Genomic DNA, 139,720 nt, shown 5'->3' on the forward strand with positions numbered 1-139,720 from the left:
GGGGCCACAGTGTCTTCTGATCCCTCCTGTCTCAGCCTCCAGTATTTATGCTGCAGTAGTTTATGTGTCGGGGGGCTAGGGTCAGTCTGTTACATCTGGAGTATTTCTCTTGTCTTATCCGGTGTCCTGTGTGAATTTAAATATGCTCTCTCTAATTCTCTCTTTCTGTCTTTCTCTCGGAGGACCTGAGCCCTAGGACCATGCCTCAGGACTACCTGGTATGATGACTCCTTGCTGTCCCCAGTCCACCTGGCCGTGCTGCTGCTCCAGTTTCAACTGTTCTGCCTGCGGCTATGGAACCCTGACCTGTTCACCGGACATGCTTGTTGCACCCTCGACAACTACTATGATTATTATTATTTGACCATGCTGGTCATTTATGAACATTTTAACATCTTGACCATGTTCTGTTATAATATCCACCCTGCACAGCCAGAAGAGGACTGGCCACCCCTCATAGCCTGGTTCCTCTCTAGGTTTCTTCCTAGGTTTTTGGCCTTTCTAGGGAGTTTTTCCTAGGGAGTTTTTCCTAGCCACCGTGCTTCTTTCACATGCATTGCTTGCTATTTGGGGTTTTAGGCTGGGTTTCTGTACAGCACTTTGAGATATCAACTGATGTACGAAGGGCTATATAAATAAATTTGATTTGATCTAAAGAATAATTTTAATGGAGGTATTTTCCACTCCGACTGTGACCCTTTTGGTCACTTTCTTTGTCTTGTTATCATCTGTAACATCATTATTATTATTACCAACATTTATGGGTACAATTCCAAACTTGAAAATGATCAGTTCCTTGAATCTTTGGAAAAGCGTAGTCTCCATTGGCTAACTGTCACGTACGTCGTATTGAGTGGACCAAAACGCAGCGGGAATGTGTATACTCATCTTCTTTTATTTAGAAGGAGACTTGAACACTTACCAAAATAACAAACAATTAATGAAGACAGTCCTGTAAGGCAACACGCTATACATGGAACAACTACCCACAAACACAGTGACAAAAAAAACCTTACTTAAATATGGCCTCCAATTAAAAGCAACGAAGAACAGCTGCTTCTAATTGAAGGCCAAACCAAAAACCCTGAACATAGAAATAGACTAAACAGACACAGACATAGAAATATTCTAACATAGAACATTGCCCCCAAAAAAACGAAACACACTAAACAAACACCCCCTGCCACGCCCTGACCAAACTACAATAACAAACAACCCCTTTTACTGGTCAGGACGTGACACTAACCAAGCTCCCTAATGCTTTACTTATAGTAGGTGGGGATTTTAATATTTCTCTGAATAATTGAATTGATAGATGGCCTTAGGGACAGACCACTTCTATGAATACAAGTTTGAGGCATTTTATGGGAAGGTTTGATATTATAGATATTTGGAGAGCAAAGTTTTCTAATGACAAGTCTTTCACATGGAGTAATAAGGCATGCTCCAGACAATCACACATAGATGTTTGGCTGGTGTCTAAATGTTTTGATAAACAGGGTATTTCTGTTAACATCCTTGCCACTCCCCTTACTGATCATAGAGCTATTTATATTGACATTAAACTTTTTATCTCTGATAATGGCCTTGGCAGAGCATCCTACTGGAAGCTTAATAGCTCTATATTAAACCATGAGTTGGTCAAGATGGAGATAAACAATTTAATTACACACTTCTGGAACAAAGATCTAAATGACAATTCATACAGTAATAATTGGGAGCTTTTTAAATATGAGTTTGGAAAATATTTAAGAAAATATGGGAGTATTCTTGCCAAGAGGAGGAGAGCCGAAGAAGAAAGTGTACTGTAATTACAAAGATAACCTCTCTTGTTCAAAAGCATGTTGAAAGTCTCTCAGAAGAGGACAAATCTGTTCTGTTTGAGCTGCAAAACAAGTTGGATGATATGTATAAACTGATTTGCCTTTGTCAGATCTAGGAAGAAGTAGCTAGAGGAGGGTGAATAAAATGTATTATTTTTTCAGGTTAGAAAAATACCACTAAAAATAATACAATTCAACAATGAAATATTAAAGGTCTCATCACATTTGATCCCAAATTAATCTCTAACTTTAGTTGCAACTTCTACAGGAATTTATAGAGTTCTAAGTATCGTGAGGGTTCCTCAACTCTTTTCTTTGACTCTGGGGGATGTGAAATCAATTGGGGAGGCTGTGAGGGAACAGCGGGATGACCCTATTATAGTTAAAGAGATCATTTATTCTATTGAACACCTTAAAAGGAATAAGTCTCCTGGGACTGATGGTATATCTGCTGAGTTTTACTAAACTTTTTCTCAACTGTTAGCCCCATTTCTGTTAGAGGTCTTTTCTGAACGCATCGCAAATAATGCTCTCCCTCCCAGTTTAACTCAAGGTCTGATTACATTAATACCTAAGCCCAAGAAAGACTTGCTTCTCCTTGATAATTGGTGTCCAATCTGTCTGCTCAATAATGACTACAAAATATTAGCCTCTATATTTGCAAAAAGAATAAAGGCAGTATTGGAATTATAGAAGAGACCCAATCTGGCTTCATGAGGAATAGACATATTGTCACATATTCTCCCTCTCTGGCCTCTAGGTCATCAGGCTGCTGATTATCCCGCACACCTGTCACCATCATCAAGCGCACCAGCGCCTCATGACACTCACCTAGTCCATCACCTCCTGATTATCTTCCCTATATGTGTCACTCCCGTTGGTTCCTCCCCAGTTGTAATTGTTTCTGTTTCCTATCTGTGCGTTGTTCGTTATTTCTTGTTTTGTATGTTTCATTTATTTATTAAAACACTTACTCCCTGAACTTCCTTCCTGACTCTCAGCGCACATCGTTACAGAATAACACCTCACCTAAGGGAAGCATCAGGGAGTGTTTTATTTTTTTAATTTTTTTTGTCAGTGTAAATGACGTCGGGTCCGGGAGCCGCTACAGGCTCCCCTGCCTCCGCCGGATCGCCAGGCTCCCCTGCTTCCACCGGCTCGTCAGGCTCCCGTGCCCCAGTCGGCTCGACAGGTTCCCGCGCCTCAGCCGGCGTGATAGTTTCCCACGCTTCAGCAGGGGTGACCAGTCCGCTCCTGATCCCCAGGTTCATCCCTTTTGTCAGTGTCTTGCGGCTGAAGCCGCACGTCGGGGAGGGGGTTCTGAGAGGGTTCTGTCACGTATACTCCCTCTCCGGCCTCTAGGTCATCAGGCTGCTGATTATCCCGCACACCTGTCACCATCGTCTTGCGCACCTGCGACTCATGACACTCACCTGGACTCCATCACCTCCTTGATTATGTTCCCTATATCTGTCACTCCCCTCGGTTCTTTCCTCAGGTGTTATTGACTCTGTTTTCATGTCGTTGCGTTGTTTGTTTCGTGTTTATTGTTTAGTTTATTTATTAAAAACACTCGCTCCCTGTACTTGCTTCCCGAATCTCAGCGCACTCGTTACACATATATCTAATAATATCCGACTGGTGTTAGACCTTATTAAACTCCAAAGGTAGTTTTGTCTTCTTAGACTATTATAAAGCCTTCGATACAGTGGAACATGAGTTTATATTTCTCTCCCTTGAGAAATTTGGTTTTGAGGAATTCTTTTGTTGTTCTATTAAAACTCTATATGAATGGGAACAGTTCCATTAAAGCATGGCACTTCTCCTAGATTTGATTTAGCCTTACCTGCTTGCAACCCAACTTCTTACAAGTTCTGTTAAATCCAGCGATTATAAAAGGGATTTCTATTGCTGACAGAGACATAAGTCAGCTTGCAGATGACACCAACCTCTGAAAGATACTGACCAGATTCCTAGAGCAGTCGATGTGAGAAATATTTTTTCCAAAGCCTAAACCTTAATAAGTGTGAATTGTTTGCTGTTAATGACTGTGTGATACCCTCTATATGCAATATTCCCGTCAAGGAAAAAGTAACGTACTTTGGGATTACCATAACTAAGGATCAAGAAGAAAGATGCTCATTAAATTTCATACCTATTATTGAAAAAAACAAAAAGAAGTTGATCCATTGGTTGCAGAGGGATTTATCCTTGAAAGGTCGAGTATTGCTTTCTAAAGCTGAATGTATCTCCAGACTTACTTATGCAGCCCAGTCCCTACATCTTGACAACAAAAGAGGTAACGCGGTTGGCCAGATGCTTTTCAACTTCATCTGGAAAAATCATACACGTTAATTGGGGCGGCAGGTAGCCTAGTGGTTAGAGTTTTGGGCCAGTAACTGAAAGGTTGCTAGATTGAATCTCTGAGCTGACAAGGTAAAAATATGTCGTTCTGCCTCCAAACAAGGCACTGTTCCTAGGCCATCATTGTAAATAAGAATTTGTTCTTAACTGACTTGCCTAGTTAAATAAAGGATAAATATGGTGGTCTCAATTTTTTTGATTTTCCTACTTTGAAAAATAGTTAAGATATGTTGAGCCCAATTTTTCTTAAAGAATCGAACTTCAATTTGGAATTTCATCCCTCATATCTTCTCCTGTTTTGGTGGCTTCAATTTTATGTTACTTTGCAACTAAACTCAGCAAAAAAAGAAACGTCCCTTTTTCAGGACCCTGTCTTTCAAAGATAATTCGTAAAAATCTAAATAACTTCACAGATCTTCATTGTAAAGGGTTTAAACACTGTTTGCCATGCTTGTTCAATGAACAATAAACAATTAATGAACATGCACATGTGGAACGGTCATTAAGACATTAACAGCTTACAGACGGTAGGCAATTAAGGTCACAGTTATGAAAACTTAGGACACTAAAGAGGCCTTTCCACTGACTCTGAAAAATACCAAAAGAAAGATGCCCAGGGTCCCTGCTCATCTGCGTGAACGAGCCTTAGGCATGCTGCAAGGAGGCATGAGGACTGCAGATGTGGCCAGGGCAATAAATTGCAATGTCCATACTGTGAGACGCCTAAGACAGCGCTACAGGGAGACAGGACAGACAGCTGATCGTCCTCGCAGTGGCAGACCACGTGTAACAACACCTGCACCGGATTGGTACATCCGAACATCACACCTGCGGGACAGGTACAGGATGGCAACAACTGCCCGAGTTACACCAAGAACGCACAATCCCTCCATCAGTGCTCAGACTGTCCGCAATAGGCTGAGAGAGGCTGGACCGAGGGCTTGTAGGCCTGTTGTAAGGCATGTCCTCACCAGACATCACCGGCAACAACATCGCCTATGGGCACAAACCCGTCGTCGCTGGACCAGACAATACTGGCAAAAAGTGTTTTTCACTGACGAATCACAGTTTTGTCTCACCAGGGGTGATGGTCGAATTTGCATTTATCGTCAAAGGAATGAGCATTACACCAAGGCCTGTACTCTGGAGCGGGATCGATTTGGAGGTGGAGGGTCCTGTCACGGTTGTCGTCTGGAATGGAGGACCAAAACGCAGCAGGAATGTGGATGCTCATCTTGTAGTTTATTTTAACTCAAAAAGAACACCAAAATAACAAACAAAAGCACGAACGATCAACAAAACAGTCTTGTCAGGTATAGACACACAAAACAAGAGACAATCTCCCACAAACACTAAACCAAACACATACCCATATATAGGACTCTCAATCAGAGGCAACGAGAAAGCACCTGCCTCCAATTGAGAGTCCAACCCCCCATTAACCTAAACATAGAAATACAACTAACTAGACTAAACATAGAAATACATTAACAAGGAACAGTGCCCAAAAACCCCGGAATACATAAATCAAATACCCTTCTACAAAAAACACCACCACGAACCACATAAAACAAATACCCTCTGCCACGTCCTGACCAAACTACGATAACAAATAACCCTTATACTGGTCAGGACGTGACAGGTCCATCATAGTCTAGGACGGTGTGTCACAGCATCATCGGACTGAGCTTGTTGTCATTGCAGGAAAACTCAACACTGTGCGTTACAGGGAAGACATCCTCCCCCCTTATGTGGTACCCTTCCTGCAGGCTCATCCTGACATGACCCTCCGGCATGACAATGCAACCAGCCATACTGTTCATTCTGTGCATGATTTCCTGCAAGACAAGAATGTCAGTGTTTTGCTGTGGCCAGCGAAGAACCCGGATCTCAATCCCATTGAGCACGTCTGGGACCTGTTGGATCGGAGGGTGAGGACTTGGGCCATTACCCCCAGAAATGTCCGGGAACTTGCAGGTGCCTTGGTGGAAGATTTGTCAATATATCATCTCACAGCAAAAACTAGCAAATCTGGTGAAGTCCATGAGGAGATGCACTGCAGTACTTAATGCAACTGGTGGCCACACCAGATACCGACTGTTACTTTTGATTTTGACCCCCCCCCCCCCCCCCAATTCAGGGACACATTCAGTTTATGTCTCTGTTGTTGAATCTTATGTTCATACAAATATTTACACATGTTAAGTTTGCTGAAAATTAATGTAGTTGACAGTGAGAGGACATTTCTTTTTTTTGCTGAGTTTATAACATTGATAAGATTCCTACAAAATTCTGCTTTTCATAGACAAATATTCTTAGCGTGGTGGTTAATATATACTGCTCAAAATAATAAATGGAACGCTTAAACAACACAATGTAACTCCAAGTCAATCACACTTCTGTGAAATCAAACTGTCCACTTAGGAAGCAACACTGATTGACAATACATTTCACAAGCTGTTGTGCAAATGGAATAGACAACAGGTGGAAATTATAGGCAATTAGCAAGACACCCCCAATAAAGGAGTGGTTCTGCAGGTGGTGACCATAGACCACTTCTCAGTTCCTATGCTTCCTGGCTGATGTTTTGGTCACTTTTGAATGCTGGCGGTGCTTTCACTCTAGTGGTAGCATGAGATGGAGTCTACAACCCACACAAGTGGCTCAGGTAGTGCAGCTCATCCAGGATGGCACATCAATGCGAGCTGTGGCAAGAAGGTTTGCTGTGTCTGTCAGCGTAGTGTCCAGAGCATGGAGGCGCTACCAGGAGACAGGCCAGTACATCAGGAGATGTGGAGGAGGCCGTAGGAGGGTAACAACCCAGCAGCAGGACCGCGACCTCCGCCTTTGTGCAAGGAGGAGCACTGCCAGAGCCCTACAAAATGACCTCCAGCAGGCCACAAATGTGCATGTGTCTGCTCAAATGGTCAGAAACAGACTCCATGAGGGTGGTATGAGGGCCCGACGTCCACATGTGGGGGTTGTACTTACAGCCCAACACCGTGCAGGACGTTTGGCATTTGCCAGAGAACACCCAAGATTGGCAAATTCGCCACTGGCGCCCTGTGCTCTTCACAGATGAAAGCAGGTTCACACTGAGCACATGTGACAGACGTGACAGAGTCTGGAGACGCCGTGGAGAACGTTCTGCTGCCTGCAACATCCTCCAGCATGACCGGTTTGGCGGTGGGTCAGTCATAGTGTGGGGTGGCATTTCTTTGGGGGGCCGCACAGCCCTCCATGTGCTCGTCAGAGGTAGCCTGACTGCCATTAGGTACCGAGATGAGATCCTCAGACCCCTTGTGAGACCATATGCTGGTGCGGTTGGCCCTGGGTTCCTCCTAATGCAAGACAATGCTAGACCTCGTGGCTGGAGTGTGTCAGCAGTTCCTGCAAGAGGAAGGCATTGATGCTATGGACTGGCCCGCCCGTTCCCCAGACCTGAATACAATTGAGCACATCTGGGACATCATGTCTCGCTCCATCCACCAACACCACGTTGCACCACAGACTGTCCAGGAGTTGGCGGATGCTTTAGTCCAGGTCTGGGAGGAGATCCCTCAGGAGACCATCCGCCACCTCATCAGGAGCATGCCCAGGCGTTGTAGGGAGGTCATACAGGCACGTGGAAGCCACACACACTACTGAGCCTCATTTTGACTTGTATTAAGAACATTACAACAAAGTTGGATCAGCCTGTAGTGTGGTTTTCTACTTTAATTTTGAGTGTGACTCCAAATCCAGACCTCCATGGGTTGATAAATTGGATTTTCATTGATTATTTTTGTGTGATTTTGTCAGCACATTCAACTATGTAAAGAAAAAAATATTTAATAAGATTCTTTCATTCATTCAGATCTAGGATGTGTTATTTTAGTGTTCCATTTATTTTTTGGAGCGGTGTATTTAAAAAAAAACCCTGCATAGGTATTTCATTTGGAACAATTAGGATATTTTGTATAGAAACAAGTCTTTATTTTTTAACAACTGGTTCAATAATCATATCCTGCTGGTGAGTCAACTTTTTAATGCAGAGGGATTGTTACTCAATTATGAGGAATTTTTATCTCGTTACAATATCTCTGTTACACCTAGAGAGTTCGCCATAGTCTTTGATGCCATTCCATCTGGAACTCATGTTGTTTAGAGGTGTAACCAGACCTCACCTTCTTGACCTGCCCTAGCTTAATTCAGTTGACTCACCAATAGGAAAAATGTGCTTCTCCTTGCTCCGCAAGAACAACAGCTCTATACGTGCTTTATTTCAAAGGGATATTGTATCCATTCCTTATGTCATCACTTACTGGAATACATTTGTCAATAATATCTGTTGGAAAAACGTCTGGTTATTACCACACAAATACCTTGTCACGATCGTCTTACGAACTGGAAGCATACTCGGACCAACGTGCAGCGTGATCTGGTTTCCACATATTTTATTTAAGTGACACACACACAAACAATAAACAAAACGTGACTAAGTGGTGCACATGCACAAAACACAAAATAATATCCCACAAGCACAGGTGGGTAAAACAGCTACTTAAATATGATCCCCAATTAGAGACAACGATTACCAGCTGCCTCTAATTGGGAACCATACAAATCACCAACATAGAAATAATAACCTAGAACCCCACATAGAAATAATAAACTAGAATACCCCCCAGTCACGCCCTGACCTACTTCACCATAGAGAAACAATGGCTCTCTATGGTCAGGGCGTGACATACCTGCTTGTTAACAAGGTCAAAGAGGTCTCTTTTAGAATGATCCATAAGTATTACCCTGTGAATCATTACCAAAAGAAACTAAAAAAATTACATTAACATTAACTGTACTTTTTGTTTTGAGCATCCAGAAACAGTTTTGCATTTATTTTGGCATTGTCTACATGTAAAAATGAAATGATGGAAAGATATTCACAGTTTTATAATCGTTGATATTCTTGATGACTTTTGTTTGTTATGGGAGAATGTGCTGCTCGGTTCCCTTAACTATAATAAGGATAAAGAAAAACAATTTTACCTCATGAATCTAATTGTGCTAATGGAAAAAATGTCATATTCATAAATGTAAATTCACTAATAAAAAACCCCTCTCCGTGTTTTCTATAAGGAATTCGAGCAGTACATCAAGACCATTCAACATTCTTCTTATAAGAAAGCTGTTAAAACACTATGTGTTTTTTAAGGTCTTTGTATAATCTGTAATTTGTTGTACCCCCTAGCATATGTTATCATTGTCTGTGTCACGTCCTGACCATAGTAAGTTGTTATTTTCTATGGTAGAGTAGGTCAGGGCATGACAGGGAGTGTTTGTCCGTTTTTGTATTTCTATGTTTAGTTTCTAATTTTGAATTTCTAGGTTGGTTTTTGTTTGGCATGACCTCCAATTAGAGGCAGCCGGTTGTCGTTGTCTCTAATTGGAGGTCATATTTAAGTTGATGTTTGTCCCACTTGTGTTTTGTGGGTGATTATATTTTGTGAGTAGTGTTTGTTCCTCCTGCGTCACGGTTTGTTGTTTTGTCTTTCAGTTTATTTTGATATTGCATTTAGTTTCACAATAAATAAATATGTGGAATGAAACAGACGCTGCATTTTGGTCCGATCATTTAAACAGCCGTGACAGTTTGTATACTTCTTGTATGTATACTGATTTTTATGCAATATATACAGATTTTTAATCAAGATGAGCTAGCTACTAGTTTTTAAAGCAATGGAAGATTAATGTTACAAAGAATGAATGGGCTACATTTATGAGAATAATACATGTATTTACTTACCTTATCAATCTTGAAGACAATACAGTAATTTATCCCCCAAAAAAGTGCTATGAGTGAGTGCACCACAGACATACTGTATACGTGTCTTCACTGACTGAGTCTGTAATACCAACATGTTTTAAGCAGACCACCATAGTCCCCGTGCCAAAGAACACTAAGGTAACCTGCCTAAATGACTACCGACCCGTAGCACTCACGTCTGTAGCCATGAAGTGCTTTGAAAGGCTGGTCATGGATCATATCAACACCATTATCCCAGAAACCCTAGACCCACTCCAATTTGCATACCGCCCCAACAGATTATGCAATCTCCATTGCATTCCACACTGCCCTTTCACACCTGGACAAAAGGAACATCTATGTGAGAATGCTATTCATGGGACTAAACACCTCCCTCTGCAACTGGATCCTGGACTTCCTGACTGGCCACCCCCAGGTGGTAAGGGTAGGTAACAACACATCCGCCACGCTGATCCTCAACACAGGGGCCCCTCAGGGTTGCGTGCTCTGTCCCCTCCTGTACTCCCTGTTCACTCATGACTGCATGGCCAGGCACGACTCCAACACCATAATTAAGTTTGCCGATGACACAACAGTGGTATGCCTGATCACCGACAATGACGAGACAGCCTATTGGGAGGAGGTCAGAGACCTGGTCCTGTCTTGCCAGGACAACAATCTCTCCCTCAACGTGATCAAGACAAAGGAGATGATTTTTGGACTACAAGAATAGTAGGACCGAGCACACTCCATTCTCATTGACGGTGCTATAGTGGAGCAGGTTGAGAGCTTCAAGTTCCTTGGTGTTCACATCACCAACAAACTGACATTGTCCAAGCACACCAAGACAGTTGTGAAGAGGGCACGACAAAACCTATTCCCCCTCAGTAGACTAAAAAGATTTGTGATCCTCAAAAGGTTCTACAGCTGCACTATCAAGAGCATCCTGACTGGTTGCAACACTGCCTGGTATGGCAACTGCTCAGCCTCCGACCGCAAGGTACTACAGAGGGTAGGGCGTTCAGCCCAGTACATCACTGGGGCCAAGCTTCTTGCCATCCAGGACCTCTATACTAGGCGGTGTCAGAGGAAGGCCCTAAAAATTGTCAAAGACTCCAGCCACCCAAGTCATAGACTGTTCTCTCTGATACCGCACGGCAAGCGGTACCGGAGTGCCAAGTCTAGGTCCAAGAGGCCTCTAAACAGCTTCTACCCCCAAGCCATAAGACTCCTGAACATCTAATCAAATGGCTACACAGACTATTTGCATTGCCCCCCCCACCCCTATATTATGCTGCAGCATTGCCCCCCTCTTTTACGCTGCTGCTACTCTGTTATCTATGCACAATGACTTTAATAACTCTACCTACATGTACATATTACCTCAATTACCTTGACTAACCGGTGCCCCCGCACATTGACTCTGTTCCAGTACCCCCTGTATATAGTCTTGCTATTGTTATTTTACTGCTGCTCTTTAACTACCTGTTACTTTTATTTCTTATTCTTATTCATATTTTTTAAACTGCATTGTTGGTTAGGGGCTTGTAAGTAAGCATTTCACTGTAAGGTGTTGTATTCGGCGCATGTGACTAATAAAACTTCATTAGATTTGATATCTAGGCTAGGTTAAGAAGGTGAAACTGTTTTGACCTTTTACCTGGTCAAATGTCTCCAAACTGATTCAATTGTACCCCCTGTTCCATTTATAGGAATGCTCACAGCGAGGGCATGTCTGCGGGAAGCTGAGCCTCCCCTTGCTGGTCTTCTCTATGTTGCAAGCTAACTGGACATCTCTCGAACCACTGCAGCAGGCAATCCTCATAAAGAATGCACTTCCTCATCTTATGAGGTATTATTAACTGGGAAGGCATGTGACAGGGTGATACAAAAGACAGCGGTAAATTGCATTTTGTTATAAAGAAAGGACAAAGCTTTTTGTTAATGCACTTCACAACCAATATGACTCTCCTATTTGTATCTGCTTGGCTGAGTAGTTAATCTACTAGTTGATCAAACTGGGTATTTTTTATACAACTTTTCACATAACACACATTACCATTGTTGATTATGCCATCTGTGTCATCAGGGCAGTAACTCGGGTCAAGCTAATGCTAGCTAGTCACTAGTTAGCAGAGCAACAATGTCACAAAGGCTGCCTATTTCTACAATTGATCTTCTTAAAATGTGATTTTAATCCCTAACCACACTGCAAAATGTATGCCTAACCCCAACCTTAAATTAAGACCAAAAAGCAAATGTATGTTTTCATTCATTTTTACGATATAGCGAATTTTGACTTTTTGGCTGTGGTAACTATTGGAAACTCTTAATTATATGCTTTACAGATGTAGACTGACTGTAGCGCCAGATTGGGTTAGGGGGAGTAGGCACTCCGCGTTAAACAAAAGGGGACAAGAGATTTTAATTTTTTTGCTCAAAAGAAAAGGGCTCCATTGAAAGGAGTGATTACTGGGGTAGTGGTGAATGTGAAAGTTGACCAAATGAAGGGGAAAGGGAAAGGTAAACGGGGATAGTCAGTTGTACAACTGAATGCATTCAACTAGTGTCTTCCGCACTTAACGCAACCCCTCTGAATCAGAGAGGTGCGGTGGGCTGCCTTAATCAACATCCACGTCATCGCCGCCCGGGGAACGGTGGGTCCAGGTGTTTGTGATGCTCGTCGTTTGGTGTGACGCAGACAGGGTGGCATGAGTGGTGGAACAGAACAGTTGTCTGTTCTTTTGAGTTTGATATTGAGTCTTTGCCTGACAAAGTGACGTTAGGATATACAAGTTATCCTGTACTAACTTCTGTGCTGAATACATTACATTGTTACAGGTGTCAAGCTTAGGGCATGTGGCAGCAGTGTGTAGGAGGGAGGTTCCTAGGTGTGCAGAAGGGCATGAGACAAAAGAATGTTTGGCACTGGGGAAAGTAGTGGTATGTGTTAATTGTAGGAGTGCCTATGGGGCTGACATGCTGACCACACCGGTCACATGTTATTCAATCATTGCACCCACACTGCTCGCACGCGCCAACGAGCATCTGCGTTGCCAGGTGTTAAAATAGAAGTTGATTCTATTTGTGAAGCAGAACGTGCTGCCGCTCCCATCTCCTCATTGGTTTTGAGAAGCATATACCCACGTGCCATCTTCTCATTGGTTTTTAGGAACACATACCCAAGTGGGTGATTGAAAGATGAGCTGAGGTCGGATGTGGTAATGCACCTTATTATGAAAGTTAGTTGCCAATCGCTAAATAAAGTCCAAAGAAGAAAAAAGAAGCCTGGGAGGAGAGATGACTAGAAACGATTCGGTTGACCGTTTTATGTGTGGATTAATTGTCGGAGTAGAGGACCTTGTGCATTGCAGGTAAAATAACATCTCAATGTTTATATCCCAGGACAAGTTAGCTAGCAACTGCAAGCTAGCTAAATTGCCATACATGTTTAATGCTTTTCGACCTGCCCCAAATTAATATAATTGGTTCAGAGTTTGTTTTGATATTTCAACCTGCGTGTCGTGATCGCGTTTGGTGTGGGGGGGACAAAATCAATTTGCGTATGATGGCGCACGCGTCCGGTTTGGGCATGGTGTGAGGATTAGAAATGTCTGGTGCGAGAGAGGCAGATTGAGGTTTCCAGGGTTTGAATAGTGCAGAAATTGTTGTATGCTGAGGTAGTGAAGAAAGTAGAGGAAGATAGGTCAAGGGGGAGGGATCCTGAGAGGAGTGGTGTGAGAAGTAGATCTGTACCAGTACAGAGGGATAGGCCAACAAGTGATATATGCTTTTAGCGTATTTTTAGCGTGCATAGCAATGGTTATCAACTGTACTGCAATAAGTTGCAGAAAGTTGAGGTTGTGGTGGCAGCTGCAGATAAATATTTGGGTGTACGAGACTTGACGTCAGAAGAGTTACAGAGTGTGTTGAGTGGCAGTGTCCCGTCCTTTCAGGTTGTTGGCCTGCGGTAGGAATAGATAGATTTAAAACAGTGGAGTAGGGTGGTGGGTTTTTATTGAGTGTAGGGTTAGATGGTAGTGTATTTGTTTATTTGTTTTATTTGCAAGCAAAGTATAAGGGAGTCTAGTAGGTGGCGGCAATGCAACATTTATTGGATGCCAACTGCCATTAAACCTCATCGAAGAAGAAGCTCCAGATTTGATTAGATTCAGGCAGGTTGACGCAGTTATGGTTTGTTGCATTAGCTACCACCATAGTTGCATCCATTATTTAGTTTTCCCCTAGACAATAAAGAATACACTTGTATGGGCAACGAACTAACTTTCAAATCTGACTTGTAAGCTAACGTTAGCGCCTGCCTCATTACCATTATCAAATAACGTTACATAACCAGCAGTATAGACAATACACTTGGATGAGCAATATGACCTAAGTTGTAATGAGGTAGTTAGTTGTAATGAGGTAGTTAGTTATCTAGCTAGCTATGCTACCATTAGCTAAAACGTTATCTAGCCTGCCTTACTAGCTAATGTTAGCTAGCCTGCCTTGCCTTATCAAAAGTTAGGTACCTAGCTACATAAGCAGCAATAACGTTATCTAACGTCGTTAGATAAGTTAAACATTCCCAAGTTCTCCAATGTCACCCCACTACTCTGCACACTCCACTGGCTTCTAGTTGAAGCTCACGTCAACTAGGACAGCAGAGTCTCTGCTCATCTTCAGAAAACACTTGAAACCATACCTCTTAAAATAGTATTTTAAATAATCCCCATCCTCAACTCGATTTGCGCATGGAGCTTGCAAAGGTGGGCATGATTTGTTGACATAATTGTAATTCAAACCCAACCTTAATTTACTCGTTGTGACACACTGAGGTTCCAAACTCCTTTTTAGATGAGACTGACTTCATGTCAAATTATCCTATTTACACTTTGTAGTCAATTTTGGCACTAGAATAAATGTTTTTGACTCATTTTGATGCCACATAGGCTGTATTCAAAGGGATTAGTTACTTTTTAAGTACAGTCGCTCTTTAAGAGCTTTGAGACCTGGAGCAGCTCATACTAGTGATGCAGTCTGGTCTCAGAGTAGACGAAACATAGTAAAAGCAAATCCAAGACCCTCAAATGAGTACGATATGTTATGGTTACTTAAGGCAAAAACGAAAGTACGCTGGTTGGTCAGGATGGGTAAGTGTATAACGCGAACATCTAGTAACCCAAAGGTTGCATGTTTCAAGCTCATCATGGACAACTTTAGCATTTTGCCGAATTAGCAACTTTTTACTACTTTTTACCTACTTTGCAACTACAGTACTTAGGTTAGGGGAAGGGTTAGCTAATGCTAACTCCTAACCTTAACCCTAGCCTAGCTACGGTTAGCTACCTAGTTAATGTTAGCCACAACAAATTGGAATTTGTAACATATGTACGTTTTGCGATTTTGTAACATATTGTGCAAATTACAATTCTTCACATATCATACAAATTGTAATTTGCAACATATCATGTGAAATGGATGATGGAGATTGACAAATTAATACATACCATATGAAGCATTACATATTTTACTAATTGGCATGTCCCGGATTTGCATTTATTATGTTACATCTACACCTGAGTCCAGGTTGCAGCATGGGAATTCCAAGTTTGCGGTCCAAACACTTAAAAGACACACCCTCATCCACTTACCCTCGCCTTATGCCCTTGGGGGAATTCTGTGGCCATCTTGGCGGGCGGTCCAAATGATTAGCCAAGCAAGGGAAGTTTGCAACGTAAGCCCCTCAGCCCTCGTTTTTAGTCGGCTCTGCAAGTGTACAATTATGTTCACTCTGGGGCCTGAAACTCCCCATAATTCAATTCGTGACGATTGTACATCCGCTAAGAAAAGTCAGTGAAAACTTAAAAACAACATCAATGGAGAAGTCAACATACAAGTGTAAGTAAAAATGAATGCAAATAAGTTAGAAATTGTACTACCAATGCACATGATTGCACAAACACGTCTCATAAAATGTAAATATGTTTTTGTTTGGTTATCTTTTGGAAATTGTAGAAATAAAACATGTTCATTCTTCAGAAGTTCCAGCTAGGCAGGCTAACGTTAGTTAGCTAATTAATTTGCTAGCGATCATACAGTAGGCGTAAATTAATAATTATATATTTAATATAAGTAGACATGCACTCATAATTGACTGTAGGGCATATAAAGCACCCACAAGTTACCAGTGGCTGAAAACACAATCAAATCAAAGTTTATTTGTCACGTGCGCTGAATACAACAGGTGTAGACCTTACAGTGAAATGCTTACTTACAGGCTCTAACCAATAGTGCAAAAAATGGTATTAGGTGAACAATGGGTAGGTAAAGAAATAAAACAACAGTAAAAAGACAGGCTATATACAGTAGTGAGGCAATAAAAGTAGCGAGGCTACATGCAGACACCGGTTAGTCAGGCTGAGTGAGGTAGTATGTAGATATGGTTAAAGTGACTATGCATATATGATGAACAGAGAGTAGCAGAAGCATAAAATGGGGGGTTTGGGGGGGCAATCATCGCGGGATGAAGGAGTGACGAATTTCCGGCGAAGGGTGGTCCATTTAAAAATCCTTCCTCCCTCGCCCCTTGCCCTGCAAGTGTATACTCGTCAGACGTCATGAAACGTCATCAGAAGTGTCCACTTAATTTGAGGGCAGAGGGGATAGGGTGTGTCTTTTAAGTGTTTGGACCGTAACCCAAATCTTTTTTCGATGAACCGGAAATGTTGGCTCCATTCACCTAAAAGAGCCGTTTAGTTGGCTCCCAAACAGCTCTTCGTTCAGTAGTGCTTAAACATGTATGAAAAACCATGAAAAATAGCAGATGTCTAAACTCTGAGTTCAAATACATTTTTAACTGACGAAATTAGCTCGCTGGTGTTGTTTTTTTACACAATGCAAAAAGAAAGTGTGGACCAATATGAAGCTCTCTCGTCACTTGGACCTTTTGTTCCTGCAATGAGGAATTACCATCTTCCGACAATGTTTTTTATAACGTATCTACAGATAATCGATCAAAAAGCAGTAGCCTCTAGCCTAGCTGTAGGCCTATGCAAACCAGGGAACCAAATGAACGGCTCTTTCACACATGCGATTTGGTTCCCGACGTTCACCAAAAAGATCCGTTGAAAACGAGTCGTTAATTCGCGAACGACCAATCACTAGCTCATACTAGAAAGCCGAGGACACATTAGAAAGGATCGCACTGGGAGGATGCGAGGAGCTACCAGCCGCTGTTACCGCTGACACACATACGAACCGCCAGCGAGAGGACCACTGACCCAGCCCGCAGGGCGCAGCCTCTATGCTGGGCAATAGAGTTGCCGTGGGTGGTGTGTGTGGGGATTTCGTCTGATTTCTTATACGCTCTTTTTCCCCTAACACCATGGTGCTGGGCAAGGTGAAGACTTTAGCCGTCTGCTTAGACTATCTCAACGACAACAATGTTCCCGTTTACTCCGGTGGTGATTCGGTATCCGGGAGGGTGGTCATCGAAGTCGCAGGCGAGGTTCGCGTCAAAACGCTGAACATAACCGCCAGAGGAGTAGCCAAGGTGCGGTGGACAGAGTCCCGCAACGCCGGGGCCAACACTGCCTACACTCAGAATTACACCGAGGAGGTGGAATACTTAAACCATAGCGACACGTTAATAGGAGAGGAGAGAGGTAAGGGACAACCACATCATAATTACCACTCATTCTCACAGAGATGTGCTGGCAACATTTTGAGAGTAGGCTATATGGGTAGTGTTGGCCTAGTTCAGGTTGTTCTGAAATAAATGGATAACCTAGAAATGGAACACGGTTATACATCATCGGAATCCTGCCATGTTAGGGAGCTCTGCAGTGCCCTTGCTGTGGTTATAGGCTACGCCATGTGTAAGTTACGAGTGATGGTGGGTTCAATTTCACATAAACTGCATAACACACACACATCGATTGGAACAAATGACATTATGTGTGCGCCGTTGATGAGTTATTTCAGTCAGGTGGGATAGTGGTCCTGATGCGACCAGATAGTCATGGTGTAATGCATAGGTTTTCCTCATCCAATTTAGGCTGTTTAATAACGCATGAAGGGACATAAATATTTGATACATTTATGTTTTATTGTGACACATTACAATTTATGTAGATTCAACAGTAGTTGTGTTTTTATTCAGATTTAACAGTCATAAGTTGTTAACGCCGTCTTTGCGTTTTATGTGGTGAGGGAAGAAACCGTAGAATTTAGTCCGAATTTGACCTGATTGGGCCAATCTAACCGAAAACGGTTGAAGTTGGAATATTTTCGACGTTTACTGTTTTAGTTGTACAATTTTTATCAGGGACATTCTTTCGCTGATAACATCCTGAAGTTTACTCCCTTTGTTAGAAGCGGTTCAAACCTGTTCACAAACTGGCTGAGGGACGCACGGGGGGAGACAGATCTCTGTCGCCTCTGATTGGTCTGAACTCCCACGTGTATATAGGATGACGTCATTCTGAGGAAATGACAATTCTAAAAGCTTGCAAATTTGTCTTCAATTTGCTGTTACATTCCATAGTGTACTGTAAAAGTAATATATATATATTATTGCCTAAAAAATACATAAAGTACTTGATATGTTACATCAACAGTTACTATATTTTAAGAAAGTTATCATTGCAATGGCCAAAGATAAAATTCAGAGTAGCACCCTACTAGGCTACTGAGGTTCAGTTTCAGTCTATAACAGTCCCAGTGATATTTGCATAATAGCTATTCTAGTGGGACATGTAAACTGATACAGCTAGGATTAATTCAGCATCTTTACAGGGCATAGCAACACCAGGAGATTTGAAAGAAAAACAATCCCATAGTTAGTATACACCCGTAATAAAAATACACTCTTGACATAAGACAGCAATACAAACATATATGGCAGAGTAAGTCCTATCTCATAATTGTGACAGTAAATGCACCTCTGTGTGGGCGAATCAGGCTGTCGTTGCCAGGGTAATGTCTGAGAGCTGAAACAGTATTTTCTCGAGAGCATTTTATCCACCACAATATGGCATCACCAAGACCTCCAGCAGAAGATTGGTTGCCTTCTCAGCGACTCACCTAACCTACCGGTACCCTAAATTCAGAATAGCCTTTATGAAAACAATGTTAATCAGTTGAGTTCATTACAGATGTAGGATCTTCATTTGATCACCGTCTTGAAGGAGGTCCTTCCTGCAATGCAGGACAGTTTTTTTTGTGTGTGTGTATTTGAGGTTTAAAAGGGCTTCTGAAGTTTGTCATTTCCATTTTGAAATTTCAAACTTGATTTTCCCTTGTGAAAAATGTATCAACCCTTACAAAAATGTCTATTAATTATAATCCACATAATTCACATTTCCTGTTGCTGCCGGATTGTTTTCAGATGTAGCAAACTGGCTCAAAATAAGATCCTAAATCTGTATGTAACTGGCTGGTAAATGATGTCATGTATGTGCTGATTACCTGTTTACCTCAGAGGTGGGCAACAGATTTGAACCTGGAAATCTACATGGTGTGCAGGCTTGTGTTCCAGGCCCACACTAACTCACCCGTTTGAGGTAAAAGTGCTTCTGAAGTTTGTAATTTCCACATTGAAATTTCAGACTTTATTTTCCCTTGTACTGATCCCGACAAAAATGTCAAATAATTATAATCCATGTAATAATTCACATTTCCTGTTGCTGCAAGATTACTTTCCTGCTGTAGCAATCTGGCTCAAATTAAGACCCTACATCTGTATACCCAGGTGTGTTAGTGCTGGGCTGTAGCTCTCCTGGACCAAACCTGCCTGCCGGCTACACTGCTTTTGTCTCACTTGGTGTCGAAGTACAGTGCATTCGGAAAGTATTCAGACCCCTTCACTTTTTCCACATTTTCCTATGTTACAGCCTTATTCAAAAAAAAATTGAAAAAATGTTTTTCCTCATCAATCTACACACAATACCCCATAATGACAAAGCTAAAACAGGTTTTTAGACATTTTTGCAAGTGTTAATTAGTTTGATGTTTTCCTAGTTTTTGTTGCACTGTAATAACCCTCATTGATGCTGTGTGTTGATTGATTGATTGCCTCTGATGAATTTGTAAAATAAAACATGCTGTTGGTTTTTAATAAAGATGTGTAAATGTACCTGCTCTCGAGTCCCTCTTTATTTATCTCAAATACTACAGTCCATCTCTGCTGGCTCTTTGTGAGAATAACATGGCTGCTTTTACTGCTGCATAGCATGAGGGTTTTTGGTGAAATCTCTCTCCCTCCCTTTCTCTTTCCCTCCCCCCTGTATGTCGCGCCCTGTCTCTGTTTCTTTTTCTTTCTGTCTCTCCATCCTCCCATATTACAGAACACATGGTCATTCATAAAGGGCCTTAGTCGAGGGGCGGGACCAGGTTAGCTTTGTTCCAATGGGAGGCTGAGTAGTAATGTTGCGTTGGAGTATCCGGCTGAAAATCCACTGCTCATTCTGGTTCATACCGGTATGTGCCTGCTCTCCTCACTCTGCCGGTGTGACTTGACAACCACACACACCAACACATTGTTCTCTACACACACACACACACAATGTTCTCTGCTGACAAGATAACATGTGGGAGTGCTGAGGTGGCAGGAAACAGATCTAAACACACATCAACATAAACAATCAATAATATGTAGATTGAGGAAGTGAAAGGGAATTCATGCTTCCTCTGCCTGGGTGTCTTCTCTGCTCTGTACTGTCTGAAGTGTTCATGGATTAAATTAAATGACATTTTGTATTTCATGCATTGACATGACAATGGGTAATATTGACATTTTAATACGACTGGGTTGTATGTGCTATAAAGTATTTTTTGTGTCAAGGTATTCTTTGTGTCGTATAACATTTATCTTGGTGTTGACTTGGACTGAGGCACATGAAAGCACTAGGCAACTTGAAATCACAACATGATACAATGAAATTAAATGGTGGGTGCGTGTCTGTGTGTGTACACTGGTGTGTGCGTCAGGTATGGTATTTGGAATCTTGTTCTCCTGTGTTTCAGATGAAGACAGTCCAGAGGAGGCCCTGACTGTTCTCAACACAGGATTACATGAGTTCGCGTTCAGCTTCCTGCTACCACAGATGTACGTAACAGATGTACACACACACACACAAACCTATAAGCCATAACATAAAATCCGAAACCCAAATATGGAATCATATCTAAAGATAGACCTGTAAAGAAGTCTAATTCTATGAACCAATTCCCTCTCTCAGGCCCCTGGCCACGTCGTTTGAAGGGAAGCATGGCAGTGTGAGGTACTGGGTGAGAGCAGAGCTCTACAGACCATGGCTGCTGCCTGTCAGAGTCAAGAAAGAGTTCACTGTCTTTGAACACATTGACATCAACACACCACTGCTACTGGTGAGGAATACACACAATTCAAATGGGGACACACAATTCAGTCCCATTCAAAGTCCTATTTTCCCTAACCCAAAAACCTAACACTAAAACTATCCCTAGCTCCTAAACCTAACCCTAAAACTAACCCTAGCTCTAGCTCCTAACCCTAAAACTAACCCTAAAACTAACCCTAGCTCTAGCTCCTAACCCTAGCTCTAGCTCCTAACCCTAGCTCCTAACCCTAAAACTAACCCTAGCTCTAGCTCCTAAACCTAACCCTAGCTCCTAACCCTAGCTCTAGCCCCTAAACCTAGCTCCTAACCCTAGCTCCTAACCCTAAAACAAACCCTAAACCTAGCTCCTAACCCTAGCTCCTAACCCTAAACCTAATTCTAACACTAATTCTAACCTTAACCTTAAACCACCTAGAAATAGCATTTGACCTTGTGGGAACAAACAAAATGTTCCCACGTGTACACACACACAAGCTGTCACACACGGCAATTTGTGACTGTGCCATTTCTGTGCGTATAGGCCCCTCAAGCTGGCACTAAGGACAAGACCCTGTGTTGCTGGTTCTGTGCCTCGGGACCCATCTCACTCAGCGCCAAGATAGAGAGGAAAGGATACACACCAGGTGAGAAACACACACACACACGTTGATTAGCTAATGATGATTTCTGCTCATTCTAACCACACACTGCTCAGAATGTTTCACAACACAACATGCTCAAACCCCAGAGGGAACTTACAGCACTGCAGATATAAATACTGCGCTGAGTGGTATTCTCAAGACACCACACACACAGTCCCATACCCCCCTCTCAGCCTTTTTCTCCTATCCTCCTCTCTTAGGTGAGTCCCTCCAGATCTTTGCGGAGGTGGAGAACTGTTCGTCCAGGGTGGTAGTGCCCAAGGCAGCGCTGTGCCAGACCCAGACCTACTTCGCTAAGGGCAAGGCTCGACAGCTCCAACAGCAGGTGGCAGCCCTGCGTGGGGACACCCTGCCCCAGGGGAAGAGCCAGAGCTGGGACGGAAAAGTGCTCCACATACCCCCGGTCTCCCCGTCCATCCTGGACTGTCCACTCATCAGAGTGGAGTACTCACTGATGGTGAGGAATGATAATAAACAGAGTATAGTTGATATGGTAATACATGTGTTAATATGGGAGAATAGGAAATAAATAAATACCTCATAAAATCTAACCGGTTTAGCAGGTACTTTCCAGTCATGTATTGTAAAAGTTAGTGTATCAAAATGTGGGCTGTAAATAAGATATATCTCTCTCGCTCTCCCCCTCTCTCTCAGGTGTATGTGGACATCCCTGGGGGGTTGAACCTGTCTCTGTCGTTGCCGTTGGTGATCGGGACCATCCCCCTCCACGCATTCACCAGTCGAACCAGCAGCATCAGCAGCTACTGTTGTACCGTCAGCTGGCCAGAGAGACCTGAGGGTACGACATACTACTGTGTGTGGAGTGTGTGTACTGTGTGTTTGTGTGTTCTCCCATGCTAATTGCATGTCGTGTGTGTATTCACAGCTCCCCCCAGCTACAGTGACCTGGCGGTGACAGAGGAGCAGAGGCGGGGCTGTCTGGAGCGTTGTGAGGGTTCAGAGGTCAACCAAGAGGGCCAGGGAACGCTGCAAGCTTACATCACAGAGTTCAGATTCCAGCCCCCACCGCTCTACTCTGAGGTACACTCACCCACACGCAGATGCACACACACACCACGCATGCACGTACATACATACACCGTATTGTAGGTCAAACTGGCCTAATCGCTCTCTTGTGTTCCTCAGGTTGACCCTAACCCAGAGCCGAGCTGTGGAGGTCAGGAGACCCGACCCCTGACCCTCTCGCTGAGGACAACACTGACCTGCTCAGAGCAAACAGGCAACTACACGTACAGATGAATCCAACATGGCCACCACTATAGCCCCCTACTGGAGCCAGTCACCTACAGATGGATCCAACATGGCCACTGCTACAGCCCCCTGAAGTGGGACCAACATGGCCGTCGCATCCTTAGTTTCCTCAGGATGGGCTCCATTGATGTTAACAGACACAGGGATGTCAGCTGCGAGAGACACTGTTTGGAGAGGCCAGGAGATGCCTCAGTCTGACCAACATGGCGGTTTTCTGCTGGTCAGGATGTACAGATAGTGCCTAGACCCAGCTTCTGATACATATGACCATTACATGGCACATCTAAGACTAGAAAGGAGAAGAGAGGAAGAAGAAAAGGGAGAGAATCCACTGTTGGAAACAGTGGTCAGGAATCTCCTCCAGCCTCAGAGTGAATTTTGCACATGCCTTTCTCGTTGTTTGTCTACTTAACTTCCACGGCTTTTCTTCCTCAACGCTCATATATGCTGCGACGTGACCGTCGTCTTCTTACCACCATTACTACGTAACCAGAAACCGAACACAGACTCGTTTAGAACAAACTAAGAAACAAATGAAAATAGTGGTTTTTAGAGTTGTGTTAATGTGTCTTGGGTTTCTTGAATGGGGAATGTCGTACATGGTGAAATGACTAGTGTGTAACAGACACAGATGAAGCACTCACTCACACTCTGTCTTTCTGGTGTCTTTCCTCACTAAACCCTCCACAGATACAGTACCCTACAAATCACTTTTTTGATTGTAGTATATGGACATATGACACAGAGAGACGCTCTGTATTACATAAGAGGGAGAGCAACAGATGTAAAAAAAATTTGACAAAAATACATTTTAAATGTTTACAGGTCAATTGTGGTTTTGAAAACAAAATCAATCCAACTGAGATTGTAATTCAAAGATTAGCTCTACTTCCAAACTGATAAAGTGCAAAATATTTTTGTATTTGTTGTTTTTCTATGTTTGTGTACGTGACACTATTATTGCCATTACTGAAATTACTGCAATCATGATCTTCCTTTGTATGAAATAAAGATGCCTTTTTGTAGAAATGTTTGAGCTGTGAATGCTTTAGTTCAGTGGAGTATTAGCAGGGTTATTGGGCCCCACTATCACTGTGTCTACACTACATTAGTGTTTGGAGAGAGCTGTCTGTTCGATCTGCCTCTCATGGGCTCTTGTCTCCCGCCCTCTCTTCCCCTCTATCCGCTCTCTTTCTCTCTTTCCATTCCAATGTCTGAGAGACAGACGGGACAAGGGAGCATTGTCTCCTCCAACACGCTCTTTCGCCCTCTTTCTCACGCACACATACATGTACACACACACACACAGCTCTACAGGCAGACAATCCGAAACAGACATGCATCACGGGTCCCAGGAATGTTCACGTTTGTAAGCACTCAAATCAGCCTAGTAGTATCTTACTGCACACACAGAGAACAGATGTTGGCTAAGGCTAATTTTAACTATTAACCTAATTCCATTCTGGGGTCTGGACAGATTCTGTAGTTTAATCTCTGACGCTACATCTAATCTGATCTCTATCTATCCATCCATGTTTGCTCTTTACCTCTCTAGCCCCATTTTCTAACATGCATCCTTTGGCTTTGTCCTGCTTTTATCCACATTCTGATTGTGCCCACATTTTCAGACAGGTGTTTAACGATTAAAAGACAGTGTCGGGAAATCTTAGTGTAGACAGATCTGGACAGTGAAACCGTTTAAATCATGATTCCACCTTCTAAAATCATTGACAAGTGGCACCATTGAGTTATGGCATCAATATGTGTCTTAAAATAAATAAATACATATTATTTTGAAAAAAATAGCTGTCAAATAGTTAGCATAAAGGGGAGGGACCAGGAAATCTGCTCACAAAATGGACACAGTGGATGGATACGAGACACATTTTATTACCATGTGTAGACATATTTTGGAAAATGTGGGCACAATCGGAATGTGGACAAGATTACAAGGTGCATATTGAAGATATTGGAAGAACTGTCCACATTTACTTTTCGTCAGCCAACAAGATGAGTAGGCCTAACGAACAGCAAAAGCACTAGCCTATGTCAATCTACTATCCCCCATAGTACAAAAGTTAACCTATTCTATTTTGTCCGATAAATAAATATTCCAAACATAGTCTTGGAAGGTTGTGGGATGCAATAGATCTCAAATTAATACAACCACTAGCATAAAAAAAATCATTTTTACGCAATGTGGCTGCCACAACAGATCAGAACATTTAGCTTAAAATGTTGATAAACTATTAGGCTATTTCTTGACATTGTAAGCACAGCAATGCGTACACGGGCAGTAGGCTATAGGGAAAACACCATTATCAAAAGTGACCGCAAATGCGATTATGCATGTAATGCTTTTATTATAAAAGTGCATTTTTATGGTGAAAATGATCTTGCCATAACTTGAAACTCACGCGCTGCTTATGTATGCGAGTCAGGCTCTACACCTCTTGTAAAGCCAATTAATGTGCTTCATTTTAAGAAGTTATTTAGCCACTTTAGTTGTGATACAAACGTTATCAAAACATATAGGCCTATGGGCTAGGCTACAGTACATGAGGTGTGCGACTATGATTTGAAAAAGCAAAAAAAAAGGCATTGTTTCTTGCCTTACATTGGGCATCATTCATAAGTCATAATATATCATTCACTTGTGATTGGCCAATATTATCACCCATCAGATGATTCTTTGCATTGATGTCAGAGGGATTAGAGGGACAATAGAGTGCTGAGTACCAGGCTACTAATGACCATCAGCAGCATCAAAGCTTGGCGAAGCCTAATTAGCGTGACTAAACAGTCGTGTGGAATTTTACTGCCTTCATGACTCGTGACCGCCGGTGTGGTGGAAATATGGTCACCGCAACAGCCCTAAACTCAACCTAACTTTTTGTAATTTTAGTGCATAATTCTTTTTCTAGCTTTGTCTGAAAGCACTGAAAACATCAAAAATACATAATCTATACAGATAAAAACAACAATGTGATGTCAAAAACTTCACTGTGAGGTTAAATAAAGTGTGTTTATAAATGTACGTTATTTTACTAACCGTTACTTTACTTTTTTAACTTTAAATTCTGCAATAAACTCCATCGTTTGACAGCCCTAGTTGAAATTAAAATGTGAAAATGCAGTTTTCTAACTCACGTGTCTGTTTTTCCCATGTTACATTTTTCAGGTGATTTGTTCACTTGTGAAAAATTCATTTGACACATCACACGTTGGAAAACCATGTGTCTGACTCGTGAACATTTCTCATGTAATTTGTTCAATTGAGAAAAATGATTTTGAAACTTCACAAGTGTCAGAATACATACACACATTTTTGCCACTTGGTCTTTTCTCATGTAATTATTTTGTGTGTTTTGTAAGAGATGTGAAGTCCTGTCCCATTCTTTGCTAGAACTTCATTATCTTAGTCACCACCCTGACCCAGATACCCAGAGAGACAGAGAGAGAGCCAGAGATTGAGAACTAGTATTTTTCCTTCTCATCAGTGTAGTAGTAGTTGTGGTCATATTGAGAAATAGTTTGTCAGGAAGTCAGATAAAGGCAGTGTTTCCCCCCTGAGGTCTGTTCTCATGTCACGCACACACCCACGCACACACACACAGTTGTGTCATCCCATCGTCAGTGGTGTAGTGAAGGGTAAACACAAGTAAACACAGTTTAATGACCAATGTTTTTGCATCACAGTTTACCCTCCTTTTGTAGAAAAATGCATTGAAAGTATAGGGAGCATAATTTTTTTCACCTTGACCGGCGAACTGAGTTTACCCACCCATTTTTTTTATCACTACATCACTGCCCATCATAGTGTAGACACTGTCATGTACATGCCCTTAGGGAGGAAACAAGGACAAGAACAGGTCCTAACCGGCACGAGGCTGTGTGTGTACCAAGGTTATTATAGTTTTGTGTTTTATATTCGTTTTTATTTCTATTCATTTTAAGATTTTTGTTTGAAATTCAGTTTAGTTTCTGTTCGTTTTTAGATCCACTTTACTAGTTTTATTGAGTTAAAGTTTCATATAAACATTTCTATTTTGTTTTTATATAATTTTGTTTCAGTTTTGGTTTTAGTGACAGAAAGTAGCTTATGTGTGGTAGCCAGACAGAGAGAGAGAGAGCACTAGTATTTTTCCTTGTCATCAGTGTAGTAATTAGCCTAGTGGTTAGAGCGTTGGCCTTGTACCGAATGGTTGCAAGATCGAATCCCAGAGCTGACGAGGTAAAAATCTGTCGTTCTGCCCCTGAAAAAGGCAGCTAACCCACTGTTGCTAGGCTGTTGTTGAAAATTAGAACTTGTTCTTAACTGACTTGTCTTGTTAAAAAAAATGTGTTGTGTGGTTGTCACTTCTTGCCACTGTGGGGCACTAATCCATAAGGTGATTGGTCAGGTCATAGGTTAGGTTTAACCTAATGTAGCAGGCGTAAAATAAACACCTGAAACTAGATCCTCTAGCCTAGATACTGGTCTTGATGAGAAGAAATAAAAACTGTCGAGGGAGGTTCTCTTCTGCACTGTTCAACCAGCCTCTCTTGAAAAAGCCAAACCTTGACCCAGAAAATATTTTTAAAAACTATATTGAATCTCCCATTCCGCTCAAAAAAATGTGAAAAAGCTGTTGCGCAGCAACTCACTGCCTTTCTGAAGACAAACAATGTATACGAAATGCTTCAGTCTGGTTTTAGACCCCATCATAGCACTGAGACTGCACTTGTGAAGGTGGTAAATTACCTTTTAATGGTGTCAGACCGAGGCTCTGCATCTGTCCTCGTGCTCCTAGACCTTAGTGCTGCTTTTGATACCATCGATCACCACATTCTTTTGGAGAGGTTGGAAACCCAAATTGGTTTACACGGACAAGTTCTGGCCTGGTTTAGATCTTATCTGTCGGAAAGATATCAGTTTGTCTATGTGGATGGTTTGTCCTCTGACAAATCAACTGTAAATGTTGGTGTTCCTCAAGGTTCCGTTTTAGGACCACTATTGTTTTCACTATATATTTTACCTCTTGGGGATGTCATTGGAAAACATAATGTTAACTTTCACTGCTATGCGGATGACACACAGCTGTACATTTCAATGAAACATGGTGAAGCCCCAAAATTGCCCTTGCTGGAAGCCTGTGTTTCAGACATAAGGAAGTACATGGTTGCAAACTTTCTACTTTTAAACTCGGCCAAAACAGAGATGCTTGTTCTAGGACCCAAGAAACAAAGAGATCTTCTGTTGAATCTGACAATTAATCTTGATGGTTGTACAGTCGTCTCAAAAAAAAACTGAAGGACCTCGGCGTTACTCTGGACCCTGATCTCTCTTTTGACGAACATATCAAGACTGTTTTAAGGGCAGATTTTTTCCATCAAAGTAACATTGCAAAAATCTGAAATTTTCTGTCCAAAAATGATGCAGAAAAATGTATCCATGCTTTTGTTACTTCTAGGTTAGACTACTGCAATGCTCTACTTTCCGGCTACCTGGATAAAGCATTAAATAAACTTCAGTTAGTGCTAAATACAGCTGCTAGAATCCTGACTAGAACCCAAAAATTTGATCATATTACTCCAGTGCTAGCCTCCCTACACTGGCTTCCTGTTAAGGCAAGGGCTGATTTCAAGGTTTTACTGTTAACCTACAAAGCATTACATGGGCTTGCTCCTACCTATCTTTCCGATTTGGTCCTGCCGTACATACCTACACGTATGCTACGGTCACAAGACGCAGGCCTCCTAATTGTTCCTAGAATTTCTAAGCAAACAGCTGGAGGCAGGGCTTTCTCCTAGAGCTCCATTTTTATGGAATGGTCTGCCTACCCATGTGAGAGACGCAGACTCGGTCTCAACCTTTAAGTCTTTACTGAAGACTCATTTCTTCAGTAGGTCCTATGATTGAGTGTAGTCTGGCCCAGGAGTGTAAAAGTGAACGGAAAGGCACTGGAGCAACGAACCGCCCTTGCTGTCTCTGCCTGGCCGGTTCCCCCCTCTCCACTGGGATTCTCTGCCTCTAACCCTATTACAGGGGCTGAGTCACTGGCATACTGGTCCTCTTCCATGCCGTCCCTAGAAGGGGTGCGTCACTTGAGTGGATTGAGTCACTGACGTGGTCTTCCTGTCTGGGTTGGCGCCCCCACTTGGGTTGTGCCGTGGCGGAGATCTTTGTGGGCTCTACTCGGCCTTGTCTCAGGATGGTAAGTTGGCGGTTGAAGGTATCCCTCTAGTGGTGTGGGGCCTGTGCTTTGGTTATATCCTGCCTGTTTGGCCCTGTCCGGGGGTATCATCGGATGGGGCCACAGTGTCTCCTGACCCCTCCTGTCTCAGCCTCCAGTATTTATGCTGCAGTAGTTTATGTGTCGGGGGGCGAGGGTCAGTCTGTTATATCTGGAGTATTTCTCCCGTCTTATCCGGTGTCCTGTGTGAATTTAAGTATGCTCTCTCTAATTCTCTCTTTCTCTCTCTCTCTCTCTCTCTCTCTCTCTCTCGGAGGACCTGAGCCCTAGGACCATGCCTCAGGACTACCTGGCATGATGACTCCTTGCTGTCCCCAGTTCACCTGGCCGTGCTGCTGCTCCAGTTTCAACTGTTCTGCCTGCGGCTATGGAACCCTGACCTGTTCACCGGACGTGCTACCTGTCCCAGACCTGCTGTTTTCAACTCTCTAGAGACAGCAGGAGCGGTAGAGATACTCTCAATGATCGGCTATGAAAAGCCAACTGACATTTACTCCTGAGGTGCTGACCTAGTGCTCCCTCGACAACTACTGTTATTATTCTTATTTGACCATTCTGGTCATTTATGAACATTTGAACATCTTGGCCATGTTCTGTTATAATCTCCACCCGGCACAGCCAGAAGAGGACTGGCCACACCTCATAGCCTGGTTCTTCTCTAGTTTTCTTCCTAGGTTATGGCCTTTCTAGGGAGTTATTCCTAGCCACCGTGCTTCTACACCTGCATTGCTTGCTGTTTGGGGTTTTAGGCTGGGTTTCTGTACAGCACTTTGAGATATCAGCTGATCTAAGAAGGGCTATATAAATACATTTGATATGGAGGAGGAGTTAAGATGGAGTGTCGGTTTGTTAACATCCAAAAGTGGAAGTTGCACCTTTCACAGGCTCTCTCTCCATTTCCCCTGAAAACTGGAACATTTGGTTCTTAGGAACTCAGCAGAATTTAAAATAGATTAAATTAATATTTATTGGTCAGTTGCCTAAACACAATACCCCATAATGTCAAAGGGGAATTATGTTTCCTGAAATGTTTACAAATTCACAAAAAATTAAAAGCTGAAATGTCTTGAATCAATAAGTATTCATACCCTTTGTTAGCTGTATTCTGTTTATTTTATTCTTTCATTTAGGTTAATATTGTGGATTAACTACAATGTTGTTGATCCATCCTCAGTTTTCTCCTATTACAGCCAATAAACTGGTGAAATCCCAGAGTGGTTTCCTTCCTCTCCAGCAACTGAGTTAGGAAGGACGCCTGTATCGTTGTAGTGACTGGGTGTATTGATACACCTTCCAAAGTGTAATTAATAACTTTTCCATGCTCAAAGGGATACTCAATGTCTGCTTTTTGTTTTACCCTTCTACCAATAGGTGCCCTTCTTTGCAAGGCATTGGAAAACCTCCCTGGTCTTTGTGGTGGAATCTGTGTTTGAAATTCACTGCTCGACTGAGGGACCTTACAGATAATTGTACGTGTGGGCTACAGAGATGAGGTAGTGATTCAAAAATCATGTTAAACACTATTATTGTCCATGCAACTTATTATCTGACTTGTTAAGCACATTTTACTCCTGAACTTATTTAGGCTTGCTATAACAAAGGGGTTGAATACTTATTGACTCAAGATATTTCAGCTTTTCATTTGTAAATCATTTGTAAACATTTCGAAAACACAATTTCACTTTGACATTATGGAGAATTGTGTGCAGGCCAGTGACAAAACATCTCAATGTAATTTATTGTATAACATGAATAATCACGCACACTTACTTCATACGTTTATGTAAGAAATACATAAATGTTGTCTTATGAAATTGAAAATACTGCTGAAGGTAAACTAAACTTAACATGAAACCTAAACCTACTGTAACCTAGTAAGATACATTTCAACAGAGTTAGTTTGTCTATAGTTTTGAGCATCTATAGACCATCAGCCAGGGGCTATAAATGGACAAAGAATTTAACATTACACAGAACCATTAATTAATCCAGTGTATAATAGGTTCGGTCTCCTGTACATGCTGAAACAATCAGAAAGATCTCCTGCCTTTGTTGTGCTTAAACTGTGGTGTGTTTACAACTGACACACCAATATCTCTCGCACATGCGCACACGCACACACACACACACACGATGAGAGGTCACACGAGTATAGTTTTGGCGGATGCTCTACAGGAGCTGCTATCGTACCAGAGATAAACACAAACCGGTTTGGACTGGCTGAAGAGACACAGCCAGAAAGGCAACCCAGTATGTGTGTGTGTGTGTGTGTGTGTGTGTGTGTGTGTGTGTGTGTGTGTGTGTGTGTGTGCATGCGTGTGTGTGAGTGAGTGTGAGAGAGAAAGAGAAAAGAATAGAGGAAAAAGTGGAAGTGTGTTTGTATGTCCTGACAGATATTTGGAAGTCCTGGAATATGTTCTCAGGGCAGATCATACTCTGGGCAATTTGCCTCTCACTGTAGCACAACTCACATATCCCCCACCTGCGCCTCATCATAACTAATGACCCAGGGTGTGTGTGCGTGTGTGTGCTTGCGTGTGTGTGTGGTTACCCCAGGCAGTGAGAAGAATACTCCGGGAACAGTGAGTACATAAGAGAAAGACATTTAATTCGACCGTTAATCGATAACAACCTCCCACATTGCACAGGAGATTACATATGTAACAATCCCACACAAGCGCACACACACCATGCAAGCGCACACACACAAACACAGATGATGACTGCCACACACCTAAATGTAATTTGGCTTTTATGTTTACCTGGTATTCCAGACATCTGGGCAGTGTGCCTGTCTGTCTGTGTCCAGGGCCAAAGTCTAGCTATCGCATGTTTCCATTGGCCAATTCGTTTCTACACCATGCAATCATACCGTGTGCTTTACTCACCTGATAACTGAATAGAAGGTCATCATGGAGATGTAGACACTGTTCTAAGTGCAGTTTTTGCACTACTCCCTAACGGCAAAGGTTAGGTTTTCATCTAGGTTAGCTGATCCTAGATCTGTGTCTTATGCCGAGTTTGAAGCTTTTGCAGATTCACAGAAAATCAACAGTTTTGTTAACGTTAGTGATAAGGTCAATGAAATAACATGGGTGAAAAATCTGCCGATGTGCCCTTGTGCAAGGCACTTAACCCTAATGCAACTGTAAGTTGCTCTGGATAAGAGCGTCTGCTAAATGACCAAACATTTTTATACACAGAACTTATCAGGGATTCAGAGAAAGAAAGTTATTGCATTCAGAGTCGTTTGAATGTAGCCAATTGCTACTCAGAGGTCATTGAGAGAATAAACACTCTGAGATAAAAGTGAAACGAAAGCTAAACATTCCTGATATGGTCTAGTAGTCTACTACGATTGTTACATAACTACTGCTACTGATCTTCTTCTGACACTACTACTACTACTACTACCACTACCACTACTACCACTACTACCGGCCATTTCCATGCAAAAGGAGCACTAACATGTGAAGTCCATAGAAGCACATCAAATTTGGTGTCAAATGAAATATAAGAGTGTAATGTTTTTGAGAAATTAAGGCATATATGCACTTTCAATCATTTCCCATCTGAAAAATTAGGCATAAGTAAAGGCTTTGATTTCTGGTCAATCAGATAGAAAAGGGGTCTTAGAAAACATCTAGCAGAACAAGTCTTAAAAGGTATTAGAAATACATTAAAACACAATAATGCTGAAGTAAAGACCCCGGCCAACTTATATCAACACTTATATTTCATTTTGATGAAAATATTTGCCTTCTGTAAGTTTAAGAAATATTGCCTAGTGTTTTTCTGTTACAAAAATCCGCACATATCTTTAAGATATTTTCTAATTTCTCTCCCTTATGAGGGAGGATAAGGAAAGTTCACCGAAGTAACAAGTAAAGTTAGACTTACCACTTCTAGTGGATAGCCTTCCCAGAAGAGTGGAGGCTGTTTTTGCAACAAAGGGGGAACCAACTCCATATTAATGCCCATGATTTTGGAAGGAGATGTTCGACGAGCAGGTGTCACATAGTGCATTCAGAAAGTATTCTGGCCCCTTCCCTTTTTCCACATTTTGTTACATTACAGCCTTATTCTAAAATGGATAACAAAATAAAAAATTCCCCTCATCAATCTACACACAATATCCCACAATGACAAAGAGAAAACAGGTTTTTAGAATAAAAACCGGAAATACCTTATTTACATAGGAATTCAGACCCTTTACTATGAGACTCGAAATTGAGCTCAGGTGCATCGTCTTTCCATTGATCATCCGTGAGATGTTTCTACAACCTGATTGGGGTCCACCTGAGATAAATTCAATTGATTGGACATGATTTGGAAAGGCACACACCTGTCTATATAAGTTGACAGTGTATGTCAGAGCAAAAACCAAGCCATGAGGTAAAAGGAATTTTCTGTAGAGCTCCGAGACAGGACAGTAGCCCCCATCATGCTTAAATGGAAAAGAATAGATCCACCAAGACTCTTCCTTGAGCTGGCCATCCGGCCAAACTGAGCAATCGGAGGAGAAGGGCCTTGGTCAGGGAGGTGACCAAGAACCCAATGATCACTCTGACAGAGCTCCAGAGTTTCTCTGTGGAGATGGGAGAACCTTCCAGAAGGACCTTCCATCCAACCTGACAGAGCTTGAGAGGATCTGCAGAGAAGAATGGGAGAAAAATCCCCAAATACAGGTGTGCCAATCTGGTAGCTTCATTCCTAAGAAGACTAAAGGCTGTAATTGCTGCCAAAGGTGGTTCAACAAAAATGTATAGAAACCTGTTTTTTCTTTGGCATTATGGGGTATTGTGTGTAGATTGAGGGAAAAACTATTTAATCCATTTTAGAATAAGGCATAACAAAATGTGGAAAAAGTCAAGGGGTCTGAGTACTTTCCAAATGCATTGACCTTTTGGTCATGTAGTATATATATATATGATGCGATGTATAGGCATTATGGGCAGTATGTGGATAGAATACGTAGCATATCTGAAGAATACGTAGGATAGAATAGTATATGTACAGCAATAGTTTAATAGGATGGCCCTGACTAGAATACAGTATATACAGTTGAAGTCAGAAGTTTACATACACTTAGGTTGGAGTCATTAAAACTTGTTTTTCAACCACTCCACAAATGTCTTGTTAACAAACTATAGTTTTGGCAAGTCGGTTAGGACATCTACTTTGTGCATGACACAAGTCATTTTTCCAACAATTGTTTACAGACAGAGTGTTTCACTTATCATACACTGTGTCACAATTCCAGTGGGTCAGAAACTTACATACACTAAGTTGACTGTGCCTTTAAACAGCTTGGAAAATTCCAGAAAATTATGTCATGACTTTAGAAGCTTCTGATAAGCTAATTGACATCATTTGAGTCAATTGGAGGTGTACCTGTGGATGTATTTCATGGCCTACCTTCAAACTCAGTGCCTCTTTGCTTGACATCACGGGAAAATCCAAAGAAATCAGCCAAGACCTCAGAAAAATAATTGTAGACCTCCCCAGTTTCCAAATGCCTGAAGGTACCACGTTCATCTGTACAAACAATAGTAAGTATAAACACCATGGGACCACGCAGCCGTCATACCGCTCAGGAAGGAGACACGTTCTTTTTCCTAGAGATGAACGTACTTTGGTGCAAAAAGTGCAAATCTATCCCAGCACAACAGTGAAGGACCTTGTGAAGATGCTGGAGGAAACCGGTGCATAAGTATCTATATCCACAGTAAAATGAATCCTATATCGACATAACCTGAAGGCTGCTCAGCAAGGAAGAAGCCATTACTCCAAAACCGCCATAAAAAAGCCAGACTGCGGTTTGCAACTGCACATGGGGACAAAGATCGTACTTTTTGGAGAAATGTCCTCTGGTCTGAGGAAAAAAATATAGAACTGTTTGGCCATAATGACCATGGTTATGTTTGGAGGAAAAAGAGGGAAGCTTGCAAGCTGAAGAACACCATCCCAACCGTGAAACACAGGGGGTGGCAGCATCATGTTGTGGGGGTGCTTTGCTGCAGGAGGGACTGGTGCACTTCACAAAATAGTTGGCATCGTGAGGGAGACAGGGAATTTTTACTAGTATTAAATGTCAAGAATTGTGAAAAACTGAGTTTAAATGTATTTGGCTAAGGTGTATGTAAATTTCAGACTTCAACTGCACATATGAAGTGGGTAAAACAGTATGTAAACATTATTAAAGTGACTAGTGACTCCATGTCTATGTACATAGGGCAGCAGCCTCTAAGGTGCAGGCTTGAGTAAATGGGTGGTAGCTGGCTAGTGATGGTAACTAAGTTCAGGGCAGGGTACTGGGTGGAGGCCGGCTAGTGATGGCTATTTAACAGTCTGATAGCCTTGAGATAGAAGCTGTTTTTCAGTCTCTCGGTCCCAGCATTGATGCACCTGTACTGACCTCGCCTTCTGGATGATTGCAGGGTAAACAGGCTGTGGCTCGGGTGGCTAAGGTCCTTGATGAACTTCTTGGCCTTATTGTGACACCGGGTGCTGTAGATATCCTCAAGGGCAAGGCTGTGTGCCCCCGTGGATGCAATGGGCAGACCGCACCACCCTCTGGAGAGCTCTGCGTTTGCGGACTGTGCAGTTGCCGTACCAGGCGATGATACAGTCCGACAGGATGCGCTCAAAGGTGCATCTGTAAAAGTTTGTGAGGGTCTTAGGGGCCATGCCGAGTTTATTCAGCCTCCAGAGGTGGAAGAGGCGCTGTTGCGCCTTCTTCCTTACACTGCTTGTGTGGGTGGACCATTTCAGATTGTCAGTGATGTGTACACCGAGGAACTTGAAGCTTTTCAACTTCTCCACTGTGTGCCATCGATGTGGATGGGGGCTTGCTCCCTTTGCTGTCTCCTGAAGTCCACAATCAGCTCCTTTTTTTTTGACATTTAGGAACAGGTTATTTTCCTGGCACCTTTCCGCTGGGGCCCTCACCTCCTCCCTGTACGCTGTGTCGTCTGCAAACTTGATGATTGAGTTGGAGGCGTGCGTGGCCACGCAGTCATGGGTGAAAAGGGAGTACAGGAGGGGCTGAGCATGCACCCTTTGTGGGGCCCCAGTGTTGAGGATCAGTGTAGCAGAGGGGTTGTTGCCTACCTTTACCACCTTGGGGTGGCTCGTCAGGAAGTCCAGCACCCAGTTGCACAGGGCGGGGTTCAGACCCAGGGCCCCAAGCTTAATGATGAGCTTGGAGGGTACTATGGTGTTGAAGGCTGTGCTGTAGTTAGAACAGCATTCTTACATAGGTATTCTTCTTGTCCAGATGGGATAGGGCAGTGTGCAGTGCGACGGCGATTGCATCATCCGTGGATCTATTGGGGCGGTATACAAATTGCAGTGGGTCTAGGGTGTCGGGTAAGGTAGAAGTGATATGATCCTTAACTACCCTCACAAAGCACTTCATGATGCCAGAAGTGATTGCTTCGGGGCGATAGTCATTTAGTTCAGTTACCTTAGCTTTCTTGGGTACAGGAACAATGGTGGAGATCTTGAAGCAAGTGGGGACAGAAGACTGGGAGAACCTTCCCATGCTCTGAGGACGTGGCTAGGGAATTGGCTAAAATAGGAAAGGATAGTAGTCACAAACCACTGCTAGGTCACCTGCTACAGTCTTCCATTCCACTGGCATACTTTTTAATTAGCTCATAATTGTGAAAGAAAAACAGTCTGGACAACCCCTCTCTCTCTCTCTCTCTTTGTTCTTTCTCCATCTCTTTCACTCTCTCTCTCTCTCTCTCTCTCTCTCTCTCTCTCTCTCTCTCTCTCTCTCTCTCTATTTTCAGTTTATGTCACGTCTTCTGGCTCTTACTGACACCTACCCATGAGCCCCCTCTCTTTCCATTTATTGTAACCAGCGTCCTTAACCACTGTACACCGACCGACACTGGACACCCATGGAAGTTGAAAAGTAGGTGAAATTTGATCAGTTATCTGAAGCAATCATAGACATTGAAATTTGGACAGCACCTTATACTACAGTACAGTAAAGAAAAGTAGAGATCAGTACAATACAGTACATTACAGTAAAGAAAAGTAGAGTATACTGTAGGTCAGTACAGTACTGTACAGAAGAGTAGAGTTTATTACAATACAATACAGTACAGTATGGTAGAGCACCCTAGAGTAGAGTACAGTATAATGTACTGTATTGTACTTTACTGTACTTTGCTGTGTCCAAACATGGGAAACAAACGAATAATACACAACATGCAAAAAAGGATATTGCATTTTTCTACCTTTGTGTACCTATTCAGGATACATCACAATGAATACATCACATATCCATAATTATGCATTTCGGTGTAGTACAGATCAGGGACCATTAATGTAATTTTGTTACTGTCATTCTGTTGCTGGATGTTAATCCATTTAATTTATTGTACATGTAGTTCAATAACCAAAATAGATGTTTTCAAACTCAAGGTGTCATTTCATAGCTGACAGCCCATTCTTTCTGCAGACATCTTTGACTCTTAATTCAGAGCATATATTTAACAGAGTTTTTGGAAAACTGAGAGAAACATAATTCTGTTGCAAAACTTTACATCCTTATCCTCACTTTAAGTAAATGTGTTTTCGTAAAATGTTCAGTAGACATTGTTAAAAGTAGTCATTGTGCATATGGACCTGTGTGGTAAGTTTAACTTTGCAATCAATGGTTTTTGTTGGCATACATTTTAAGGTGAAAAACCAGTCAGAGCTTTATCATGTTACCATGGAATTGCCCTGCTACTACTACTACTACATACGGCTACCCAGGGTCATATATGTATATTTATTACATGGCTCTGCTGTAATATCAACATTTAATGATATTTCTAACTAAAAAGTACAAATTCTCAGGTAAATGGGCATGTGGTGGTACACATTATTTTGCTAATGAAAAGGAAGTCTGATCCTGATTACCTGATTTCACAGGAGTCATCTGTTGTCTTTTTAATGTAGGCAGGCCGACCACTCCTCCGGCTTCACTTGGGTCTGAGGATTTTCTATCACTGGTCTCTGCATTTCTCTTGTCAATAGACATACAGCGCCTTATACTGGGCGGAGAGTGCAGCAAGCACTACAGGACATTTCTTCATGTAGGAAAATGCACAGCAACTCTAGATTTCATCTGACAAATCAGAAGCGATTTTGTAGCCGAGCACTGATCCAGCAACCAATGGGAAACAGCGAAACAGGCGCGGATTAACGGATTTGTTACAAGGTGCTTTGTTGTGATTTTGGTAGCTGCTTTCAAACGACCAGCTGTACACGTTTAGGGCTACAACTTGAAGGATGAGTCTGTCTTTAAGGTATTTAGTTTACAATTGTAGCAAAGTGTTTAAACTATTGAATGACTAACGTTAAGAGGCAAGAACTGTGAAACAAACTGGCGCTAGCCAGTTTCCTTGTTGCAAGTTGGTTAGCTCAGCTACTGTAGCTAGCGAGGTAGATATGTTTGATAGTAGGCAATTGTTGAATTAGCTAGTTAGGCCATAGATAATTCGCTAGCTATCTACTGTCCAAAGTTAACCATCTTTGTCAGTGAGTTAAACCTTAGCAACTGTCTATGAAGTGTGTCTGTAGTCAACAGTTGTGTTCGAATCCCCGTACTAACATACTGTATACTAAACACTATTAGTTCATTTTAGTATACTGTAAACGCACGGTATCCTTTCAGTTGAGCGTACTAGCTCTTCGCCCGTCTACCGGAAGTTGGTACTGTTGCTATGCAACTTCTTGCTAGCTAGTTAACGTAACAAATTACTAGTTAGACATTTACGACTTCTGGTGTGTTCTTAAATTCAATCTGAAGTGCCAGAGTGCGCTTGTAAATTCAGAGCGTTTCGCTCTCGGAGCTCGGGCATAGAGTTGATTTGAGCGTTCTGACCTTACAACGGCAGTCAAACTAACGCTGGCTAGTTACTTCCAGACACAAATGAGACAACTCTGACCATTTTACAAGCCCTATTAGAAATGGATAGACAGTTGTCATGTTATCCAGAGTGTTGGTGACTAACTGCTGCTGGCAACAATTGAATTAGCTTTTTTTGCCGACGTTTACGGACACCTGCCATGTGTTCTGGTATACTCCGAAGAGAGTGCTCTTAAATCGGAGTAGGTAGCCAGAGCGAATTTACGAAATCACCAGAATTCAATTGAACGCACGATTATACCACTTAGCTGAGAATGATGGGAATAATCAATTCAATAAACGTTGGGTATTTAGTTAGCCTATAGTTAATATACTGTAAGTTTGATGTTTAAGTAGCCAACTAACGTTAGGACCGGTACATACTGCTGTGATGATATGCTATGTGGTTTGTAAGGACAGTGTAGCTAACAAATTGTCAGCTAACATAAATTGTAAGGTAACTTATTTGAAAAGTTATTACATTTGTCATAATTAGTTAAAGCAATGAGTGTGTATCTGCTCTCGTTGTACTTCGGCTGCATATTTTCCAACATTTATATTTTCCTCAAATCTGGAAATGATGTGAAGCCACACCCACTTCCTGAAGAATTGCATTAAGGGCCCTAAAGTACAGAAATAGTGTCCTCTACGCGTATACTTCATATTTTGACGAATTTAGTATGCATCCGGGAACTTCTGGCATACTAACTATATCCATACCAATAAGCATACTATATACTCAATTCATGTCACAAATAGTACGGTTAGTGCTGTTAGTATGAATATTCGAACACAGCCTACTTCAGAGACATAAGCTATGTGAGAATAGCAATAGCATGCGCCTCGTGTCCTCTCGCCTTTTTTTCAAAACCCATAGGAAGAAATAATCTGAGGTCCCGCCCCTCTGACTTTCTCTTCAAATGGGTTTTGAGAAGGAGTTGAGGACACCAGGAGTATGCAATTGAGAAAAGGTCTTGGTGTTTAATTTGACACCACCTGACAATGATGTTCAGGACTGAGCTGGCAGTGGATAAAACCAAGCGGAAGAAGCGGAGAGCGCTGACTGAGGAACAGAAGCATGAAATCAAAGAGGCTTTTGAGCTGTTTGACACAGACAAAGACAAAGAGATAGACTACCACGAACTCAAGGTAAACCTCTACCTACAATTACCTTATCATTACTAGGATTCTGTTGTCTCCTTTTGCTGTCTAATCTTCACTCATACTCTGCCATATCTCTTTCAATTCTCTCGCTTTCTCACTCACAGGTGGCGATGAGAGCTATGGGTTTTGAGGTGAAGAAAGTAGATATACTGAAGATACTAAAAGATTACGACAGAGAGGGAAATGGCAAAATAACATTTGAGGACTTTAATGAAGTTGGTATGTTTCCTGCTTTGTTTGCGTGTGTGGGACCCTGTACAGTATGTGTTATGGCTGCTCTTCGTGCGTGTAACCCTGTGTCTGTTTACCCATGTGCGTGTTTACCCATGTGCGTGTGTCTCAGTGACAGACCGTATGCTGGAGAGGGACCCAAAGGAGGAGATCCTGAAGGCCTTTAAGCTGTTTGATGATGACGACTCCGGGAGGATCAGCCTGAGGAACCTGAGACGTGTGGCCAGAGAGCTAGGAGAGAACATCACGGATGAGGAACTACGCAGCATGATCGACGAGTTCGACACAGACGGAGACGGAGAGAGTGAGCACACACACACAAATGCATAGAGCAGACACGCACACATTCAAAGTGGGAATAGCCACCAACTTAAAAATGTCATACTGACTTTCAACGTTCAAAACAAAGTTTTCTCTCTCTCTCTCCCAGTCAACCAGGAGGATTTTGTATCCATAATGACTGGAGACTCCTGATTGAAGGGCTGCTGCTCTGGAGGCTTGGCTAGGAGGCTGAGGCTATAGATTCACTGTGGGATGGATAGGTCCCCCAGGTCACTGAGGGACTGCTAAATAGGTTACCTTGTCTCCTTTCCTTTACATTTACATTTAAGTCATTTAGCAGACGCTCTTATCCAGAGCGACTTACAGTAGTGAATGCATACATTTCATTTCATGCATTTGTTTTTGTATTGTTTTTGTACTTTATCTACACTGACCGACCAGAACTGACCAGGGGAAGTAGAGGAGAGGAGGTAAGGAAGCCACTGTAGAGTACTGCGACTCAAAATCTCCCAAATAGCACTGCTGTCGCTCTTGTTCTTTTCTTTGTTGAAACATCTTGTGTGTTTTTACAATATGTCTGGTGCAAATACAACCAAATATTGTATGTTCTTTTATTTTAGTAGAATTTATTTTCAAAATTTTAATAGATGCACTTGCTGCGCTGTGTATCCATACCGTACAGAAAACTGTACAGATTACATAACAGGTCATATCTCTGAAACATTCCTTGTAAACTTCAACGTTTTCAATAGTATTTCTGGATGGCGGTTTTAAATACAAACTGCTTTGACCGACCACATTTTGTAGTTTAGTAGACCATTTTTATTTAATTATTGCTTTTTTTTTCTCTTTTTAATGTTATTTATTTTACATAATAAACACAATTGACTGACTTCTGCTCTTGGATCGGTATGTCTGGTATGGAACCTCTTGACAAAATGGGTGCAGACCAAGGTTATTATAGTTTAAGTTTTTATTTCTATTAGTATTTTTTTTATTTGAAATTCAGTTTATTTTCAGACTTGATTTACTAGTTTTTATTTAGTTTTAGTTTTAAAGACATTTATATTTAGTTTTTAGTGTTCTAACAATGTGATTGGTCAATAATTGAACACATTTAGGGTGCGTTGTATGGTTTTCAGCTTTTAATACATTAATTGCAAGAACTGACCCATGTGTCTGAGTAATCATTACACATGAATTGTGTTGTTCAACAGCATATGTTCTAAGAGTGTAGAGACAGAAAGTAGCCTATGCATGGGAGGCTAGGAGCAATATATGTGTTGCAGACCTGCCAACCGGCACACATTTTCTGTACCATGCACGCAATTTCAGGTCAAAGTATGCCGGTAGAAAAAAAAAAAGGGAAAAAAACTAAAATAGGCAAAAGGCTTCTAGTTCAAGGCACATTTAGGTGTTGGGACGAAGCATTACACAAGGTAATGTTGATCCCCGTTGATGGAGGAGCTGATTACTGTTTTGTATATGACAGTAAAACATTCTTATGATCACGATAACATTTGTTGGCACCTTCAATTCTTGCACATTGTTCTCATAAATACAGTACCAGTCAAGTTTGGATACACCTTCTCATTCAAGGGTTTTTCTTTGTTTTTACTATTCTCTACATTGTAGAATAATAGTGAAGACATCAGACCTATAAAATAACACACATGGAATCAGGTAGTAACCAAAAAAAGTGTTAAACAAATCAAAATATATTTGAGATTCTTCAAAATAGCCACCCTTTTCCTTGATGACTGCTTTACACACTCTTGGCATTCTCTCAACCAGCTTCGAGGTAGTCCCCTAGAATGCATTTCAATTAAAAGGTGTGCCTTAATCAGTTGTGATAAGGTAGGGGTGGTATACAGGAGATCAGGTCCATATTATGGCAAGAACAGCTCCAATAAGCAAAGGGAATTGACAGTCCATTACTTTTAAGGCATCAAGGTCAGTCAATCTGGAAAATGTCAAGAACTTTCAAGTTTCTTCAAGTGCAGTTGCAAAAACCATAGAGGTATGATGACAACTGGCTCTGACAGCTCCAGAGTTCCTCTGTGGAGATGTGAGAACCTTACAGAAGGAAACGTATCTGCAGCACTCCACCAATCAGGCTTCTCTGGTCTGATGAAACCAAGATTGGCTTTCAGGCCAAAGAGTTCAATCTTCATGTCTGGAGAAAACCTGTCACCATCCCTACAGTGAAGCATGGTGGTGGCAGCATCATGCTGTGGGGATGTTTTTCAGCAGCAGGGATTGAGAGACTAGTCAGGATCAAGGAAAAGATGAACGGAGCGAGATCCTTGATGAAAACCTGCTCCAGAGTGCTTAGGACCTCAGACTGGGGCGACGGTTCACCTTCCAAATGGACAACGACCCTAAGCAAACAGCGAAGACAACGCAGGAGTGGCTTTGGGACAAGTCTCTGAATGTCCTTGAGTAACCCAGCTAAAGCCCAGACTTGAACCCAATCGAACATCTCTGGAGAGACCTGAAAATAGCTGTGCAGCGACCCTCCCCATCCAACCTGACAGAGCTTGAGAGGATCTGCAGAGAAGAATGGGAGAAACTTTCCAAATACAGGTGTGCCAAGCTTGTAGCGTCATACCCAAGAAGACTCAAGGCTGTAAACGCTGCCAAAGGTACTTCAACAAAGTACTGAGTAAAGGATCTGAATACTTATGTAAATGTGATATTTCAGTGTTTTTATATTTTTATAAATATGCAAAAATGTCACTTTGTTTCGTCATTATATGGTAGTGTGTGTAGATTGAGTAAAAAACTGAATTTAATCCATTTTAGAATAAGGCTGTAAGGTAACTGTGGAAAAGCTCAAGGGGTCTGTTTACTTTCCAAATGCACTGTATGTCAGTAAACTCATAACTTAAGCGTCACAACTTCTATTGGATCAAATAAACATCACGTAGCAAATAAGACATTACATTTTTTTTGTTGATCAAATTCAACACAATCTATATTTTGTACACAAAGAAACTCAATTACGGGTCAACATCTAAATATTGCTCCCAGCGTTGATCAAAGCTCAGAGCACTATTCTTGATCTGACTGAAAAATATTTGCGCCTGCCTCTGCGAACGAGCGGAATCACGAACAGTGGCTTGTTATCCCCGGATTTGTCTTTTGCAGCACATTCACCCCTATCTCAAACGGCTAACTCCGCCCTCTCGCGCCGAAGGCCTGAGACGAACTACCCAGCACGCATTCGGCTCTGCTGAGAGTGTTTGCGAGATGCCAGACAAAAGTCCATTTTTAAACCTTCCTGTGACTCCTGCCATGTCTATAGACATCCTCCAAACAAACAACTGACTAGGATAATGTGTGTGTTACTGGTAAATTGTCGCTTATAGATACTGTATGTCAGTCAGGTGGCTAGCTGCCGGCAGAGTTCTATTGCAGTAAAGTTGACCTTTAAACTGAGCCTACCTCAGCAGGAGCTAAAAATACACTGAGTAGGCTACTGAGAGACTGTGGCGCTCAGTGGTGAGGGCAGGCTGCAGTGCATGCAGGAGGAAGTGGAGGAGTTGGAGAGGAAGCAAGCAGAGAGCGGGGATGCATGGAAATAAATCTCTTTATAGAATTTCATGCCGTAGCAAAATCTTAAGGTCCCTAACTTTGGGTCGGGGGCCCATGTGGGGTCCCCTGAGAAAAGTGGTACTAATCTTATCAAAAAAGTTAGGAACTTAAGATATGTTTCAATATGATCATCTTCCGTATAGGCCTTACATTAATCTGAAATAAAAATGCAAACAATACAGTTGAACCGATATCACGTTTTCGTGTCATCGTTGGTGCTACGTGTCAGTGTGAATCATCTCATATTTTCCCACTTTCGGGGTATATTGTTACAATTATATAGCTAATAGGCTATCTGTTTGTAGATCAGCTGAGGTGAATGAACTTAAAGCAGCCAAGGTGATAATGGCGAGGGCTATTTTTTTTTCTTGTTTTTACTGTTCTCCGAATGGCATTAAAAAAAAATTATATATTGTGTATAGAAATGCAGTAAAGTAACTTTAACTACCCCCACCCCCTTCCGGACTTCACTAAAACTCTAACCCTGGTTACGGCCCTGGTGTCATTACGACAAAGGTAGTTAGCTACAGCGTTTAGTCAACTAAGCGAGAGCACTTTCTTGCCTGCACATGATTTGATCTCCGCAGTGGTAGTAAGCGCGAGTGCATTGACGAGCAAAGAAACATGTGCAGTGTTGCAAGTAGTTCAGTGATCGTCGCTGCATTGATGGAAACCGACATGGCACAGAGAGCTGCTCTGCTAATACCGTCCTTCACAGACGGTTATTGTAGACGGTTTTAAAGATTAGTCGGCCTATGTTAATCAGTTCTTGATCTGTCCCCTTGATATAGCTGTGTGTCAACAGTAGGCTGCTGATGATGTGATAATAGTCAGTTCACCAATGATGAGGCATGTTGAATGAATGGTAGTTTAGTAGTCAGACCTAACTTGATGGATTAGTTCAGGGACGGAGAAACAAGCTCATATAGGCCTAAGTCCGTTGTCCCCCACGATGAAATCAGGGAGGGAACTGTTGATCTCTTCGTACGCTAATCACCTGCGATATCTGACAGCACTAGCTGACTGAACTTGGGCGAATGATACATCTTGCCATAGATATCCAGCATTTTACTAAATTACTCTAGAAAAAATTATGCTGCTTTTCTGTCACCTAATGACTGATCTGCGTGAACACTGATATGTGGCGTCTATGGACAAAGGTCTCAACGCAATATTTTCCAGACTAGTACATAACACAACGTGGCCGCTATTGACCATAAACATTCAGGTGGACATGGTCTGGAACATCGATGCATATAAGTAAGTCGAGGATATTCGTATAGTAACACAATTTGGTACACGTTGCAAACACTTTCAAGACTCAACATATGCGAGAACATTCATATTGACCACATGGTGGCCCTATAACGGGCACATGTTTATCTCTTTGATCTGTTTGACTCGGTGATGAAATTTGGCACATATGCTCAGGGATATGAGTCTACCTAACCCAAGCCATATCTCGTAGACTACTGGCACAATTTTGACAACTTGGGTGAATGATGCGTCTTGCATCATTCGTGGGGGACTACATGTTTACTGTTCCCTTGTTTCATATTCCAAATATCCTACAGCAAGCTAGGCTACTACTACTACATTGTATGCAGTAATTCAATTATTTAGAATTTTCTCCCTTAACAAAATTACATTACATTTTCACTAGACTATCCACATAATTAGAATAATCATTACACTTAAATTTAACCTAAAAAAAATTGAAAGTGTCATTGAGACGACCTCAATTTCATTTGGGAGACTTCTGTGTTGGTTACATTGTTGATATAATTTAAGACTCTAGGTTTTGGGAAATAGCGGTCGAAATTTGAACAATTGTTACCCGGTGGTAAATGAGCGAGAGTAATGCTTTTTCAAGTTCAGTTAGGGGAAGGGTTTAGTATTTCTTAATTTAGTCCGGGGGAGGGTCATGTAATTAGTATTTGTCAGCATTGTGGAATTTAAGTATTGAATTCCGGAATCGTTTCGAATGGTCATCCAACTCGGAATACAAACTCGGAAACTCCGGCATCTTGCTTTCTGATCACTGACGTCATGATTTGACCTTCGAGTTTCCAGTTGTCTTCAAAGCACCAAAAGAAAACTCTGTGGTTCATCACAACAAGCATGCTGTCGCACAACTATGCAAGGACCACAGCTCATGAAAAGAGTTATCTTCAAAATAATGTAAGGGTTTCTTTGTAGTCTCTGTCTGAAGAAAGTCAAGAAAGGTTCAATCGAAAAAAGTAAATGGATTAAATCGCGTGTTGAAGTTGCTATCGAGTGGGGAGGACTAGGCTATTCACTGCAGTATTATTACTAATCATTTATCATTAACTCTTGGAGTCCCAGGAAAAGCTAGACTAGGCCTACAATAGCTTGTTGTACACTTATTTCGAGTATTTTATTTACTACCAGAGCCTGCTCTTGCTTGCTGAACGTAAAATACAAAAACCAAAAGAACTGGAGCGTATTCATTATGTCAATTCTTTTGCAAAACGTTTCTTAACCAGAAGCAAACGGAACAAAACGGTGAGGGACCTACCTGAATTTGTCCAATAGAAACTCTCTTTTTGCTTTGTTTTGTTATAAATGGTTTCAGTAATGAATAGGCCCCTGGCTGGGAATTGGGAAGGAGGGAGGGAGAGAGGAAGAAGGAGAGAGAAAAGGAGAGCGAGCGAGATCGATCAAAATATACCATATGAGTATCCTGCTAATGTACCTTTCTGGACATTGTAAACTGTCTAGAATAGACCCATAACTGATCCAAATGGTTGCATAATCAAGCCTAGCTTGTATGGTACTCCCTGTATATAGCTTCATTCTTGTATTTAATTTTATTCCTCGTGTTGCTATTTTGCGTTACTGTTTCGTGTTACTGCATGGTTGCCAAGGGCTCATAAGCGAGCATTTCACAGTAAAGACACCAGTTGTATTTGGCACATGTGACAGAACATTTGATGCAGTTATTTCGGCATGAAACATTCTAAACAGGACGTTTGCGTGGTCTTGCTCTTCACTGTAATCAGAGGGATAATATCAGTATTATGCATGCCAGTCTCTTGGCCATAAGTAAAGGAGAGACTGACTGCATCACATTTTGTTTTTAGAAGAAGCATTAATGTGTTAAATTCCAAATTGTTTGCATAGTCAATTTACACACAGCACTGACACACAGACTTAACCTGCCAGCCATGTGTGATGTTTTAAATGTATGTAGTGCTGTCCTTAAGCTGTTCTTGTCTATTAATGTTCCTTTTCGTGTCATTTTTTTTGTGTGTGGACCCCAGGAAGACTAGCTGCTGCAATCGCTGCAGCTAATGGGGATCCTAATAAAACAATTTTAAAAAATTGCCTACATCCCAGCCCTAGCAAAATAATTGTGTATTCACCTGATAACTGTAATACATTCCTCATTGTACTGCGTTGCAACCAAGGTAGAATATTGTTATTGTCTAAAAATGGAGGCCTATAGGACTGTTTTACTAGCACCGACTGGAATATGTTCCGGGATTCCTCCGATGGCATTGAGGAGTACACCACATCAGTCATTGGCTTCATCAATAAGTGCATCGATGACGTCGTCCCCACAGTGACCATACGTACATACCCCAACCAGAAGCCATGGATTACAGGCAACATCCACATTGAGCTAAAGGCTAGAGCTGCCGCTTTCAAGGAACGGGATTCTAACCCGGAAGCTTATAAGAAATCCCGCTATGTCCTCCGACGAACCATCAAACAGGCAAAGCCTCAATACAGGACTAAGATTGAATCGTACTACACAGACTCTGACGCTCGTCGGATGTGGCAGGGCTTGCAAACCATTACAAACTAAATCAAATCAAATTTATTTATATAACCCTTCGTACATCAGCTGATATCTCAAAGTGCAGTACAGAAACCCAGCCTAAAACCCCAAACAGCAAGCAAAGCATGTGAAAGAAGCACGGTGGCTAGGAAAAACTCCCTAGGAAAAACTCCCTAGAAAGGCCAAAAACCTAGGAAGAAACCTAGAGAGGAACCAGGCTATGAGGGGTGGCCAGTCCTCTTCTGGCTGTGCAGGGTGGATATTATAACAGAACATGGTCAAGATGTTAAAATGTTCATAAATGACCAGCATGGTCAAATAATAATAATAATCATAGTAGTTGTCGAGGGTGCAACAAGCACGTCCGGTGAACAGGTCAGGGTTCCATAGCCGCAGGCAGAACAGTTGAAACTGGAGCAGCAGCACGGCCAGGTGGACTGGGGACAGCAAGGAGTCATCATACCAGGTAGTCCTGAGGCATGGTCCTAGGGCTCAGGTCCTCCGAGAGAAAGACAGAAAGAGAGAATTAGAGAGAGCATATTTAAATTCACACAGGACACCGGATAAGACAAGATAAATACTCCAGATGTAACAGACTGACCCTAGCCCCCCGACACATAAACTACTGCAGCATAAATACTGGAGGCTGAGACAGGAGGGATCAGAAGACACTGTGGCCCCATCCGATGATACCCCCGGACAGGGCCAAACAGGCAGGATATAACCCCACCCACTTTGCCAAAGCACAGCCCCCACACCACTAGAGGGATGTCGCCAACCACCAACTTACCGTCCTAAGACAAGGCCGAGTATAGCCCACAACGATCTCCGCCATGGCACAACCCAAGGGGGGGGCGCCAACCCAGACAGGAAGACCACGTCAGTGACTCAATCCACTCAAGTGACGCACCCCTCCCATGGACGGCATGGAAGAACACCAGTAAGCCAGTGACTCAGCCCCTGTAAAAGGGTTAGAGGCAGAGAATCCCAGTGGAAAGAGGGGAACCGGCAAGGCAGAGACAGCAAGGGCGGTTCGTTGCTCCAGCCTTTCCGTTCACCTTCACACTCCTGGGCCAGACTATACTTAATCATAGGACCTACTGAAGAGATAAGTCTTCAGTAAAGACTTAAAGGTTGAGACTGAGTCTGCGTCTCTCACATTGGTAGGCAGACCATTCCATAAAAATGGAGCTCTATAGGAGAAAGCCCTACCTCCAGCCGTTTGCTTAGAAATTCTAGGGACAATTAGGAGGCCTGCGTCTTGTGACCGTAGCGTACGTGTAGGTATGTACGGCAGCACCAAATCGGAAAGATAGGTAGGAGCAAGCCCATGTAATGCTTTGTAGGTTAGCAGTAAAACCTTGAAATCAGCCCTTGCCTTAACAGGAAGCCAGTGTAGGGAGGCTAGCACTGGAGTAATATGATCAAATTTTTGGGTTCTAGTCAGGATTCTAGCAGCCGTATTTAGCACTAACTGAAGTTTGTTTAGTGCTTTATCTGGGTAGCCGGAAAGTAGAGCATTGCAGTAGTCCAGCCTAGAAGTAACAAAAGCATGGATACATTTTTCTGCGTCATTTTTGGACAGAAAGTTTCTGATTTTTGCAATGTTACGTAGATGGAAAAAAGCTGTCCTTGAAACAGTCTTGATATGTTCTTCAAAAGAGAGATCAGGGTCCAGAGTAACGCCGAGGTCCTTCACAGTTTTATTTGAGATGACTGTACAACCATCCAGATTAATTGTCAGATTCAACAGAAGATCTCTTTGTTTCTTGGGACCTAGAACGAGCATCTCTGTTTTGTCCGAGTTTAAAAGTAGAAAGTTTGCCACCATCCACTTCTTTATGTCTGAAACACAGGCTTCTAACGAGGGCAATTTTGGGGCTTCACCATGTTTCATTGAAATGTACAGCTGTGTGTCGTCCGCATAGCAGTGAAATTGAACATTATGTTTTCGAATGACATCCCCAAGAGGTAAAATATATAGTGAAAACAATAGTGGTCCTAAAACGGAACCTTGAGGAACACCGAAATTTACAATTGATTTGTCAGAGGACAAACCATTCACAGAGACAAACTGATATCTTTCCGACAGATAAGATCTAAACCAGGCCAGAACTTGTCCATGTAGACCAATTTGGGTTTCCAATCTCTCCAAAAGAATGTGGTGATCGATGGTATCAAAAGTGGCACTAAGATCTAGGAGCACGAGGACAGATGCAGAGCCTAGGTCTGACGTCATTAAAAGGTCATTTACCACCTTCACAAGTGCAGTCTCAGTGCTATGATGGGGTCTAAAACCAGACTGAAGCGTTTCGTATACATTGTTTGTCTTCAGGAAGGCAGTGAGTTGCTGTGCAACAGCTTTTTCTAAAATTTTTGAGAGGAATGGAAGATTCGATATAGGTCGATAGTTTTTTATAATTTCTGGATCAAGATTCGGCTTTTTCAAGAGAGGCTTTATTACTGCCACTTTTAGTGAGCTTGGTACACATCCGGTGGATAGAGAGCCGTTTATTATGTTCAACATAGGAGGGCCAAGCACAGGAAGCAGCTCTTTCAGTAGTTTAGTTGGAATAGGGTCCAGTATGCAGCTTGAGGGTTTGGAGGCCATGATTATTTTCATCATTGTGTCAAGAGATATAGTACTAAAACACTTTAGTATCTCCCTTGATCCTAGGTCCTGGCAGAGTTGTGTAGACTCAGGACAATGGAGCTTTGGAGGAATACCCAGATTTAAAGAGGAGTCTGTAATTTGCTTTCTAATGATCATGATCTTTTCCTCAAAGAAGTTCATACATTTATTACTGCTGAAGTGAAAGCCATCCTCCATTTGCGAAGGCTGCTTTTTAGTTAGCTTTGCGACAGTATCAAAAAGAAATTTCGGATTGTTCTTATTTTCCTCAATTAAGTTGGAAAAATAGGATGATCGAGCAGCAGTGAGGGCTCTTCGATACTGCACGGTACTGTCTTTCCAAGCTAGTCGGAAGACTTCCAGTTTGGTGTGACGCCATTTCCGTTCCAATTTTCTGGAAGCTTGCTTCAGAGCTCGTGTATTTTCTGTATACCAGGGAGCTAGTTTCTTATGACAGATGTTTTTAGTTTTTAGGGGTGCAACTGCATCTAGGGTATTGCGCAAGGTTAAATTGAGTTCCTCGGTTAGGTGGTTAACTGATTTTTGTCCTCTGACGTCCTTGGGTAGGCAGAGGCAGTCTGGAAGGGCATCAAGGAATCTTTGGGTTGTCTGAGAATTCATAGCACGACTTTTAATGCTCCTTGGTTGGGGTCTGAGCAGATTATTTGTTGCGATTGCAAACGTAATAAAATGGTGGTCCGATAGTCCAGGATTATGAGGAAAAACATTAAGATCCACAACATTTATTCCATGGGACAAAACTAGGTCCAGAGTATGACTGTGGCAGTGAGTAGGTCCAGAGACATGTTGGACAAAACCCACTGAGTCGATGATGGCTCCCAAAGCCTTTTGGAGTGGGTCTGTGGACTTTTCCATGTGAATGTTAAAGTCACCAAAAATTAGAATATTATCTGCTATGACTACAAGATCCGATAGGAATTCAGGGAACTCAGTGAGGAACACTGCCCAGGAGGCCTGTAAACAGTAGCTATAAAAAGTGAGTGAGTAGGCTGCATAGATTTCATGACTAGAAGCTCAAAAGACGAAAACGTCATTGTTTTTGTTTTTGTAAATTGAAATTTGCTATCGTAAATGTTAGCAACACCTCCGCCTTTGCCGGATGCACGGGGGGTATGGTCACTAGTGTAACCAGGGGGTGAGGCCTCATTTAACACAGTAAATTCATCAGGCTTAAGCCATGTTTCAGTCAGGCCAATCACATCAAGATTATGATCAGTGATTAGTTAATTGACTATAACTGCCTTGGAAGTGAGGGATCTAACATTAAGTAACCCAATTTTGAGATGTGAGGTATCACAATCTCTTTCAATAATGGCAGGAATGGAGGAGGTCTTTATACTAGTGCGATTGCTAAAGCGAACACCGCCATTTTTAATTTTGCCCAACCTAGATCGAGGCACAGACACGGTCTCAATGGGGAAAGCTGAGCTGACTACGCTGACTGTGCTAGTGGCAGACTCCACTAAGCTGGCAGGCTGGCTAACAGCCTGCTGCCTGGCCTGCACCCTATTTCATTGTGGAGCTAGAGGAGTTAGAGCCCTGTCTATGTTCGTAGATAAGATGAGCGCACCCCTCCAGCTAGGATGGAGTCCGTCACTCCTCACTACAAAGGGAAGCACAGCCGAGAGCTGCCCAGTGACGCGAGCCTACCAGACGAGCTAAACTACTTCTATGCTCGCTTCGAGGCAAATGACACTGAAACATGCATGAGAGCACCAGCTGTTCCGGAAAACTGTGATCACGGTCTCCGCAGCCGATGTGAGAAAGACCTTTTTAAACAGGTCAACATTCACAAAGCTGCAGGGCCAGACGGATTACCAGAACGTGTACTGCGAGCATGCACTGACCAACTGGCAAGTGTCTTCACTGACATTTTCAATCTCTCCCTGTCAGTCTGTAATGCCAACATGTTTTAAGCAGACCACCATAGTGCCTGTGCCAAAGAACACTAAGGTAACCTGCCTAAATGACTACCAACCCGTAGCACTCACGTCTGTAGCGATGAAGTGCTTTGAAAGGCTGGTCATGGCTCACATCAACACCATTATCCCAGCAACCCTAGACCCACTCCAATTTGCATACCACCCAACAGATCCATAGATGATGCAATCTCTATTGCACTCCACACTGCCCTTTCCCACCTGGACAAAAGGAACACCTATGTGAGAATGCTATTCATTGATTACAGCTCAGTGTTCAACACCATAGTGCCCTCAAAGCTCATCAATAAGCTAAGGACCCTGGGACTAAACACCTCCCTCTGCAACTGGATCCTGGACTTCCTGATGGGCCACCCCCAGGTGGTAAGGGTAGGTAACAACACATCCGCCACGCTGATCCTCAACACAGGGGCCCCTCGAGTGCGTGCTCAGTCCCCTCCTGTACTCCCTGTTCACTATGACTGCACGGTCAGGCACGACTCCAACACCATCATTAAGTTTGCTGATGACGCAACATTGGTAGGCCTGATCACCGACAACGACGAGACCGCCTATAGGGAGGAGGTCAGAGACCTGGCCGTGTGTTGCCAGGACAACAACCTCTCCCTCAACGTGATCAAGACAATGGAGATGATAGTGGACTGCAGGAAAAAGAGGACATAGCACATTCTCATCGACGGGGCTGTAGTGGAGCAGGTTGAGAGTTTCAAGTTCCTTGATCCAAGCACACCAAGACAGTCGTGAAGAGGGCACGACAAAACCTATTCCCCCTCAGGAGACTGAAAAGAATTGGTATGTGTCCTCAGATCCTCCTAAAGGTTCTACAGCTGCACCATCGAGAGCAGCCTGACTGGTTGCATCACTGCCTGGTATGACAACTGCTCGGCCTCCGACCGCAAGGCACTACATAGGGTAGTGCGAACGGTCCAGTACATCACTAGGGCCAAGCTCCCTGCCATCCAGGACCTCTATACCAGGCGGTGTCAGAGGAAGGCCCTTAAAATTGTCAGACTTCAGCCACCCTAGTCATAGACTGTTCTCTCTGCTACCGCACAGCAAGCAGTACCGGAGCCTAAATCTAGGTCCAAGAGGCTTCTAAACAGCTTCTACCCAACTATTGTGAATTTTTAAAATTGATTTATTAATATTTTTACATTCTGATTTTCAGGGGGTGCTGCAGCTTCCTCAGCAGCGCTACTTCCTGTGGCTATGGCTGAAGCACTGAATGGTCTGTGTTACCACCTTATTAATAGGTCTACAGTGCATAGGATGTGTTGATCAGTTGACTGACAGGTGTAGGCTACTGTAGAACGATAAACCTTTCTCTTGTGTGGATGCTTGCCACCATTTTGACAGGTCTTTCAAAAAGGCAAAATGCCTGAGGGGGAAGTTGACTGAACAGGTTTCTTAATTATTTTATTTCAGTTTTCAAAATAGTTTTTTCTGATTTGTTTTCGTTTACTATAATAACCTTGGTGCAGACTTCACAATGATGCAACGACTAAGACACTGCATCTCAGTGCAAGAGGCGTCACTGCAGTACCTGGTTCGAATCCAGGCTGCATCACATCTGGCCGTGATTGGGAGTCCCTTAGGGCGGTGCAAAATTGGCCCAGCGTCGTCTGGGTTTGGCTGGGGTAGGCCGTCATTGTAAATAAGAATATGTTCTTAACTGACTTGCCTAGTTAAATAAAGGTTAAATGTACAAAAACAATGGTTTGGTCTATCTGTCAGTGTGACTGTCTGCTGTTCTGCCTTTTAACCACTAGAGGGAAGTGTTGTATATCTCAAACACTTACATTGGACCAGAGATTGACATATGAGTTACAACACCACACCCAGTCTCAGGGATGGCTAACTGGAAATTCCTTTGGTCTCTACTGAGTTAGGTAAATAAGCTTTTAGCTTTCTTGCAGCTTATTTGTGGAACAACCTTCAACATGTTCTTAAATGTGATGTTTTGGTGCCTCTAAGGCAATTCAGAAAGCTGACTGAGTATCTTTTTACTTATGAATGTGTTTTTATTTTATGACAGTGTTTTTCTTTCTGCTTGCATTTTGTATTTATATTGATGTGTGTATTTTCCGTAATGTCTGGCAGTCAGGGCTCATCTGTAAAATATACATTGGTCTCAGTAGGACTACCTGATAAAATAAAGGTTAAATATAAAGAATTTGACTTCTCACTCGACAGCTTTGTGTTTATGGTAAGTGAGGCCAGAACCACTGTAACATCATATATCATACCTGTTATGTAAAGATGAGTTATAATAATAAACCTGAACTTGAAAGGAAGCCATGTTAGAGAACTGATACACAGTAAAGAAGTCAGTGGCGTTTAAGATGATGGGGCGTTGTACATGAGCATGGCCTTATTTCTGTTACAGCATATTGGATGACTTTCATTCATATTCCAGGCTACTACATGATGCTCAAATTGTCCATATACCCATCATGAGGTTGCTACAACCTAGCCTATGAATGAAAGTTTACAAACCTTTTCCAAGCCAAACCATATCATAACCGCTACACACAGCCCACATCATTGTCACCATATTCACTAAAGTAATGTCTTAGTCAACATAGCTAATAGAACTAACGTGTTAGTAAACCCGCTACAATCATTCAGTAGCGTTACAGTGTGCAGTCCACATTTCACTTGAATGAATTCAGTTGTACTACTGACTAGGTATCCCCCCTTTCCGTTTCCAGTCAGTAAGCAGTTAAGCGCTAGTGTAACAGGGTTGGTTATGTTTCCACTTGCCTCTAAAGAAAGGTGTATTTAATGTTCAAGCATTCTTATTGGTTGGTTCAATTTCGATGACAATAAGGCGTGTTGTTATTGGCCCCGCTTGCAGATAGGGCGAGATCGCGAACATCAGGTCTCCCCAGTATGAAAATGTGATGCAAGGGGTAGGTCACGTTCTGAATATTATTTTCTATTTTTCTATTTTACAATGTGTACAAGTGTGCTGTACAGTTCTGATTTATACATGTGTGGGTATATGGTACCTGTTAGGGATTGAGGGGCTTTCTGGGATGTGCTTTGGTATATGATTGCTGTATATAAGTGTGTTAGCTAGCATGCACCAATGTAATGGTCACATAAGCTTACTGCTAACACAGTTGTTTTCATGCTACAGATTTTACCATCGACAGCCATCAACATCATTAAGCCCTGCACAACTAATGTGCTGTTTCCTATTTAACAACAGGTATTTACACATATTTTGTATTGTATTTTGTATTTTGTTTATGCCCAGTATGAACATGTGATGCAAGGGATTTTACCATCAACATCATTAAGTCCTGCACAACTAACATGATTGCAAGGAGAGTACGATTAACATCTGTTACACTGGTGCCGTGACCCGGATGAACAGCATCAATGTAACAGTTTAGCTTCCGTCCCGCTCCTCGCCCCTACCTGGGATCGAACCAGGGACCCTCTGCACACATCAACAACTGCCTCCCACGAAGCATCGTTAATCATCGCTCCACAAAAGCCATGGCCCTTGCAGAGCAAGGGGAACAACTACTTCAAGGCCTCAGAGCAAGTGACGTCACCGATTGAAACGCTATTAGCGTGCACCCTGCTAACTAGTTAGCCATTTCACATCGGTTACACTTACACCGGCGGTCCCAGGGGCAATAAATTAGCCAAACCAAAAGCTTACCTTGACTTGGAAGAGTTCTAGTGTTGCGTTGGATAGTCATAGCCAGCTAGCTAACATAGCATACCTCTGTTTGAGCAGGGTGTTTGAGTAGGCTAAACTAGCTAGCTGCATTTGCTAGCTAAGTAAGTGAAACTGAAAAAGAAATACTATCTCTCTCTTGCTTCTCCTTCATTTTGGAAGAAAATGATTTGTTCAAAACAGTTCAACTATTGTTTTTCTCTCTTTGAGTCAACTACTCACCACATTTTATGCAGTGCAGTGTTAGCTAGCTGTAGCTTATGCTTTCAGTACTAGATTCATTCTCTGGTCCTTTGGGTGGACAACATGTCAGTTCATGCTGCAAGAGCTCTGATAGGTTGGAGGACGTCCTCCGGAAGTTGTCATAATTACTGTGTACGTCTATGGAAGGGGGTGAGAACCATGATCCTCCTATGTTTTGTATTGAAGTCCATGTACACAGAGGAGGATGGACGCTAGCTGCCCTTCGGCCACACCATGGTGCTACCATACAGAGTGCTGTTGAGGCTACTGTAAAGCTTAATTGCAAAATGGTGTTTTAATCAATTATTTGGTGACGTGATTATATTTAGTTCAGTTTTATCTAAAAAGTACAACTTCTTAAACATTTTAAAAATATATTTTTTTATGAAATTCACTGAGGTTGATGGTCCTCCCCTTCTTCCTCTGAGGAGCCTCCACTGAAAGAAGTTCACAATAACGGGCATAGCCAGACATTTGTTGGTGGGGTGGGGTGCTGCAGAAATGTGCTTTTGCTGGGCCTGGCTCCCCAGTGGGTGGGCCTGTGCCCTCCCAGGCCCACCCATGCCTATGCCCCTGCACAATAAATACATTATACTGAGAGTTCAAATCAACTCAGCCTGACACCACAATGCTTCCTCATATTTTGGTTTCAGCCAAAATTCCTGGCAGGCAGGCTGAGTTAGATAAGAGTTTGTGTGATTTACTTTTGGTTTCAGTCCCATAGTTAGTCTCAGTTTGCTTAGGTAATTAACCCAGCCAATCAGATGATGACAGGGTAGACGATTCTGGGAGTTTCCTCCCTGTAATTGGAGGGTTTAAGGTTTCTAAAGCAAGTGGAGTGTGTGTGTGTGTGTGTGTTTGTCTGTGTAACCCACAGGGGGGAGATGGCGAGGCTGTAACTGGGGAGTTGCTGGGGTAGTTTATTTCTGGAGTCTTTGTGTGTGTGTGTGTGTATGTGCTGCTGAGTGACTCTGTCCGGACAGTTTGCCCTTACCCAACAGCTGAGCATGTGCCAATGCAGGGGGGCATTTAACGCTCATCCCACTCCCCCTACAACCCCCCCCCCCCGACCCCTAAAACTACCCCCTCACTCCTTTGTCCTGCTGGTAATCATTAGAGTTGATGAGAACTCTAAAAATATGTCATATTGTCCCTCTGCTCTACCCCGTGACTGGCAGTTACACTGTTACTGACTGGGAGAATGGACCCATCCAGAACCTTGGGTTGTGATTATGATTTTACTGTGCTTTAGTCGAATGCACGGATCATAAATTGCTCTGGACAAGAGTGGCTGCTAAATGACTAATACACTCGCTGCTGCGCAGGGATTTTTTCTTTTCTTTTTTTATTTCACCTTTATTTAACCAGGTAGGCTAGTTGAGAACAGGTTCTCATTTACAACTGCAACCTGGCATCTATACCAGATACCTTTATGGTGATGACAGACAATCAACAGGGGTGGTTAGGGTGACTATCCCCCTATTCTTATCCTATCTCCCCTCCCTCACATGCCCCTCAGCACCCTGTGGACTGGGAAAGCCTTTAGCTACAGGTATATCCCATCACCACAGCTGTAAAGTGTAATTGGTGATAGACTGTACTCTCTATAGCACAATATCACCTTGTTCTCATTTCCCCCAATTACTCAGGCATTTGCTTGACTTTTTAGAGGGCAAAAACCCACGTCTCTTTAAAACAGACAAATTGCCCTGTTTGTGTTTTGTTCTAACGAGAAGTGATGCTCATGTCCGGGATGTGGCCTAAAACCTTGTTTCCATGGTAACATGGGTCAGAGTTCGACACCTGTCAGTCATTAGGTGGGCTGTGCTGGCCATGTGACAACACTTAACCTCTGACACCTGGGAACTGTTTACGGTCACTCCCCTCCCCTCGGGCCAGCGTCAGGATAGGTCAGACAGCTTGACCTGTGGCTCTCCTTATGCTGTTGGACTGGGAGGCTGATGGATCAGTGTGAATGCATGGTACTAGCCTTGACTTCCCCTTCCTCTAGTCTTAGGTGTCAGAGCGACACACACACATGAAAACTTGATATTATAAGCCTTTAATGAATTGAGGAATTCATTAAAGGCTTATACCTTTTTTTTATTAATTCAGTAAAATGTTATTTTACAGCCCGGTTTAAGCTGGCCCTTTGTATTTACATGGCAAATCTCTAGAAACGTTCTGGTATTTACCTAGAACAATTTCAACACAATTGGTACTTACCTGGTACCATACAGTAGTGAAGCTGGACTTGCGTCAATGAATCTAAAAGAAACCAAAGCCTATTTATTATGCAAATATTAGATCATTACTGTTTTAAAAATCGAAGTAACTATTGGTGGACTGTAAAATGAACCACCCATTCATTCATATAATGACACGTGGTTGTAGCAAGCTGCATATCAGCACAACTACAGGAATGTACAGGTGAGAACCATGACCCCTGGCCTGACCCGGCAGGAGGATGGCCAGGATTCCACTATGAGATGGAGAATACCCCAAATTCTGCAGTAGAATACCGGTACCCAGAGTTCAACCTTAGAATGACCAGAATTTAGCTGGCTCAAAACTAGCTAGTCAACGTTTTTGTACGATATTTCCCAGATATAAGCCCAGTTCTGGAATCTCCATCGAAAGTGTTTTATTCCAGGAATAGGTTTCTAATCTTTGTCCTGGAAAATGGCCCGTATAGCCCCAGCCTATAGCCTTGTCATGTGTTTCCACCTGTCGTGGCCTTGATGGCTGTTGTTCCAGTCAGTTGTTATGACTGACCCAGCCTGACCCAGGATAGAGCTAACAACACTTCAAAGGTGCCCCGCTCATTGTTGAGATGCCCTCCTGCACTTAGACGTGTGTTTGGTGTGTGTGTCCTTGCTTGATTGCATGAATTGAGCTGTACTTATAAGTATGGGTTTTTCAAGCTATTTTCTAAACACCATTGACTGGAAGAGACGCAAGCAGCTGGTGAAACACACACATACACAGAGATGTAGCATGGACTGTCAGCTATGCGAGGCAGCTTGGTAAGGGTAGATTAGTTTCCACTCGCTCATGGCTTTCACAGTAACACTATCTTCTGGGGAGTGGAGCCTCAGCCCTACCCCACATCATCTCATATCTGGACCAAAGCCCCAGTCCCAGCCCAACCCAAACACGTAGCACAGGGCTCTCCGCTGGTCCCAGCCCAACCCTACAGGGCCCCACAGCCTAGCCCAACACAACTCTAGCCCATAATCCCTGTGCCAGACCAGCTGCATTCTCCAGTGAACCAAAACATATGTAGTTAGTTGCCATTGTCTCAGTAACTGGCATTTTCAACTTTTACAGCTTGTACACTGCTGGAAGGATAATGGCATGTACAGACAGTGATATTCTTCACTGATTAATCCATTACAAGCACTACTGATCTCTGTGGCCATTGGTCATGCCCCCCACAGAAGAGGGTAAAGAGGGGGTATGGAAGACAGGAAACAGCAGGAGAGGAGAGAGATTTTACTAAACACTGCCAGTAAACCTACAACATTGCTACACCACAGGTTTTTACAGTTATAGTTTGTTTGACCGTTTCATTCATAACTAAAACAACCCGGCCCATTGAATAGCCACACAAGGGTTTTCTATAGGAAAAGAACATGAAGTGCCATCCGGTCTGTGAAGGAGGCGTAACAATTTAGGGGAAACAACCGGAACGAGGCTTGAACCAGCAACTCTTTGGGAAACAAGTTTCCAGCCAAAAGCAACTGAGAGGGGACAGGGGGTACACACTTGTGTGTCAGTGCAGTGTGCACGTGTGTGTACTTGTGTATACGTGTGCATGTAGGTGGGAGAGGTGTGGGTGAAAGACAAATAAGTAGTGTCAGTAGCAATAAGGCTTGTCTGAAGAGAACCAGATGTTTTGCAGAGAGCTCCAGAAAATATTATTACTGGATGAGAGACCAACTCCTTCCTCTCCTCTGCCCGCCCCTCACACAATAACACCCACACTCTCACCTCAGATATCCCTCTCGGTTCTCTAGTCTCTCTTCACCCTTCTCTATTATCTCCCTTCTCTTCTCTACCACTCTTTTCTCTTCTCTCCCTCTTTATTTCTCTCTGTCCCTCTCTTCACTTCCTGGAGGGTGGTGGATCAGGGGCATCAGTCTATCAGGGGCCGTCTATCAAGTGCACGCACGCACCTGCAAACAGCCACACACACAAGTCTGTCAGCTAACCCGTTAGAGTAATCAGATGTGTAAAGTACATAAGTAAAACTACTTTAAAGTACTACTTAAGTATTTTGGGGGGTATCTTTCCTATTCATGTTTTTGACAACTTTTACTTCACTACATTCCTAAAGAAAATAATGTACTTTTTACTCCGTACATTTTCCCTGACACCCAAAAGTACTTTTGAATGGGTAGCAGGACATGAAAATGTTTCAATACATGCACTTATCAAGAGAACATCCCTGGTCATCCCTACTGCCTCTGATCTGGCGGACTCACTAAACACACGTTTCGTTTGTAAATTATGTCTGAGTATTGGAGTGTGCCCCTGGCTATCCGTAAATAAAAAATAAAAAAATGAAACGGTGCCATCTGGTTTGCTTAAGATAAGGAATTTAAAATCATTTTTACTTTTGATACTTAAGTATATTTTTTCAATTACATTTACTTTTGATACTTAAGTATATTTTTGCAATTACATTTACTTTTGATACTTAAGTATATTTAAAACCAAATACTTTTAGACTTTTACGCAAGTAGTATTTTACTGGGTGACTTTTACTTTGAGTCATTTTCTATGAAGGTATCTTAACTTTACTCAAGTACGACAATTGGGTATTTTCCACCACTGAGAGTAATGGCCTGGATGTGTTGATGTTTTACTATAACAACAAACTGAACCTGAGCTGAACTCTCAGACTGACAGACTTCAGGACTGCTTAGATTAAGGCTCAAACTAATCATTCACCATGTCAGGACTGTACTGTATATGAGCTGTACAATATATGGTCAATTCCAGACTGTCTGTGTGTGTGTGTCTGGTGAATCTGTCAAGTCAGCAGGTAGTGGACAAGTAAAGTCAACAGTGTGGAGAAGCCATTAAACTTGTGAAGGTGTAACTTCCCATCAGCTATAGAGTAGGTTTATACCTGAGCTCTCATGCGTACAGAGATTCCCACAGCTGAGACCAGTGTGCTGCCCACTATTTGTTATCATTGTGTTTGTGTGTGTTTGTTTGTGTATTATCATTGGTCTTCAAGAACCCACTGTATCCTCACACTAACCCTATAGGAACTTTATAGGTGTATTGAGTAGCTTCATCTTCTCTCTCCTTTCCTTCATCTGTAGTGATCTGACAGAAGTGGGCAGGTTAAAACTAAGCCTCAGCCTAGCAGATGCTCAGTGTGTGAAAATCCGGGCCATGTTCATAGGTTTGATCTCTGTCTGTCTGTCTGTCTGTCTGTCTGTCTGTCTGTCTGTCTGTCTGTCTGTCTGTCTGTCTGTCTGTCTGTCCGTCTGTCCGTCCGTCCGTCCGTCCGTCCGTCCGTCCGTCCGTCCGTCCGTCCGTCTCGTCCGTCTGTCTGTCCGTCCGTCCGTCCGTCCGTCCGTCCGTCCGTCCGTCCGTCCCGTCCCGTCCCGTCCCGTCCCGTCTGTCTGTTCCAACCCTCTTTCTCTGTATTGGGAAGAGCCATAGGCCTTTAGACCAGTAATCCTGGACTCTTATGCCAAGGCCTACAAAGGCCTGAGTGTCAGTGACACACACACACACAGGCAGCGTTAGCGACACCTCACAGCTAAATATACCCAGAATGACAGAGACAGGTGACTAAACCTCGTCCTCAGACACCCAGCCAGAACGCACTGGGGAGGCCAGGGGCATCATGCACCCCAGAATCTGAGGGGGCACAAAGTACGTGAGGATGGCTACATTGAAAATGTTTCCATTTTTCAAACACCTGAACCTAGAGCCATAATCATTATGCTTAATTCTATGTAAAACAAAAATGTTTCTTTTTCTGCATGTCTAAGCGTACCTCTTGGGCTGTCTGTATCCTCCTTACTGGTGGATCTTTTTTTTAAAGAAACGAAATATGCTTCTCTGCATCTCCGCTCAAATCTGGTTAAAAGATCGAAAGGAATGTGAGTCTTATTCAGTGAGTTTATTAATTGCTTGCTTTTCTAAAGTCTACCAACCTTGCCAGCAGGCTTGCATGCTAAGATAGTTAGACAAGCTAGCTACTAGCTTGAGTGATATTATGAAATGATCTCTTGGTAGCTAGTAATGAGATTAGGAGATTGGGAACCTACCTGGGCTAGCTAAAGCCAACTTCAAAAAAGGATTATAATAATGAATAGTGTGTATTATACACATGTTGGAATTGGACATTTTTGCATATCCCAACTCCCCTTGAGACACCCTCAGAAAGTTGGGTCACGGACAGGGTCAGCCATTATCTACGGGGACCCTGGAACAATTTGGGTTAAGTGCCTTGCTCAAGGGCACATTGGCAGATTTCTCATCTTGTTGGCCCGGGTATTCAAACTAGTGAGCTTTTGGTTATTGGCTCGACACTCTAACCGCTAGGCTACCTACTGCCCCAAATTTCTAGGTGGCTAGTAGAAAGTATTACAGGGAAACACATTTAAAAAATATATAGATATATATTTTTTTTTAAACGACAAATCTGAGGGGGCACGTGCCCCTGTGCCCACTATGGGCATGACGCCTCTGAGGGAGGTCACAGGGTGTGTGTGTGTCTGAGGGCGCTGCTGGGGGCTGGTTATGTCTCTTTCCTCTCAGTGTGCAGTTGGTAGCTTTGAGCCGAACACGGTCACCCAGGTCTCTGGGTTTTCTCCTCTAAGCCAGCTGGTCTGGCTTTATACCTTCTTCTAGTCCTCTTTTGCTCCTTTGTTCCATTTCATCCCTTCTTTTCTGAGCTAAAGGATAGAGTGATCTGACCCACAGCTGGAGCTGTAGGGAACCTTCCTGGGGAAGATAATACAAGCAGCACTGGTGAGTGTGTGTGTGTGTGTGTGTGTGTGTGTGTGTGTGTGTGTGTGTGTGTGTGTGTGTGTGTGTGTGTGTGTGTGTGTGTGTGTGTGTGCGTGTGCGTGACGCACAGCAAACTCTTACTGACTCATAGCTTTCAATTTAGTTTAGTTTTGGGCAGAAAGGAGTGTGTGCCACATGATCAAACAAGAGTTTGTGAGCGTGAGAGCGCATTTGAGAGTGTGTGCTGTCTATGGGAAAGTGTGTGAGCGCACCGCAAATGAACACAAAAACATAAATGTCTTCTCTGGTGTTTTCTCATGGTAAAGTCAGCGGGTGGTATGGCTTCATCTGCTGACGAGAAACTATAAAGGAAAATCTAAAGGACTTGTAATGCCTCCCAAAGTCAAGCGTCTTTCACCTCTGTGTGTGGTTGGGTTCTCCTGGTCTGCCTGTCTGTCTGTGTCTGCCTGTCCGACCATAGCGAGAAGCACAGCCACAGCTGCAGTAGTCAATCAGGACTGGCCCAGGATAGAGAGAGAGAGACAGAAAGATATGAAGTTAGAATTTGACCATGAAAAAAGACAAAAAGGTTGACATTCACTCTTCTATTCCTATGCTGTACTTTTAGCAAGCTATATAGCTCAACATTCCATGGTGGTGTTAATATACTGTATTCAAGCAAGTCTACAATGTTTTGTGGATCTGTAACAGTTGGTCATTGGCCCTCCATCTTGGCTCTCCCTGCCCCTCCCCCAATCACCTCTCTGACTGGCCTATGATCTCTGACCCTTTGATACTTAAACTTTGTTTCTAGGTTACTTCTAGCTTTATTCCTAATGACCTTGAACAAATGCATCTTGTTATAAAACTGGTCTTTCAGTCATAACCATGGCTGACAGTCTACTGTGTGATGCAGTACAGTAGGTTGACTGTATTTACCATAAGTAGCCTTTAGCTTGTGGTCTCCTGCGTCGCTACGGTCCCTTGCGTCCTAACAGCCTCTTGGTCATATTCGTATAGTTTGTTATGTCACATCTCTGACAGACAGGGTTTGTGGTGTAGATTCGAGATGCCAAACTACTGTATTCAATTAAACTGCAAACAATTCCATAGCTAATGTTAGTCACTGTCTGCCTGGCTATCACTGCTGTTCGTACTGAAATTCTGGAGTGAATCAGAGCTTAAAATATCTCTGGTGGTACTGCCCTAACACTGCCATACACTCTGGCCTCAGAACCAAGCACAGCTGTGTCTGAGGGAGCTACATGCCACATACACATGAGTGTTTGTGTGTGTGTCGATGAGGGAAGGGATGGAGGAGAGAATAAGGTTTTAACCTTTATTTAACCAGGCAAGTCAGTTAAGAACAAATTCTTATTTACAATGACGGCCTACAACGGCCAAGCCCGGACGACACTGGCCCAATTGTGTCGCCGCCCTATGGGACTCCCAATCACGGCCGGTTATGATCCAGCCTGGAATCGAAGCAGGGTGTCTGTAGTGACACCTCAAGCACTGAGACGCAGTGCCTTAGACCGCTGCGCCACTCGGGAGCCCCTTCAAAGCACGAAAGCATGCTTTGAAATATCTCCACATATTGTACGGAGTTTGCAGAGACATACTTTCATTGTTGTAAAAAATGCTCTTGGATGACTGTGCCTTTGCAGTTCAGAGGCCTGTCTCGCATGAATAACAGGCAGATTACATTGTGTATGTCAGCCTGAGTGATGGGAGTGACAGGAAACGATGACAGCAGGCTTGTCAGGTGAGATGCCTACAAAGACAGCAGCATCTTTTCTCGGGGTGTATAGTTTCTACAGTAGGAGAACGACGACTGTTTTTCCTGTAACACTACAAAAGGTTAAGGCTCATCCATTATACATAGCAGGTGTAACGCACTGGGCGGTCCACTGGACCACTAACAACCAAACTAGAATCCCATGAGACATACCCTACAGGAACACATTTGCAGTGAAAACACTCCCCAGAGACGGACTATTTGCTTTTGTGTACAGTATATGTGTGCGGGTGTGGGCAAGTGTGCGTGTGTGTGCGTGTCGGTGTGTGAGCTGCAGAGCGGGTTAGAGCGGAGAGAAGTAGCCTACCGCTATAGAGTTGTAGGACATTTCGTAAGTCCATCCACCCATCCAAAACTGCACAGTACTGGTAAACAGGTGCAGTTCCAAGAGCTTCCACTGCAGTGCACCAGTGAGCTACAGACCAACACTTCATACTTCATACTTTCTGTTTGCCCTGTGTATTCTAGGGAAGGGAGAGTGTATTACTCTGAAAATGTACATTCATTTGAGTTTAATAGTCTGTTTTAAGATTAAAAGCAGGTGTGTGCGTGCGTGTGTGTGCGTGTGTGTGTGTTTGCGTGTGTGTAAACTACATCTTAATCTGTTCTTTTAGAACCAGCTCCAGTCTCATACAGTATCTCTCCGGTCTCCTCCAGGTGCTCTGTAAACCAATGGACCTGAGGCCCTTAGAGACCACCCTGATGAAACACTCAGACACAGACTGACTGACACAGATGAGAGACAGATTGAGATAAAGCCAGAAGGAAAGAGCGAGAACCGAAACCTGAAACACATGCAGGAGGATCTGGGGCTGAAGCTTTGACAGAACAGAAGGAAGTGCAAGTAATTGACTGGTAAGATATCCACGTTTTCACTGCTTAACCAGACGGGGAATGTAGTCTGCTATACTACGACTAGGGTGGTTTATTTGATTGGCACATATGTTGACTGAACACACTTCAGACAGATAGGCTGTGTGTGTGTGTGTGTGTTTGTGTGTGTCTTTACGCGCGCGCGCCCGCTAGGGCCTTAAAACTTGTTCATGGATTGTGTGCGTGTTTGATGGATTGGAGGGAGAGAGAGGGAGAGCGATCGATCAAAGTGTGTCTGTGGGCACATCACCAACGGGAAACAAACATTAGCGGTATTATCCCCCTTTCCTTCCCCTCCTCCGTTCCTTCACCGGGCAAATCACTCACTCACACTGAGAGACTGCGTAGCACGACTCCCTTCCTCTTCATTTCAAATCTGGAGTGGAGAAGAGAGTTTTAATGTTGCCAGTTGCCCTTTCCATCACTGTGTTCGTATGATTAATAGTAGGTTATTTCCATTCTGGATTTAAAGCGAATTCGTTTTTCTAACGGGGCTCTTTACACGAAGACTTTTCTGCTGTACGGTATTCGGACAAGGCTCGTGAAAACGCCTGCGTAAACGGACACTGATATCGGACAGAGCAGCCTCATGAGGAGCAGGCTACAGTAAGTGTGTCCGGTGGTTAATTCATTATATTCGCTTTGAAAGTTTACAGTTGGGACAGTTTGCGCTATTGGCAGAATACGCACAGTGTTTGCGCTCCGAACTCGACCGTAAACACGTAGCAGTCTGTCATATAATTTAATAGATGTGTTATACTCAGAGTATACAACAGCTCAGTGAGAGAGATGTGGATTGTATAGTCGGATTTGTTTATTTTTCTTAAATGTTTTATTAAGTAGTGTGTTCATGTCAATTTAAAGTTGATTGAGGTCAATACTTTAGCTGTTTTTGAATGAATCTCAGACCTGTTAGAGAAAGTGAAATATGTAGCACTGATGGCCAAAAATTCAGTATCTTTAAAGTCATTTTGAGAAAATAAAATACTTTTGTATAATATTTTCTAGCGTATTAATACAGGTGAGGGGGTCTGTGCACCCAGTGTCAATGGGTATTATGACCCTGATCCCAGGCTAGAGCAGTGTACAGTATGTGGCCTTGAGGGGTGTGTTCTCCAGCTCTGCCCCCTGGTCTAGCTGGAGAGCTACAGTGTGTGCAGGCTTTAGTTCCAGCCCAGCACTAACACGCCTGATACTTGGCTCCTGTCCTCTGGATAAGCCTCTAGTTTCTGTTCTGGCTCTCCCATTAAGTCAGAGAGAGCAGGCAGTTTACAGGTGGATTACAGACTAAAGGCTAGCCTCACCTAGCTGCCACATCTCAGCTTTATGAACCAACACATGGCTGGGAGTGGGAACACATGACTGGGCAGGGGTGCACAATGGAGGCTCCGGAGTTCCGCAGTCCTGACGGTTTTCATTTCTTGCTGCCATTCTACTTGATCAACTGATTGACTGGAATTTAACGAGGTAGAAAACCATCAAACACCTTGGGCCTCACTCCTCTCTTAAGACCTGAAGAATTCACAACCCAAACTGTAGTTTATTTAAAAGCATATTGCAGAGGATTTGCTGGGTGGTCCCCATATGGGCCTTAACTCTGACGTGTCTGAATTTTACCCCAACACTTGTTTTCTAGTGAGTACAGTGTCATCTGCCACCGTGGTAAACAACTTACTTACTGTGTAGTGTTGCATCCACCATCCTCCAGTTAGGGAGTCTACATCCACCATCCTCCAGTACGGGAGTCTACATCCACCATCCTCCAGTACGGGAGTCTACATCCACCATCCTCCAGTTAGGGAGTCTACATCCACCATCCTCCAGTTAGGGAGTCTACATCCACCATCCTCCAGTTAGGGAGTCTACATCCACCATCCTCCAGTTAGGGAGTCTACATCCACCATCCTCCAGTTAGGGAGTCTACATCCACCATCCTCCAGTACGGGAGTCTACATCCACCATCCTCCAGTTAGGGAGTCTACATCCACCATCCTCCAGTTAGGGAGTCTACATCCACCATCCTCCAGTTAGGGAGTCTACATCCACCATCCTCCAGTACGGGAGTCTACATCCACCATCCTCCAGTACGGGAGTCTACATCCACCATCCTCCAGTTAGGGAGTCTACATCCACCATCCTCCAGTTAGGGAGTCTACATCCACCATCCTCCAGTTAGGGAGTCTACATCCACCATCCTCCAGTACGGGAGTCTACATCCACCATCCTCCAGTTAGGGAGTCTACATCCACCATCCTCCAGTTAGGGAGTCTACATCCACCATCCTCCAGTTAGGGAGTCTACATCCACCATCCTCCAGTTAGGGAGTCTACATCCACCATCCTCCAGTTAGGGAGTCTACATCCACCATCCTCCAGTTAGGGAGTCTACATCCACCATCCTCCAGTACGGGAGTCTACATCCACCATCCTCCAGTTAGGGAGTCTACATCCACCATCCTCCAGTACGGGAGTCTACATCCACCATCCTCCAGTACGGGAGTCTACATCCACCATCCTCCAGTACGGGAGTCTACATCCACCATCCTCCAGTACGGGAGTCTACATCCACCATCCTCCAGTTAGGGAGTCTACATCCACCATCCTCCAGTACGGGAGTCTACATCCACCATCCTCCAGTTAGGGAGTCTACATCCACCATCCTCCAGTTAGGGAGTCTACATCCACCATCCTCCAGTTAGGGAGTCTACATCCACCATCCTCCAGTTAGGGAGTCTACATCCACCATCCTCCAGTTAGGGAGTCTACATCCACCATCCTCCAGTTAGGGAGTCTACATCCACCATCCCCCAGTTAGGGAGTCTACATCCACCATCCCCCAGTTAGGGAGTCTACATCCACCATCCTCCAGTTAGGGAGTCTACATCCACCATCCTCCAGTTAGGGAGTCTACATCCACCATCCTCCAGTACGGGAGTCTACATCCACCATCCTCCAGTTAGGGAGTCTAATACAGATGAGCTTTGTCTGCTAGTTGCCTGTAGCTTCTGTAGTGTTAATCAGAAATTCCCCCCTACTCTAGTCTAGTCTGAAGTATTTATAGTGAGTCATGTGCCTGTAGTGGAGAATGGTGGTGGTGGTGGTGGTGGGTTACAGCATCTACTGGCCAGCTTGGTAGAGCTGTAGGACACCGATCTAAGTCATGTCCCTTTTACTTGTTATTTTCCTCCTGACTAAGTGATAGAGGAACTACGTTGTTTTCTTTGAAAGGATATGCGGTGCTCCTAGCGCCATGATGAAGTCGACGCAGGCTCTATGTCTGGGGGCTTGCACACACCCCTTTGAGACTCGTCTACGTGCACTCCTCCGCCCCCAGCCCTCTACTCCTCCCGTTCCCTGTCTACCCCCTGCCCGGCACCCATCCGTCTACCCCCCACTACCCCTGCCCCTCTGACACTGGCATGTAGGATGTCCTGCCAAGATATACAAGGGCATTGCCACCCCATCACCCACTGTCTGTCGCTCTCGCTCTATCCAGCCTCAAAATACACACTTACACATTCTGTCTACCCTGTCTATCTGTCTGTCTATAGGCCTGTGTGTCTCTGGTCCAGGGATGGACTGGGATAAAAAAAATCCACCCGGTGATTTCTAATACCCCAGCCCATTTTTTTCCTTTGGGCCCTCATTATTAGCCAAATAATGACAATTCTATGCAAACACCCCAATTTAGATCAGCCCACTGGCATTTGTCTGAACTGCCCTATGGCCAGTCTGTTTCTGTTTGGTCCTTCTGTCTGTCCCTCTCTTGCCCCAGAATACACACACGTACACAGCTTGGGGGTAAATGAGCACTCTGAATCATCCCTTTATGTAGAGAAAGGCCCATCTTTGGCACACTGCGATGGTGTGTTTAAGTTTGTGACAGAGAAGGAGTACTGGGATTGTTGTGAGACTGGGTGTTGAGAGGGTGTTAGTTAGGGAAAATGAGGACTCTGTTAAACGTCCATCTCTTTTCCCTAGTTCTACTGGCTATGTCTGTTTCTGTCTCTCTCTGTCTTAGTGTGAACTAGATACGGGCCGCTCTGCTTTGTTTTGGGGTAAAAAGTTCATTTATTTTATTTTTGGAGCCCCCGCTGGTTACGTGTAAGCTATTTATAGATGAGGAAATGTGTGTGTGTGTGTGTGTGTGTGTGTGTGTGTGTGTGTGTGTGTGTGTGTGTGTGTGAAGGAGGAATCGGGTGGAAACCTGCCACCTTCCCGGTTTGGTTTACAGGTGGGCTCTCCATCATGTCGTCTTAGAGGGAACACACATGCTGGGGGGAAAAAATCTAGCAAACACACACAAGCACACACACAGTGTTTAGGTCAAAAGCAAGCTTCCCTCGAAAGCAGAACTCCATGCTCAGTATCAACACCCACAGTTTATATAATTCAGAGTTGACTCAACAAGGAATGTTCTATATTTACTCAAAAGCAGAGGAGTATGGTGTTTCCTGAAACAGCCTCACTGACTGAATGACTGACTGACTGAATGACTGACTGAATGAATGAATGAGAGCACAGAAGTAATGTGTCCTGTTTGGCATGTTGGGGCTTGTTTTGATTTGACATTATGCCCGAGCCAGCTTGATTATATCTGGTGCTGACATATACTGTGTAGAAGACCTGTGTTTAGAATGTGCCTTTCTTGGTCAGTTTACTGAGGAGTCTGTACGGATCAGGCTCTATTCTCCTCTAGCTAGGGATGGGGGTACGTTGGAGCTGTCACCATGGTATTACATATCACATCATCTCTGATCTCCACATGGGCATAAGGGATAGGGGATAGGGGTTTGGGATGGTACACTACACGGACAAAAGTATGTGGACACCTGCTCGTCTCATTCTAAAATCATGGGCATTAATATGGAGTTGGTCCCCCCCTTTGCTGCGATAACAGCCTTCACTCTTCTGGGAAGGCTAGATCTCTCAAACTCAACTCTGGACCTTGAAGCCAGTTCCACTGCATTTTGTCATTGTTCCCCTCTAATTAGGGACTGATTTAGACCTGGAACACCAGGTGTGTGCAATTAATTATCAGACAGAACAGAAAACCAGCAGGCTCCGAACTTCGTAGGGTAACGGTTGTTGGAACATTGCTGCATGGACTTGCTTCCTTTCAGCTGCAATAGCATTAGTGAGGTTGGACACTGATGTTGAGTGTTCATCCCCAAGGTGTTCGATGGGGTTGAGGTCAGGGCTCTGTGCAGGCCAGTCGATTTCTTCCACACCGATCTCGACAAACCATTTCTGTATGGACCTCGCTTTGTGCACAGGGGCATTGTCATGCTGAAACAGGAAAGAGCCTTCCTCAAACTGTTGCCACAAAGTTGGAAGCCCAGAATCATTTAGAATGTCATTGTCTGCTGTAGTGTTAAGATTTCCCTTCACTGGAACTAAGGGGGCTAGCCTGAACCATGAACAATAGCCCCAGACCATTATTCATCCACCAAACTTTACAGTTGGCACTATGTATTGGGGCAGGTAACGTTCTCCTGGCATCTGCCAAACCCAGATTAATCTGTCGGAATGCCAGATGGTGAAGCGTGATTCATCACTCCAGAGAACGTGTTTCCACTGCTTCAGAGTCCAATGGCAGCGAGCTTTACACCACTCCAGCCGATACTTGGTATTGCGCATGGTGATCTTAGGCTTGTGTGTGGCTGCTCGGCCATGGAAACCAATTTAATGAAGCTTCTGATGAACAGTTATTGTGCTGACGTTGCTTCCAGAGGCAGTTTGGAACTCGGTAGTGAGTGTTGTAACCAAGGACAGACAATTTTTACGTGCTATACGCTTCAGCACTCGGTCGGTCCTGTTTCTGAGCTTGTGTGACCTACCACTTCGTGGGTGGGCTGTTGTTGCTCCTAGACATGTCCACTTCACAATAACAGCACTTACAGTTGACCGGGGCAGCTCTAGCAGGGCAGAAATTGTAGGGAATGTGGCATCCTATGACGGTGCCATGTTGAAAGTCACTGAGCTCTTCAGTAAGGCCATTCTACTGCCAATGTTTGTCTATGGAGATTGCATGGCTGTGTGCTCGATTTTATACACCTGTCAGCAATGGGTGTGGCTGAAATAGCCGAATCCACAAATTTGATGTGGTGTCCACATACTTTTGTATATATAGTGTGTGCTGTGTAGCGTGATAGGGAGTTTTGATGACAGCCCGGTTACCAGTCTGTTACTGCTTTCCCTCAAGTACTACTGAATTACTACTGATCACTACTACAGAAGATCTACACAAAATCTACTGGTTTTAGTACTTGATTGTTATTGAGATGTGTAGTAAACCAGTAGTGAATTATGTAGTAATTTAAGTAGCAATAAATTATGAATTGGGATGTTTCGCTACTGGTGAACACTACATATTTCCTACTCAAATCACTACATAATTCTCCCTTAATGTATAACTACTGAGCTTTTGGGTATCTACTACTTAAAACCTACATAATTCTTACACGTTCACTATTGAATTACTACACGATTCCTACACATTACTGCTGTCTGCATACTCAATCCATATTGAATTACTACTGCCAGTGCCATCTGTGTGTGTGGTGTTGTATCACTACTGATCACTACTGAATTGATCCTGATCCTTTACCATTTTCTACATAAATCCTTTGGAATTACTATTTAAAACATTTAACTACTGTTTACCTATTGAAAATCACTGCATGTTATTTCCTCATGTTTCTAACTGTAGTTAAATCACCAAACAAGCAATAATAAGCTCATACAAACTTTATTGCAATTTGTTTTGATTCAATTAATGACATATTCAATGACATATTTACACTTATTTTGTCAATCCCTTTGAGACCTTGTCTTCGTTCAGCTTTGACTGAACTATATTCACGTTGTCTTTTTTTGTTGCAGCCACATTTATTCCACCATGTAACCTTTTAAGAAATTAAGACAAGGACAAGAGACAACCAATTCTAAGCCAATTATTAATCATCGGCTAACAGAGGTCACATAAGACGTCACAGAATAACATCTGATAAACATTTTTAATCTTACTAACAATGGCCTCCAATCTTCTTATGTCAAGTGGCTCATTGGCAACAGGTCAAAAGAGGTAAGTAGAATGGGTAAGTATACAATAAGAACATACTGTACATTTGTATACAAACACACTCATCAGCTAGCATGGCGAAAACAGAGTCTACATATCTACAATTCAATGGGGCTAGCAAACAGCTAGGCTAAACTCAATACATCTCTATGGCAACGGCTAACGGCTATGAGCGTTTTGGCTAGCAATCTTTTTGAAGTTGTAAAAAGTTATATCAACGGCTAAACAATGACATGAAAGTATTCATAAAGGAAAGTTAAACTTACAGATGGTGCCAGCATAAGGTCTATGAAAGACAGGATGATGGAGGATGGAAGGTGATTACATTCGGGATTGTCAAAAACAGTAAACAGTAACAACAACCAACTACTTCCTGTTCTGTCTTCTTCTGCAGTCACGAAAAGTCGCTGTAGTCTGGCTGTAGTGTTATGATACATCAAGTAATAAAAACTCTACCTGATTACTATTGAAAAGCCTGTGTAGTAAAGCTGTAGTATTTTGAGTACTTATTAACTACCAACATCAAGTAGAAAAATCTCTAGCCTAACTGATTACTACTAACAAGACTGTGTAGTAAAGCTGTAGTGTTTTGACTACTTATTTACTACCAACATCAAGTAGTAAAAATCTGTACCTGATTACTCCTGGAAACACTACTGTTTTCCTACTGAACACTACACATCTCTACTTATCTTGAGTAGTGCATAAAGTACAAATTCACTACACAGTCTCTACATTGTCACTACTGCACAAATATGTTTTGTGTAGTAATTCAGTTGTACTTTTTCACGAGAGTTAGCCAACTCCCTACTCATTGTCTTGTCATTGACAAGCCTGATCCCTTTCTCTCTCTCCCACTTCCATTCTTCTTCAGCCATGCTTCTGCCTCTGACTGTAAGCTGGGAACCGTGTGTGTGTGTGTGTGTGTGTGTGTGTGTGTGTGTGTGTGTGTGTGTGTGTGTGTTGAACGCTATAAACCGTGTGTGCTCTGCCTGTTTCTAGCTACTTAAGACAAGCTTAAAGAACCTATAAGCCAGGGAGTTGCTGGATGTACAGGTAGCTGCCAAAATAAAGGAAACACTTGCGTAAATGAGGGATAGAAAGTATATTGAAAGCAGGTGCTTCCTTCCACACAGGTGTGGTTCCTGAGTTAATTAAGCAAATAGCATCCCATCATGCATAGCGTCATGTATAATAATGCCCAGTTACCTATCATTTTGGCTACTATGGCAAGAAGAAGATATCTCAGGGACTTTGAAAGATGCATCTCAAAGGAGCATAAAGTGTGTGTGTGTGTGTGTGTGTGTGTGTGTGTGTGTGTGTGTGTGTGTGTGTGTGTGTGTGTGTGTGTGTGTGTGTGTGTGTGTGTGTGTGTGTGTGTGTGTGTGTGTGTGTGTGTGTGTGTGTGTGTCACCAGATCTCAATTCAATTGAACACTAATGGTAGATTCTAGAGCGGTGTCTGAGACAGCGTTTTCCACCACCATCAACAAAACACCCACACAAACACCCTTCACCATCAACAAAACACCCTACACAAACACCCTTCACCATCAACAAAACACACACACACACAAGCACACACCCACTCATGCACACAAACGCACACACACAAGCTCACACTCATTCACACAGACAAGGGCGGGGAATTGCCAGGGACCTCACGATACGATTTTTATCACGATACTTAGTTGCTGATACGATAAGTACAGCCATTCTCATGATTCTATATGTATTGCGATTCGATACTGTGATTGTATTGCAATTTTGTGTTCCAAACATATTGCTTACTGTATGTCTGCTGCAGAGAGATGAGAGAGCATGAGAAAATGAGTTTTGATCGGTCAGGGAAATAAAGTGCTGAAAACATGTTGGGTCACTATTTAAAAAGAAGATGGAGAACAAGTTATAGGATGAAAAATACCTACAGTAGCAAAAACTATTATAATAATAATGTGGGATATATATATGTATATATACTGCTCAAAAAAATAAAGGGAACACTTAAACAACACATCCTAGATCTGAATGAAAGAAATAATCTTATTAAATACTTTTTTCTTTACATAGTTGAATGTGCTGACAACAAAATCACACAAAAATAATCAATGGAAATCCAATTTATCAACCCATGGAGGTCTGGATTTGGAGTCACACTCAAAATTAAAGTGGAAAACCACACTACAGGCTGATCCAACTTTGATGTAATGTCCTTAAAACAAGTCAAAATGAGGCTCAGTAGTGTGTGTGGCCTCCACGTGCCTGTATGACCTCCCTACAACGCCTGGGCATGCTCCTGATGAGGTGGCGGATGGTCTCCTGAGGGATCTCCTCCCAGACCTGGACTAAAGCATCCGCCAACTCCTGGACAGTCTGTGGTGCAACGTGGTGTTGGTGGATGGAGCGAGACATGTCCCAGATGTGCTCAATTGGATTCAGGTCTGGGGAACGGGCGGGCCAGTCCATAGCATCAATGCCTTCCTCTTGCAGGAACTGCTGACACATTCCAGCCACATGAGGTCTAGCATTGTCTTGCATTAGGAGGAACCCAGGGCCAACCGCACCAGCATATGGTCTCACAAGGGGTCTGAGGATCTCATCTCGGTACCTAATGGCAGTCAGGCTACCTCTGGCGAGCACATGGAGGGCTGTGCGGCCCCCCAAAGAAATGCCACCCCACACCATGACTGACCCACCGCCAAACCGGTCATGCTGGAGGATGTTGCAGGCAGCAGAACGTTCTCCACGGCGTCTCCAGACTCTGTCACGTCTGTCACGTGCTCAGTGTGAACCTGCTTTCATCTGTGAAGAGCACAGGGCGCCAGTGGCGAATTTGCCAATCTTGGGTGTTCTCTGGCAAATGCCAAACGTCCTGCACGGTGTTGGGCTGTAAGCACAACCCCCACCTGTGGACGTCGGGCCCTCATACCACCCTCATGGAGTCTGTTTCTGACCGTTTGAGCAGACACATGCACATTTGTGGCCTGCTGGAGGTCATTTTGCAGGGCTCTGGCAGTGCTTCTCCGGCTCCTCCTTGCACAAAGGTGGAGGTAGCGGTCCTGCTGCTGGGTTGTTGCCCTCCTACGGCCTCCTCCATGTCTCCTGATGTACTGGCCTGTCTCCTGGTAGCGCCTCCATGCTCTGGACACTACGCTGACAGACACAGCAAACCTTCTTGCCACAGCTCGCATTGATGTGCCATCCTGGATGAGCTGCACTACCTGAGCAACTTGTGTGGGTTGTAGACTCCGTCTCATGCTACCACTAGAGTGAAAGCACCGCCAGCATTCAAAAGTGACCAAAACATCAGCCAGGAAGCATAGGAACTGAGAAGTGGTCTGTGGTCCCCACCTGCAGAACCACTCCTTTATTGGGGGTGTCTTGCTAATTGCCTATAATTTCCACCTGTTGTCTATTCCATTTGCACAACAGCATGTGACATTTATTGTAAATCAGTGTTGCTTCCTAAGTGGACAGTTTGGTTTCACAGAAGTGTGATTGACTTGGAGTTACATTGTGTTGTTTAAGTGTTCCCTTTATTTTTTCGAGCAGTGTATATATATGTATACATATATATATTTATTTATATGTGTATATATATATGTATGTGTGTGTATATATATGTGTGTGTATATATATGTGTGTGTGTGTATATATATATATGTGTGTGTGTATACAGTACCATTCAAAAGTTTGGACACACCTACCCATTCAAGGGTTTTTCTATATATTCTTTTTTTTTACATTGTAGAATAATAGTGAAGACATCAAAACTATGATATAACACATATGGAATCATGTAGTAACCAAAAAAGTGCTAAACAAACCAAAATATATTTAATATTTTTGATTCTTCAAAGTAGCCACCCTTTGCCTTGATGACAGCTTTGCACACTCTTGGCATTGTCTCAACCAGCTTCACCTGAAATGCTTTTCCAACAGTCTTGAAGGAGTTCCCACATATGCTGAGCACTTGTTGGCTGCTTTTCCTTCACTCTGAGGTCCAATTCATCCCAAACCATCTCAATTGGGTTGATGTTGGGTGATTGTGGAGGCCAGGTCATCTGATGCAGCACTCCATCACTCTCCTTTCTGCCGAATAGCCCTTACACAGTCTGGAGGTGTGTCGGGTCATTGTCCTGTTGGAAAAGGGTTAAGTGTGCCTTGAATTTTAAATAAATCGTGTCACCAGCAAAACACGCCCTCACCATCACACCTCTTTCTCCATGCTTCACGGTGGGAACCACACATGCAGAGATTATCCGTTCAGCTACTCTGCGTCTCACAAAGACACAGCGGTTGGAACCAAAAATCTCACATTTTAACTCATCAGATCAAAGGACAGATTTCCACCGGTCTAATGTCTATTGCTCGTGTTTTTGTTGGCCCAAGCAAGTCTCTTCTTATTATTGGTGTCCTTTAGTAGTGGTTTCTTTGCAGCAATTTGACCATGAAGGCCTGATTCACACAGTCTCCTCTGAACAGTTGATGTTGAGATGTATCTGTTACTTGAACTCTGTGAAGCATTTATTTGGGCTTCAATTTCTGAGGCTGGTAACTCTAATGAACTTATCCTCTGAAGCGGAGGTAACTCTGGGTCTTCCTTTCCTGTGGCGGTCCTCATGAGAGCCAGTTTCATCATAGCCCTTGATGGTTTTTGCGACTGCATTTGAAGAAACTTTGAAAGTTCTTGATTGACTGACCTTCATGTCTTAAAACCTCTTGGGGCTAGGTGGGACGCTAGCGTGCCACCCGTGGTGCACTCCATCAACAGCAGGTGCATTTCAAGAGCGGCAAATTTGAATCCAAATAAATGTCAAAATTCAAATTTTTCAAAAATACAACTATGTTACACCATTTGAAAGATAAACATCTCCTTAATCTAACCACGTTTTACGATTTCAAAAAGGTTTTACGGCGAAAGCATAAATTTAGAGTATGTTAGGACAGTACATTTACAAGAGTTGTGTGTAATGTTTTGTCAAGTCAAAGACAGGGTCACCAAAACCATAAAACCAGCTAAAATGATGCACTAACCTTTTACAATCTCCATCAGATGACACTCCTAGGACATTATGTTAGACAATGCATGCATTTTTAGTTCTATCAAGTTCATATTTATATCCAAAAACAGCGTTTTACTATGGCATTGATGTTGAGGAAATCGTTTCCCTCCAATAACCGGCAGTCAAGTCAGCGTCAGAAATTAAATAATTAAAATTAGAAAACATTGGTAAAATATTATATTGTCATTTAAAGAATTATAGATTTACATCTCTTGAACGCAATCAACTTGCCAGATTTAAAAATAACCTTACTGGGAAATCACACTTTGCAATAATCTGAGCACTGCGCCCAGAAAAATACGCGTTGCGATACAGACTAGACGTCATGTTGGGGAGATCTAAAATCGAAAATACTATGTAAATAATCCATTACCTTTGATTCTCTTCATCAGATGTCACTTCCAGGTATCACAGGTCCATAACGAATGTAGTTTTGTTCAAAAAAGCTCATCATTTATGTCCAAAAATCTCCGTCTCGTTAGCACATGATGTAAGCCAGCCGGACTTCTCGTCATGAACGAGGGGAAAAAATATATTTCCGTTCGTTCAAACATGTCAAACGTTGTATAGCATAAATCATTAGGGCCTTTTTAACCAGAACATGAATAATATTCAAGGTGGACGAATGCATACTCTTTTATAACGTATTGGAACGAGGGTACCCAACATGAACTCGCGCCAGGTGTCTAATGGGACATCACCGTTCCATGGCTCTTGTTCGGTCAGATCTCCCTCCAGAAGACTCAAAACACTTTGTAAAGGCTGGTGACATCTAGTGGAAGCAATAGGAAGTGCCAAAATATTCCTAAACCCCTGTGTTTTTCAATGGGATAGGTTTAAAGTCAATACAACACATCAGGTATCCACTTCCTGTCAGAAAATGTCTCAGGGTTTTGCCTGCCAAATGAGTTCTGTTATACTCACAGACACCATTCAAACAGTTTTGGAAACTTTAGAGTGTTTTCTATCCATATATAATAAGTATATGCATATTCTAGTTACTGGGTAGGATTAGTAACCAGATTAAATCGGGTACATTTTTTTTATCCAGACGTGCAAATGCTGCCCCCTAGACCCAACAGGTTAATGCAATGATGGACTGTCGTTTCTCTTTGCTTATTTGAGCTGGTCTTGCCATAATATGGACTTGGTCTTTTACCAAATATACCACCCCTACCTTGTCACAACACTGATTGGCTCAAACGCATTAATTCCTCAAATTCACTTTTAACAAGGCACACCTGTTAATTAAAATGCATTCCATGTGACTACCTCATGAAGCTGGTTGAGAGAATGCCAAAGCTGAGTGGGCAAATCTGTCATCAAGGCCAAAAGTGGCTAATTTATTTTGATTTGACACTTTTTTGCTTACTACATGATTCCATATGTGTTATTTCATAGTTTTGATGCCTTCACTATTATTCTACAATGTAGAAAATAGCAAAAATAAAGAAAAACCTTGAATGAGTAGGTCTGTCCAAACTTTTGACTGGTACTGTATATAAATATATATATTTATTTTTTTTACAAATCGCCACTTAGAGTCAAATATCAATGTAATATTATCCAAAAATAAGATTGAGATATGTCACTGTATAGATGTTTTCCCCCCGTCACTAACAGACACACACACACACTCACACGTTCACACACAGTACATCACTTGGGTCGAGCTCCCTGCCATCCAGGGCATTTATACTAGGCGGTGTATGAGGAAGGCCCGGAAAATTGCCAATGACTTTAGCCACCCCAGCAATGGACTGCTCACCCTACTACCGTTTGGTAAACGGTACCGGAGCATTGTGTCTCGGACCAACAGGCTCTGAGACAGCTTCTATCTCCAAGCAATAAGACTGTTGAACTGCTAAGCGATGGCTGCTCAATCCCATCCACGGACTATCTGCACTGACTTTATACACAATCTCAAGTCTCTATCCACACATTCACATACTTAAACTGTCACTCTGGCACACACACACACACTTAACACACACACTCACACATACTAATGCTGCTATTCATGATTATTTATCCGTCTGCCTAGTCGCTTCTAGTCCCTTTTACCCCTGCCTACATGTACAGTTGAAGTCGGACGTTTACAGAGACTTACGTTGGAGTCATTAAAACTCGTTTTTTAACACCTCCACAAATTTCTTGTTAACAAACTATAGTTTTGGCAAGTCGGTTAGGACATCTACTTTGTGCATGGCACAAGTCATTTTTCCAACAATTGTTTACAGACAGATTATTCCACTTATAATTCACTGTGTCACAATTCCAGTGGGTCAGAAGTTTACATACACTAAGTTGCCTGTGCCTTTAAACAGCTTGGAAAATTCCAGAAAATGATGTCATGGCTTTAGAAGCTTCTGATAGGCTAATTGACATAATTTGAGTCATATTATTCCTTATTATTCCTAATGTTTTCTACACTCAGTGTATACGTGTAGTGTTCCCTTTGAAATATACTGTATCTCCTTCCATTTCTTCAGTGTTCTTGTCTTCTTATCTCTCGTTCTCTCTGTTTCCCCATGAGAGAGACAGAGGCCTGATTAACAGATGGAGGGATGGAGAAATGACGGAGGGAATATAGCACATACTCCCCTCAGAGGATACTGGGCCTGTGCTCTCTCTCTCTCTCTCTCTCGCTCTCTCGCTCTCTCGCTCTCTCGCTCTCTCTCTCTCTCTCTCTCTCTCTCTCTCTCTCTCTCTCCCTCTTTCTCTCTCCCTCTTTCTCTCTCTCTCTCCCTCTTTCTCTCTCTCTCTTTCTGTCTCTCTCGCTTTCTCTCTCTTCCTCTCTCTCTCTCGCTTTCTCTTTCTCTCTCTCTCTTCCTCCCTCTCTCTCTTTCTCTCTCTCTCTTCCTCCCTCCCTCTCTCGCTCATTCTCCCGTAGTTATTATATACTGTACGTCAATAGGTTATGATAGCGATAAGAGTAAGGGGCTGAAGTTAGGTGTCAATGTAAGAGGTCAGGGGTCATGGATTAGGGGATGGGGGATTGGTGGGTTACTCTAAACTCCGCTGAGACCCTCTGGTAAACCCAGGTGTACTGGATTAGGGGTGCGTGACACGCAGTGACTTAGTGTTACACAACAAGCTGTGGACTGAATCCTTCAGATCCTCTGGGCCAAGACACACAAAGCATGGTTAATAGATGTCAACAACGGGACTCTTCAGCTAGAGGTGTACCCTGCTGCATGTGTGTTGGGATGGAGAAATTATGGACATGTCCATTTTCTAATTGAATAGGCTTTTCGAACTTGCATTTCTACCTTCAGTGGGAAGCAAATGGGCGTCTCTCTGGTTGTCAATTAGATGCAATGTTTGTGAACTGAGTTGTGTGGTAGAGATGTATGTCTTCATCAGTGAGTGATTTTCCTCTCTCAGGTCAAGCTGTTGAATGATCAATTCTTCAGTTTGACACAAACATAGTTGAACCGTTCTCTACGACTGCTCAACAAGTACTAGTGTGTGTGTGTGTGTGTGTGTGTGTGTGTTTGACAACATCTTAACTGATTTCTTTCTCTGTTTCTGTTTAAGGAGCGAATGCCAGAGGAATTGAGAGGAGGCAAATAAAGAGAACACTGCTGTGAGGATTGAGACAAGAGAAGAAGAACAGGACTTTTGGGGATAGGAGAGAAAGAGAAGGAGCGAAGATGGGGAGGAAAAAGATCCAGATAGCACGGATTATGGATGAACGCAACAGACAGGTAAATGAACACACACACACACACTCTCTCTCTCTCTTAAGCTTGTGCTTAATCGTGTGTGAGCTTACTCAGACAGGGTCACACACATAACCCCCAACCCTCCCACGCCCGCAGAAAACTAGGTGGGCAGGAAGCAGAGACAGATGCATTGTGTGTGTGTGTGTGTGTGTGTGTGTGTGTGTGTGTGTGTGTGTGTGTGTGTGTGTGTGTGTGTGTGTGTGTGTGTGTGTCTGTATGTATGTGTGTGTAGTGGGGGAGTGGTTCCTCTCTTCCTGTTATGACAGGAAATGCACTAACATGTGCTTCCTGACCCCTAGAGCTCGAATGACCTCCCTGTTCTCAGCGTGTGTGTGTTTGTTTGCATGGGATTACCAGTCCTTCCAGCCTCAGATTTCTTCCCTAGTGTCCTGACAGTGACATTGGATCTTCCACATATTCTGTTGTGAACACGTAGGCCTTCAGCGTACAAGTAATACATTTCACCTACATAATGTCTTCCCCCTCTCTCCCTCTACCTTTCTATCTCCCTCTCCTTTTTTATCTATCTCTCCCTCTCCCTATCTATCTCTCCCTCTACCTTTCTATCTATCTCTCCCTCTCTCCCTCTCCTTTTCTATCTCTCTCCCTCTCTCCCTCTCCTTTTCTATCTCTCTCCCTCTCTCCCTCTCCTTTTCTATCTCTCTCCCTCTCTCCCTCTCCCTATCTCTCCCTCTACCTTTGTATCTATCTCTCCCTCTCCCTATCTATCTCTCCCTCTACCTTTGTATCTATCTCTCCCTCGCCTTTTCTATCACTCTCCCTCTCTCCCTCTCCTTTTCTATCTATCTCTCCCTCTCTCCCTCTCCCTTTCTATCTATCTCTCCCCCTCCCTCCCCCCCTCCCTACCTTTCTATCCATCTTTCCCTTCTCCCGCTCTTTCTCCATCTCCAGGTGACGTTCACCAAGCGGAAGTTTGGCCTGATGAAGAAGGCGTACGAGCTGAGCGTGCTGTGCGACTGTGAGATCGCCCTCATCATCTTCAACAGCACCAACAAGCTGTTCCAGTACGCCAGCACCGACATGGATAAGGTCCTGCTCAAGTACACTGAGTACAACGAACCTCACGAGAGCAGGACCAACTCTGACATTGTGGAGGTGGGTCCCACACAGTTTATTTGCAGACTGATTCACGGACATGGTCTCCCAGGTCTAATAGCAGATAAAATAACTGATTATAAGTACATGTTCAGTTTGTTGAATTAACAGCGGAATTCAGCTAGTCTGCTGGTATTTTGTAACATACAATACTCAGGCCCGTGTGTGTGTGTGTGTGTGTGTGTGTGTGTGTGTGTGTGTGTGTGTGTGTGTGTGTGTGTTGGGCTCATGGCCCACGGCTCAGGGAGGCTAACGTGTGCAGGTCTGAGTCGGCCAGCCTGGAGTTACTTAACAATGTTAAGGAACAAGGTGTCCCCTCACAAACACACACACACATGTCCAACATCCCCATTCAACCCTCTTCAGGGCCACCCAGCGGACCATGTGACAGAGGTTAGGGACAAGGGTTTAGGGAATCAGAGTTCACAGGACAGGTGTGTTGGATTCCGGCTCTGTAACGTTGACAGGAATCTTTACCGGCTTGGAGGAGAGTTGTTGTGGTCTTATATAGGGTACTGTTAAAGAGAGGGAAAAGGAGAGAGAGAGAACAGAGAGATCAGTGAAAGATGTGTGTTCCCACACAGGCCATGAGCCTCCCATTGGGAGTAGTGGGAAAACCGAGCTTGGTAGTTTTGGTAGAGTGCAGAGGGGGGTGGGGATGTTAAATGTGTGGGAATGGGGACTTCTAGCACTGTAGAAGGCTGGGGGGGGGAGGGGGGGGGAGATATGCAGCTCAGTTTTGGGACTATTCCATGTGTTCCATTGTAAACCAGGCAAACTAAATCAACCAAGCACAGCTAAAATATTCCACAGTGTTTCACATTTGAGCCAGATCTGGTGGTTATGTGTTTGACGTGTCAGTGTTGTATAACGTGGTGTTTTGCCTGATAGCTGGTGTTGTAACGTGGTGTGAAGGAGGGTCAGGTCTCCCTCTTCACCTGTCCTCCACAAGTCCACCTCATGGTTAGTCTGCCAGCTCCGACAGGAGCAGCATATAATTTACTGTTAATCTACTGTAATCTACCATAATCCCATCACACTCATTACTGTAATCTCAATATGCCCCTTCTAATCCCGCTCACCAAACGTCAACTCTCCTCACCCTTCGTCTCTTCTCCCCATCCCTCCTCTCTTTCCTGCCCTCCCTCTCTTCCTGGCTGACCTGGTCACCTCTAGTGTGTAGTCATCTCCTGGGGGACAAATAAATGATAATGGATATTTCCCTCCTCCTTTCTGTCTCAGTTCCCTTTCCTTCTCTCTCTCCTCTCTCACTTTCAAGCCTCCCTCGCTCCTTCTCCTCCTTTCTCCCTTACCCCTCTATGCCCATTTATTTCCTTCTAGATTGTTTGTGTTCCGTCTCTCTATCCGCCTCTCTCTTTCCCCCTCTTCCTTTACCGTTTCTTTCCCCATCCCTCCGTCTCTCCCGCGCCAGTGTGTTTGGTTAGTTCAGTCTTGGCAGGGCCAGTCATTCTAACTGGTATCCCCTCCAGCTCTCTACCACAGAGTTGATAGAGTTACTGTGACTTCATGCACATGCATGCCAGTGCATTCCTGTGCTTTGAGTTGTGTGCTCTGTTTGTGTGTGTGTGTGTGTGTGTGTCTGTTGTTGGTGCTCTTAACTGTTTTCACCTGCAAATATGCTGTTGTCCACACGGCTCACACCAGAGACACAGAGCGCAACAATCTAGAGACGGACGACCAAAACGAAACAAAAATGATCCCAACTCATTTTTTTTTTACTGGAGCGTGTCCTGTCCATAAATTGCTAATGACTTTCAATACACTGTAACAACATACCGGTATATTTTTCAGCATCTCACACAGCTCCTGTGCTTTGTATTGATAAAAGCCTCATGACCTAGCTGTGAAACCTTGTGAGCCGTAGAGCTATCTGCCTGACTGGAATGGAGCAGAATAAAGTCTCCTTTGTCTGGGTTTCTTTCCCCAATAATGAGGGGGAGGGGTGTGGGTGGGTGTGTGTGTGTGTTGTATGTGTGTGTGTGTGTGTGTGTGTGTGTGTGTATTGCAGCTTGTTGGATTTCTTACTCGTGGATCAGGATCATGGCTATATATATAACGGAGAACTTCTGCATTCCTCACCCCCTTTTCTACTAACCCTATTTCGCTCCATTCTGTGGTGTGTGTGTGTGTGTGTGTGTGTCGCAGATTGAAAACAGCTGAAGCTCTCAGTGAAGCTCGTCAAAAAGAACACACACACACACACACACACACACACACACACACACACACACACACACACACACACACACACACACACACACACACACACACACACACACACACACACACAGTCCCAGTGGTAACTCCAGCTCTCTTTGTGTAGTCAATTCCTTCCTGTTAAATGCCTGGAAACCAGCAGCAGGCTAAAAATAGACCGCTGCTGCTAAGAATAGCCTCTCTGGGATGTGCGTGTGTGTGTGTGTCTTGGCGGGTTGGCAGACATGAGGAGAAATAGAGGGGTCGTGTAACTTGGTCCAAAAAACGTTAGATTTCATCTCATTTTAACATTCTGTCATAAATAGCACACGTCCAACTTCATAAAGAACACGTTTTCCCATCTCAAGAGTTTAAATAAATAACAAAAATGACTACAGTAAGTACCTATTATGTGCCAAATGAAGTAACAGGGTTGACTGTAACAAGGTTCGACTGTAACAAGGTTGACTGTAACAAGGTTGACTGTAACAGGGTTGACTGTAACAGGGTTGACTGTAACAGGGTTGACTTTAACAGGGTTGACCATTTCATCTTAAATCTTGTTTGTTGTGTGCAACAGGGAGGGGCAATTGAATGGAAGCTTCACAATAAATTATTTTCATTTTTTTTAATTGTCAAACATTTTTAGCCTGTCTCTCTCTGAGTAAGAGGGTTGAAGTGTTATGCTCCACCCACTCAGTATTCCAACACAAAACAACAGAAAATTACAAAAAAAAGAGTAAAACCAGCTCACCTGCTTTTTACACTGGGATTTGACTATCAGATGTTCAATGTTTTTTAGATAAAAAGGAATCTTTTCACCATATTAAAGTGAGAGGTCAGTTCACGTAAAAGGATTGACGTTAAACTGAGGGACAGGCGTAAATGAATCACTATGAAAGAAATAATCTTCATGAATAACTTTGTCAAAGCAACAAAATAACTAGGGCTTTACCATGAAGGTGAAAACCAGTGCAGTCAAAAACGAGATTTCCCTGGGTTTTAAATATATCTCCACGCTGTGGTTGTAATAATCCTGTGAAGTTGTGAAAATGACAATAATGCCTTTTTAGTGTAAGAGCTGCTTGAAAAAGACCACCTGCAATTTCAGCCTGTTTTGGTGGGATGGAGTTGTGGCCTGCCCGATGACAGGCAGGTCGTTATCAATAAAACGTCACAATACGGTGCAGAGCGTTTGATTTGGCTCCTGAGGGGCAAGGAGACCACCAGCTCGGCTTAAACCATTGACAAATAAGGGCTGTTTTCAAAATGGAAGTTAAATAAACGTTAGAAGTATTTGGTTTTAACAGCGTCGCCTCTTAAACGTCGTATTCAGACCTGCACATTTCCGATTATTCCACATTTAACTGTACCATCAGAGTTATACAACCATTCACTGCATTCTTTACATGATCCGTACACATCAATTGATCATGTCATTTCAGATACCCGAGGGTAGCCTATCACTTTGACATATAGCTAGCTAGCTAAGCAAGCAACATGTGTCATTAAGCTTGCTTCGTCAGAGGTGAGGCTTTTGGAAAGCGCTTGACATCGGCAAGTCCTCGCCCTGGTAAAGTTGCCGGTCAGACTTCTGTCATCACCGCTATAGCCAGCTATACCACCCTGCATCCCACTGCTGGCTTGCTTCTGAAGCTAAGCAGGGTTGGTCCTGGTCGGTCCCTGGATGGGAGACCACATGCTGCTGGAAGTGGTGTTGGAGGGCCAGTAGGAGGCAATCTTTCCTCTGGTCTAAAAAAAATTATATCTCAATTCCCCAGGGCAGTTACTGCCCTGTGTAGGGTGCCGTCTTTCGGATGGGACGTTAAACAGGTGTCCTGACTCTCTGTGGTCACTAAAGATCCCATGGCACTTATCGTAAGAGTAGTGGTGTTAACCCTGGTGTCCTGGCTAAATTCCCAATCTGGTCCTCATACCATCACAGTCACCTAATCATCCCCAGTTTATAATTGGCTCATTCATCTCCTCTCCCCTGTAACTATACCCCAGGTCGTTGCTGTAAATGAGAATGTGTTCTCAGTCAACTTACCTGGTAAAATAAATTTCAAAAATACATGGCAGGCAAGTCAAACAATATTTGCATATAGCCATCTAGTTTGTCCCCTGAAAGTTAGCTTGTTAGCTAGTTATTATTGACGTGATCTGTCCTCAGCTAGCCAATAGTGAGAGATATCATCCGGCTGCCCTCGCATATCTGAAATGACACCATCAGTTACTTGCCGTATAACTGATGATCTAACAACATTTTGCATGGAATCACATTTATTGAACAATCCCTTGAAAGACGGCACACAGCAGGCAAATCGAACGCTCCGCACCATTGTGATGTTAATAGAACAATAAGGAGAGGTCCTAACCTCTCTGTCAGTAACAGTTCATTTTCAGTTTCCCCGTCCCCAGACCACTCCCAGGCAGTCATAGCAAAATTCTTGCCTGATAAATTGGTCTTTGCTTTTTTGACCATTTTTATATAAAGTAATCAGAGGAAGTTACTTAATTGTTACCCAGAAATGATTTTATATTGAGCTAAAAAACAGCTGCATTGGACTTTTAAGTGGGTTAAAATCTTCCTAGAAGTCACAGCGGGTTCATGGAGGGAAACGTCAAAGTGCAGAATTTTTGCACTTTAGCAAGTCTTTATTCATATAACAAATCTGATTTATTGAGTTATTTCTGTGTGAGTGTGTGAGTGTGAGTGCGTGTGTGCGAGTGCGGTCGAAATGTCCGCCTGTTGGGTTAGGAGAGGTGAGATGTTGTGAGAGTTGCACGTCATGTTCCCTGGCACACGAAGAGCTGCCTTGCACTCTGTGCCCTTGTAATTATGGCACATGCCATAATTGATATGGAAGTGGTTGGGAGACCAGACCACCCATAGGGGAGAAAAAACAACAGGGAGTAGACGGAAAAAAACACAGAGAGAGAGAGAGGTGCTGTAACGGTTTTGACATGGTTGTTTTTTTTGTTAGCGGTGCCAGGTAGGTTATGCCTACCTGAGAAAATACTGATTTCTCCTTTTAGTTTGACAGGGAATGAGTTTAGGGTGGGTTGGAATGGAGGTAGGGTGTTCAGTGATCTCTCTCTCTCTCGCTCTCTCTGTTTTACTTTCTCTCCTCCTCTCTCTCACTCTCTCCTCTCTCCTCTTTTCTCTCCCTCCTTCTCTTCTCTCTCAGCTGCCCCCCCCTCCCCCCGAGCACCTATAGTCAGCTGTCCACTCAACCACCTACCGCCTTCACCTCTCACACAGGCACGCACACGGAACACAAATACGCACCTCTCTCACCACGCACACATGCTGCTCTCAAGGTTACACATTACGGGCCTGTGTGTGCCAGGGCTCTGTGTCGAGCCCCAGTATGGAGAGTCACACGTTCTGAAATACAGAGTACGAGTTCTTCACTTTTCACGTGTGTACTGTCATTTCATTATTGTCTGGCTGGGCATAGTGTGTGATTGTGGGGTGGGGAGGCGAGGGAGGTATGGGGGAGTGAGTAACAGAAGGGAAGAGAGGGGTGGGGGCAGGGAATGGGCATGAAAGAGACAGAGAGAAGGGACAGTGGGGGTGAGAGGGACGGGGAGTGTGGGGGGTGGGGGCTGGGGTCGAGGGGTGCTCTGGCTGTCATAGAGGCAAAAAAATAGCCATCTACGGCCATCCCTCAGGCGCAGAGCTGTGATTGGCTGAAGCCGGGCTCAGTCACACCCCCTCCCCGTGTTGGCCAGTGACAGGTGGGCATGACTGGGCAATACGGTCCTGGGCCTGCCACAAATTGTGTGTGTGTGTGATAGCTTTTTTGGTCTAGTGATAGGCCAGTGTTAGGCTGTAAAGTGCTGAGATACGACAAAGTTGAGACAAACTGCACACACACACACACACACACACACACACACTAGGCAAAAGCATCCCAGCTCCATGGACATTATCAGCAGTGATAAGGGAGGCCTACTCTTTCCATTACTCCCCCCCCCCTCTTTTTTCTCCTCTCATCTCTCCAAATCACTGTCTACCACCCTTTCTCTTTCAGCCCCTCTCCCTCTATTTCCTTTACTTTTTTCCTCTCACTTTGTCTACTCTCCCTCTCTTCTCCGCTCATATTGTAGTTCAGTGAGAGTATTTATCTGCCGTGTGTTATAGCGCCTCTTGGTGTCAGTCAAAGGGACTGCAACACTTCAGAGATCAAGAGTTAACTGTTGTGGTTTAATCACTGACTCTTTTTTTTGTAACAGTGGCATTAACAGACTCTCAAGCCATTTGCAGAGTATCATTAACATTTGTTTTCTCTCTCTCTCTCTCTCTCTCTCTCTGTCTCTCTCTCTCTCTCTCCCAGACTCTGCGAAAGAAGGGTCTAAATGGCTTTGACAGTCCCGACATCGAGGCAGACGACTCTGCTGGTCAGAGCCCCGAGTCAGAGGACAAATACCGCAAGATCAACGACGACATCGACCTCATGATCAGCAGACAGAGACTCTGTGTGAGTGCTAACTGGAATTGTGTGTCCACTCCTACCACTTCTCCATTTGCCTTGCTTAACCCTGTCGTCTCTTTGTCTCTGTCCGGCAGGCTCTCCCCCCCTCTAACTACGACATGGTTGGCTCCATCCAGGGCCAAAATAACAGCGGACTCCTCTACTCTCAACCTGGGGCGGGGGGTTCCTTAGGAAACCACAATCTGCTGCCCCTCTCGCACACACACCCTGGGCTGCAGAGGAACAGCATGTCGCCTGGACCCCAACACACACACCGACCCCCCAGCGCTGGAAACGCAGGAGGGATGATGGTCTCAGAGCTGTCTAACACGGTCTCTAACACTGGTGAGTTAACTATCGCGATGCACCTACATTTTTCACAGTGTGATGGCTCACGCAACCTGGGTAAAACAAGAAAAACGGACAGTATTCTCCTCTGTCCGTCTCCTAGGTAATGGTAGCTATGGTAACCACCGTCACTCTCCGGGGCTGCTGTCTCCGGGATGTGTGGCCAAAGGCATGCAGGCCAAGACTCCGCCCCTGATGACCTCCATGACCCTGAGTGGTAACCGCAAGCCAGACCTCCGCACTCTGCTGCCCCCTGGCAACAAAAACAACATGCCCTCCGTCGTGAGTGATCTCCTCTTTCTCCATCTCTCTCGCTCTCACTTTCTCTCTCCTCCCCCCCCTCAGACAGATGTCAAAACACTTACCTGACCCCTCTTGAACAGCTCTTCACACTCTAGCCCACACCGCACATCCAGACACTAATATGAGTTGTATTGCTTTTCAACGCTGCCAGTGTGAGGATTTTGACATGATGCTGGTGAGTGGTGTGACATCACACTAATGGACAACATGTGGAAAGTTACACTGAATATCTGTTTGTATGTCTAGAAGGAAATGGAGATCCACATACTTCTACTTATAAGTGTGCTAATGTATGTTTGTTGTTTTCTTCCAGAACCAGAGAATAAACCACTCCCAGTCTGCCCAGTCTTTGGCTACTCCTGTGGTCTCAATAGCAACACCTACTCTGCCCGGGCAGGGTATGGGAGGGTACCCCTCTGCCCTCTCCACCTCTTATGGCACTGGTATGCACTCCTCTTCTTCTCTCGTCCTCTTCCCCTCCTCCTCTTCCCCTTCTCAAAATCACTGCACCACTTAAGGAATAGGAACCATTTTTCGATTTGCCCACAAGGTTTGTAACGTTTCTCCCCACTCCCACTGTGTAGAGTACTCTCTGGGTGACCTGAGCTCTCTGTCAGGCTTCGGAGGGAACGGCTCTGGATCACTTCACCTGGGATCAGTAACAGGCTGGCAGCAACAACAGCTACAGAACATGCAGCAGTCAGCACTAGGACACATGGGGTGTGTGTGTGTGTGTGTGTGTGTGTGTGTGTGTGTGTGTGTGTGTGTGTGTGTGTGTGTGTGTGTGTGTGTGTGTGTGTGTGTGTGTGTGTGTGTGTGTGTGTGTGTGTGTGTGTCTCTGTGTGTGTTTGTGTGTGTTTGTGTGTCTTTTCCTCTGTGTGTGCTTGTATTTGGGTATTTCCTCTCCCTCTTTCTAACCCCTATCTCTCCTCTCCTCCATCAGAAACCTTTGTCAGAACTCCAACCTCAACCTCCAGAATGTCCATCAGAACCTTCACATCAAGTCAGAGCCCGCCTCCCCGCCCAGAGATCGAGGCATCGGATTTGTCAGCGGAGGGATGGGGGCCGTGTCCCAGGGCTACCTAACAAATCAGGGCCCAGCCGAGGCAGGGCGGTCTCCTGGCGACAGCCTATCCAGCTGTGGGAGCTCATACGACAGCAGCGACCGCGAGGATCACCGCGGAAATGACAACTTCCTGCTGCGCCCGATGTCCAATCAGGAGGAACGCCACAGCCCGTCTGTCAAACGCATGCGCCTATCAGAAGGCTGGGCTACATGATAAGGCCCGCCCTGATTCACAGAGGGGAGGGGCTTGTGTAGAGTTACCTTTAGTGTTATTATGACTATTATTAATCCTGTGTCCAAAATGGCACCCTATTCCCTACATAGTGCTCTTGCCAAACGTAGTGCACTTTATAGAGAATAGGGTGTGATTTCAGATTTGGCCTATATTCTTCTTGTGCAGAGTGAGAGTGTTACACTATAACAGGGACATTATATTACAGGAGTGTGGGGGGGGGGGGTTATAACAGAGATATAAACTGTGTCTCAAATGGCACTCTATTGCCCATGTAGTGCACTACCTTTGGCCAAAAGTAGTGCACTGCATGGGACATAGGGAGTTACTTGTGGCAGCAGTGACATGCAGGAGTGAGGGTTGATATGGAGTGAGGGAGTCCGTGTGGGAGGGTGGGCGTTGCAATTGCTTGTGTTGTGTGTTTGTGAGGGGAGGGGAGGGAATACGTCAATGAATATGTACACTATGTAAACTAGCTAAGATAAAGGTTGAAGATGTCTGGTACTCTGTATGGCCAAGCTACTGGTGAGTTCAGTAATATACTAGGAGACACAAGGACAGGCACTGAGGAGTGGACACGTCATGGTGGATTTGTGTGTGTGTGTGTGGATGAGTGTCTACGTGTGTGAGTGTTTGCACACTGGTGTGTGTGTGTACTCTGTACTACCTAGGCCCAGTCTGCAGCTGGCTGACTAGCAGACAGATAGTGTGAGTGTTCACTACAACTCGTGCATGTTGCAGGTTCAACGTATTCATGTATATAACGAGGGAGGGTAGGCAGAGAGAGAAAGAGAACGGGACAGAGTGACAGAGGCAGGAAGAAAGAGAGAGATGGAGGGGGGGAGACGGATGGAAGTGAAAGAGAAAGACAGAAAAGAAGAGAGCGATAGAGGGAGAAAGAGACAGCGAGAGGAGAGTGATAGGGGGAGAGAAGAAGAGAGACAGGGAGGAAGCCATTATGCAACAGGTTGCACAGAGCTGGAAAAATAGAATAAGAAGTCATTCTAATATTCAAATTCTACGGCTGGAACCCTGGACAACTAGAATATCTCACTTGAAGTGAAGAAGCTTAGGAATCGTAGTTCAATTCAGTCAAAATACTTTCTAAGAGCCATATGCTAACAAATATAATCTGGGTCGTATACAGTACGGTGTTACTCATCCAGATATACAATACAGTTTGCATTATATAAGAAATGCTTTGTTTAGTCAATTGAGATTGAGCCAGTGTGTGTGTGCACGTGGGTGTACGTATGTGTGTGTGTGTGTGTGTGTGAGAGAGAGAGAGTGTGTGTGAGATAGCCTTGCCTGTTTTAGCAGCCAGCGAGGCAAAGCCACGGGGAGGAAGGGGGTGTGAGTTTTGACAGACAGAACTCCTAAAGCCATATTATAAGATGGGAAGTCGATGCTTAGCTGCACATACCAGTGGTTTCCTCTTTATAGTCTCCTGTTTTTTGGAAAAAGTATATTCCTACCTAATTCTATAAAATAATTGTACGAATATTTTTTAAAACGTCTGTGACATTAAGGATGCCTATAGTTCTATTTAAAATAATGACAACATTGTTCAAATCTAGATCAAACCTTGTTTTTCTTCTCAGTGGGGGTTATTATGTAGCTGTGTGCAGGTGGACACGTTTCCTATCCATCTCGAACATTCAGGGACATTTTTTAGTTAAAGCTTCTCAACCTGCCAATGATGTTATGTTAGCCTGATAACACATTTTTTAGGAAGGGTTGCCTCGACACCCAGATCAAGCCTACCCCTGGACTAAAAATGCTTGCTAAATGGAGAATCTCCATTGAAGGCGTGTGTTAATCCGGGAATAGGCCTCGATCGGGGTCTGGGAGCTCTAATCTAAAGCTGCAGAGTCAGTGTATAGACAGAGAAATGGCTGAACGGCTGCCTCTCCTCCCGTCAGACAGTTTTATATGTCAGATATTATTACTGAAAACACATAGGAAACCCACCTAGAAGCATAACTTCTGACTTTGAAAGTCACATTTGTTCCATTTTGCCAGGTTGCAATACAATACAATACTGACTGATGTCAGTAGACAACAAGAGGGCAGAGCCCCACAATGGGTTATAGACTAACCAACAGCCTGATGCTATCCCATTCACCTAACTCATCAGAGCTACTGTTTTCATTTTATTTTATTTGTCTTCGATATTAGAATTATTTGTCTGTACTGCTCAAATCTGTAATTTACCTGTACCTCAAATGTACCCCACACATTCTCACAGCATGTTGGTTTGAGTGGGATTCTGAGAATGTTGTATAATTTTCTTAAATTAATAATAGGTCTACTCCATGCAAAACCCACTTTAACTATAGAATGTTATTGCTTTGTGAAATAATTGGGACTTTACATCTCAATAATGTCATTCTATATCTAAGTTAGGGTCCCTGGATGATTTGGCTTTAAGGCTCTATGTTGGATTCTGTTCTTTAAATGAACTTTATACAACTGCTAACCGCATGGCCTTGGGTAGTGCACTTAGAGAGTGTGTGTCGTTAGGCCTCCTAATCCAGACATGGACGTCTTTCTGAGGTGAATGTTTGGGCGCTACAAGGCTCCAAGCGGCAGAAGCAGGCCTTTGTCGCCACTTGAAGACAACATGTTTCTCACTAAAGGAAGGGAGCTAACGTCTCTACTGCTTAGCCGATGGAAATAAACATGTGCTTTCCCGCACAGGCAATGAATTAAATGGTATTGGTATTCTGCAGACAAACTCAGTAAATATACAGGCTCTTTACTTTTAAACACGTCTCTGTGTGGTTTGTTTGACTCCCATGACTCCTGCTTCTGTTCCTCCACTATCGCCTCTCTCTCTCTCTCTCACTCTCTCTCTCTCTCTCTCTCTCTCTCTCTCTCTCTCTCTCTCTCTCTCTCTCTCTCTCTCTCTCTCTCTCTCTCTCTCTCTCTCTCTCTCTCTCTCTCTCTCTCTCTCTCTCTCTCTCTCTCTCTCTCTCTCTCTCTCTCTCTCTCTCTCTCTCTCTCTCTCTCTCTCCCTACTTTTAGTTACTTATTCATTTGACTTGTGGTGAAAGGTAAACTAAGGTCAAGAACTATTTCTAATACTTTATCAGTGGGTACTCAAAGGTATTGGTGTTTCATAAACATTTCCTGTCAAGTGAAACTGGTTCTAGCGAAGGACAAAACTTTAAGTCAAGTATATATATATATATATATATATATATATATATATTTACACTGGAAGACTCTGCTTTAGCCTAAATTACATAGGGTGGAGATCAGAGGAGGCTGGTGGGAGGAGTTATTGGAGGACGGGCTCATTGTAATGGCTGGAGTGGATTGAATGGAACAGAGCCAAACGTGGTTTCCGTATGTTTGATGCCGTTCCATCGATTCCATTCCAGCCATTACAATGAGCCCGTCCCCCTATAGCTCCTCCCACCAGCCTCCTCTGGTAGAGCTAGAGGTTATAAACCAATCTGAAGAGTTTGTCGTGTGTGACAATCTGTCCTGTCTGGTTATTGGTAGACACTGAGTGTACAAAATATAGCTTTTTCCGTGACATAGACTGACCAGGTGAATCCAGGTGATTCCTAATTGGTGTCACTTGTTCAATCCACTTCAGTCAGTGTAGATGAAGCCTTGAGACAATTGAGACATAGATTGTGTATGTGTGCCATTCAGAGGGTGAAAGGGCAAGACAAAAAATGTACAGTAAGTGCCTTTGAACGGGGGGTATGGTAGCACATGCCAGGCGCACCGGTTTGTGTCAAGAACTGCATCGCTTCTGGGCTTTTAATGCTCAACAGTTTCACACCACAAACCAAACACTTAATCAAGTATAAAGATTCCGGATGGTTAGTTTATGATACATTACTGCAGTTTCCACAGATGAAACATGCTTAGAGAGAAGGATAGTGTGGGGTCTCCTGCTCCCAGCTGTCAGTCGATAAGTGATCTGTCAATGGATACACTTGAAAACTTCAAAGGATGAGTTTGTCTCTCTCAACTATGGTAAGAGCATGGAAACAGAAGCCTGCAATCCAAACTGAATGCTTCTATTTCACTATTGTATGTCTCAAATTGCTTGAGACTCAGGATGTGCAATGAGACTCAGAATGTAAACCCCCCCCAAAAATGCTTGCTTATTTTGTTTTCGTCGCAAAGCGTGTTTAAATTTGATGCATAGTGTTTCTAAGAAGAGGAAGATGGAAATGCCCTGATGAGAACTCTATACTGAAGAAGGGAATCTAGAAGCTGGAGCAGGAGAACTGAAGAAAAGATACCTAGAGGCGATCAAAGGGGAAGGTCAGTATCACAATGACTTCACAGAGTTAATGAGTGTCAGGTTATTGCTAAGTCACGTCTCCTCTTGTGTCTGTCCTCCCATCTGTCTTTCGTAGGCTGGGTTGAGGTACCAGCTTTGGTTCAGCCCATTCATCCTGGAATACTGTGTGTCTGTCGCTCCGAGTCCTTCAGACTGGGTATCTACAGAACAATATCTCGCACGGCGTTTCCTGACATCAAAGGCATTTTCACAGTACACTATCAAATATCAACCCATATTGAATCTACCCTGTGTGACCCCTATCTGACTGTCTTTCCGGGAGTTTATAACAATAAACGTCTGACTTGATCTCTTCTTGTGGGCCTCAGACTCTATAGTGTACGGGGGGGATATATATCACTGCCGATTACAACCACTGCCACCCAGGTAACAGAGACAGACTCTCTGCGGGAGAGGTTCATAGCTATGAGACTGGATCAGCACATCAAAGCCTGACTGGACTGATGAAGGTGAGTGGAGCTTCAGAGTATCTAAACCATCCACTCTTGTACCATGCGAATCCTTGCAGTTATGCGACTCTGCACTATAAGAGAACCTCCAGACCGGATCGGCTGACTCCCTCCCTTTTAGAGAAGCAGATTCATCCTGAAGTGATTCAGCAGCAGACAGCCACACATGCAGACATGGCTGTGACATGTCTGCATGTCTGCTCGGGCCTTCCTCGTCCTTAAGGGTTTCTCCTCTTGGAAAAGAAGTGATTTAGTTAAAAACGCTGAAGAACGTGATCCCAATTTGTTCAGCAGAGGACGGAGCTCCAGAACAACTGGTATCTGAACATCCCAAAAACGATTTCCCTGGTCTCTAATGTGCATACTATGGAGATCTTGAGAAGGTGGTCAGGGGTTACAGAGAGATAGTATACCTTTGGAAGTCCCTCGCTTAACTGCTGGTGCCCAGTGGAGAGAAGGCTGTTCCTCTGAAAGTTTGTCTTTGCCCTCTGAAGAACCGGCACCCTAAAGCAGCCTGCGTTAGGGACTGCAGTGAAAACCTGCAGTCCAGGATAGAGACACAGCTGGAAGACTGCAGAGCAGTGACTGGATGACAAACAGGCCGAGCTGGAGTTCCTTGAAAGTCTTCCCTATGACCTCAAAACGAACGCAGACCAGGCCCACGCACCTCTACCAGAACACTCAACTACCGTGATTCATGGCTGAGGAGAACAAGAGTAGGAAAATGATCACAATCATTCATGTCTTTAATGGTTTTTAACGAGGCCAAACAGAACTGAAAACTCAATTTCACTGCAGGCTCCATCCCAGATGATTCCACTCCTGGAGCCTCCATCCGTCTCTACCAGGGAGACAGGTCAGTGGACTCTGACTATGAGCCTTTGTCAAAGCCTGACCCTGTTCAGATGACAGACACAGCAGAGCAGCATCACTCTGATCTTAACACCGTCAAAGACTGGACACACTGACAGCCTCAGAGTGGAGTACAGACCTGTCAGAACTGATCTATTTCCCTGTGTAGGGAAAATGGAGATACTTGGAGACCAGAGATAATGGGGAAGACTGCGATATCAAGCCTGGAGAAAGACATGCAGTACCAGATCAGACATGTAGCAGTGGACAGGGTAAGAGTTGGTGAGTTCAGTGACATCACTGTAACAGAGAATGTATCAGGGTCTTGGCCTGGGCATCCTGTAGTCCTGTCAGCAGACAGAAACTCAGACAGTCTGACCTGGCGAAGACCAGCGGAGGCTGTACGGTGAGGTCCTATGCTCTGCTACAGACCCGGAGGACAAATAGGGAGGACAGGAGGAGTGGGCCTCGCTGCTAACAGACGGGGATGAGTGTGTTGGCTCCCAAACAACCACACACACACATCCTGCAGAGCCAGAGCGTGTGCCGTTTATAGAGAGGGAGACACGAGTGAACCCAGCGAAGAAACAGTCATTCCTCATGCAGGTACAGTACAGCTATGTTGCTAATAACACCGATGGAATCATGCCCCAGTTCCACTTTGTAAGGATCTAGTTCACAGTGGTTCAAAGCCGTAAGACACGTTTCCTTTTTTTTTTTTGCAAATGAAGTTCTTCTTTTAGTGACGCAGGGAGATTTGTACATCTCAATGTACTTGACGTCATTTTGAAATGACGGACTTTTACAGAGGGGGCTATTTTTGACATTGATAACATTTTCCCGACATTTCTTTTCTCTTTACTCTCAACAGCTGATGGGACTCTGGACCATCATACAAATCACTGTAGTTTGATGTTATCTGACGATGGGAGGATAGTGAAACAAGGAGATGAGACGAGTGTCCCTGATAATCCACAGAGATTTAATAAGATTCAGGGGTGTCCTGGCCAAAGATGGCTTCTTCTCTGGATGACACCTCTGGCAAGTGGAGGTGAACAAACTCTGGTTGTAAGAGTGACCAGAGAGTCTGCTCAAAGGAAAGATATCGAAACGTACTCTCCAGAGAAGGTTTACTGGTGTCTAGAATGTTTTTTTCGACTCCTGTCTTTACAACCCCATTACTGGATTTTTCAGCATGCCCTCATACCTCAGAGTATTGGGTGTATGTGGAGGTTGAGGAGAGGTGGGTCTCCTTTTACAAGTCCAGGGCTCTACATCTACACTTTCACTGACTTCTCTGAGAGAGAGAAAGATCTACCCCCTGTTTGAAGTTAACGGAGAAGGCGTTGTGATCCAGGAGCTGAGATAAAGCCCGGGATGGGCACTGGGGGGAAAAAGGCAGAAATTATCTGGCAACTGGAGGGCTACTGGCTTCACATCCTCAAGACATTCCCCTACTGCTGGGCCCTTGGGCAAGGCCCTTAACCCCACAACATGCTTCCCATCCAGTGGAGATGCACTACAGCTTGACCCAGTGCTCGTCTCAACTGAAAGGAATAGAAGACACATTTCTGTTGTTCGCTGTAACATATGGACAATACAGTTATGTTGTAATTATTCTAAAACATAATATTAAGGTAAAATGGACCCAAATTCGTTGGACAGGAAGCTCAGCCTGAGGGTGCTACTTGGTAAACCTGTGTGCTCTCTCCAGCCAATCGCCATCATCAATAAATAAATGAAGTGCTGTATAAAAATTTGAACCAGCGGCAGGACAGTGGAAATCGGTGGTCTAAACCCTTGAAATGTTAACGTTAATTGTACAAGTTTACAACTGTTAATGAGAAAAGAAAACATCTGAATGTAAAGTTTTGGGACTGAAACTGAGTTTCGCTCCAATGTCAGGCCTGTCAGAGGAAACTGTTGCCCAATCCCACATCAGCACAGGGGATGGTTCTCACTCTGCCCAGCAGATGGAGACAAAACCTTAGGAACAGCACACTACTTCAGACCTTGAACATTAGTACATACTAAGACTGATCATCATTGAGGATACACCAGCTTGTGTAACTGCTGTAGTGCGTACAAGGTCAGATCACCTATTTGGCAGGAGAGGGAAAAAGAGTATTCATATGGGGCTAGTTCACTCTAGTAACTCTCTACCTCCTCCCCCTCCCTCCATCTCTCTCCCTCGCCCCCCCCTCTCTGAGTGAAGCGTTGGCACCAATGAACCCATTGATGAACAGTCACCAGCTCCTCCAGCCAAGTCAAACAGCCTCCCGGCCGGGGCTTTAATCGTGGCCTAAAAAGCTAACCTCTTGGCCCACACTCTAACCCGACCCCACCTTGCCGCTACGTCCTCCCCCGCATCCCCAACACTCCGACCCCCTAACCCACCTAATCCCACCACCGCCCCTACCCCCTATCCCCTGCACAGATGCTGCATTCAGAAACAAGTTCTGCTTCCCATAAGCAAAACTCTCACTGGTTTCTCTGTGTCGCGTCCATACACTCAGCGTTCTGGAACAGGAAAACAGTTATCCAGACACTCTCCATCACACACATACGATACAGCTGAACATCTTATCTCCTCCTCATGGGACCATTCTGGCCTCATTGGTATGATGTCATCAAAAAGATGCATGAAGCCAGCTCTGTATTTTCACATAGGCTAGCCTACACTCTTCTAAATGTTTTTGCCATCTATATTAAATGGTTATTTGGCTGTCCCCATAGGAGAACACTTTATATAACCCTTTTTGGTTGCAGGTAGGACCATTTCGGTTCCAGGTAGAACCCTTTTGGAGAGAACTCCACTTTTCATGAGTGCCTCATTATGTGAATTCAAAGGATTCTACCTTGAACCAAAAAGGGTTATCTTAGCCGAATGAAGTCTTTCGGGAACCCTTTTTTTCTAAGAGCATACTGAATATGACCTTTATATCCTGGGAAACGAGTACTACTATTTATTTGGCCTATTTTGTTAACATTGATTATTATAATGAGGTTATACATCAATTTTCATTAATCAGGAGATGATTGTGATGGCTAAGCTACAACTTTAGGTTAGTCAATTATAGCTACTGATTGTGGCGGTCAAGCAGCCGAGGTGAGATACTGCGCAGCATCACTGCGGTGAAGCGAACCAGAGAAGAGGTGGTAGCGCTCAACCTCAGAACCCCTTTGCTTTTGTCTGTCTGTCTATTTATCTGCGCAACGAACTCGCATCTCTGGATAAACTGATTGACAGACAGCTTGTGAGGAGGAGTCGCCTACATCATCAGCATCATCATTGTCATCACAGCGGCCTCTGCAGCGAAGGCGGAGGAGAGGAGACGAGAGAAAGAAGATAAGTTTTCTGCCCCTTTGTTTTGTTTTTTTTTGACCGCGGGGGAAAGCAGTAACTCGGAGATGCTCCCGCTATTGTCCCTCGCGGTGCTGTGCATCATTGCGGCTGTGCCTCGGCAGGTGAACGGTGAGTGCACGGGGATACTGACGAATGTAAACAAACAACAGTGTCGTCATCCCTCTTAAATGAAGGGGTGAATGTTAGTGCGTAGTTTTCTTAAGGAGTGAGGTGCGGCCGCAGATGCCGTTGATACTTTGAGGGAACTCGCGGAGGATATTCTGTAGAATAAATAACTGCGTGTATCTTAATACGCTCGTGTTGTTGTTGTTGTTGTTGTTTTTGATGTGATGTAAGTTAGCCTATCAAAGCCATATCTGAACTTAGTTGTTCAGAGAATTTCAAGTGGAAATTCTGCATGAAGATGAAGATGTGTGTGTGATATGTAAATACAGTGTGTGATGCCTGTCCCCTTGGGGCTCTGTGGCTCTCTCATTGGAGTGTTGCTAAGAAGATCTGACAGCTACTCTCTCTCTCTCTCTCTCTCTCTCTCTCTCTCTCTCTCAGGGGATGAATGTGAACCTGAGTCATGTGAGGGTGATGCAGACTGTTTCACCCCCCAGTCAGAGGAGGCGCTACTCTTATGTAAGTACAGGAGGACTTTGGGATCAATAATTAAAGTAATCGACTGTGTCAGCGGCATGATTAGGGAAAACACTATCACCACAACAAATCGATCTCTTTCTTTCTACAGCCACGCCAGACTGGGAGGAGCCGATCACAGCAGGTAAGAAGCATGCCTGATCTCAAATCGCCTCTAGCCCCTAATCCCCTCAGAGATCTGAAATGATTGGATAGGTGTGATCAGTTCACCCGTTTATATTTGACGACCTGTTAGATCCGATTACATCTTCATGAAGTGCACAGACATCTCTAATCTCTATATTATTGCAACACAGCTACTGACAGTGACCACTGGTTTCTTCATCCAACAGTACAATGACCCACAATCTGTTCTATTGCCTTTGATCTTAATCAAGACACCACTCTCTTCTCTGAGGTCCGTTATAGCTGTGTGTGTGTGTGTGTGTGTGTGTGTGTGTGTGTGTGTGTGTGTGTGTGTGTGTGTGTGTGTGTGTGTGTGTGTGTGTTGTTTTAGATAATCCCTCATTAGTCCATACTAGCTGCTGTAGTAACACCATAATGAGGGCAGGCTTTATTTTGTGATGTGTCTGTCATAGCTAATCACACACACACACACACACACACACACACACACACACACACACACACACACACACACACACACACACACACACACACACACACACACACACATGTTATGTGTCCATGGTTGTATGTGCGTAGCCTGCTAACCTGATGGTGAGCCTCCCATAAGGCTAGCAGGGTAATATTAGCAGGTTTAATATAACTACTCTGACCTATATCCCTGTGCTTATTTTGTGACAGACAGTGAATATAAATAAATATGTTGTATTGTCATGTACACCAGATAGGTGCAGTGAAATGTGTTGTTTTACAGGGTCAGCCATAGTAGTAGTTTGCGCTCCTGGAGCAAATTAGGTTTAAGTGCCTTGCTCAAGGGCACATCGGCAGTTTTTTGCTTTGACCTTTCGGTTACTGGCCCAACACTCTATGTTGTCTTTTATTTGTGCTTAATGTAGAAAACCAATTGATCCCAATAGGTTTTTGTGTCCAGGTCCGTGCCAGCCCAACCCGTGCCACCATGGGGGTGTGTGTGAGACCACTAATGCCCAACGAGGTGATGCCTTCCTGGGGTACCACTGTCATTGCTCCCCTGGCTACTCTGGAGCCCACTGCCAACACAGTAAGACACATACGCAGGCACGCACACACATACACACACACAGGCACACACACACACTAACCCGGGGGGACAGCTTGTCTAACGACTGAGAGGGTCTCAGGCCTCCCAGGCTGGAGGGAGTGGCTTAATCTGTCCATTCTTAATGAGGTCACTCAGTGGGGGTTACGCTGATGAAGTCATACACGCATCCTCACGCTTTCATGGGTATGATGAGTTATGACGGCTTACACGCGGCAAACACGCACGCACGCGCACACACACACACACACAACAATATAGTACCACCCACATGAAAAAATACCGCAGTTTACTATAGAATTCTACAGTACTTATTATAGAATTCTGCAGTAAACTGTCGTGTACTGTAGAATACTATACTGCACACTGTAATACCCCTCAATCATATGTAGTGCTTATTATAGAATGTTGTAGTATACTGAAGAATACTACTGTAAATACTACAGTATTATCCACTTTAGTAAATACTATTGTAATGTCCGCAAAAACACTACAGTCCGGAAAAACACTATTTTTTAAAACTTAATTTGCATATGCCTTGCCCATTCCCCTCCTCCATATCCCAATTTGTGCTACCCATAAGTGAGAAACCTACATGCCAAGTATAAACCATATTGTGTTCCATTCAGGCTATAGAATTGAGCAGAAACTATGAGCTATCTGGTCAAACCCTGGTCTTACCTACCTACCTACCTGTACAGGTTATGGAAAATGTGCTCTTTTAGTAATTATCCAGTAGGTTTTCTCAAGGAGAAAATGCCAAAGATTATAAAACAAAAACACTAAAGTAAATATTTTAGTTATGTCTGAAAAAAACCTGAGTAAATACTACAGTATACTACAGTCTGCAAAAACACTACATTAAATACTAAAGTATACTACAATCCGCAAAAACACTGCATTTATTACTATAGGTGACCGATCGTTTCGATTCGGTCTTGTGTAGCAAAATTTGAAAATGTTTTTTTTACATTAGATAAAAGTAGAGACGCAGACCTAGAAAATGGTATATCATACACTACAATTGAGGAACAATGGGAAAGTAATTCTGCTTTGAAAGTTCATAACCCCACTTTGGAGAAAATGGCCCTTGAATGTTTTGGTACCTACTGGAGAGTTCTTCTTTGTCTACACCGATTCAGCATCATTCACACCCTCTTAGGCCTTAGCCCCACCCATATCTTTTAAGGATTCACATGTGAGGCCATGTGCTAAACAGAGTGAGTATGGTAGTGTACTAAACAACCAAAGATTTCAAGACTAAAGGCTGGTTTATACTATGTCTATCGACATGTCTGTATACAGTTGTCGCAGTGACATCATGAACATTCTATTGTCGTCCGACATCAAACTTGTTGTTGTCGTTATGAACACAAAAATGACAGGCTGCATGACATCAGCAGCCTGGTTGTCATAGTCGTGACACAGGTGGTCCAAAATAGCATAACTGGTGTATTTTAACACCAATAAACTCATCCGTTTAAAAATAAGTTCAGTATATGTCAATTTAGCAAACCAGGCAACTAAAATAAACTTTCTAAACAATGTTTTGGTTTGTTTCTAGCTTGTTAGCTAGCTAGCTAAAGTTAAGGCACTGTATACTACAGTTTTCTTTTGCTGCAGTATTTATACTATAGTTAACTGTAAAGTCTGCGAAACACTACAGTTGAACACTATACTATAGTATACTATCGCTTTTTTATGTGGGCAATACCAACAATAATATCTACTCTGTATGTGTGCACAGTGAGGTCACATACTCTTGTAGTTCTCCAGGGGGTCTTGTATATAAATACTCAACGTTGTTCTTGGTGACAGACGCAACAGACAGTGGAAAATTAGATCAACTGGTAAGATTAGTCCCAAGCGCCAAGTTAGGATCATATAATTGTACATGTGATAAATGTTCCACATTTCGAGGAATTTCCCTCTCAGAATTGATTAAATCACCCACAGAAGCCTTCTGTACTAAATTAAAGCGAGTCATACCCATAGAGATCCTATGAAATTACTAGATATGTCATGAACCCTCAAAGTTCCAGAATGGGATGAAAATGGCAGCCATATTGGTCATGGAGAAATCAAACCAGTCTAATTGGAATGAATGGCAGTAGAGGCAGAATCCTGATTTTACTTATGCAGGAAAATAAAAGTAAGGCATGTGATATATCAGAAATTGTGTAATAGAATTATTGTCAACCTAAAATATTGTCATATCATAATAAATACAGTTTATTTAAGTTTTATACAAATTGTCTGTGTAAATAGCCTCTAAAATATATTTAAATAGACCGTAAATGTCTCAATGTTTGTTTTCTTGGAAAGCTGTGAGTGCAATTATATGATACAATATCAGTACTTGTTGCTTTTACAACTTGTCTAAATCCTATCGTCAACTGATTTTAGACAATGTATGGCTGTGGATTAATTGCATAGTTTGAATGGAATGTTGGCATATTGACAGTTAATTTGAAACATTTATGGAATCATTCCTCTAAAATTGCCTGGCTAGCTAGCAAACAAACATACAGGGCAGACAAATTCTTCAAATATATATTTTTTACACAATATCTTATCACGTCACTGTTGACCAACTTCTTGACCAAAATGGCTGACCTGCAGAGCTTCCAACTCTCACGCATTGGCCGTGAGACACATGCATTAGACTTCTTCTCATGCTCTCTCAACACCTCTTACAGTGCATTCGGAAAGTATTCAGACCCCTTGACTTTTTCCACATTTGTTACGTTACAGCCTTATTCTAAAATTGATCAAATAACAACTTTTCTTCATCAATCTACACTCACAATACCCCATAATGACAAAGCGAAAACAGGTTTTTAGAAATTCTTGCACATTTATTGAACGTAAAAAACAAAAAGACCTTTAAGTCAAGGGGTCTGAATACTTTCTGAATGCACTGTATATCTCACTCAGTGAAAAGTACTCTATTCATTTATGTAATTAGTCCAGTGCTTTAACGCTTAATTGAAATCACCGCATCTGCGCTTGCAATTTAACATCACAAACTGAACCTCTACCATTGTCCTGTTTTACCACAGCGCTGTGAACCGCGGCACATTGAAGCATATGATTGGTTTATTTATGTAAGGGATCGAGGGAATTGGACGCGCATTTTAAAGAAACGTCCCTCAAGATTAGGAGAGTGGAGCTGAGTAGAGACAGAGAACGTTCTCCGCTGAGTTTATCAAACTGTAAAAATAGCAGAAGAATGGAAGTGCTGTTTTATATACAATGTTGTTAAAAAAAATGGTTGCTGTTACTTCCGTCCCTATTGCGGAATACAACCTTTTGACACCATGTACTGAAGTCAATAATCCATACTTGCATTAGTCTTCTCGTTTGGTGATTGGCGTTTAGGCTGTGGCAATGAAAAGGCAGCAAACAGACCTAAAGTATGTTTTAGCAGGGGACTTTGGTAGTGTAACCTGATTTGTAACTCTGGAAATAACAGACTGTGAACCCAAAAGTGTACGTTTGATTGTAGAGGGGCACAATAAATGAACAAATAATACCAAATAATACAATAATAATAATAAAATAAAAACTGTGCTGTCAGCAAGAACATGACTGTTATTCCCCAAACGTATTGTATTATTCCTCTTCTTCCCAATTTTGCCAGTGTAATCACATATTTGAAATCTGATATGCCTACTTGTGTTTTTGAAAATGGATAATATATGAGGCTATATTTTTTTGCAGTCATTCATGGACAGTTTTGAATAAGTCATACAAATAAAAATTGGATATTGAATGCTCCAGGCCTCAAATATAATTGTTGACATTTTAGTATTGTGCACGTGCTAGGCTAAGATAGTAGGGGGATTCACAATTTATAAACGCATTATATTCTGTCTATGTAGAGTCAGATGATTGCAAGGGTCTTCAACTAGTAGGCATAAACCACCTGAATATTGAGATATCCATTCGATTTTTCCTGAAGGTTTTGAGAAATGAATTGTTATAATTAGAACATTTTCAAACACCCAGCACTTGGGAAACATAGATCAGGGGAGGCCAACCCTTCTGGAGCTCAAGCGCAATTTTCTTCCAGCACTATTTTAAAGAGTTCACCCAAATTACAAAATGTTTATGTCCTTACCTTGAAAACAATCTATGGACAAGGAGACTACAATCGATGATTTGGTTACCCAGTGCCATCAACCTAAACTGGGACATGCTTTACACCCCAGCTGTCCTACAATCTAAGCTAGATGCCCTCAATCTCACACAAATTATCAATGAACCTACAGTACCAGGTACATCCCAAATCCGTAAACACCCTCATAGATATCATCCTGATCAACCTGCCCTCTAAATACACCTCTGCTGTCTTCAACCAGGATCTCAGCGATCACTGCCTCATTGCCTGCGCCTGTTATGGGTCTGCGGTCAAACGACCACCCCTCATCACTGTCAAACGCTCCCTAAAACACTTCAGCGAGCAGGCCTTTCTAATCGACCTGGCCCAGGTATCCTGGAAGGATATTGGCCTCATTCCGTCAGTAGAGTATGCCTGGTTATTCTTTAAAAGTGCTTTCTTCACCATCTTAAATAAGCATGCCCCATTCATAGCATTGAATAGCCCCTGCGATATGCAACTTTTCAGGGAAGTTGGGAACCAATACACAGGCAGTTAGGAAAGCAAAGGCTAGCCTTTTCAAACAGAAATTTGCATCCTGTAGCACAAACTCCCAAAAGTTCTAGGACACTGTAAAGTCCATGGAGAATAAGAGCACCTCCTCCCAGCTGCCCACTGCACTGAGGCTAGGAAACACTGTCACCACTGATAAATCCACTATAATTGAGAATTTCAATAAGCATTTTTCTACGGCTGGCCATGCTTTCCACCTGGCTACCCCTACCCTGGTCAAGCCTCCCCCATTTCTCCTTCACCCAAATCCAGATAGCTGATGCTCTGAAAGAGTTGCGAAATCTGGACCCCTACAAATCAGCTGGGCTAGACAATCTGGAACCTCTCTTTCTAAAATTATCCGCCACAATTGTTGCAACCCCTATTACTAGCCTGTTCAACCTCTCTTTTGTATCGTCTGAGATCCTCAAAGATTGGAAAGCTGCCACGGTCATCCCCCTCTTCAAAGGGGGTGACACTCTAGACCCAAACTGTTACAGACCGATATTTATCCTACCCTGCCTTTCTAAGGTCTTCGAAAGCCAAGTTAACAAACAGATCACCGGCCATTTCGAATCCCACCGCACCTTCTCCGCTATGCAATCTGGTTTCCGAGCTGGTCAGGGGTGCACCTCAGCCACACTCAAGGTCCTAAACGATATTATAAAAAAGACAATACTGTGCAGCTGTATTAATCGACCTGGCCAAGGCTTTTGACTCTGTCAATCACCACATTCTTATTGGCAGACTCAACAGCCTTCGTTTCTCAAACGACTGCCTCGCCTGGTTCACCAACTACTTCTCAGACAGAGTTCAGTGTGTCAAATCGGATGGCCTGTTGTCCGGACATTGGCAGTCTCTATGCGGGTGCCACAGGGTTCAATTCTCGGGTCAACTCTTTTCTCTGTATACATCAATGATGTCGCTCTTGCTGCTGGTGATTCTCTGATCCACCTTTATGCAGATGACACCATTCTGTATACTTCTGGCCCTTCTTTGGACACTGTGTTAACTAACCTCCAGACAAGCTTCAATGCCATACAACTCTCTTGCCATACAACTCTCTCAGGCCTCCAACTGCTCTTAAATACAAGTAAAACTAAATGCATGCTCTTCAACCAATCGCTGCCCGCACCTCCCCACACTTATAATATGTGGACAACTACAAATTCCTAGGTGTCTGGTTAGACTATAAACTCTCCTTCCAGACTCACATTAAGCATCTCCAATCCAAAATTACATCTAGAATCGGCTTCCTATTTCGCAACAAAGTATCCTTCACTCATGCTGTCAAACATACCCTCGTAAAACTGACTATTCTACCGATCCTTGACTTCGGCGACGTTATTTACAAAATAGCCTCCAACACTCTACTCAGCAAATTGGATGCAGTCTATCACAGTGCCATCCATTTTGTCACCAAAGCCCCATATACTACCCACCACTGCAACCTGTATGCTCTCGTTGGCTGGCCCTCGCTTCATATTCGTCGCCAAACCCACTGGCTCCAGGTCATCTATAAGTCTTTGCTAGGTAAAGCCCCGCCTTATCTCAGCTCACTGGTCACCATAGCAGCACCCACACATAGCATGCGCTCCAGCAGGTATATTTCACTGGTCATCCCCAAAGCCAATTCCTCCTTTGGCCGCCTTTCCTTCCAGTTCTCTGCTGCCAATGACTGGAACGAAATGCAAAAATCACTAAAACTAGAGACTCATATCTCCCTCTCTAACTTTAAGCATCAGCTGTCAGAGCAGCTCACAGATCATTGCACCTGTACACAGCCCATCTGTAAATAGCCCATCCAACTACCTCATCCCCATATTGTTTTTTTATTTTCTCCTTTGTACCCCAGTATCTCTACTTGCACATTCATCTTCTGCACATCTATCACTTCAGTGTTTAATTATTAAATTGTAATTACTTCGCCACTACGGCCTATTTATTGCCTAACCTCCCTAATCTTACCTCATTTGCACACACTGTATATAGATTTTTTCTATTGTATTATTGACTGTACGTTTGTTTATTCCATGTGTTGTTGTTTGTGTCGCACTGCTTTGCTTTATCTTGGCCAGGTCGCAGTTGTAAATGAGAACTTGTTCTCAACTGGCCTACCTGGTTAAATAAAGGTAAAATAAAATGAAATAAAAAAAAACATTAATATTACTATTTCCTGTGCAGAGTCTTGGTGTAGTGGTAACACTCCCCGACATGTGTTGCATCCAACTTTCACCTGAGAACAGGGATCAATCCCTGCTTCCAACCTTCCCACTGTTTCACCCATTTGCCTGTCTCCCCATCTCATTGTATTACTGTCTGAATAAAGTGTCAAACCGCCTGAAAAATATTAGCATACTTTAATTTCATCCACCCAAAATCTCAAAGTAACAAAGTCATTTTGAGTGTTCATTTAATTTTCGAAGCATCCGGAATACACCTGGCCTGTGGTAAAAAAATTGTTGTTCCACCTTGGTTATAGGCCTAACTAAAGCCATGTCAAAATACATAGAAATAAGGAAATTAGATTTAAAACAGTAAAGTTTTACGACCCCCCATCTAGGGGGTGTGGCAGGGGGAAATGATTTTATCATAGCAAATCTCACTCCAAGCCGTCTTTAAAAGTTGGCAGTCCTGTTCCTGTAAGAAACATTCCCATTTTTACATTAAATATCTGTATGCAACCTGATTGTCCCATAAATGTATGAAACCGTTTTTCCCTGGTCTGTGTTTGTGTTCCAGATGTGAATGAGTGTGAGAGTGGACCGTGCAGGAACGGAGGTGTGTGTACAGACCGGGAGGCCAACTACACGTGTGTGTGTCCTGGAGAATACACAGGCAGGAACTGCCAGCACAGTGAGTGTGGACTTGTGTAACTGTTTATTTGCGAGTCATCAGAGGACAAATATTTTAAGAGGTCTTGATGTCCAATGCTTACATGAACACACAATTGAATTAGGTAGGCATTGGTGTCATATGCTCTCTTGCGGTTTTCCCTTTTAGTGCGCTTCTGTGTGTGTGTGTGTGTGTGTGTGTGTGTGTGTGTGTGTGTGTGTGTGTGTGTGTGTGTGTGTGTGTGTGTGTGTGTGTGTGTGTGTGTGTGTGTGTGTGTTACCTATTTATTTAAGCAATTTAAGCCCTCTGTGCTGTCCTGGTGTAGCATCATTAAAAATCAAATCTTATTGGTCACATACACGTGTTAGGGCAGATGTTACTGCGGGTGTAGCGAAATGCTTGTGTTTCTAGTTCCAACAGTGCAGTAATATCTAACAATACACACAATCTAAAGTAAAGGAATGGAATTAAGAATATATAAATATTTTGATGAGCAATTTCAGAGCGGCATAGACTAAGATACGAGATGAGTAATGAAAAATATGTAAACATTATTAAAGTGGCTAGTGTTCCATTATTAAAGTGGGCAGTGATTTCAACTCTATGTATATAGGGCAGCAGCCTCGAATGTGCTAGTGATGGCTATTTAACAGTGATGGCCTTGAGATAAAAGCTGTTTTTCAGTCTCTCGGTCCCGGCTTTGATGCACCTGTACTGACCTCGCCTTCTGGATGATAGCGGGGTGAACAGGCAGTGGCTCGGGTGGTTGTTGTCCTTGATGATCTTTTTGGCCTTCCTGTGACATCTAGTGCTGTAGGTGTCCTGGAGGGCAGGTAGCTTGCCCCCGGTGATGTGTTGGGCAGACTCTGGAGAGCCCTGCCATTGCGGGCGGTGCAGTTGCCGTACCAGGTGGTGATACAGCCCGACAGGATGCTCTTATTTGTGCATCTGTAAAAGTTGGTGAGGGGTTTAGGTGCCAAGCCAAATTTCGAGGCACTGTTGCGCCTTCTTCACCGCACTGTCTGTGTGGGTGGACCATTTCAGTTTGTCAGTGATGTATACGCTGAGGAACTTGAAGTTTTCCATCTTCCCCCTTGCTGTCCCATTGATGTGGATAGGGGGGTGCTCCCTCTGCTGTTTCCTGAAGTCCACGATTAGCTCCTTAGTTTTGTTGTTGTTGGGTGAGAGGTTATTTTCCTGGCACCACACTCCCAGGGCCCTCACCTCTTCCCTGTAGGCTGTCTCATCATTGTTGGTAATCAAGCCTACTACTGTTGTGTTGTCTGCAAACTTGATGATTGAGTTGGAGGCGTGCGTGGCCACGCAGTCATGGCTGAACAGGGAGTACAAGAGGGGGCTGAGCACGCATCCTTGTGGGGCCCCAGTGTTGAGGATCAGTGAAGTGGAGGTGTTGTTTCCTACCTTCACGACCTGGGTGCGGCCCATCAGGAAGTCCAGGACCCAGTTGCACAGGGCGGGGTTCAGACCCAGGGCCTCAAGCTTAATGATGAGCTTGGAGGGTACTATGGTGTTGAATGCTGAGCTATAGTCAATGGACAGCATTCTTACATAGGTATTCCTCTTGTCCAGATGGGATAGGGCAGTGTGCAGTGCGATGGCGATTGCATCTTCTGTGGATCTATTGGGGCGATAAGCAAATTGAAGTGGGTCTAGGGTGTCAGGTAAGGTAGAGGTGATATGATCCTGGACTAGTCTCTCAAAGCACTTCATGATGAATGAAGTGAGTGCTACGGGGCCATAATCATTATGTTCAGTTACCTTTGCTTTCTTGGGTACAGGAACAATGGTGGACATCTTCATGTATGTGGGGACAACAGACTGGAATAGGGAGAGATTGAATATGTCTGTAAACACTCCAGCCAGCTGGTCTGCGAATGCTCTGAGGACGCGGCTGGGCCGGCAGCCTTGCGAGGGATAACACGCTTAAATGTCTTACTCACGTCGGCCAGGTAGAAGGAGAGCCCACAGTCCTTGGTAGCGGGCTCCATCAGTGGCACTGTGTTATCCTCAAAGCGGGCGAAGAAGGTGTTTAGCTTGTCCGGAAGCAAGATGCCGGTGTCCACGACGTGGCTTGTTTTCCCTTTGTAGTCCATGATTGTCTGTAGACCCTGCCACATATGTCTCGTGTTTGAGCCGTTGAATTGCGACTCCACTTTGTCTCTATACTGAGGTTTTGCCTCTTTGATTGCCTTACGGAGGGAATAACTACACTGTTTGTATTCGGCCAAATTCCCTTGCCACCTTGCCATAGTTAAATGCGAGGGTTGGCATTTTCAGTTTTGCGTGAATGCTGCCATCTATCCATGGTTTCCCGTTAGGGTAGGTTTTAATAGTCACAGTGGGTACAATATCTCCTATACACTTCCTATACACACAGTATCAGTGTATTTGTCTATGTTGTTCTCGGAGGCTACCTGGAACATATCCCAGTCCGCATGATCAAAACAATCTTGAAGCGTGGATTCCAATTGGTCAGACCAGCGTTGAATAGTCCTTAGCACGGGTATTTCCTGTTTGAGTTTTTGCCTATAGGAAGGGAGGAGCAAAATGGAGTTGTGATCAAATTTGCCAAATGGAGGGCTGGGGAGGGCCTTGTAGGCATCCCGGAAGTTGGAGTAGCAGTGGTCGAGTATTTTAGCAGCACGAGTACTATAGTCAACGTGTTGATAGAACTTCTGTAACTTTTTCCTTAAATTTGCTTTGTTAAAATCCCCAGCTACAATAAATGCGGCCTCAGGATATGTGGTTTCCAGTTTTCATAAAGTCCGGTGCAGTTCTTTCAGGGCTGTCGTGGTATCGGCTTGAGGGGAATATACACGGCTGTGACTATAACCGAAGAATATTCTCTTGGGAGGTAATACGGTCGGCATTCGATTATGAGGTATTCTAGGTCAGGTGAACAAAAGGACATAGTTAATCATTAGTGATGTTGTTGCGTCGTGGTACCAGAGTCTCTCTGTTCTCAATCAGAGCCAGCCTGAGGAGTCTGTTTTGGGGGTGGAGAATGCCAGATACGGCCCCCCTCGTCCCCCAGCCTACACAGGGACCACAGACACACACTCACAGACCTACGCCCTTCTCCCCTACCTCACACACTCCTCCAGAACCAGTTCTTTCCACACATACTCACAAAGGAGCTGTGAGGAAAGAGAGGAGAGTTGCGAGGATGAGGATGTTTTTGTATGGCATTTTGAATCTGAAGTCTCAGCCAGTGAGAGGGAGGACTGATAAGTGGAAGTAATGAGGCAGAAAGAAGAGAAGAAAAAAAATGAAAAGAAAAGGATGAACTGGCTAGCAGAATAAAAAAAATGAAAAAATGGACTGACACACAGACGCAATGACTCAGTTTTACCAGGAGAGAGGTTGAGAGACTGCATGTCAGAGACTGAAATCAATGATGAAACTGAGCTGGAACATGAGATTCATCTGGGCCAACATGGGACAATCCAGAGCAGAGCTGAGGCTGTCCCTCAGAGGAGAAACAAGGAACACTGTGTCTTCGGTACCTGCTGATGTTTGAGGAAGGAAGGAAGGAAGGAAGGAAGGAAGGAAGGAAGGAAGGAAGGAAGGAAGGAAGGAAGGAAGGAAGGAAGGAAGGAAGGAAGGAAGGAAGGAAGGAAGGAAGGAAGGAAGGAAGGAAGGAAGGAAGGACATTTACTGTGGCTTTGGCTTGTGATGGATGTACTAATTGTACTAATCATTATCTCTCTCTCTCTCTCTGTCTCTCCTCTTTCTTCCTTGTGTGTCTGTGTACCTGCTGTCCCTCTACTCTGTACTCTGTAGTGTGTTCAGGTCCTCTGGGCATGGAGGGTGGTATCATCACCAAGGGGCAGCTGTCCTCCTCCTCTGCTCAGCGGGGCATGTTTGGTCTGCAGCACTGGAGCCCTGACCTGGCCCGGCTCCACCGCAGGGGCATGGTTAATGCCTGGAGCCCTGCAGTCAGCGACCGCTGGCCCTGGATACAGGTAGCACACGCTCACACACACCAGCTGACTGCTAGATAGATGTCGCCAGTGTTTACTCCACCATGGCCAAACTCTAGTTGTTTCTGACCCCCTTATGTCTGTGTCCAGGTGAACCTGCGGCAGCAGATGCGTGTGACGGGGCTGATTACCCAGGGTGCTCGGCGGCTGGGCAGCTCAGAGTATGTGAAGTCCTATAAGATCGCCCACAGCGACGACGCTAGGACCTGGAGCATGGTGAAAACCAGAGGAGACACACAGGACATGGTGATGTGTGTGTGTGTGTGTGTGTGTGTGTGTGTGTGTGAGAGAGAGAGAGAGAAAATCAACCTGATGTTTTTGACTGTTAAAACCTGATGTTTTTCTCTAGATATTCCACGGTAACTCAGACAGCAGTTCTCTCATGGCCAACGCCTTCTCTTCACCAATTGAAGCGCAGTACATACGGGTTTACCCTCAAGTCTGCAGGGGCCGTTGTATGCTGCGCATGGAGCTGATGGGCTGCGAGCTCACAGGTCAGTGACGTCATCATCTGCAGACATAATGCTTTATAAACTTTATTTGGCACCCTGCTCATAATGCCTTCATTACAATGTTATAAAGCTTCATGATGCATGTCAAATGTGTCAAAAGCAGTCATACATGGTTATAAAATAAATATTTCATGACAATGTTTTGACATACAGTATCAGTCAAAGGTTTGGACACACCTACTCATTCTAGGGTATTTCTTAATTTGACTATTTTCTACATTGTAGAATACTATGAAATAACAAATATGGAAGGAATCATGTAGTAACCAAAAGTGTTAAACAAATCAAATTATATTTTACATTTTAGCTTCATCAAAGTAGCCACCCTTTTCCTTGATGACAGCTTTGCACACTCTTGGCATTCTCTCAACCAGCTTCATGAAGAATGCTTTTCCAACAATCTTGAAGGAGTTCCCACATATGCTGAGCACTTGTTGGCTGCTTTTCCTTTACTCTGCAGTCCAACTCATTTCAAACCATCTCAATTGGGTTGAGGTTGGGTGATTGTGGAGGCCAGGTCCTATGATGCCGCACTCCATCACTCTCCTTCTTGGTCAAATAGCCCTTACACAGCCTGGAGGTGTGTTGGGTCATTGTCCTGTTGAAAAACAAATTATAGTCCCACTAAGCGCAAGCCAGACTGGATGGCGTATCGCTGCAGAATGCTGTGGTAGCCATGCTGGTTAAGTATGCTTTGAATTCTAAATAAATCACGGACAGTGTCACCAGTAAGGCACTCCCACACCATCACACCTCCTCCATGCTTCACGGTGGGAACCACACATGCAGAGATCATCCGTTCACCTACTTTGTGTGGAATCAAAAATCAAAAATTTGGACTCATCAGGCCAAAGGACAGATTTCCACCGGTCTAATGCCCATTGCTCGTGTTTCTTGGCCCAAGCAAGTTTCTTATTATTATTTGTGTCCTTTAGTAGTGGTTTCCTTGCAGCAATTCGACCATGAATGCCTGATTCAAGCAGTTTCCTCAGAATAGTTGATGTTGATGTGTATGTTACTTGAAGTCTGTGAAGCCTTTATTTGAGCTGCAATTTCTGAGGCTGGTAACTCTGGGTCTTCCTTTGCTGTGACGGTCCTCATGAGAGCCAGTTTCATCATAGCGCTTGATGGTTTTTGAGACTGCACTTGAAGAAACTTTAAAAGTTATTGAAATGTTCCAGATTGACTGACCTTCATGTCTTAAAGTAATGATGGACTGTTGTTTCTCTTTGCTTATCTGATCTGTTCTTGCCATAATATGGACTTGGTCTATCTTCTGTATACCACCCCTACCTTGTCACAACACTGATTGGCTCAAACGCATTAATTCCACAAATTAACTTTTAACAAGCCACACCATAATTGAAATGCATTCCAGGTGACTACCTCATGAAGCTGGTTGAGAGAATGCCAAATGTGTGCAAAGCTGTCATCAAGGCAAAGGGTGGCTACGTCTCAAATATAAAATATAATTTGATTTGTTTAACACTTCTTTGGTTACCACATGATTCCATATGTGTTATTTCATAGTTTTGATGTCTTTACTATTATTCTACAATGTAGAAAATAGTAAAAATAAAGAAAAACCCTTGAATGAGTAGGTGTGTCCAAACTTTTGACTGGTACTGTATATTTTCAAAAGCTTTGTTATTGAGATTACCTGACACAACCATTATGATGCTGTCAGTAAAGTCATTATACACTTACTGTACCATAGGCAAATATTTTTGTACCTAGTCTACTTCCTGTATATTAGGGATTTTTCTGTGTTTCTGTTTCTGGTCTCCCAGGTTGTTCAGAGCCTCTGGGTCTAAAGGGGCGTGAGGTGCAGGACTCCCAGCTGACCTCGTCCTCTGTGTACCGGACCCTGGGCATGGGTCTGCTGGCCTGGACCCCGAACAGAGCCAGACTGGACAACCAGGCCAAGGTCAACGCATGGACCGCAGCCACCAATGACCAAAACCAGTGGATACAGGTATGGAGGGGGAGAGGGAGGAGGAGGAGTAGGAGAAAGACAAAAATAGAGTGGAGTATGCATTTTAATTCATGGATAATTAAATAATTCTCTCTCTCACACTCTCCCTCTCTCTCTCTCTACTTCCTCTCTCTCCCTCTCTCAGGTAGACCTGTTGGTTCCTACTAAGGTAACAGGTGTAGTGACTCAGGGAGCTAAGGACTTTGGCCGTGCCCAGTTTGTGCGCTCCTACAAACTAGCCTACAGCAACGATGGACTGAGGTGGATGACATACCAGGACGAAACACAACACAAGGACAAGGTTTACACACGATCATATTGATTGACTGTTTGATTGATTTGTTGATTGATTGAGACACAGAAAAGACATGACATACATGACAGAGGGACAGAAAGAAAGAGAAGGAGACAGAGCGTGAGGGATGGTGATGGTTCAGTTATTGGTGTTCCAGTATGTCTGGTTGTATCTGTGGTTGTCTTGTTGGCAGTGTGTCTGACTGTATCCGTGGTTGTCTTGGGTGACAGGTGTTCCAGGGGAACATTGAAAATGACACCCACAGGAAGAACTCCATCCAGCCGCCCATATATGGTCGTTTCCTCCGCCTCATCCCCTGGTCCTGGTACGGACGCATCACACTGAGGATGGAGCTACTGGGCTGCACAGAGGACGACTGACCATCTCTCTCTCCCTCCCTCTCTTCTCCCTCCGTCTCTTTCTCTCTCACCTAGCTCTCTCTTTCCCCTCTCTCGCTCTTTCCCTGTCCTTGCTTCTGTCTCTCTCCCCTTTCTCCATCTCCCATCTCTCTCGCTCTTCTCCCTCCTTCCATCTCGCTCTCTCACTTAACCTCTTCTCCACCCACCCCACCCCCCACCCTTCCCCCCTCTTTCTCTCTTGCTGGAAGTAGCAGTGTGGACAGTGGTCACAAGAGACACCGGGAAAGAAAATGGGACGTAAAGGTCACAATAGGTGACTGATTTGACTGGTTTACCGTGTGTTATTTAGTTCTTGGATTATTATAAGGTACTTCTGCTCTTCAATGTTTTTTGCTATATCGTACTCCTGTGTGATAGCATTTCTAACAGTAGTGTAGTGCCAAAACAATACAGGGTTAACTTCTCCGTGACCAACCTTTGACTGTTCCCTCCCACAGTTTCTGACGGCGAAACAGCCCTCTCAAAGCACAAAGTTCCCCTAAATAACGATAACATTTCAAAGGCGTTTTTACAGACGTTGTAAAAGAAAAGTTACAACATTATTCACGCCACATTGTGAGGAAAAGATATTTTAATGCTGTTGAACCGCTAGAAAATGTCATCCACTGAACAATAACCTCTGATATGGTATTCGTTGATACTGGTTGAATACAATATTGATGGTAGTAACATAATTCTTTACCTGATATGAAGCAACAAGCCTCTTTCTGTGTAGTAAAACGAGTGACATAATACTTGTGTTTCTCTCTGTGTCTGTTTGGGTATCAAATCAAAAGGTATTGCAATCAAGTATCGGAATGGTCTAAAGCCCTTTGCTCACCTTGCTAAGGACAGGAGAGTTTGATGCAGCTATCTAAATGTATCTAACCCTGACCATAACCCTAAGCCTAACCTTAACCATAGCTTCATGCCCACATCCTGGTTCAACCCTAACCCTAGCCTCAACCACAACCCTAACCCTAACCGTAGGGCAAGCTTATTAGCAGCAATAAAAGTTAATTGCCAAAATAGGGCTTAAATGTCAATACAGTGGCAACAAATGACATGGAAAGGGGAAGGCAATTCACTCGAGCAGGGGCAGTCTGGGACCAGAAATCGTCTCTGGCATTTCTAACATACCAGCTCATTTATTTCCTTGAGGGCCTCACAACGGCCATTTTTTTCCCTTGAGGCCCCCACACGGCCTATTTTCCCATTAGCACCCACTATTAGCCAGATAATGAGAATTTTGTGAAGAAAAAAAAATAAGTTAGGCTAAGATTGGACCAGCCATCTGGAATTTGCCCAAAATGCCAGATGGTCAGTCCGCCCCTGAACTCGAACAGTTACAAGCTGATGTACACAATACAAGAATATTAGGCGGATAACAATGAAATGGTCTGCCGGCCGATGCTGGTTTGCATCAGGTGAATGGCTCACATTAGGCCTAACTAAAGTCAGTGAAGCCACGAGGGGGAGCACAGCACCGTCTGCAAAACAGACAGATTAATCCACAGTTTTTTTTTTATTCAACTGCAAACACTACAATAAACAAATGCTTTACTCTCCAATCCTTTACTGTATTAATGTTAAAATGAAATGCATTTTGATTCATGAAGTATACAAACAGAGTGACTCCTTGGTCAAATAGTAAGACTCCCACGTTGCTCTTACATTGTGAGATAAATAACGAGTGATTCTATCTAACTTCTCCAATCCCTTGTCTCATGTCATCTCTAACTTCTTCGTCAGGTAATGGTGTGCAAGATTACATCTGCCCAAACATTCCTCAATTTTCCATCAGTTCTCCCTGTCTTCTTCCTCTCTCTCCCTCTTCCTGTATATGTAAGCTTCTCTGCAGGCCAGTTACATAGACCTCATCTAAAATTTGCCCACTGAGATTGTTCAGTCTTTGTACCACTCTATCTCTCTATTCTTCTCTTTCACCAGTCTATCCTTCTCCTCCAACTGTCTGTTGAACTCCCTCAGCATCTTTGTCTGTTAGATCATGATGTTCCTCTGTAACTCCGGTAGAACTATCTTCATCAGGTTTCTCTCTGCTTCAACTCTGGGATCTTCATGGTTCTCCTTGATCTCCTCAATCTCATGCCTGTGTCTCCCCTCTATCTCTCTCCTTTTGTCCTCTTTCTCCTCTCTAAATCTCCCCAGCTCTCTTTCCATCCCATTCCTCCTATCAGACTCCTTCAATAGCTCCCTCTCCAGATCTCTCTTCTTCCCCTCCTCATCCCTCTCTTCTTTCAACTGTCTCTCTGGTTCAGTTATTCGTTCTCTGAGTGTTCTAATATCTCCCTTGAGCTTCTGCATTACTCCTCCTTTCATTTGAGAGTCCTGCAGCTCTTTCTCTCACCTCTCTCCCCTCCCTCTGTTTCCTCTCCTCTCTCCCCCTCTGTATTATTCCCTCCATCTCTCTGACCTGGTCCTCTGCCTCCTGGTATGACTGACTGTTGTAGAAGCTCTCTCTGTTTCCTGACACCATCCCCCCTACCTGCTCCAGCAGCTCTGGGCCCTGAGTACCAAGGGCCCTGTCCTTAATGTTGAGGGCCTGGTACCTGCTCCCACACTTCTCTACAAGCTAATGGAGATCCTGACTCCCTGCTTGGAGAAACTCCTCAATGCTCAAGGCTTTCAGCATGGGGTGAATAGAATCCCAATGTGTTCCCAACAACCCTCGCAAAACATCTCCTCTATTCTCTCCAGCATCCCTCTCTCCTCCCCTTGGAGGGCTGTACTGGTACAGCCAGGAGGAAGGCGTGGGGTCCCGTGACAGACAGATGGACACAGAGACCCACATCCTGTCTCATTTCCTCTAAAGAGGTTCCAGGGCAGAAGCAGTGTGCAGTGTCCAGCAGCACCAGCCGTCTCTCTAACCCAGAGTCCTTAGTTTACTGTAGATCTGAATGTCATGACGTTTCTGTGGATAACCTTGCCCGTGGCTGACAAGGGGAAGTATATTTAGCAGATTGAATTCTCCTGAAATGAAAAAACTCTGAGATATTCATAGTTGTTCTCCACTGGGCATATTTTTCTGAGCTGTAAAGATTTAACAGTACAGTGCGTACCAGAATTAGCTTCTCTTATCTCTTTGGACCCATTCACATTTAAATTAGTGAAATTGCCTCGACGGCAGAAATAGTCTCAATGCTTTTCCATCCCCTGACATAAATACATGTAGCAGACTGGTGGTATCCTACAGTCTGAGAAGAGAGTATCATTACCACCTGCTGGTCGATGTTGGGAATTGCAGTGAATTTACAAAAATCTGAAAGTCAGACATACAGTACCATACTGGTGGGCTCAACTTGCACGCACTGATGATGGCCTCATTCCACAGGAGAGATGGTACAGGGACAAGGGCCAGCCAGTGTTTGCTGTTGTTCTAATAGAGGGTACAGGTATGTTGACTGGTTTGTAGAGTCTGCCATTTCCTGTACGCATAGACACAGGCACACACCCCCCCTGGATTGAAAACCAACAGTTCGCCCTGGGACGATGCACAGAGCCCACTTGTACTGCCTGCCTGCCCAGCTGGGTTAGGGTGAGGGGGTTGGGCTGGGCCTGGCTAGGGGGTAATGTTAGGGGGCAGGGAGTAAAGGCTGAGTTTGGGATAGGGAGTGCAGGGAAGAGGGCTGGGGGTAAGGGCTGGGAGTAGCGGAGGCTAGGGGGTAGAATTACGGGGTACGTTTGGGTGAGAGGGTGCAGGAGAGCAGTATTTCATTGGGGGGCTTCATTTTAAAGATACATCCAGCCACACTGCTCCCAGTCACGACTGAGTGACTAGGACAGGCAGAGAGCTGAGAGAGATCCAAGTGCTGTGTTTATCGCTTGCCACCCTGTAGTTGTATCTTGTTTTGGACTGGTGTACACAGAGGTGTCATGCCCCCTCAGATTTGTCATGTTCTAAAAAAGTTGTAATAATTTTAATAAACATTGTTGTTGTTTCTCTGTAATACTGCTAGCCAACTAACACATTTATGAAGTTGGCTTTACTTAGCCCAGATAGGTTGCCAATCTCCAAACCTCATAACTTGCTACCAAGAAGCCATCACAGTATCACAAAAACATTATTTTCAGTGTTATAGGCTAACTAGAAGATGAGGCACGCACGACAAGACATTGCGAGATTCAGAATACGAAGACACATGCGTATGATTCTTTCTGCCTGCCCCATCCTCTCTCCCTCGCGCTGGCTCGCCTGCTCTTTCTCCCGTAATGATGCGAGTGTGTGTTCATTCTTCAGTCTGTTGCGTGTAGAATATCCTAGCCAACGAATTGACGATAGGCCCTGGTTTTCTGATTGCGAGACACAGCACTCTATTGTGTGATACCGTTCCTGATTGCCGGTCGATAGGCCTAGTGCCACAGTTCTGAATGTCTGCCTGGTGGCCGACCTGCCTAAACTGTGCCCCTCCCCTCCCCTCCCCTCCCTCTCCGTCCCTCGCTAGCTCGCTATGAAAGATACAAGTGTTTGTGTTCTCGGACGTATGGCAACTGATCAGTCCCCTCCATTCCAAAAATACTGAATCTTAGGAGTCGATTCCTAGCAGGATCAAATCTTGACACTCAGAAGTGGGAGTCAGCACAGGGAGTAGACGTGCAAGGAGTCGAGGAATCAATTATTTTGGAGTGTACTCTCCACCACTACGTCATCGTCGTTAACAGTTGGAAAATGGCAGCGGCGAAGTCCTGTCTGGCAATACTTTGAGAATTGAATTGAGGTGGTGAAATGCAAACTTAGCCAGGTTGGAATTGAGGTCCAGTAATGGAAGCACAGGTGCAATGATTAACCATCTGAAAGGGACCTACCGTCAGACTAAAACCGTTGCTGGCAACAGTGCAGCTAGCTGCATTGTGATTTCACGTGGAAATTGTATGAATTTTTATGGAAAACCGAGAAAGAAAATGGCTACTATGGCTACTATCAATCAAGTTAGAGTAGCTAGCTTGTCTAACTATCTTAACCAAGATATCACAGATGAAACAAAATGTTCACCTGCCCCTTTAAGGGCGGGAGGTTACCGTGGTAAAGCGACTGGAGTCATGTTTGTGCCTATGAGATTGAGTCTGACTAGTAGTCAGTGTTGTGTCGTCTTCCCTAGCAGTTGAAACTCAAACACAGAAAAACAACCTAGCCTATGAACAAAACAATGTAAATGGCCAAGAAACACAAGGACAAAGTCTCACTTCAGCAGACTTCAATTAAATTAGCTGGCATGCCTGCCGGAAAGGTTGGTAGACTTTAGAAAAGCAAGCAATAACTAAATGTACTGAGTAAGACTCGCGTTCTTTCAAACTTTTATCCAGATATTAGCGGAGATGCAGAGAAGCACATTTTGTTTCTTCAAAAAAAGAACCACTAGTTAGAAGGACAGCTCAAGAGTTGTGCTTAGATACGCAGTATTTTTTTTATACATAGAATTAAGCATAGTGATTATATCTCTCGATTGAAGGAAAAATGCTAAATTCTATTATTTACAGAGTGGGGTTTAGCCACAATAAAAACAACCTGATTTTGATTATTTGGTAACCCAGCGCTGGTTAAATAGTGGACAGAACAGATGTTGGGTTATTTTGACCCATTGAGTTGGGTTTCGTAAATAACCCATGTTGGTTTTTTTGGGATTACCCAAACAGGAGTTAATTTAATAATCAGCTGGGTCTTTTTGAACATAACCTTTAGGTTATTTCCAGGAGGCGTGGTTTATAAGGGGCATGGCTTTCAGCTAGATCTTATTCATTATTATGTTAAGTTTACGTACTGCAAATTCACATTTCAATAATATTTTTGGGGATATTCTCCTTTAATATTAAGATGATTTATTACATATTATATTAAGGTACACCACCTTATTGCCTAATTATATCCTTCGATGGGATTTACATAGGCTTTTACACTTGAGTAATTGCCATTGAAGCTACAAAAGCTGCAATGTTCAACCTTAACAAGTATGCAACAGACAAGATGAACAGGAATGATATTTACTCTCACGGGTGGCTAATAATCATTATCTAATATCCACGCCCTTACTTAACTACACCTCCAGTCTGGGTCATATCTCAAATACCCAGCACCAATAACCCAGACCCAGCATCAATAAACCAGCAGTTTGTAAAGAAAAATAACCCAATTAAGTGACCCAACGTCTGCAACCCAGCAGTTGGGTCAACCGTGGGTCAACCCATCCACCCTCGCATATCTTCTGGGGTGCATGACGCCACTGTGTACAGGAGACGACGATGGTCCGTCACCATCCCGGGTCCTGGAGAGCTTAGTTCCCACAGACAGACAGTCAGTCATCTCTCTCTCTCTCAAGGTGACAGAGTGTTTCTCCTTATCTCTGACTGTGTGTCCTGTCCCACGTGTGTGTGTATGAGATATACCACTATCCCACATGTGTGTGGAGAGATAGACCGAGGGGAAGAGGGTTTCTATTACAACACAGGAAGTACCCCACTTCTCCATCCTCTTCTCCTCCTCCTCTTTCTGTCTCCTTCCCTTTCCTTTTTTGCAGCAGTATTTGAGTGATGGTGAACTATGCAGTAGGACAGGATGACTGGTTTCAGATGAAAGACCTTGGATCTGATGGGAAAAGCTTCTCTGTGAATGTGAGAGAGGATGTGACAATGTGGTGTTTTGCTTCTCTTCGCTCTCTGGGTGTGTTATTGAGGACGCAGATCAGAGGAGAAGCTAAATCAATAAATCATTCAAATAACTAAATCTGTCACTAAATCTCTAAAATCATCAAATCTGTCAGTGCAAGTTATCTCTGTGTGTCTGAGGGCCAATTGTGTGAGCTGGTGAAACATCAAAGAGTGAGTTGAGCACTGAAGTTGACCTTAAACTCAGGCCACAATACAAGGCTAATAACATGGTATTAGCCTTGACAGCTCTGTGTGTGTGTGTGTGTGTGTGTGTGTGTGTGTGTGTGTGTGTGTGTGTGTGTGTGTGTGTGTGTGTGTGTGTGTGTGTGTGTGGGGGGGTAATAAGTCAAAAGTTTGGACACCTACTCTTTCAAGGGATTTTATTTTTAGTATTTTCTAAATTGTTGAAGTCGGGGGATTGTGTAGGACAGGTCATCTGATGCAGCACTCCATCACTCTCCTTCTTGGTCAAATAGTCTTTACACAGCCTGGAGTCACCAGCAAAGCACCCCCACATCACACCTCCTCCTCCATGCTTCACGGTGGGAACCACACATGTGGAGATCATCCGTTCACCTACAGTTGGAACCAAAAATCTCAAATTTTGACTCATCAGACCAAAGGACAGATTTACACTGGTCTAATGTCCATTACTCATGTTTCTTGGCCCAAGCAAGTCTCTTCTTCTTATTTGTGTCCTTTAGTAGTGGTTTCTTTGCAGCAATTCGACCACGAAGGCCTGATTCACGCAGTCTCCTCTAAACAGTTGATGTTGAGATGTTACTTGAACTCTGTGAAGCATTTTTTTGGGCTGCAATTTCTGAGGCTGGTAACTCTAATGAACATAACCTCTGCAGCAGAGGTAACTCTGGGTCTTCCTTTCCTGTGGCGGTCCTCATGAGAGCCAGTTTCGTCATAGCGCTTCATGGTTTTTGCGACTGCACTTGAAAAACTTTAAAAGTTATTGAACTGTTCCGGATTGACTGACCTTCATGTCTTAAAAGTAATGATGGACTGTCGATTGTCTTTGCTTATCTGAGCTGTTCTTTCCATAATATGGACTTGGTGTTTTACCAAATAGGGCTATCTTCTGTATACCACCCCTACCTTGTCACAACACAGCTGATTTGCTCAAACGCATTAAGAAGGAAAGAATTTCCACAAATTAACTTTTAACAAGGCACTCCTTAATTGAAATGCATTCCAGGTGACTACCTCATGAAGCTGGTTGAGAGAATGCCAAGCGTGTGCAAAGCTGTCTTCAAGGCAAAGGGTGGCTACTTTGATGAATCTGAAATATAAAATATTTGTTTAACACTTTTTTGGTTACTACATGATTCCATATGTGTTATTTCATAGTTTTGATGTCTTCACTACTTTCCTACAATGTAGAAAATAGTAAAAAAAAAACCTGCAATGAGTAGGTGTGTCCAAACCTTTGACTGATATATATATTTTTTACAATAAACAAAAACATACACAGACAAAAACAATAAACAGCCTAACATTTACATACATTATTTCAACAAACAGTTCTTATAGAATCCGTTCCAGACACCTACTTAACTATGCAGTTGAAGTCGGAAGTTTACATACACCTTAGCCAAATACATCTAAACTCAGTTTTTCACAATTCCTGACATATAATCCTAGTAAAAATTCCCTGTTTTAGGTCAGTTAGGATCACCACTTTATTTAAAAATGTGAAATGTCAGAATAATAGTAAAGAGAATGATTTATTTCAGCTTATATTTCTTTCATCACATTCCCAGTGGGTCAGAAGTTTACATACACTCAATTAGTATTAGATAGCATTGCCTTTAAATTGTTTAACTTGGGTCAAACGTTTCGGGTAGCCTTCCACAAGCTTCCCACAATAAGTTGGGTGAATTTTGGCCCATTCCTCCTGGCAGAGCTGGTGTAACCGAGTCAGGTTTGTAGGCCTCCTTGCTCTCACACACTTTTTCAGTTCTGCCCACACATTTTCTATGGGATTGAGGTCAGGGCTTTGTGATGTCCACTCCAATACCTTGACTTTGTTGTCCTTAAGCCATTTTGGAAGTATGCTTGGGGTCATTGTCCATTTGGAAGACCTATTTGCGACCAAGCTTTAACTTCCTGACTGATGTCTTGAGATGATACAGTGAATTATAAATGAAATAATCTGTCTGTAAACAATTGTTTGAAAAATGACTTGTGTCATGCACAAAGTAGATGTCCTAACCAACTTGCCAAAACTATAGTTTGTTAACAAGAAGTTTGTGGAGTGGTTGAAAAACGAGTTGTAATGACTCCAACCTAAGTGTATGTAAACTTCCGACTTTAACTGTGTATGTTCTTAGCTTCATCCTTTGAAAATAGACACGTAAAAAGATTCTGGGGTGAGAATGCACATCTTCAAGATATACCCATTGTTCCTCTTTAGTGCATTTAACAATATGTCATAAGTAAAAGCTTTGGGTGGCGAGTTGATATAATTCCAAGTCCAGGTTTAAATCACCCTCAGACTTAGGAAGATGTAAAACTTTCCCTTTTATTTGCCCATATAAAGTCTTATGATCGAGTATACTTTTTTTAAAGAATGTATTCGGTAAGGTAAACTGTATTACCGTAAATAAATATAAAACCATTGGGAGCCATGCCATTCTAAAAATATTTATTCTACCTGTAAGATTTATGGGAAGATTGTTCCATTTAATTAAATCTGCTTTCATTTGGTTGAGTAATGGGATAAATTATCTTTATATATTTGCTGTCTGTTGTCAATTATTAAGCATCCTATATATTAAATATTTTTTGTTGTCCACTTAAAGGATTGCTGTAAATCACAGGAGGTTGGTGGCACTTTCATTGGGGAGTACAGGCTTGTGGTAATGGCTGGAGCGGAATTGGTGGAATGGTATCAAATACATTAAACACATAAGTTCCATGTGTTTGATGCCATTCCATCCGTTCCTTTCCAGCCATTGTTATGAGCTGTCCTCCCCTCAGCAGGCTCCACTGCTGTACATCAATATTATTTTTATTTTTCCTATTGCAATTATTTCCATTTTATTCCACATTTATTTAATATCCTGAGATTTTAGAGTATTCTGAAAATATTATTTTCAAGAGGTGCATTGAGTTTTCAATGTTTTTCAGGTATATCAGGAGATCGTCGGCAAATACGTTTAGTTAGTTTATACTCATGTTTAACAATACTGATACCTGTTATGTTTGGGTCCTGTATAATTATTCCTGCAAGCGGTTCAATTGCCAGTGTAAACAGGAGGGGGGAGAGAGGACATCCCTGTCTTGTACCCCTTTCTATACCAATTTTATCAGATAATGTGTTATTTGTGTATATTTTAGCTTTAGGAAATGATATAATATTTCTATAAAATGTATTATTTCAACTGGAAAGTTGAAGGCTTCGAAAGTTTGGAATAGAATAGCCCATTCAAGACAGTCGAAAGACTTTTCGTCATCAACAACCAGTATTGACAAACCTACATATTGTTTTTTGTGTATTGTATTATACTGAAACATGTTCGTTTATTTGTTTGTAACCCTGTTTGATTAAGACTTTTGCCATTCTGTTGCTTATGAGTTTTGTTATCATTTTAATGTCGCAATTTATTCAGTCAAACTTTTTTATTTATTCTGATTTGTATTGATTTTCATAGAAGCTTTTAAAATGGTCATTAATAGTGTTGTTTTTTCTAATTAAAGCATCCGTATCTGTAAAAAAGAACTGGTTTGGCATGTATTCGTTTTGTAAGGGCTGCAGGGTGTTTACTGGGTTTATTTTCCATTAAATACTATGTTTTATTTGTGTTTAACTTGTTGTTGTTGGCTCTCTTCAAACCTAAAATATCATGATAATCGCATACTCTGAAAAAGTTACATCTGAGTTCAAAATAGAAATGTAAGAAAAATCTTTACAAACTAAAGAAGAAAACAACATTTCCGAACTGAAGCATTATTCCTGCTTAAGTTCAGAAATGTTGTTTTCTTCTTAACCTTGTAAAGATTGTTTATGGGCTTCTTTAAGATAGTGATTTATTTTTCTTACATTTTTATTTTGAACCTTATGCTATTTCTTGCCATCGTGGAGCCTGTGTACTTTTCATGTAAAAAGTTTCATTTTGTTGCCATTTACTTGTACAGAATCAAAGTTAACCTTGTCTGTTCCGTCTAGCATTGAAGAACCAGATAAAACATTTTAGCAGATATGGAAGAGTCATAGTATGAATACATAGTTATTGTATCTATTGCATATATAAAATGTGTAAAAATGTAGGCTGAGCAATCATTTAACAGAGAACACACAAAAAAAAACATAAAGGAAAGTACTTCTTTGTACTCTGAGGCACTGTTCCTTTTTAGGGCTTTTAAGATCCAACTCCTCTCCTAATGTACCAACAGTCTGTGGATGATGTTATTATACTGTACATTGAACAACAACTGTCAGTTAAGTACTGTGGTCAGTTTGCAATACCTTGTGAACTCAATTAAAGTATAGTGGTTAGTTGGGCTCTACTTGGGGAGAGTGGGTCCACCGAAAGTGAGATGTGTGGAGGCACCACACATATTTCAGGGAAGTGTCTAATGCTCTCCCAGCCACCCCGTCCCGATCCCTCGGATAGAGCCCATCTCCACTCTCACCAATAACCACCATTGAATCCCAGCTATAATAAAAACAAGGAATACTCTAAAATCTAATCTGTCCATAACTCTTATTCATTTTACAGTAGGTTTGCAAGTCAAAAATGGTTTTAATTACATTGTAGTATAGATAAATCCTTCCTTCCCTCTCTCCCAAGCTAACCTTATCTATCTCCACCTCCCCCTCCCAGTTTTCCCTCACCCATTACCCCACCCAAGCCAAGTTTGTCCCAACCTTCCATCCTTACCCACCCAAGCAAGCTTGTCCCAAAATCCATTCTCAATCATTCCCACACAACACATAGCCTATGCATCCAGGGGGCTTTTCATGTCCACCCCTACTTCAGATGGTCAGATTCTGAACTCTTTCTGGAGTTGTGGGAAAGGAGGGAGGAAGGGGAGAGAGGTAGGGAGGGAGAGAGCGAGAGAGAGAGCGGGCATGAGTGCAGTGACTGTTTACGATCAACATGCCTTACAGGGGCAGTATTCTGCAGGAGTTGTGTTTCCGCTGTGTGTGTGTGTGTTTGGAGTGTTGCGAAGTGTCAACATGGTGTGTGCTATGAACCCGTCTCCTCCCTCTGTGGGCATGCGAGAGCGTAAGTGTGTGTGTGTGTGGGCTTGTATTACTATCTTCGTGGGTACCGAAAGTCCCCACAAGGATAGTAAAACTTTTCCCAGGTCCCCACGAGGACAAAGGCTGTTTTAGGCTTAGGCTTTAGGGTTACGATTAGGGTTAGGGGTTAGGCGTTAGGGTTAGGAGTTAGGGAAAATAGGATTTTGCATGGAAATCAAGGATGTGAAGCAAAACATATGCTGTGTGTGTGCGTCTGTGTGTGCGTGAGTGTGCAAGTGAGAGAGAGAGAGAGAGAGAGAGAGAAATAGGGGGCAGGGTGGAGTAGAGAGCAGAGCAGACCCCCGGTCTCAGAAAGCAGTCTGTTTCCTCTAAAAGGTCTGAATCAGCTTGGTTAGAAAAAAACCCAGACAGGAATTTTATTAGATAGCTCCGGTTGGCGGCAGAGCCTCGAGTTCTCTGGTTTAAAATTGCCAAGATGCACAAACTCCGCTTGAAAATCAGAATGTTGCAGACCTCTGGAAAACATCGGTCTCTGTACCATATCCGAGTCAGCGAATGGGCTTTAACCAAATTCTTGACCAAAAAAATGTTGTTTACAACGGCAATGTTATGGCATTGTGTTATAGACTGCAACAGTCAGGTACCCAAACTAACGGTCAACTACAGCACATAAATTTGATTCATTCTGGTGCTTTGAGGCAGAAATCCAATGCTCCCACCCCTGACTGGTGCCGGCTAAGCACTGTGTTGTATAAAAGGGGGTATATCTGCAGGAAAGTGGCAAATAAGGGACTGTTAGAAAGGGGGTCATACAAACGTTGCATTTTTTTGTTGCTACAGGTAACATACCGTGAATTCTGTCTGAAATAGGTCTAGAAATATATTCCGGCATAATGGGGGTACTATTTCAGTCCAACGCCGTCAGTAAAGAATCTCTCTTTTCATAGTCGTTTTTGGAGATGGAGAGAGCTCTCAGGGCCAGAGAAAGTGGCTAGTTGCTGTTGAATGGACTAGGTCACCACTCCATGTAAAGTACATGGAGCCCCAGCTCTAATTAAAAGCAGTATTATTGTTAAGGTGTGGCTGCCACACCACTTCATGTCTGAGACCCAGTGTTAGATTTAGACCTGTATAATGTTCTCATTACACAAAATCCCAGCCCTTAACACACACAAAGACCCCCTGTCCTGCACAGACTGTGTGTGTGTGTGTGTGTGTGTGTGTGTGTGTGTGTGTGTGTGTGTGTGTGTGTGTGTGTGTGTGTGTGTGTGTGTGTGTGTGTGTGTGCACGCGCGCGCACAAGTGTGTGAGACTGGAACAGGCCTAGTGGACTGGGGAGTTAGAGAGCAATCAAGAATATGTTTCATTGATGTTCTTAAGCGGACTGACTTCATTTTTGACACAATTAACCCCTTTAAATTAACATTTCTAGCTATCATCAGAAAAAACAACACAAACAAGAATGATTTATTATTCACGCTTTCGGGAATTCCAGTGGCTTGGCCCATGCTAATCCTGGTCAAAAAATCAAATAGACAAATATCCCACCAACCACTCTCCAAATAAATAGCATAACACCAAATGTAGTGACTTTTCTCTCTATTTGAATGAGAATGAGAAAATATTACCATTATTTTTACAATCACTCCAGAGCTCTCTGGGGCCAGAGACCAGCATGGAGGCTGGCTCTGTAGACCTCTCACTCTCCTCAACATCAAACAGCTCCTATAGACAGACTGGTGTTCAATCTACAAAATTGTGTTAGCTTACACAATTCTTCAGGTCTTGGACGAGGTTACATATGACCTTCGTTCACTGAACCTCCAGGAGCCATCTAAAGCTCTTGGAGATTTCTTGCAGTCTAGGAAGTAAATCTAGCCAATTCTAAAGATTATCCCAATAAACACACAATTCTCTGTATACCGTTCAGACAGTTGGTGAACTTTCCAAAAAGAAGTTAGTGTCGTTAGTGAATGTCTTGACAAAGGTCGATAAACTCTATAGGTAAGTAATGGTGTGAGTGGGAGCCCTTCTGTTGATGACCTGAGCTATGGAGCTTATATTCCCATCAGCATGAGCAAGACAGTGTGTGTGTATGCATGTGGATGAGAGTTAAGGTAATAGTCAATTCAAAGGGCCCATGAACTTTAACAGAGACAGTTTCCCACCCGTCCACTAAAGTCCTCGGTTCCTCTCACATCCGGTTCTCACAGGATACTGCTCTGCTTATGTGACTAACAGGTCAGGGGTCAGGGGTCATATCTGATACCGCTACACTGGACCAATGAGAGGGCGTGTTATTGTAGTGATAATCCAGCTAGGCTTTACAGGACTTCTGCGAGAAGCTATAAAGGGACTCTTCTAGATGGTAGTAAATCCCATCTTTCAGACCGTCGTAAATCTGATCTGTCAAGACAAAAAAAGATCATCAAGACACAGCATGAACAATATACAGTATCAATATTTTAGTGCAATCAACCACATCTAAAGAATGTTTACAATGCTATATAAATGCATACATACACAGCTTTTGCAATGCTCTCTCTCCTCTCTGTCTCTCAGCTGTCTCCCTCTCTCTCTCATTTCCTCTCCCTTGCTTTGGGAAAACAGATTACTGTAACAAGAATATTTGTGGCTTGATTCATTAACAGTCTGTTGAGTGTGGTGTAACGACCGAATGTGAGAGCCATGCAGTCTTTTGGCAAGCCAAATGAGAAAGAAAGTAAATAAAGAACATATCAACTGTCCACATCACCACCTCCATTATAAACTAATAACAATCACACTGATCTGGTTGCAATGAGCTGGATCTTAGTTGGAGGCGATTGTTGCATCACTTCTATTGTTCCTGTTTTGATTTATTGTCCACTGTCTATCCTTGAGGAACACTCCAGTGTTTTGGGCAGAGGTGTTTTGAGTCCATCTCTTGCCTCCTGTAGCTTTAACTGACATAGCTGGAGAGGAACAATGTTTGTGAATGAATGGATGGATTAGAGAGGAGGCCAAAGACGAAAGATGCATGTGAATGAGAGAAAACAGGCAGAGTTTGCGTGCTGCTTGACTGCATATTTTCTGTTCGTTTTAGCAGGGTGTGTGTGTGTGTGTGTGTGTGTGTGTGTGCGTGCGTGCGTGCGTGTGTGTGTTTGAGGACTGTAAACATGAATCTCTAGTGAGTGTGTTGTGCTTTGTAACATTCCAAGCAATGTGCGGTTAGATTAAGCAGACAAATCATCCTTAGCCAATCAACACACATAACTGTTCCTAATTAAACACACTGACTCACCAACATAACACGAACAGACCAACAGAATGGTACTGTACAGTGGAGAGTCTCTGGAGGCTTCGTAAAGAGAAAGAGGGCAGAGAGATTGCTGTGTGTCAGTAACCCAACCGTTAAAACACACCTCAGCATCACCAGAGTCTCAGCCCTCCCCACCAAGAGACTAACGAGGGTTTGATTGACAAACTATAACAGAGGCCGTCTACCAGAGTAATGCACTTCAGTGATTGGCTAAAGTGAACTGGCAGGACCCCAGCACACATATTGTATGTTGCTTCTGGCTTATATGCCTGAATGAGACAATGCAGTCCAACACATTCTCTCCCATGTAGTTGATTGACTCTGGACCCAAGCCAGGTGGGTGTGTCTGTAGAGATTTCAGCTCTCATAGACGGGTTGGTTGTTTAGCAACAAAACCGACGTGTGCTCTACTATGGGGCAAAGCAGACAGGATTGGCTTAGATTGTTGACAACACGTCAATTATATTTCATCTCCAATGTTTGCAACAAATCTAAAGTTGCACAACGAGCATTTGTCTCTCAAACCCTTACAATAAAAGATTGCAGTAAAAGTGCAGTAACTGCAGTCGACTGTGGTATTCTGGATGCAGTACTTGCAGAATAACTACAGTGTACTCAAATCAAATCAAATGTTATTTGTCACATGGACCGAACAGGTGGGGACCTTACAGTGAAATGCTTACTTACAAGCCCTTAACCAACAATGCAGTTTTAAGAAAAAAAGTGTTAAGAAAGTATAAATAAGAAATAAGAAAAATAGAAAAATAACAAATAATTAAGGAGCAACAATAAAAGAAGAGTAGGCAATATACAGGTGGTACCGGTACAGAGTCGATGTGTGGGGGCACCGGTTAGCGGAGGTAATTGAGGTAATATGTATATGTAGGTAGAGTTAAAGTGACTATGCATGGATAATAAACAGAGAGCAGCAGTAGCAGCGTAAAAATGCAGGGTGGGGTGGGGACAATGCAAATAGTCCGGGTAGCCATTTGATTAGCTGTTATGGCGTGGGGGTAGAAGCTGTTAAGATGCCTTTTGGATCTAGACTTGGCGCTCCGGTACTGCTTGCCGTGTGGTAGCAGAGAGAACAGCCTATGACTAGGGTGGCTGGAGGCTCTGGCGATCTTTTTCTGACACCACCGGTATGGAGGTCCTGGATGGCAGGAAGCTTGGCCTCAGTGATGTAATGGGCCGTACACACTACACTCTGTAGTGCCTTGCAGTCGCAGGCCGAGCAGTTGCCATACCAGGCAGTGATGCAACCTGTCAGGATGCTCTTGATGGTGCAGCTGTAGAACTTTTTGAGGATCTGAGGACCTATGCCAAATCTTTTCAGTCTCCTGAGGGGGAATAGGTTTTGTCGTGCCCTCTTCACGACTGTTTTGGTGTGTTTGGACCATGATAGTTTGTTGGTTGTTATCCTGGCACCACACTGCCAGGTCTCTGGTCTCCTTCCTATAGGCTGTCTCATCGCTGTCGGTGATCAGGCCTACAACTGTAGTGTCGTCGGCAAACTTAATGATGGTGTTGGAGTCGTGCCTGGCCGTGCAGTCATGAGTGAACAGGGAGTACAGGAGGTGACTGAGAACGCACCCCTGAGGGGCCCCTGTGTTGAGGATCAGTGTGGCAGATGTTTTGTTACCTACCCTAACCACCTGGGGGTGGAACATCATGAAGTCCAGGATCCAATTGCAGAGGGAGGTGTTTAGTCCCAGGGTCCTTAGCTTAGTGATAAGCTTTGAGGTCACTATGGTGTTAAACACTGAGCTATAGTCAATGAATAGCATTCTCACGTAGGTGTTCCTTTTGTCCAGGTGGGAAAGGGCAGTGTGGAGTGCAATAGAGATTGCATCATCTGTGGATCTGTTGGGGTGGTATGTAAATTGGTGTGGGTCTAGAGTTTCTGGGATAATGGGGTTGAAAACTGTTTTCTGCCCCTCCCAAAAGATAGAATTTGTAGATAATTGGCCCTCTTTCTGGGACTCACCCACAAACAGGACCAAGCCTGGCCTGTTGAGGAGTGACGGACTCCATCCTAGCTGGAGGGGTGCTCTCATCTTATCTACGAACATAGACAGGGCTCTAACTCCTCTAGCTCCACAATAAAATAGGGTGCAGGCCAGGCAGCAGGCTGTTAGTCAGCCTGCCAGCTTAGTGGAGTTTGCCACTAGCACAGTCAGTGTAGTCAGCTCAGCTATCCCCATTGAGACCGTGTCTGTGCCTCGACCTAGGTTGGGCAAAATTAAAGATGGCGGTGTTCGCCTTAGTAATCTCACTAGTATAAAGACCTCCTCCATCCCTGCCATTATTGAAAGAGATTGTTAGACTACTTAATGTTAGATCCCTCACTTCAAAGGCAGTTATAGTAAAGTCAATGAACTAATCAATGATCATAATCTTGATGTAATTGGCCTGACTTGAAACATGGCTTAAGCCTGATGAATTTACTGTGCTAAATGAGGCCTCACCCCCTGTGTCACGTCCTGGCCAGTATAAGGGTTAATTGTTATTGTAGTTTGGTCAGGACGTGGCAGAGGGTATTTGTTTTATGTGGTTCAGGGTGGTGTTTTTGTAGTAAGGGCATTTGATTTAGTATTCCGGGGTTTTTTGGGCACTGTTTGAGATTCATGCATTCTATGTTTAGTCTAGGTAGTCTGTTTCTATGTTGAGTTAATTGGGGTGGACTTCCAATTGAAGGCAGCTGTATGGTGTTGCCTTTGATTGGAAGTCCTATATTAGTTGGGTGTGTTTGTCTGTGTGTTGGTGGGAGATTGTTCTGTGTTTAGCATTGTCAGACTGGTTGTTGATCGGTCGTTTATTAAAAGTCAAGATGAGCATACACATACCTGCGGCATTTTGGTCCTCCTTAACCAACGACAACCGTGACACCCTGGTTACACTAGTGACCATATCCCTGCGCATCCTGCAAAGGCGGAGGTGTTGCTAACATTTACAATAGCAAATTTAAATGTACAAAAAAAAAACAACAACGACGTTTTCGTCTTTTGAGCTTCTAGTCATGAAATCTATGCAGCCTACTCACTCACTTTTTATAGCTACTGTTTACAGGCCTCCTGGGCCATATGCAGCGTTCCTCACTGAGTTCCCTGAATTCCTGTCGGACCTTGTAGTCATCGCAGATAATATTCAAATTTTTGGTGACTTTAATATTCACATGGAAAAGTCCACAGACCCACTCCAAAAGGCTTTTGGAGCCATCATCGACTCAGTGGGTTTTGTCCAACATGTCTCTGGACCTACTCACTGCCACAGTCATACTCTGGACCTAGTTTTGTCCCATGGAATAAATGTTGTGGATCTTAATGTTTTTCCTCATAATCCTAGACTATCGGACCACCATTTTACTACCTTTGCAATCGCAACAAATAATCTGCTCAGACCCCAACCAAGAAGAATTAACAGTCGTTGTCACGGAATTCTAGGACCAGTGGAGATGCGGAATCAGGCGCAGGAGACAGAGGGCCGGTAAACAAACGGTAAACAAAACACAATAGCCGAAAGGCACAGGGCGCTTAAATAAGTCCGCCAGGAAAACACATTCCCAAAATAAAACACGAGGAAAAGCGCACGGGGCGCAGCCCGGCAATAAATCTTACACAGGCCAGCGAAACAGGCCACACACACAACTGTCCTGAGTGGACAATAAACAATCCCGCACGAGAACCCAAACTGAAAATACACACTAAATAACCCCCCACTAATGACAGACACGAAACAGGTGCGGGATATACAGACAAAACCAAAAGACACAGAAACATAGATCGGTGGCAGCTAATAGGCCGGCGACGACGACCGCCGAGCGCCGCCCGACCGAGGAGGGGCGCCACCTTCATTGGATACTGTGACAGTCGTGCTATAAATTCTCAGACAACCCAAAGATTCCTTGATGCCCTTCCAGACTCCCTCTGCCTGCCCAAGGACGTCAGAGGACAAAAATCAGTTAACCACCTAGGAACTCAATTTAACCTTGCACAATACCCTAGATGCAGTTGCACCCCTAAAAACTAAAAACATTTATCATAAGAAACTAGCTCCCTGGTATACAGAAAATACATGAGCTCTGAAATGGCGCCACACCAAACTGAAAGTCTTCCGACTAGCTTGGAAAGACAGTACTGTGCAGTATCGAAGAGCCCTCACTGCTGCTCGATCATCCTATTTTTCCAACTTAATTGAGGAAAATAAGAACAATCCGAAATGTATTTTTGTACTGTCGCAAAGCTAACTAAAAAGCAGCATTCCCCAAGAGAGGATGGCTCTCACTTCAGCAGTAATGAATTCATGAACTTCTTATATCTCTTGACACAATGATGAAAATAATCATGGCCTCTAAACCTTCAAGCTGCATACTGGACCCTATTCCAACTAAACTACTGAAAGAGCTGCTTTCTGTACTTGGCCCTCCTATGTTGAACATAATAAACGGCTCTCTATCCACCGGATGTGTACCAAACTCACTAAAAGTGGCAGTAATAAAGCCTCTCTTGAAAAAGCCAAATCTTGACCCAGAAATTATAAAAAACTATCGGCCTATATCGAATCTTCCATTCCTCTCAAAAATGTTTGAAAAAGCTGTTGCGCAGCAACTCACTGCCCTCCTGAAGAAAAACAATGTATACGAAACGCTTCAGTCTGGTTTTAGACCCCATCATAGCACTGAGACTGCACTTGTGAAGGTGGTAAATGACCTTTTAATGACGTCAGACCGAGGCTCTGCATCTGTCCTCGTGCTCCTAGAACTTAGTGCTGCTTTTGATACCATCGATCACCACATTCTTTTGGAGAGATTGGAAACCCAAATTGGTCTACATGGACAAGTTCTGGCCTGGTTTAGATCTTATCTGTCGGAAAGATATCAGTTTGTCTCTGTAAATGGTTTGTCCTCTGACAAATCAACTGTAAATTTCGGTGTTCCTCAAGGTTCCGTTTTAGGACCACTATTGTTTTCACTATATATTTTACCTCTTGGGGATGTCATTCGAAAACATAATGTTAAATTTCACTGCTATGCGGATGACACACAGCTGTACATTTCAATGAAACATGGTGAAGCCCCAAAATTGCCCTCGCTAGAAGTCTGTGTCTCAGACATAAGGAAGTAGATGGCTGCAAACTTTCTACTTTTAAACTCGGACAAAACAGAGATGCTTGTTCTAGGTCCCAAGAAACAAAGAGATTTTCTGTTGAATCTGACAATTAATCTGGATGGTTGCACAGTCGTCTCAAATAAAACTGTGAAGGACCTCGGCGTTACTCTGGACCCTGATCTCTCTTTTGAAGAACATATCAAGACTGTTTCAAGGACAGCTTTTTTCCATCTACGTAACATTGCAAAAATCAGAGACTTTCTGTCCAAAAATGACGCAGAAACATTAATCCATGCCTTTGTTACTTCTAGGTTGGACTACTGCAATGATCTACTTTCCGGCTACCCGGATAAAGCACTAAATAAACTTCAGTTAGTGCTAAATACGGCTGCTAGAATCCTGACTAGAACCAAAAAATGTGATCATATTACTCAAGCGCTAGCCTCCCTACACTGGCTTCCTGTTAAGGCAAGGGCTGATTTCAAAGTTTTACTGCTAACCTATAAAGCATTACATGGGCTTGCTCCTACCTATCTTTCTGATTTGGTCCTGCCGTACATACCTACACGTACGCTACGGTCACAAGACGCGGGCCTCCTAATTGTTCCTAGAATTTCTAAGCAAACAGCTGGAGGCAGGGCTTTCTCCTATAGAGCTCAATTTTTATGGAATAGTCTGCCTACCCATGTGAGAGACGCAGACTCAGTCTCAACCTTTAAGTCTTTACTGAAGACACATCTCTTCAGTAGGTCCTATGATTAAGTGTAGTCTGGCCCAGGGGTGTGAAGGTGAACGGAAAGGCTGGAGCAACGAACCGCCCTTGCTGTCTCTACTTGACCGGTTTCCGCTATTTCCACTGGGATTCTCTGCCTCTATCCCTATTACAGGGGCTGAGTCACTGGCTTACTGGTGTTCTTCCATGCCGTCCCTGGGAGGGGTGCGTCACTTGAGTGGGTTGAGTCACTGACGTGGTCTTCCTGTCTGGGTTGGCGCCCCCCCTTGGGTTGTGCCATGGCGGAGATCTTTGTGGGCTATACTCGGCCTTGTCCCGGGATGATATGTTGGTGGTTGGAGATATCCCTCCAGTGGTGTGGGGGCTGTGCATTGGCAAAGTGGGTGGGGTTATATCCTACCTGTTTGGCCCAGTCTGGGGGTTTCATCAGATGGGGCCACAGTGTCTCCTGACCCCTCCTGTCTCAGCCTCCAGTATTTATGCTGCAGTAGTTTATGTGTCGGGGGGCTAGGGTCAGTCTGTCACATCTGGAGTATTTCTCTTGTCTTTTCTGGTGTCCTGTGTGAATTTAAATATGCTCTCTCTAGTTTTCTCTTTCTCTCTTTCTTTCTTTCTCTCTCTCGGAGGACCTGAGCCCTAGGACCATCCCTCAGGACTACCTGGCTTGATGACTCCTTGCTGTCCCCAGTTCACCTGGCCGTGCTGCTGCTCCAGTTCCAACTGTTCTGCCTGCAGCTATGGAACCCTGACCTGTTCACCGGACGTGCTACCTGTCCCAGACCTGCTGTTTTCAACTCTCTAGAGACAGCAGGAGCGGTAGAGATACTCTCAAAGATCGGCTATGAAAAAGCCAACTGACACT

General features: G+C 43.5%; 4 protein-coding genes across 7 annotated transcripts; all 4 read left to right on the forward strand.

Moving 5' to 3' along the window:
• The first annotated feature begins 16,630 nt into the window (after positions 1-16,630).
• On the forward strand, positions 16,631-24,298 carry LOC106563080 (arrestin domain-containing protein 3). The gene is made up of 8 exons (XM_014128306.2): positions 16,631-17,639; positions 21,001-21,082; positions 21,216-21,363; positions 21,877-21,979; positions 22,198-22,454; positions 22,652-22,796; positions 22,884-23,038; positions 23,144-24,298. Exons 1-8 carry the CDS (start codon positions 17,360-17,362, stop codon positions 23,255-23,257), a joined length of 1,284 nt encoding a protein of 427 aa, XP_013983781.2. The 5' UTR covers positions 16,631-17,359; the 3' UTR covers positions 23,258-24,298.
• A 14,229-nt stretch (positions 24,299-38,527) lies between these two features.
• Positions 38,528-42,265, forward strand: cetn3 (centrin 3). The gene is made up of 5 exons (XM_014128305.2): positions 38,528-38,816; positions 40,432-40,567; positions 40,687-40,801; positions 40,926-41,117; positions 41,244-42,265. Exons 1-5 carry the CDS (start codon positions 38,800-38,802, stop codon positions 41,285-41,287), a joined length of 504 nt encoding a protein of 167 aa, XP_013983780.1. The 5' UTR covers positions 38,528-38,799; the 3' UTR covers positions 41,288-42,265.
• A 21,490-nt stretch (positions 42,266-63,755) lies between these two features.
• On the forward strand, positions 63,756-95,087 carry LOC106563077 (myocyte-specific enhancer factor 2C). 3 transcript variants are annotated; one of them, XM_014128302.2, is made up of 10 exons: positions 63,756-64,029; positions 66,464-66,661; positions 82,368-82,537; positions 83,468-83,671; positions 90,232-90,375; positions 90,465-90,714; positions 90,821-90,999; positions 91,334-91,463; positions 91,605-91,740; positions 91,964-95,087. In XM_014128302.2, the coding sequence occupies exons 3-10, from the start codon at positions 82,484-82,486 to the stop codon at positions 92,298-92,300; spliced, it is 1,434 nt and encodes a 477-aa protein (XP_013983777.1). In that variant the 5' UTR covers positions 63,756-64,029; positions 66,464-66,661; positions 82,368-82,483; the 3' UTR covers positions 92,301-95,087. The 3 variants fall into 3 exon arrangements, with proteins under 3 accessions (XP_013983777.1, XP_013983778.1, XP_013983779.1); XM_014128303.2 differs by lacking the exon at positions 66,464-66,661 and having other exon boundaries at positions 63,790-64,029; XM_014128304.2 differs by lacking the exons at positions 63,756-64,029; positions 66,464-66,661 and adding an exon at positions 66,982-67,285.
• Positions 95,088-101,063: 5,976 nt separating this feature from the next.
• LOC106563076 (EGF-like repeat and discoidin I-like domain-containing protein 3) lies at positions 101,064-118,590 on the forward strand. Of its 2 annotated transcripts, XM_014128300.2 has the most exons (11): positions 101,065-101,424; positions 101,863-101,940; positions 102,050-102,082; positions 103,016-103,144; positions 110,559-110,672; positions 114,456-114,637; positions 114,746-114,901; positions 115,005-115,149; positions 116,958-117,142; positions 117,288-117,443; positions 117,668-118,590. In XM_014128300.2, the coding sequence occupies exons 1-11, from the start codon at positions 101,361-101,363 to the stop codon at positions 117,815-117,817; spliced, it is 1,392 nt and encodes a 463-aa protein (XP_013983775.2). In that variant the 5' UTR covers positions 101,065-101,360; the 3' UTR covers positions 117,818-118,590. The 2 variants fall into 2 exon arrangements, with proteins under 2 accessions (XP_013983776.2, XP_013983775.2); XM_014128301.2 differs by lacking the exon at positions 110,559-110,672 and having other exon boundaries at positions 101,064-101,424.
• The last annotated feature ends 21,130 nt before the right edge of the window (positions 118,591-139,720 follow it).

This window comes from Salmo salar, chromosome ssa11 (assembly GCF_905237065.1).
Source record: "Salmo salar chromosome ssa11, Ssal_v3.1, whole genome shotgun sequence".
NCBI lineage: Eukaryota > Metazoa > Chordata > Actinopteri > Salmoniformes > Salmonidae > Salmo > Salmo salar.

Coding starts and splice junctions, on each gene's coding strand:
- cetn3 (XM_014128305.2), top strand. Junction 40,568..40,686: donor TAGACTACCACGAACTCAAG/GTAAACCTCTAC, acceptor TCTCACTCACAG/GTGGCGATGAGAGCTATGGG. Junction 40,802..40,925: donor TGAGGACTTTAATGAAGTTG/GTATGTTTCCTG, acceptor CGTGTGTCTCAG/TGACAGACCGTATGCTGGAG.
- LOC106563077 (XM_014128302.2), top strand. CDS start 82,484: ATGGGGAGGAAAAAGATCCAGATAGCACGGATTATGGATGAACGCAAC. Junction 82,538..83,467: donor TGGATGAACGCAACAGACAG/GTAAATGAACAC, acceptor CTCCATCTCCAG/GTGACGTTCACCAAGCGGAA. Junction 90,715..90,820: donor TAACACGGTCTCTAACACTG/GTGAGTTAACTA, acceptor TCCGTCTCCTAG/GTAATGGTAGCTATGGTAAC.
- LOC106563080 (XM_014128306.2), top strand. CDS start 17,360: ATGGTGCTGGGCAAGGTGAAGACTTTAGCCGTCTGCTTAGACTATCTC. Junction 17,640..21,000: donor GTTAATAGGAGAGGAGAGAG/GTAAGGGACAAC, acceptor CCTGTGTTTCAG/ATGAAGACAGTCCAGAGGAG. Junction 21,980..22,197: donor GAGGAAAGGATACACACCAG/GTGAGAAACACA, acceptor CTCCTCTCTTAG/GTGAGTCCCTCCAGATCTTT.
- LOC106563076 (XM_014128300.2), top strand. CDS start 101,361: ATGCTCCCGCTATTGTCCCTCGCGGTGCTGTGCATCATTGCGGCTGTG. Junction 101,941..102,049: donor AGAGGAGGCGCTACTCTTAT/GTAAGTACAGGA, acceptor TTCTTTCTACAG/CCACGCCAGACTGGGAGGAG. Junction 115,150..116,957: donor GATGGGCTGCGAGCTCACAG/GTCAGTGACGTC, acceptor CTGGTCTCCCAG/GTTGTTCAGAGCCTCTGGGT.